At 40.3% G+C, this 125,413-nt stretch overlaps 5 protein-coding genes across 12 annotated transcripts; all 5 read right to left on the reverse strand.

The window, feature by feature from the left end:
- Nucleotides 1–393: 393 nt before the first annotated feature.
- On the reverse strand, nucleotides 394–33,700 carry ctnnd1 (catenin (cadherin-associated protein), delta 1). Of its 7 annotated transcripts, none has more exons than XM_087842103.1 (23): nucleotides 33,620–33,700; nucleotides 24,612–24,759; nucleotides 21,743–21,817; nucleotides 21,526–21,651; nucleotides 21,049–21,335; nucleotides 20,846–20,936; nucleotides 20,374–20,564; nucleotides 20,036–20,288; nucleotides 19,240–19,311; nucleotides 17,158–17,308; nucleotides 15,367–15,568; nucleotides 11,014–11,131; nucleotides 10,716–10,872; nucleotides 9,919–9,936; nucleotides 9,539–9,604; nucleotides 7,679–7,806; nucleotides 5,527–5,677; nucleotides 5,191–5,386; nucleotides 4,883–5,067; nucleotides 4,080–4,127; nucleotides 3,689–3,771; nucleotides 2,884–2,938; nucleotides 394–2,417 (listed from the first exon to the last, which is right to left on the reverse strand). In XM_087842103.1, exons 2-23 carry the CDS (start codon nucleotides 24,750–24,752, stop codon nucleotides 2,359–2,361), a joined length of 2,853 nt encoding a protein of 950 aa, XP_087698229.1. In that variant the 5' UTR covers nucleotides 24,753–24,759; nucleotides 33,620–33,700; the 3' UTR covers nucleotides 394–2,358. The 7 variants fall into 7 exon arrangements, with proteins under 7 accessions (XP_087698229.1, XP_087698232.1, XP_087698230.1 ...); XM_087842106.1 differs by having other exon boundaries at nucleotides 2,842–2,938; XM_087842104.1 differs by lacking the exon at nucleotides 33,620–33,700 and adding an exon at nucleotides 33,365–33,596.
- A 5,284-nt stretch (nucleotides 33,701–38,984) lies between these two features.
- On the reverse strand, nucleotides 38,985–63,895 carry ccdc40 (coiled-coil domain 40 molecular ruler complex subunit). The gene is made up of 21 exons (XM_087842110.1): nucleotides 63,833–63,895; nucleotides 54,496–54,846; nucleotides 54,095–54,232; nucleotides 53,684–54,009; nucleotides 51,558–51,713; nucleotides 51,338–51,457; nucleotides 50,916–51,041; nucleotides 48,378–48,527; nucleotides 48,174–48,293; nucleotides 47,144–47,244; nucleotides 46,631–46,686; nucleotides 46,154–46,214; nucleotides 45,563–45,779; nucleotides 45,352–45,478; nucleotides 43,102–43,342; nucleotides 42,927–42,990; nucleotides 42,700–42,820; nucleotides 42,386–42,550; nucleotides 41,839–41,957; nucleotides 41,476–41,591; nucleotides 38,985–39,637 (listed from the first exon to the last, which is right to left on the reverse strand). The coding sequence occupies exons 2-21, from the start codon at nucleotides 54,707–54,709 to the stop codon at nucleotides 39,430–39,432; spliced, it is 2,946 nt and encodes a 981-aa protein (XP_087698236.1). The 5' UTR covers nucleotides 54,710–54,846; nucleotides 63,833–63,895; the 3' UTR covers nucleotides 38,985–39,429.
- Nucleotides 62,444–80,878, reverse strand: LOC102784152 (coiled-coil domain 40 molecular ruler complex subunit). The gene is made up of 19 exons (XM_087842111.1): nucleotides 80,833–80,878; nucleotides 78,832–78,971; nucleotides 78,343–78,436; nucleotides 77,714–77,829; nucleotides 77,455–77,538; nucleotides 76,503–76,722; nucleotides 75,849–76,006; nucleotides 75,615–75,737; nucleotides 73,567–73,688; nucleotides 73,070–73,313; nucleotides 72,786–72,968; nucleotides 71,407–71,652; nucleotides 68,718–68,931; nucleotides 68,454–68,623; nucleotides 68,273–68,364; nucleotides 67,703–67,817; nucleotides 64,773–64,961; nucleotides 64,532–64,690; nucleotides 62,444–64,135 (listed from the first exon to the last, which is right to left on the reverse strand). Exons 2-19 carry the CDS (start codon nucleotides 78,958–78,960, stop codon nucleotides 63,896–63,898), a joined length of 2,898 nt encoding a protein of 965 aa, XP_087698237.1. The 5' UTR covers nucleotides 78,961–78,971; nucleotides 80,833–80,878; the 3' UTR covers nucleotides 62,444–63,895.
- A 1,419-nt stretch (nucleotides 80,879–82,297) lies between these two features.
- On the reverse strand, nucleotides 82,298–115,816 carry LOC102783687 (testis-expressed protein 2-like). Of its 2 annotated transcripts, none has more exons than XM_006790575.2 (13): nucleotides 115,620–115,816; nucleotides 115,025–115,116; nucleotides 97,331–98,855; nucleotides 96,578–96,778; nucleotides 96,086–96,401; nucleotides 95,751–95,980; nucleotides 95,251–95,415; nucleotides 94,364–94,463; nucleotides 87,688–87,814; nucleotides 86,250–86,357; nucleotides 85,719–85,928; nucleotides 85,279–85,399; nucleotides 82,298–84,077 (listed from the first exon to the last, which is right to left on the reverse strand). In XM_006790575.2, the coding sequence occupies exons 3-13, from the start codon at nucleotides 98,840–98,842 to the stop codon at nucleotides 83,928–83,930; spliced, it is 3,240 nt and encodes a 1,079-aa protein (XP_006790638.2). In that variant the 5' UTR covers nucleotides 98,843–98,855; nucleotides 115,025–115,116; nucleotides 115,620–115,816; the 3' UTR covers nucleotides 82,298–83,927. The 2 variants fall into 2 exon arrangements, with proteins under 2 accessions (XP_006790638.2, XP_006790637.2); XM_006790574.2 differs by having other exon boundaries at nucleotides 86,250–86,363.
- Nucleotides 115,817–116,482: 666 nt separating this feature from the next.
- LOC102783401 (myeloid-associated differentiation marker-like) lies at nucleotides 116,483–117,968 on the reverse strand. The gene has a single exon (XM_006790573.2). The coding sequence runs from the start codon at nucleotides 117,526–117,528 to the stop codon at nucleotides 116,653–116,655; it is 876 nt and encodes a 291-aa protein (XP_006790636.2). The 5' UTR covers nucleotides 117,529–117,968; the 3' UTR covers nucleotides 116,483–116,652.
- Nucleotides 117,969–125,413: the final 7,445 nt, after the last annotated feature.

Here is a 125,413-nt window from a genome sequence, read left to right on the forward strand (position 1 = left end):
GGTGTCAGGAATGTTGCTTTCAAATGGAATTTATCCTTCACATTATAAATGGCTCAGAATTAAGTGTCCCAATTTTAATTGGCTGGAATTTGGTCACCTGACTCGCAGCCGTGTGGAAATCCTACAGTGTCACTAAAAGTCTGGACCAGTTACTTCTCATGCTTAAATTACTGCTACTTAATTTCCTCAATATGTTTTTAAAAATATAAAATACTTTTTTTTGTAGTCTAGTTTTTTTACCCCCATTTTCAACTATAATAACCACAAGTAAATGATACTGAGGGACAACAAAAATCATAAACATCTCCTTGTTCCCATTTAAAAATAAATAAATAAATAGAATCTGACAAAAGAAAACACGGGCACTGAGAAATAATTTTCTTTTTTATTAAAAACATTATTGCTAGTTACATAATTCATTCATAAATGAGAATGTGCAACTTTAAGAGCCAAGGCAAAGAGATTACATTAGTCAACAATCTGGTTTTTTCCTTCCCATTAGTGTATCTGATGATGGTGTCGGAGGATTTCTGTTCAGCTAACTTGGTTTTGCTTTCAATTAAGACAAACTGTTTTCAATCAAACAAAAAAAAGAAAAAAAAGAAGAAAAAAAAGATTGCATATGCATTCACCCAGAACACCCAAAACAATTAAACCCAAATCAATATATATATATAAAAATAATAATACATAAAACCATTAAAATTAACAAATATTCTCTTGTATATATAGTTTAAATGTGCTTTTACTTTTTTCTTGATTTTATCTAATAGATTCTGGTCTATGCCTCTCTTTCTAACACTAGCCCTCGCTCGCTATCATTTTCATCTTTCAGTCAGTCCAATCTTGAAGACAGCTCGTTAATTTGAGAAAAGGAGGCTGTCATATTTCAACTGGCATGAAAAAAGGAGGTTAAAAAAAGAAAAGAAAAATCACACTTTACAACCCCGTAGTGCTTCTTTTAATCATCCACGCAGTAAGTATCTACATCTCACTCGGCACTAAGAATAAGCATTCCTCTTCAGAACAAACATCGTACTAAAGAAATGTGGGCAAACAAAACAAAACAGACAGCACTGTGTCGATCTGTCTTAAAGCCAGGCAGGTTATGGATTTGTGAAGCAGTAAGTTATACAGAACTCAAGAGTTTAATTTAAAAAAAAAAGAAATATCCAATAACATACAAGATCGCATATTCTCGCAGAATAAAAACTTCTGAGTTCTATATACAGCACTCCCAAATTGTACGCTGCTGTGAAAAAACAAAACAAAACAACTTGACCAGTTACCCAGGTCACGCTGGACACACCCATGAGACCCATCCTGAATAAGCGAGGCACTCCATTTAGCCCACGATTAAAGACAATCTTGCATATGTACACATTCATAAGATTATGGACCTGCAGATAAGGAAATGCACCCGCCGGATCCTTGAGATATCCACTAAGAATTACCAAGAAAAAGGGGGGTGCATTTAACAGAAAGATCACTTTAGAAATAGTCTGCCGTCTGTTCCAACAAGGAGGAGGAGGAGGAAAATCATTCGTCTGCTTTATTTCTGGCTGTATAACTAACCTTGTACAGTTGTGGATCATCACAATGCAGAAAAAAGCAGCACGCCCGTGCATCTTTGGGCTGTCACCAACACAAGATGCCAACAGAACAAAGCAGATGACAAGTTTTCAGTGTAGCTGCTGGAGAAAAGTCTGAGCGTGCCATGTTGCGCGTTAGCAGTGGCAGTCACAGCAGTAGCAGTGTCATTTGGCACGCGTACGTAACTAAAAGTACACAGCAAAGCGAGTAGAGGAACAACCGCTACCAAAACAGAAGCAGAAGCTGTACACATATCTAATTAGACAGATAAATACAAGATCCCAGCGGTAGGAAATTACTCATATTTTGTAGTGTGTGACCATTAAGGAAAGAGAGAGAGAGAGAGAGAAAACGTTGATTTCGTCAAAACAGAGTGTGTTAGCCATTTATGGAAAATCTCACCATAAAGTGTCCTGATATGATTCCAACAGTTCCTTTTTAATTAGTTTAATTAGTCTTTGCTCTGACCTCCGAGAAAATACCAAAGAAGCCACAGTCTCAAAGAAAGAGAGCATTAGTGTTGTCCAAGCAAGCTGCAGTGCTGATGGAGTGGTTTTGGAGTCAAGTGGTCGTAGTGTCACATCCGGCTGTCCACAGGGAATGCAGAGCATCGTCAGTTTTCCATATGGTTTCATTCGAGGGTTTGAACTGCAATGGAGGAATGTAACAGAGAGACAGAGGGAGGAAGAGAAGCTGCAAGAGTGTGAGTGTAAGGGATGAAGTTTAGTCATGTCGGTAGTGTAGCGGTAGTCCCCCATTGTCAGTTCAGCAAGGGCAGTAAGTGGGAGGAGGCTGTCGTCTTGTGATGCACACAATCAGTTTTTCTGCAAGAGAAGAAGAGGTACAAGCGTGTGAACGGATCACATGGAGCGGCTAAGGGCGAGGCTGCCATGCCTGGGTGGAAAGAATCACACTTTAAAGATAAATTAATTAATTAACAAATACAATACATGATAAAGGGTGCGAGTAAAAACGTTACTTAACATTGGACAAAACGAAAAATTACAAACTGTGCAAAAGCAGAGGTAACAAAAAATATGTGTATATAAGATCCAAGGAACCACAAAAAAGAAAGATTTGACACTTTTCACCAGCAGGGGGAGCAAAACAGTCTAAAAATAGTAAAAATGGAAGCTCATTAAAAATCCAAATCACAATTAGAAACACACAAATATTCACAAATCTTACTACAAAACTAATATTAGGCCATGCGGTGAGTTGTGAGAGCAGCCAGTGGGACACACATACCATGCGGTGACATGCAGTGTGACACAGTGGGTGTAGCCTAACCATCGTAAGAATCCATTAGAGGCAAGGAGGCCTGCCTCTCCCCATACATCCCTCCCTGGGAGAGAGAGACAAAAAGAAAGAGGAGAGAAGGACAGATAAAGATGAGGAGAGAGAAGAGTCCAAAGGAGTGGGTTAATAAAGAGGGTTTAGTGTGGAAATCCAAAGAGGAGGTGAGTAGACACAGAAGGGGGAAAAGTGGAAGGAGTTCAGGATGACGAAAGAAAGAAGAGTTGCGACATGTTAGTGCGAAGTTAGGTCCTGTTTTAAGGTTGGAAAAAAAGGGACAAGGGTGAGAAATAATGCACAAGATAAAGATCAACTCCTGTGCTGTACCGAGACATGCATGAACATGCTGCCTGTGGGTGTGTGTGAGAACATGTCCATTCACACGGTAACTTTCTGGGAAACCAGTGTGTGAAATTAACACGATTAATAGTTTTTGCCCTTTACATTCATTGAACAACAACTTGAGCAGCTTGTGAGAGCGCAGACTGAACTCAGATGGCGCCTAAAGTCAGGTGAAGCACTGCAGCTATAGCACAGCTCGGTGATTTTGGCTTTCTTGGATCAGCAATCCTCAACCCCAAAATATTCCATTTATAATCCAAAACAACAACAAGGTGTGGACTGGCTAGATAACTTTAAAAATTAAGTGAGCATTACGTTACATTGGGGTCAGGAGAGAGATGTAGCAAAGAGCATGTTAGGAGTGAGGCAGTAAATTCTCAGTAAAGGCGCAGACATGCGGGCTTATGTCTCTAGGCAAAGGTGTGAGGAGTGTCAGTGTCATGAGGTTGGCCGATACCTGATCTAAATCTTTGTCAGTAGGTCCGAGTGTGTTATCCAGAGTGTTCCTTCTCCCCGTCTGGTCCAGTGTGGAGTAGGCATCTGAAGAGGAGAAGCACGTGTTTAATTGGTACTTCCAATAAATACACAAAGGGCGTAGAATATGGAGCTGGCAGGAAAGAGAAACAGAAGAAGACCGCAGAGGAGATTTATGATGTAGTGAGGGAAGACATGCAGTGGGTTAGTGTGACAGAGGAGGATCCTGGGGACAGAGGCAGATGGTCCGCTGTGCTGACTCAAAGGCAGCAGCTGGAAGTCAGTGATGACTTGATGCCAATGAAAGCAAAGGCATGTCGGACAGCTCTTCTGTCAGTTGTATCTGTTTGTGTGTTTTGTGTTTGCACACTTGCCTGGTCCCATGTCATTCATTGGAATCATTTCCCGGTCACTTTTGCCACCTGTGTGTCAGAGAAATATTAAAACAGTCAGAAATGCATGTATTTCTCTGTAATTCTAAAGAATTAAGTCGAGACAAATAATTTTTTTAATGCAACCAAAGTGCTCAACAGGTAAAAATAAATAAATAAACAACTAAATAAATAAATCACCACAACTAAAAGAAAAGTAAAAGCAAATGTCCAGATTCAGTCTACTTTGAAATTCAAAGAATGAAACTGTGTTTTTAAATCAGTACTAAAAATGTCCTGTGTTGACATTGCTTCAAAAATTGCCACACACTTCCGGAGGCCCGGTCCCTTCTATACCTTAAACCTGACCTCAGCACTCAGGGAGGAGTCAGGCGGGTCCAACACACACAGTAAAAAAACAAAAACATGCAAAAATCACTTAGAAAACTGACTGGGAGGCGATGCAGATCAAATATGCTTTCACTATTCTTGAAAATTCCCCATGTGGCAAAGCTGTAAATGTAATGAATCCAAAGTTGGCTGAGATGAGTAACTCCATATCTGCAAACAGCCCGTTATCATTCTGCACAATCAACTTCCGAGTTGCAGTCATGCAGAGGAATCGTTCAGACTCAAGTTTAGAGACGGAAATTATGTGAAACTCTGAATAGATACTTAAAGGGCCAATTTGAATAACAACTGACACCACTACATAATTTATTTTATAAAAACAAGAAGACTGGTAACAATCATTACACTGAAACCTTTTAAGCAAAGTGGCGGCTATTTTGACTCCTACCACTGACCTTTGTCTATAAGCGGCAGAGTGCTTTCCTCATATCCGTTGGGTTTGTTGGTGGGAGGGTTTAAGTTGACCATGAAATCTGTCTTCTTCCAGCCATCCTTTTCCAAAGTGCGCCGCAGGTCCTTGTAGCCCCAAACTGTCTGCAGCACTAGGCCGGCTCCACGCACCTCCCGATCTGAACGATTCCTAAAGACGAGAGGGAGAAAGGTGCAATTTATGAAAATAACCCGTTATTGCAATTTCAAGATGCTCTAAAACGTGGACAGAAAAAATTATTCAAATGATCCGTATCCATCTGTCACTGCGTACCCATCCTTGTTGATGAGCACCAGTCTCTCGATGCCATTAGCAGCCCTGAGGGTCTTGGCTGCTTCCACACTGGAGCCCAGCACCTCATGGAGCGTGCTCAGTATAGACACCACCGTCTCTTCTGACACTGCTCGCACTGGCTGACTCTGACCAGCACCAGGCAGGTTATTTACCAGGTTAGGCACCGCATGTTTACCTGACAACACAGGGAAGATTAAGATTGCAGCATACTTACAACTGCTAACACTGGTATGTAATAAAGCTGGGGATTTTTTTTAAACTCTGGTTAAAACTTTTTCACTGAAGCTCAGTCACACAAAGACTTAAATGTGTCACCTAGTAGCTCTTTGTTTCGTCCATCAATGGCCAGGTTGCGAAGGGCTCCGGACATGGCTCGGACTACGCGGTCGTTGTTATGAGCCAGCTGCTCCGTCATCATGGATAAACCTTTCTCCCTGCGCACCAAGGCACGGATGCATCTGCCATACTACAGACACACAAAGTGCTTAGAAGACCATCTTGATGACCATTGCTGTTAAATCTCGTGCTTGGTTTTTAACAAACTTTTCACTCAGTGGGTTATAATGGATTGGATTTATATAGTGCTTTTCAAGGCACCCAAAGCGCTTTACAATGCCACTATTCATTCACTCTCGCACTCACACACTGGTGGAAGCAAGCTACGGTTGTAGCCACAGCTGCCCTGGGGCAGACTGACAGAAGCGAGGCTGCCATATCGCACCAGTAGGCGGTAGGGTAAAGTGTCTTGCCCAAGGACACAACGACCAGGACAGAGAGCCCAGATCGAACCGGCGACCTTCCGGTTACAGATACGCTTCCCAACCCCCTGAGCCACGGTCGCCCCGGGTTACCGTTACCTGTCAAACGCTACTTACACAGGGTAAAATAAGTATTGGATACATCACCAATTTTCTAAGTAAATATATTTCTAAAGCTGTCGCTGATATGAAATTATCACCAGATGTTGATAACGACACATCCACTCCACACATGCACAGAAATCAAAGATAGATGTTTGTAAATTTAATTTTGTGCAATAATGATAAATGACATAAGCAAAACGTATTGAACACACTGACTGAAATTCATTTAATACTTGCTACAAAAGCGGTTGGTGATGACCGCTTCGAGACGTCTCCTGTAGGGAGAAACTAGTTGCAGGTGTGATTTTGTGCCAGTCTTCCACACAAACAGTCTTTCGAAATCTAAGCTTTAGTTCTTTCTAAAGGTTTTTAGTTAGAAACAGGTCAGGCGATTGGCTGGGCCATTCTAGCATCTTCATCATCCTGGTAGATGGCAGCAGATTTTCATAAAGAATATCTCAGTTTCCATCGATCCTTTCTTCAATCATATGAACCCATACCGTGTTGTTCCCACCTCCAAACTTCACTGCTGTTGTGGTGTTTTTGGGATGAGTTGCGGTGCCTTTTGACCTCTAAACATGGTGTTTATTATGGCACCAAAAAAGTTCCATTTTAGTCTCATCTGACCAGACTACATTTTCCAAGTATTTCACAGGCTTGTCTAAATGCTGTTCACCAAACTTTAAACATGCTTCAACGTGTTTTTTCTTCAGCAACGGAGTCTTGCGTGGTCAAAGTGCATGCATGCCATGGCAGTTGAGTGCATTACATGTTTTTTAAAATAATTTGTACCTGCTGATTCCAGGTAGCTTCCCACAAGCGGTCCTTTGCTCTCTGACAACTTTTCACTCTTCTGTGTGAAATCTTGTGGGGAACATCTGGTCGTGGTTGTTTAAATGATGGTGAAATGATGGGGCCCCCACTGTATTATGGCTCCAACAGCGCATCATGAGCGGATCTTAATTTTGACTAAGTGGCAGAACTGCTTTCTAATTACTGATAGATTTCAGGCGTGTCATGATGTTCCACACCTCCCTTTCTTCAGGAGTTCAATACGTTTTCCCTCTGTCATTTCTAATTATTGCACAAAATAATTTAGGAACACCTACAGTTTGATTTTTTGCATGTGTGGACTGGATGAGTTGTTACCATCCAGTGAGTTGTTGCTTTTGATGTAAGAGAACTAGCAGCTCTGAGACCCTCTCTCTAAAGCTGAACCCAACCTTCAGAGGAAGCTTGTTTCTGCTGCTTTGACCTGTAGCTCCAGGCCATATGTAAGCATGGGAATGTAGATCAACCAGTAACCCAACACTTCAGCTCTTTAGGTGGAGTGTTGACTAAACAAATACCACTGTGATTTTTCTCACGTGCACAAAGTCAAAATAATTGTGTGTTACATTACAGATAACCTCAAAGAACAGACAAATCTAATAGAAATCCTCACATAGAGTGTTTACTAATGTTCCTGAAATAACCTTTGATTGCAATGACTAATGCTAAAACAGCACCACTCATTCCAACTTCCCAACCTGGTTTATTTACTTAGCACATAAAGTTCTGGTACGGTAAAATCGAAAAAGATCAGTATAGATGGCAGTTCTTACAGTCCAGTGTCCAGCGCACAGGTTCTGAATAGCTCCAGCTGAAGCTTCCAACACTGTGGCGTTTTGGGACTCCTTTACCAGAGACATGTAGATGCGAACCACCTCCGGCTGATACAAGAGCTCATAGCCTACAGGAAACAGGCAGAGAGTGGACACGTGTGTGATGGGAACATTGATAATGTAACAGCTCCTTCATAAAGAAAGAATCTTTCAGGAGTATAAAATACAGACATATTAATCATTGAACAATATGTGCAGGGATATGTTAAGGAGTAATTCTTGAAAATCAAACAGGATTAGTGTTCCTGAATGTGGTATGAAGATGGAGTGATATCTGTTCTTTATCCAAGTACACAGACGGTTTTCTTTATGCCTCCAGATAACACAGCAAACGTCTATACTATCATCAAGCCGATAGGCGCTCGGTAAGGGCTTCAGTAGAGACAAAACAAATGGTGCCCAACTGTCTGCTCATTAAGCTCCAAAAGCCTTGGACAGAAGATCTTACTCCAAATATTAACTCTTAAAACAGCAGAGACGATTGATAGAGAAGCAGAAGACTCAGGAGGAGCCTGACCACTATCACATCTACATTTGTCATAGTATAATAAATCTTCCTTTACATCAACCCCTGCGATAGAGAGAACGTCTCTGTTGTGGTGTCTTGAAAGCCTCTTAAAGCACAGCGAGTCCAATCAGAGAAAAGGGCAGAGATCCCCTGTGTGTCTGTCTGTGAGATTGTTTCCACGTGAATGCAAACAACATCCACTACTCCTAATCTCCCATGAAAAAGTGCACAACAACAACATCAACAGCTCTTTCCAGAAGCACGTTATGATGACGTATGAAATCGAAAACGATAAGAGAGGTAGAAATCTGCAAAACTTTCAAAAAGCAAAGGCTGCAACTCATTTCCTTTACTGTCCCCATCCACTTCCTGTCTTTCTTTTAGCGCTCACATTGGCTGCCCTTACATGACCACTCTGCTCAACAGGACATCATCTCATGAGTATTCATGGTCCAGATTTAGATTTTTGTCCTGTAGATCAGCGGTCCCCAACCTTTTTTGCGCCACGGACCGGTTTATGCCCGACAATATTTTCACGGAGCGGCCTTTAAGGTGTCGCGGATAAATACAACAAAATAAAACTAGTACCGGTACCGAAAAAAGATTTATTCATAACACACGTGAAAAGACCAAGGAAAACTGAGTAAACGATAAAAACGATAACAAAATAACGCTGAAAACCGATAAAAATCCTGAAAACCATACATTTCACACCTGAGCCTCAACTGGCCCGGTACCAAACGACTCACGGACCGGTACCGGTACGAGGCCCGGGGGTTGGGGACCGCTGCTGTAGATTATTCTAAGCTGTATTGCAATAACAGTCGTATGTCACAAAATTCTGTTTCCAAATTCTAATTACAGAAATTATACTACAAACAATGCATCAACAATTGCTGATGCATTATTGCCATTTGCATCAAAAAGAGTGGTCCTCTGAGTCCATGTGGATGGAGCGAGGTACAGCTTACATCAAACTGCGCGTGCAGTAGCAAAGCCAGAGCAAACTACATTTTCAGAAGTCCGAGCGCTTTATCAGTTGACAAGGAACATATTTGGTGTCAAAAAACCACCAAGTTTACCTGGCATTTGTAACAAATAAGAGATAACTCAGATGTACTATGACATCCTCTCTATGCGTCGAGCTGTGAATGGAGCTGTGGCAAACAGTCTTCTAAAGGTGGATTACATCTGAATGAGAGACCGCTGTCACCACAACACGTTCAGTGTTTTGAACCCCATTTCTATAAAGGCTTAATTCAATAAAAGGTGTTCATAGAGCCTTTGCTTACCTTGAGCAGGTGAGGTCCTTTTTGGAATGTCTATTGTATCATCAGCTGTATCCTCATCTTTCCTTCCTGGAAGCAACATTAAACATTAACATCAACAAAAATGCCAAAACAATCTGCTGTTGACACCGAGTGGCTGTTTCAGACTGACACATGCGCTGTTAGTACATGTGTTCTGATTTGGTTAGACACGTGCTCTTCAGGGCAAACACGAAGATTTAAAAACTACAGTGCACGTTCTACAAGTGTTCCGCTATTAAGAAATGGGGCATGTTAGCGCTAGTAAAACATTTCTGTTATCTAAGCCATGATCCTACTGCACCCACTCCAAGACAAAAGTACAAAGCAGAGGTAAAGTGCATAGCCAGGTAAAGAAAGCTTACCTTTGGAAAACCACTCATCTGCAGCCAGGCCGAAGGAGGATGTAGGGCAGGGAGGGGAAAGAGAAGAGCAGCAGAACAGGAGGAAGAGAGAGCATTTAAGTAAAAAGGAAAGCAGCCGTAATTGAGTCACTCAGTAAACACCTGTTTACACCCCAAAAGCAGCACTGCCACCACACAGAATCAGCATGTGACATGCCATGTATGAAGGCCAGATAAAGCAAATGCAGGGAAACGCCCAAACCAAACAAGTAATTTCATATTTACATAAAATTGTACATCAAATGTATTAATAACGTACAAGTTTAGAGTAGCTACAAACACAAAATAACTACCTGGGGGCTGCGCTATACCTCACCTGCAGCAGCCCTACCACCTCACCGCTCACTCTTATATCATCAGTCACAATCTTCTAAAAGTAAAGAGTCAAATCAGAAATAAAGGGAAAAAAATAAAACTAAAAAACTAAACATTTGACATATTTATACCAACATTAACACATGGTTGTTGCAATTGACTTTGTAATACAAAGCCAGCAAATTGTAGTGGGGGCTGTAGTCGGACAAAAACAAATCAATACTCTCGGTGAAACACAAACAGAGCAGCTGAAGAGAGGATAAGATTTCTCTAAAGGGGGGGAGGGGTTAACATTCCTGTGCTGATGACTGGCTTTGTTTGTGTAAGTGTGTTTGTCTACGATTGTGTGTATGTGCAGGTATCAGCTCAGTGAGATGATGTGACCTCACCGAATGCTCTCGATACTGAATGAAAACTACGCTATCGCTGTCTAAGGCACACACCTTTGCTCTTGCGGGAACCGAAGCAACTGCCCTTATTGCTGGAGTAGGCGGGGCCTTGGTGGTTTGGTGTGGCCTCCAGGTAGCGCTCGGGGTTGGGGATTTCACGGTGCACTTGGTAGGACAGGTTCCTCAGCAGACACACACAGTTCTCTGTCAACTGCAGAGATGGAGAGGAAGTTAAGAATCAAAACGCCGCCTTTCTCATTGTAAATTCACAGGTAAATGTTACCGAACACACAAAAGCAACAAGGATCAAACAAATGTGTCAAAGGATTTAATCAATCAGAAATCCACATACCTTATTGTCCACATCTTTACAGTCAATCTGGGACTTGACAATGTACATGAGCGAGTCGACCAATCCCGTGCACTCCCTGAGCTTCCTCCTCGCCTCACTTCGCTCTGAACTCACATTTCTTTAATCGAGAGGAAAGTTTAAAAGAGGAGAAACAAGAACGCAGATTAGAAAAGGTTAAAGGGGAGTGGAAGGAGTCTGCTATAGTGACTACAAAAGGATTCCAGCACACAATGCCCGAGCACACCCCCATTACGTTTGAATGAAACTCCTGTTAAATGTACTAGTTTACAAAGAGAGTACAGTTCGACAAGATCGAGTTACATCTCTGGGCCAATTTTCTCAACTGCTCTCTGACTCAGCCGCACTTAAAAGATTCAAGAGAGCTGGAAAACTGAGTGTCGTGGCCTTTCGTCTTTTATGTTTCCCGTCGGCAGACACACCCTTTCACATAATACCAGGACACATTCTCTTTCACTGCACAGGGCACTCATCTGACTTCACTACATAGTCTGAGAAGTTTATTTACATGCTGCGGTAGGCAGACGTTTAAAATAAAAAATGCTGACTGAATCAAATCAGGATTGCGGCAGGAAAAAGAAAAAGAGTGTCCCGGTTTCCAAAAAACAACGCTTGAAATTTGCTAAACTTATTTCAAACAAACAGAAAAAAAGCAAGACGATATCTATTTACATATTCAAATAAAATAGTGTTTGACCCTAATCCTCTTCACTAACCTTAGCTATAAAAGAAGACACATAACGGGGCGATCGTGGCTCAAGAGTTGGGAGTTTGTCTTGTAATCGGAAGGTTGCTGGTTCGAGCCCCTTCTCGGACGGTCTCGGTCGTTGTGTCCTTGGGCAAGACACTTCACCTACCGCCTACTGGTGTTGGCCAGAAGGGCCGATGGCGCAATATCGCAGCCTCGCTTCTGTCAGTCTGCCCCAGGGCAGCTGTGGCTACAACTGTAGCTTGCCTCCACCAGTGTGTGTGAATGGGTGGATGACTGGGTGTGTAAAGCGCTTTGGGGTCCCTAGGCGGGACTAGTAAAAGCGCTATACAAATATAGGCCATTTACCATTTACATAAGGCAGACATGTGTGCCACTGTTCACGATATGCCTGGATGACTTCTGAAGCCATAAAAGTTTAACTCTGCCTTCCATCTGTCGTTTACAGTTCGACAGTGAAGTGACACGAAATCATAAAGTGAAACTAAAGGTTACGTTTACAGTCACAGAGATGAATATTTTCAGGAAAATCCACTAAGTATTAAAACTTAAAGAGGAATTTCCTGAGTAAATATAGTCATTAAATACTCAGAAAACAAGTTCTCTGTCAAAGATCTCCTACAAGCGTTGAATTGGAAAGAAAAATGGCTTTAAAGAGAAATGACACACTCATCGTTTCAATGACCCATATGTAGATAGTGGCTACCACATGCCCAAAACTGGCTATAATTGATACTATAATTAAGGCACTCATATTGCTGCGTATATACATATCCATTAAGGCGAAACAAACTGCACTCATAATGACCTTAAATTAACCATTAAACCCAGCAGTGCAACTGAAGCTTCACTGACACAAAATCTCTGCACAACACTCCCCGTCTATTTGGCAACAATGAAGAGAGCGTTCTTGTTTGTCTGAATATTGTTAAGTGGAATTAGAAATGGACAAAAGCTTGTAGGAGCTTGGCATTCCCACTCCGTGTGAGCTCTACTCTTCAACTGGTCTGAACAATGTGAGCTGAGAAACTGCAGAGTTTGGCTGCAGGAAGGCCAATTACAACTTGTGCTACAATTGTCTGGGTCAAAGGCCGTAGTGACCCAGCACTAATTTTTTAAGAGATTGTTTAGCTCTGGCATCTCCTGCGTAATGTCAGGCTGAAATTTTGAATTTATTTATTTAAAAGGGACAGTGCGGTTTAACATAGTTCAAGTGCAAGACGTGAAACTGATGTACCGCACATAGGTTTATAGCTACTGCTAATTTTCAATAATTGTCCCTTGTTGGGTTTATAATCTAAATAGATACATTTACAATAAAACAACATTTTCATAAAACCAAATTACATCATAAATACAATTACAATTAATAGACAATAATTTAAAATAAAATTAAAATCATTAGTTAAAATGACTACAACTTTGATTTCCCTTTAACCTTCAATGTAAAGGATCTAATGTCTGTAATCAATTTGATATCGGTTGGAAGTGTGCTCCACAGATGGGAAGCCTTTATGGAAAAAGCTGACTGACCGAATGTAGATCTGCGAAATAATATCTTGCAGTTGCCGTTCACCTTACTCCTAGTAACACGATTACTATCTTGTCTCTGGATGTATCTATTGAGACACTCTGGGGCCATCCTATTTATACATTTAAAAACTAATTTAAGAAAACACAGATGATTAAAACTTTAAAATGTGACAGCGATGCCACCGAACAGATTTTTTATCCATTATTTTTAAAGATCAGTTATATAAGGACACCACAGGCTGAATTGTAGATGATGCTGCTTGGGTCCAAACTGTCATACAATATGAAAAATGAGAAAATATCATAGAATGCGTAAATAACTGAGCTGTTGAAGTGGGTATATAGTGCCAAATTAACTTAAAACAATTCAGATGCTGTCCAGACCATTTCTGTAAATACTGAACTTTTTTAAATCCTCAAGATAAGATGCGTTTCCACACCTGCGAGTAACCCTTTTATAATTAGACTTATGGCTGAAGGAAATCCAAGATAACAGAAAGACAGGCCTGAACATACTGTTTATACTGGAAAAGTCAATGCCCCACTGTCCTCTGCTTGCCCCCCTCCCCGTAATCTCTGAAATTCCCTTCCTGTCACCCCACCCTCCCCTCCTGATAGCTCAGTTACTGGGCAATTTTTCTTTTCTTTTCTTTGATATATAACTGACGTTTAACCCAGAAGTGTTTATATGTACTAGTAATTAGAGTAAGAGTCTTTAACATGAAAAATATCTTTGGTGCATCACTCCAATATACTCACTTTTTTAAGTCTGAGTTTTTGAATCTGTTTGGAGTTTTTGTTCCTTCTACAGAAAAGATTGTTTTAATTAACCCTTTAAGACCTACCATAGAACCAAGTCCGCCAGAGCTTACTTTATATTTTTACATGCTGTGGAGCCATTTTTGGGAGCATTTCAAGTTGCTATACATCAATACAACTGTTATAGCCCATATTTTAATAATATGTATGCATTAAGTCCATAGTAACTACATTAATTGCAAAAAAGTGCAATAAACTACAAAAAAATTGAAAATCATTTTTGTTTTTTTTACATATATTTCTACTTGGAGAAATTTAAGAGGCTTATCCCTCAAAACTTTAAATACAAAAAAGTTGCAAAAAATAGTTTACAACAACAGGAAATTTATTTTGAGTGTCTTCATAGTTTTATTTTTGAGATACAGCAATTTTTATATACTGCAGGAAAAACAAAAAACAATCCTATGATGCAAATTTGCAAAGAAAACAGCATGTGCATCAAAATAAACTATTTCCAGCAGTGCAATTCGAGTTCTAAGCATCCCAGAAACTATTCAGAAAAGTCAAACATGACTTATAAAAACACCAGTGTAGGCTTTTAAGGCCTACAAGTAAAAAACTACATTTTCCGCGAAAATTACGTCACTTCCGGTTTCGGGCAGGAAATGGTGGACATGCGATCGTTCGCGCTGACGTCTGTTTCAATGTGGGAAGTGTTACAAACAGCTGATCGGATCGGCAATGCGTGTTTCTGGAATATTATGTTTTTGTTCCTGCAAGCGCTTTTTATGCAATTTTTGCAAAGCTATATGTGGAAGGAAACTGTGACTTAGGACAAGCTGATGGCATAAGATGTAAGTACAACTCCTCTGGTTTCATATGCAAAAAAAATTATTTCGCTAGCTTACGCGGTTCCGGTTCTACAGGGATTTAAAAATAGTTACGCAAAACAGAGCGTGCCCGCTCCGACCGACTTCAAAGGGTTAAAACACACTTCTACTACACATGTATGTATTTACACATAGCATCTTATAAAGACCAAGTAAATAGAGCTCTGATTTTTTTTTAAAGAAAAAAGTTTTGAGTTTAATCTGACTGAAGACATTTGTCTTCAGTATTTTTTATTATGACTCTACCATCATTCTCCATCTTCACTTTGCCTACTCCATGATGCATTTCCTGCTCTTCTGCTCTGTTAGCTCATCATTGCTTCCATCCTCCCTCACACATCCCACTGCTCTGTCAGTCTGTTGACCTGGCAACTTTCCACTTTCTTTTCCCAGCTACATATCTTGCTTCTCTAATGTTGCTTCCATCCGTCCTTTGCTCCATACCTCAGGCAGCCTGCTGTGTTGGTGAGGGCAGTCTCCCATTCAAGATGCCTGGGCTTGCAGTTTTCCTCCCCACCACCTGCTCCGTTGCTCCCTCGCTCCCAGCCCGAATGGGGAACCATCACCTCGTCGGAGAGGGCGTGCAATGCATGGTCCACAATCTCCATTTTCACAGAATCATGAGACGACAAGTTCCACAGCGTTCCTACAGGGGAGAAGAAAAAAAAATGTTTTTTTTAAAAAACATACAAAAAACAAAAAAAGCAGACGAGAAGATTCAGTGAGAATTTTGCACTTTTCCTGCAACTGACATCACTGAGAAATTATTAAAACTTTGTAAATATTGTTTTCTAATAAAGCACAAATATATTATTACTATAATGGACTTTGTGTGGTGGCTACACATGCAAGTGTGACTGGTCCCAAAGAAAACAAGGAAGAGTCTGTGCTGCCTGACTCAACAGAAATGATTTAATCACCCAATGACTGATTTTTGCACATTAGTATAACAGTTGTCATCAATATTGGAGTACTGTAACACCTCGGTGTGTGACAGAAAATAAGAAAATATGCAATACACCCACTTTATTTCCACACAAGTTTACATACATCCTACAGTCAGTTCAGGGTTTTTCTTGGCTCAAGCAGGCTTTGTGGGGTGACTACGCTGTCTTACTCAAAAGAAATATACGTGTTTTTCTTTTAAATCATAAAAAGTTGAGTTGAAGCCTGAGTAAATTAAACATTAAAAACACTGGTTAAATATTTATCACAGCCTTCGTAAAATTTTCTTTGGGGGAGGGCCAATGTCCTCCATGAGTGCCAACATTTTTTATATGCAGGATATACCCCGTGGACTATATTTTGATCATCATCAAGTCTTCTTGTGTTTTAAACTTAAAAGTACTGAAGGTTTCTGCAAACTCAGGAATCCTATAGCAAATTAATAAACAGCCCTTCCAAAAAACATTTTAAAAACGCTGGGCTGGCTAATGAGTAAGCAGGAGCTACGTTATTTCTTTTTGGCATAATGCCAAGTTGATGTGGCTTTTGATCCCTCTTAGGTTCAAGACATTGCCTGTCCAAGGTTCATTTGATTTAGTTTTGGTTGCATCACTCCCTCCCTTTTTCTGCCTCCTGCAACAGAAGACTTTTTTCCCCCCGATAGTTTTTCCATATTTAGCTACCAGAAGTTTCCACGGAAAACAAAAGCCCACCAACGTACTATTTTGGTTGTGCAATGTGGAGATTTGGTCCCAGCAGCAGACAGAGCTGCACTGTGAAAGCGAAGCTAACATCACTGTCATGTTAAACCTTGGCGGTGTCATCAATTCTACAGCCACAACATTATGAAATAAATGTTGATTGCACAATGAAAAGCAACAATGTAGCCTATTGCCCATTTAAAATGCACAGTTTAAATAAGGTTGTATGACAGTTCTATGTATTAATATAATACGTTGACCCTTTGTTAAATAGACAATCTGTTTTAAATCCTGACCTGACAAAATTTGTGTACATATTATATAAAAGTTTATCTTGGTGTAGGATTTTGGAGATTTTGCAGGGAGCTGCATGGTTCTTGGTGTTCTTGCCAGTTGGCTAAATGACTTCTGTTAGGTTGCAAAGTCATGTCCAATAGCTGTCCAACTGGTGGCAATTGCCAGCTTTATCTAGTATGAAAATCTAAATTGGCACACATTAACTAAATTAATAATAGCCACCTTAACAAAAGTAAACAACCACACTGAACAAGACTGAAAACAGAGCCCAGGATCTCTATGCACCGTGTACCTGTGATAACGTCCGTCAGATCCTGGTCATGAGTCTTCCTCAGCAGCCTGATCAGAGCCGGGACGCCATCGCAGTTCTTGATGGCAATCTTATTGTCTTGATCTCTGCCATATGAGATGTTCTTTAGTGCGCCGCAGGCTGCGTAGTGAACCTGTAACATACACGAGCACAGCTTAATGGGCCATCAGCCACGATGGAGTGGTACTTGAAGGCATCGATTTCAAATGCATGGAGAGCGCTAGCAAGAAACGGTCATGACCTCGAAACTGCACTACACGCATTAAATAGGTCTTCGCAGAGCTCCTCATACGAGTAATTACTACAATTAGTGGTAAATTAGCAGGCTAATTAGTACACATTTACACATTAAAGAAATGTTAAAGGGGAGCTATTATGCTCATTTCAAGACTCAGTTTTGTTCTTGGTCTCCACTAGTGTAGTTTTCATGATGCACAGTTTAATTAATTATATATAAGGAAACTTTTTTTTTTTTTTTTTCATCCAGTTGCTCAGTTTTACTGGATCCTTATATATTAATATTTTTTAGAGTTAGAGAAAAACAAACAAAAAAAAACCCTATTCACACTGCCGGTGTTCTGGGAATCCATCCTACCTCACAAAGTAGGGTAGGATCAGGTAGGAAACACACAAAACCCAAATTTACTTAATTTTTAAAGCCATTGTGAATATTTGTTATGGTTAGGGTTAGTCAGAAGTCACCATCACATTATCATACGAGTAGGACGATTTGCCAAAGTAGGACAGTTTCTCAGAACACCGGTATTACAACAACAGAAGGTGTGGCTGATGTATTTAGCCTTAAGTAAAAAATATAAGGTATGTCTAAAGCTGCTAAAGTAATAGATGGTAGCAAACTAAGCTAACAGTTTATCTGCATAAAGACTATTTGTAACTGCGTTATATTTCTATTTCTAAATGTGTTTCTATTGTGGTTGAAATGCAAACAGCCTCTTAATTTCACTTTAATGTGGCTACAATTCTTTCTGACAACAATAAGGCATCATCATTGGGGATGACCACAAGCTAGCTACTCAACTTATCCAAGAGAAGTGGCCTAAATTTCAAACTTGGCATCTTTAATTTGAGCAACCACCTTTATCACAGTACATATTTGGTTAGAATATCAGATATTTACAACATGGTAATTATGGCCCACAAATATACAATACTTCAATAATAGTATTTATTACTGCCATAATACCTCAACTATTACTTTGTTTTGTGCATTTTGTCTGTATTAAAACTTGTATGTATTATATAATAATAAATGTATGGCTAATAATGTGAAAACCTACAGAAAAAGAAGAATTGCACAATGGTTTGCAACATTAGAACATTTGTATCTGATTTATAATCAATGGTGGTGAACTCTGGTGTGTATGACAGAAAAAAATAAAAAGGAAAAATGCAATACTTCCACTTTATTTCCACTAAGTTAACAAACATAGAATTTTTTCTCCGCGGTTGCTTTGAAAGTTGTAATAGTCTGCATTCCTGGACCATTTTTTCATTATATTATACTTAATGTGGACTCGTTTTTCCATACACACAAACTTATTGGATGGACTCTTTAAAACCACTTTCAAATGTTTGGAAGATGCAGTTGCAGTGTGACCCATTTCCTCAGTCAGCAAGTTATCGCACACACACACCAGACTTCAAACCTGTCACTGGCCACGGAGCATGAAATGTGAAATTAAGATGCTTCTTTGCCTCGGGACTGGAATGCATGATGTGGTTTCCTTGGTAGTGCCCTTACAAACATCAGCAAAATTTTGCCACAACTAGACCGAAATGAAAGGGAACTGGAGAAAAACCACTGAATGTTTCGGCCAAAACCGGATTTAGAACAAATGTCGCCCTCCAGGATTTGAAGTCCAATACATGCAGCTTGTTTATAGCTCACATTCATTTGGTATTACAGGTAAATCTACAGTTCACCTTGTCCTCACAGTTTAAGATACACTTCATCCCTTAAGCTTCGCTTTTAGCCCAATCATAACAACCTTCCAGAACAGCAAAGAGCGAACAGAAAGCCTTGGAGAAAAACAGCAAACTGACCTCTCTGTGTGGGTTGTCGAGCATAGAAACCAGTGCTGGAATGCCTTTCATACGACGCACATCGGACTTCACCTGCAAATCAAAAGGAGGGACACAGTGTGAATGGGCATTTGTTATATTATTTAAATAGAAACCATGCAAAACAATTATTAAATCAAGAATGAATAGACAAGCAAGGGCCCAAAACAAGGATACAGAGTAACAAGCGATAGACACTGAAAAATCATTGAAAAGACAATAAAAACCTCAAGTATTTTAATCTGTGAGGGAATTTCCCATCAACATTGAGGGGAAAAGCATGCACACAAAATACAAAACAAAATACTTCTTAAGCCCTTGGAAGAATCAAAAATGGCTCTGTCAGCTCGTGCTATTTTACAAGTTATTATCTCTGATTTTGCCGTTGCTTATATTTATAAAGCTTAGTGACATGCTCAAAGTTTAGCTCTGGTCTGTTCTATTTGTTTTAAATCATTCCTGCACTGTGCAAACTACCACGAATTAAAATTAAGTGAGGGAAAAAACATTTTAGTTAGAAATAGAAATAAAAACTACACTTTTATAAAAGATGAAAACCAACTGAAAAGATATCATGTGCTTACAAGATGTGCTTTCAACATGACTTAAAGTCCACTACTTAAAAATCAGCCCTGTACATATCCAGCTGACATTATAATGAGAAAAATTAAACATTAAATCTAGTGAAAAAAATAATATATAAACATATAAAACCTTACAAACTTTATAACGGTAAAAAAAAAAAAAAAAGAGCTTGCATTGTTTTCGGATCCTTTACCTTATCATTCTTAAAGGTGAGATGCTGCAGATAAGCAGCTGCGTTGCTCCTGACGGGATCCAGCCTGTAGTTGAGCATGGCGATGACCTCAGGTAACTCTGGCTGACGCCAGCCACCGGGACCAGGGCCTTTCCTTAGAGTGCTGTCCAATGAAGCCATGCTCCCTCTTTCACCCTGAGCCAGTGGCGCGCCGCCACCCCAGTAGTAATCTCCTGCACCGCTTATGTCGCCATCCAAGAGGCCCTCATAGCTCCTGAGAGGAAAAAGGAAGAGATCCGTAAAGGCTGGCACTAAAATATATTATGGAAAATCAAAGATCACAAGATCACACAACTTACCCGGTCCTGCGAGGCGGAGCGCGAGGGTAAGCATGGGGGTTGCGGGGCACAGTGCTGTAATGCATTGGAGGTGCCATGCCATAGTCGGGCTCATCAAAGCCCATGCTGCGTTGGTCATCCTCCAGACCGTATGGCTCTGGAACAAACCTTGGGATGGAGGAAAGCTCCATACCACTTCCCATAGGCCCAACCTACACAGAGACAAAGACTGTGATCCAAAAACAACTGAAACTATGGCTGCACTCTAAAATAGATTTTCAGTGGCTTGTGTCTGAGCTTGGAAACTCAGACATACACATTATGATAACATTACAATTAATTGGTGGGAAGGGAATGTTGGAGACAGTTTGAATTCCTTCTTCTGTTCTCACTGTCTCGCCAGAAAAATGTGTCGTGTGTAAAATTCATGCAAAGTAAAATTCTGCCAAGAGACAAGTGCCAGAGTAAATTGGGCAATGATTGCTTAACACACCTGTGGCTGAGCAGCATAGGGGTCCAACTGGTTCCTGCTGGGGGCTCTGTAGTTGGGATCTAGAGTCCTATACCCATCTGGATGAACCGGTCTGGAAAGGAGGAGGAGGTTGACAATGAGATAAAACATTATCATGGAAAAGTTTAAAAACAATCTGTATGCCTTGAAGCCTAGATAAACAGGAATTTCATTGAACATGTTACCTGTAGCGATCATCCATGTGAGCTCCCCTGCTGAGGCTTGTATAGACCTCAGATGGAGGTCCAACGCGGTAGTCGTCATAAGGTCCCACTGGAGGTCCGTAGTGGTAGTTTCGGGGCACAGTTTGAGTGGGGTAGTCCATTGGCACAGCAACTCCAGGGCCCTGCCTGTAGAGTCGGTCGGCGGGTGTAGTGTATCCACCTGTCACAGAGCCTCCATCCATTGACAGTGTGTCTGACACAGAAGGGATGACTGTGCGGGTGGTGGTAGTCTTTACTACTTTCTTTACCTTAAAAGGGGATGACAAGACAGTAAAGAGATGAGATATCAACGCTGAATAATTACAAGTATGAACTTTTCTGCTTTACAGAGATAGCATCCAAAGCAAACCTTGCAATAAACCAGAACAAAAACAAGAATGAACCAGTTTGGCCAGAATGCCACTCTCCAAGTGACTACTATTAGCATCTAGCTCTTACTGTGGTTTCTGTACGCTTTGTTGTCCCATCTTCACTGGTCTCCACAGACACAATAGGTGGCATCTGCTGGGGTTGTTCCTCCACCGTGAACGTCTCCTGCACCACCTGACCAGGCTCCATCCTGAACTGCATACATTTGGATACATTTCAGAGTAAGATTCAAATGTAGGTTACACACGCAGTAACCCTGGATCAACACTATCTGAAAGGTGCTTACGTGATGTGTCCCGTTGATGTAACCCTCGTTCAATGTCAGCCTTTCTATGTCTGCATCACAAGGAATGCGGCCGTTCTGTAGAAATAGAGGGAGAAGGAAAAAGTACACATGACATGGCCCAACACACAAACTAAATGAAAGAGTGTATGTGTAGCCATGAGCAAACATGGACAACAGTACTGACAGAGTAGGTTTTCCACATATATTGAGGAATATGCAATAGATATACATGCTTCCAAGTTTTAAAAAAGAATAAACAAACAAAAAACAAAAGCGAAAGAGTCGCAACCATCGCCAACTTTCATTTTAACTTATACCATCAATCGAGATCAAATAAAGTCATAAAAGGTTTAACTCTAATACCTGTTTTCACTAAAAAAAAAAGTGTAAAATAAAAAAAAATAAATATATATATATATTATGAATGAAGGTGATGGTAGAGAGAATAGGTGAAGAAAACTAGACTTGTTGAAATCAGACTTCCTTGTGCAAGTCACCACCATACACATTGCCTGTCCAGGAGTGGCAATGGGTGTGGTGTACTTCCCATTCCAGCCACACATGGAGCCCTGTCTCTGTTACTACAGCAGGTCAATCGACACTACAAGGACACAACCAGGAGGGTAATTGCTCAACCCTGATTTAGAAATATGCGTCATACTGATAGAAAAGCCGCCGTCTCAAATTTACACGAGAAAAGATGTGAACACCATGCTGAAAAATGTGCTGGTTAGAGGTGCAATAAAACTGCAGCCAAGCTCTTACGGGCAACGCGTAGATAAGCAAAACAGCCTTGTGATGAAGGCTCAGGCAGAGAGGAGATCAGAAAGTACCGAGCAGAGGCGAGCGTGTGGGAACTTGTCAGTAAAGACTGAGGTTGTAGTGCGCTGCCTTGAGAAAGTGGCAGAGGCATGTTGAAAGCCTCGGGGCTATAGAAACACAGAGCAGCGATAAGAACTAGAACAGACTACAGTTCTCTTCTGCTGTCACTGTGACACACACTGCTCTTTATTAGCCTGGGACTGAGAAGCGTCCCACTGAAGGCATGCCAACATGCTACAGTGACAAAAGACAGAAGGGAAATAAGGAAGAGACCAAGTTTAATTGGTATGTTGCAAAGGCCTCCTCAGGGCCAAAAAGTGTGAGCAAGGACACACCTGCTCTTTCAGGCGTGCTAATGGCCGTACAATCAGAAAGCGAAAGAATGAGTGAGCGTAGGCGTCTGTGAGGTAAACTCAGAGCATGAAGTCACTCTGAAACAGGTAACTGACTCTAAAGGTGTGTGAGTGCATCATTCTCGGAAATCAACAGTTTTACAGAGAATTTCTGACTCAAAGTCTGACTGCGGCCCAGACAGGGCATTGGTCTCATATGCAATCTGCTGGTTGTTACTGCAAAGGTGAAGTCTTGTTTCTGGCATAACAAAATGAAATATTAATTTAAACAGAAAAAACATCTGCATACTAAGTAAGTAAGTCAGACATATGCTTTGGTACAGGAAGCGTTCTGCTCTCTTTATTATTGAGCAAAATCTGGGTGTATGCAGGTAAACAGGGGTTTTCCTGGATCACAATAAGCTTCTGTATAAGCATGATTAGCCCGTCTACCTTTAAGGAAAAAGGTCAAAGTTACCTGAAGTGAGAAAATAAATAATTTATTTTTAGTTTGAGTAAAGTAGACCTCAGATAGTTTAAAGAAAAATCTCATCCTGGTAATTTTCCTTTGGTGGAACCCAAAACATCTTTGGAGGGACAGCAGAGTATTTTAATATTCAGAAAAAATGCTCTAAACTGCAGGTTTTAGATATCACCCAGAATCAAATGAGTAGTTCATTAACATTCCTCTGGATAACTTCAAGACATGTTGAGGTCATTTTGCCATTTAAATCGGCTGTGTTGGATCAAGGACACCTCTAAAACCTGCAGGACACCGGCCCTTCAGGCCTGGAGTTGGACACGTAAAGGCTAAAATATGGATTTAATGGACTAGCTAAAACACAATCTTGAAAACAAAGGCTGTTGTCAGCTTAGCTTGCATTTGCAAACATTAACTGATAACTGATATCCACAGGCTACTCTGGAAATCCCCTCTCTTACAAATTTCCACTGCTCTCTAAAGGCTAAATAAGCGCACTATCCAATTTTTATATTTATATGTCTTTCTATTAGAAGCCCAGAATGGGCTTGTATTTATTTTTTATTTCATCTTCCCCCTGAGATGTCTGATAAATGTAATAATGCATTAGTCTCACTGGCATAGTTACTTTGGCCAATACTGGGATGAACAATATTTAAAATGATTACTTAAGTTGTTAAAAATAGTGGATTTATAAAAATGTTTTTGTTTGTTTGTCTTCTCAGACTTTAATTGTAATTCAACCCAAAATAAATCAAGAAAAAAAACAAAGACAAAAAATCAAATAAGACTGTTCTGCATGCAAACACATTGGGTTTGTAAGGTTGACGGAAGGATATGATGAGGAGGATGATTAGACTTATGCTGAATGAGGAATGGGTGGTTTACTGAGGAAATGGAGAACAGGACAGATGGATGATAGGAGGAAAAGTGTGAGTAAAAACTGCGAGGAGAAACAGCAGGTGTAAAGTACCTCCTCGGAAGGCTTTACTGAAAGGTGTCTTCGCTTGACTTAACTTAAGTTCGAAAACTCAAGCAGAATTCAAGCAGTTATCAAGAGTCCAGTTAGATTAAACCCAGAGAGGAGGTATGTTTAACCCCAGTCCACACAGAGAGGATGGGGGTGACCGTGAGGATGAAACTCGCTCGGATTACAGATGAATCCAAGAGGTGTTTCGATGGAAAACAATGCGTGAGGGATGGTGGTGGTAGGGCGGGGTTTGTTTGGTGTTACCTGCATGTTGGGGAGGGGGCGGGGCAAGGTGCCAGCACACGACCTCCGCTCCTCCTCCAGAGCTCGGCTCAGCATCTCAAACTGCCTCTCCTGCTCCCGCACCGAGGCCAGCAGGGAGGCCGTACTCGCACACTGCTCCATTCACACGCTGAGAGCAGAGCACAGGACAGGAAAGGATAGGACAGAGTCAACACCAGAGAGCAAGATGAGATTCAACCAACACCAGGATTTAACAAAGAACAGACAGAATCACCCAAGTACAAAACATATAAAAAGAAGAGCTGGCACGGTGTATCTGGGAAGTGCTAATGAAGTTGATATTTAGAGGCTAAAAAGCAGCTGGAGCTGACGCAGGGAGGCAAAGCGAGGCGAGATCAACGAGGGAACGGGAGCGAGAAAACGTGATTTAAGTTAGAGCATGTGTGAGAAATGCTGCAAGGATGAGCAGTAAAAAGAAAGCATATTTATTTCATTAAAAAAAGATTATTCAATTCAAACTCAAGGTGGAACCAGCAAATGGATGAAAGCTCCCATCACCTTTTTTTTTTTCCTTTTTCCCCTCCACCTACTCCTGTGCTGGGTTAAAAATAATAAGTGCGATGCATGATGAGAGAGAGAATAACAGCGTGTTTTCAGCTGCAGCGTGTGGAGCTTGTTAGCACTTCCTCACTCCAAAAAGGCAGATGAAGTGAGAAAGGTAGAGGGAGATGAGTGCGAGAGCAGAGAGAGGAGATATCATGAGACAAGAGTCACGCCAGCAAGTTAAACTAAAAAGCCTGAGGTGTTTAAAACTCTCAGGGTGTGACCTCAACAGCAAGGAGATGACAGAAAGGCCTGCATCCCTGATGAGATGAGAACATGTGTGAAAGCACTGTTCAATACTGCCATGACAATGATGAATACATGCAAATTACTTAGACAATAACTCTGTTTATTTAACCTCATTAATTTACCTGTTAAATTATTGTATGGATTGTGGGACAAGACCCTACCACTATGCTTTGCCACAGTTTGCTGATGTGTTAAACAAGGGGGGCTCCAAATCGTTTTAGTTAATGCCCCACATGCAGCTTTACCAGTAAAACAATGATTTCATACCAAACAATTTAAAATAGCAACCCTCAAAGTGCATGTATACTCTAAAAGGTTATTAAAAAGCTGAAACTGTAACACACCCGTCTCTCCACTCACTTGTAACTAAAATAAAGCATCATCTTTGCTAAAATACGTCTCATTTAAAGTGTGAGTCGTAAAAAAGAAAGCGAGAGATGACATGACAATATATTGAGACATGAAAAACACTTTAGATTACAACAGTAAGAGTGATTTTAAAATTATCTAATTTTTTCCACATTCATTGCATCTGCTCTCCTTACATGTGCATTTACAGTGGAAAGGCATAAAAACCCTCACTCAGAAGTAACCACTCCAACGCAGGTATTTGCTACTCTTACCAAAGAGATCCTGAAGGAAGTCCTAAAGGGATGCTTCCCATACACAAATTACCTAATAAAAAACTGCCTTTAGTACTTGCTCAAGTCTCTAGCTCAGTTTAAGATGTTTGCTTCTTTAGTGCTATTGATTCACTATCCCGCTTCATTAAAAAAAAAAAGGTTCCAATGTTAAAGTCTATTTCTGCCACAATCTGATTAATAGTCACACTATAAGAATCTCAGAGAAACATAAGCTTGAATGGCTTTCAGACTTTAAATGTAAATACATTTTTTTAACTAGAACTTCCCAACTCCTCCTACTGTGCTTTTAACTTTGCTAGCAAAGAAAAAAGCTGTAGCTGCAAAGAAAAAGGAAAGTACAAAACTTGTTGGGGGGGTTTAAACATAAACTTGGACTTTATGAAGGAAATGCATCATGAAAAACCACCGATGACCTAAGCCTAAATTACAGAGGCAAGATAAAAAGGAAAAGTCCTTCTAGCCCAAATTAAGACAATGACAAAGTCCTTTTTCTGAGACGCTGACCCTCAGCAGGGACACTGGTGAGGAAGGAATGAGGAATTTAGGAGATGATTGCTTCAGCAGTGTCTGTCTAATAACGAGATGACAGGAGTGTGGCTCTTCTCCAAACCAGAGCAAAAACTGTTTTGTACCTCAAACTTCACTGAGTCATGTAGATCAAATCTGCTCTCCATCCAAACATACAAGAGGCTTGGAGCAAACAAAGACTCCAGTCAAAAGCCTGAGCGCACACTTACACCAGCACAAGTGTGTGTTCACATCTGTGTGAGGGCGAGTGTATGTGGGTCAGAGACTAAATAAAGGTGGCAAGTGAGTCCGGCTGACACCGCTTTTATCCTTGAACACTCAAACAGATACGCAGCTGCTTTAGGCAAATTTAATGCTGTTTAATTTTGTTCCCTGGAAAAGTAAATAGACACATTTCTGAAGAAACGCATATGAGCCGCACAAAAAACACATGCACACACACACACACACGTCCTGCCATTGTCATACATTCCACAGTAAGATTCAGCGTGTCATATCCTGTCTCAGCTGTTGGAAGCTGTCCTAAAAAGGGAGCCCTTCATTCTTTCTTTTGTGCGCTCTCATCTGTCTTCGACAACAATGTTTCCCCCCAGACAAACATTTAAATCTTGGAAATGGAGCATAGGCACTGTTTTTTTTCCTACAACCCAATCAGGGCGTCCGGGGCTCACAAACTAACAGATGTTTTAGTGCAGTGGTTCTTAACCTTGTTGGAGGTACCGAACCCCACCAGTTTCATATGCAAATTCATTGAACCCCTCTTTAGTGAAAAATAAAATATGATTTTTTTTTTTTTAATTTAAGACGTAGATATGTTTTTTACTGGTGCACAAAAAGAGCCGTGCATGTCACGGCGGAGGCTCTGCCCAAACCCCTGAGACCGATTCACCGAACCCCTAGGGTTTGATCAAACCCAGGTTAAGAACCACTGTTTTAGTGTCACAGAGTTTCTGCCAGAGGTACCTGGTACATTAGTTTACTTCACAGTTTTTTATCCCAACTGTTCAATGTTCAAAATAAATTTCGATGTTTAAACCTTAGAAATACAAAGGAAATCAAGTCGACTTGTTTGAAAGTAACAGTCAACACTAAGCGACATTAAACATCTGTCATACATGCATTGTTCATATAGTCAAGACGCATTCCAAACATTCTGATTATCATACTTTAAGCTGTGCATAAGACTGTAAACTAATTGATATTGTGTGTGCAGTGTGTGACACACTAGCTAGCACCAGAACCCTTCCTTGCAGGTTAACATAACGTGCATCAACGATGCTCCAGTCGAGTTGTTTTCTTCTCAATCTACTCTGATTCAGCCTAAATACAAGTGTCCATTTTCTAAATTTCTAGAAACCCACAACCAAGCTTCTGTCCTCAGTTCTACTTTCCACCTTGCTTCTTTACAACTTTGCATCACAGAAAGACACAAGTAGTCCCCACAAGTAGCTGTGCAACATCTTAGAACTTTGTACATTGATAAAATAAGCAAATAATTAATTTAACAAACTGGTATTTCTAGTGCTAACCAAGCAGCAACATTCAACAACTAATGGTAACAGGAGACTAGGCGAGTTAACGGGCATGGAAAATACTGATGGTAATGCTGTATGGTCTCGAAGGTAACAACATCCTTGTCAGAAAGCCATTTCTGTTTCTCTAAGCCTCAACGGTTTTAGTGTAGGGATCTTTTTGCACCACTCTGCTGAACTTTATAGATGAACTGTGGTTCACCTCATACATCAGCTTTTAGAATATGAATTTGCCTCATAACTTACGTTTCCCTAGAGGCAATAATAACAAGAGCTGTGTTAGCCCTGTGACAGCCTGGTGACCTGTTCAGGGTGTGTCCTGCTGTTCACCCTATGACAGCAGCAATAGGCTCCAGCACTCCTGAACCAGGAAAGCGAAAGAAAATGGATAAATGAATGGATGGTTAAAGGCCTCATCATGTGATCATAATTTGATCTGAACCATAACCAACGGAAAGTTGCTGTTGTCCCTCGGTGGGACTGTAAAATGGTACAACACACCACTGTGGCTGCTACATCCTCGTTCCTGATGTTTATTTTCAGGGAGCAGTCTGTCATGTCTTACAGACACAAAAAGGCGTCATATTATTACTATGTACTTGCCTAAACTCTGACAATTATCTGAACCCGGCATTACAGAAAATGGAAATCAACTAACATCACACAAACCAGATAACACCATGGTTTAAGATGTGTTCTTTGAGGCTTTGTCAAAAACATCAACACTTTTTGTTAGCACTGATGAAGATTGCGCCTCAGTTAATGGACTTTCAGATGCACACGGCCTCTACAGCCACGAGAGCCACACCACTAACATTCTTGTGGCAGGAAGTAGTTCCTTCTTAAAGTTTAATGGCTTTTGCCACTTAAAGTCTGGCCATTATGCTTTTGTAATCTACTGTAAGGCCATTAGCAGCGACGCTAAATTGTATCTGCTAATGGGATAGACTTGGAATTACACTGCTAAACCACTTACTACTCAGCCAGAGCTACCACACAACACTCACACACGCGCGCACACACAGTTTGTGTCCACTACTCACTGAAAACTTGCTAACAGTTTGTTAGTCTGGAGAATTGCCTTATTATCATATGCTATCACAGCTATTTGAGGGAGTTAGTCACTGGTGGTTGTGGCAGGCTGAAATACACCCTGTTCCTGTCTATTTGCGCATACACAGCTGAGGTGAAGCTTTGGTAAAATGCTGTTGTGGCTTGGCCAAATGCTCTGCTGACTCAGCCTCATTTGAATGGTCACTCAGAGATTTGGCCCGTGTGTGTTAGTTTAGTTTTTCCTTTTTTTTGTGTAGCCTTGGCTCACATCCAACTACTACCACCTTTCCCATCAAAGTAAAACCACGTACCACCCCCTCTCCACACACACACGCGTACACACAGCCCACCATGTGGTGTACAGCGTGGGCACGCTGTGGAGAGCACACATTCACACACACCCACACACACTTTGCAGGGACCACCACAAGGCCAGCTGCCCAATCTGCACAACACCAGTGTACTATTCTTGGTGAGAAGGAAACGCGCAGCCCCATTTGAGCGGAGGGCCATTTAACTGCAGCTCGAGCCTAAAAATGAGCAAATAAGTTCAAATATGTGGACGTCAAGCTGGAGCTAGGACTACAGATATGATACCACCAGTTTTTGGGAGTTATTGGCCTTGCCCCAAAGGAAAGAAAACAAAAACCCAGTACTGAATTTTTTGGCAGGTGGGGTTTCATTTAATCACGCGTAAAATAATATTTTGTTTACCAAATGGCTAAAAATGACAGGAAAAAGCACAGACGTCTGTTAAATCGGGCAACAGACTCTTTGTGTTAACTACATGCAGACCAACTGCGGTTGCATGTGTAGCTGCCCTTCAAAGACTCATTTTGAACCAGGAAAAACCCTGATACTGATAGGATGCCATTAGTCACTGTAATACATTTGTGTTGTACTGCTTAGTCTCAAAAACAGCATTACTTTAATAACTACATATCACTTACCTCTACTTATAATATAAGGTGGTATCAACAAATACAATATTTATTTTTGTCATATTTGTTATTTATTAAGTCAAAGTTAAGAAAATTTCTAACAATTCCAAGAACGCACTTTGAGTCCAACACATTAACTTTATATCATATAAAACAGATGGAGGGGTGACCTCTACCTGCTTGGTTTAATACAAAGCCAGTAGAGGTCAGTTAATTAATTAGTAATTAACTGAACAACAACATACTCTACAACTAGTGCAGCCTGCATGCTAATTCCAGAAAAGACAAGAAACCTGTGGAAAAAAAAATACTTTAAACTTCTTTTAGCTGTAGTTTATGTCACAGAACAGAATCATTTCCATCTGCGTTAGCTCGTCTTTCCGTCTCACCAAAGCTGACTAAACCTTCCTGAAATTAATAAATAGAGCAGGTAACTAGAAAAGAAACCAAATCAAATCAAAAGGCCAACAAACTGAGGATTTTTGCCATAATCGAGCAGCCTAAGTACAGCAATTTTCATTGATACTGGCATTTAACACAATTACTCAGAGACCTTAGAGCGATTTATTAAACTTAAAAAAAGAACGCACTTTCCTTTTTTAATTAAGTGACTGTCCCTGAACTTTAATTAGAACTGGAATGAAAAAACTACATAAATAAATAACTGTGAACTGAAATAAACCTGCCACAGAGGAGTGGCAAAAGTACAGGAGAGAGAGAGAGAGAGAGAGATGTGCTGAAGGGCAAAACAGAACTTATTTTGTCTTGTTTAATTAATCCGTGGAATCCAAAATGGGATGGAAATTAAAAATGAATTAGTTTCCCAGCACTACCACTGACCGTTTAGAAACAGTATCTAAATACTCACTCAAACACTTGCTCCCTAAACTGGCACTAAGTCATCAAAGCTTAGGCAACTGGCTGCTATGAAGTCATTAAATTTAACAACAAACATTTTTAAATTAAATTAGATTTTATCGTGAGTCAACTAAATGTCATCAAATAATCATATTCTGCTGTGTTCTTTGTGATAGTGCTAGATTTAATTAAGCCTCTGGAATCCCCGACATATCGAGCTTTTTGAATCCAGAAAAGATGACATTTGCCCATCTCAAGCGGTCGATATTTATCTGTCGTGTCACATCTCTTCACATTGGCTAAATGTTCAAATGTTAACAATTGAGAATTTTTGTTTCTCTCACACAAACAGGGGTGGGAAAGATTACAAAGATACAAAACTGTCAGCTAAATGCTGTTAAAGAGTTGTACCGTTAGGACCACAATTTTCCAATCAGTGCATCCCTGAACCTACCTGTAAAGGTTGCTCAAGATTCAAACTCATATTTTAGCTTTAATCAATATCACTACCAGAAAACACAGAAATCATGCATGCAGCAAAACATTCCCTCTTAACTGCTTCACTAAAAAAATGGTCACACAAACTAAAATCCAAAGTAAAGATTTGCCACAAGTGAACCGCAAACAAGCGTGCAGTCACTTCTAAATTGCTGTCATGAGGTTCAGAAACGTGCAAACCAAACTCAACCTTTCCAAGAAAATAACCACCAGCACAGAGGAAGGGTGCTGTACGGCTGTTTTGCTTCACAGCTTCATACCCTGTACACTCTGATTTCACCCATTATCACACATCTCCCATGCACGCCCAGCTGAAGAGCTCAGTTTAAATAAAAACAGACTGCAGGTGTGACTGCTGGAAATAGACTGAGGAAGAGAGAGATAAGTGGGGAGACATGGAGGAGGAGCAAATATAAGAAAACCCCAGCTTGTGTGTGTGTGTCAGTCAAAGGGACACACCCATGGTATTTCTCTGAAAGCCCGTCATTACAGAGACTCACAAATGATAGCCCTGGCTAAAACAACTGGCTGAGCAGCAAGACTTCAGCCTCCACAGACAACATGGTTAGGAGCAAGAGAAGTGCCCAACTTCAGATTTTACTTTTTTCCTGTCCCTCATTTCTAAATCTTTCGGAGAAAGCAAATCACAGCAAACAACTTGTTCAAACTTGTCCACAATCTCCTCCATCTCTGCCCCAACAAACTCAAACAGACATGCCCGCAGGGTATGAACGGGAATATGTCAGGCATGTCCAATCAGCTGACTGTATCAAACTAAATCAACAATCCAGTTACTTTAGATCAACTCTGAAAACACTAACTTATGCTGGTCTGTGCGATATTAATGTTTTTCTTAACATCACAACGAAGCCACATGAATCAAAACTGAAAGCTCACTCTAAACAGGGACACACACACCTGCTCCCTCTGGCGATTTGCTGTTTTACCTCTGTAAATAAGTTGTAAAACAGTAAACTGAGAAGACGTCTATGTTGTAAGCGTCTACACAAGGGGCAGAATAATGAAGGAACCAGCACACCTTCCCGCCTGCCAGCCAGCCACCTTACCACACCCCGTCCAGACCTACACAACAGGTTCTTGCTTTTGTCCTTGGCTGCCGTTGATCCGCCACCACAACAACCAACACCACAAATCCCGTCTCTCTCCTCCTCTACCTGGCAAACCACATCAAAAGACAGCTGCAGAAACAATAAACAGTGACTAAAATGAACGAAATTAAAAGCACAAGCACACACCGTAGGCGCTGGAACACCTGGAAGCGCGAAGAGTCCACCGAGAATGGGCGTTTCAGGCGTAACATAATAGGAAATTGATAAGCCGAGATTGGACTTTGACTCCTCTAAAAGCTACGATGCGGTCAGCCAGGTGCCTGGCCACTTCCTTGTTCTCTCTCACCTGCCCTGGATAGCCCCCTAGCTAGCTCGGGGAAAAACGGCAATACGAAGCTGTTCATTAAAACCTCGCCGTTTTCGTAAACAGAAGATTCGACGTGTAATGTAATAGCACTGCACACCTTCCAGCTCACCAAAACCACAGACCATTCAAACCACAAAGTCCCGTGTTTACGGAGTGCATAGTACGTTTATACCCTTGCCTCTCCAGTTCAAACCTTCACGTTATGAGTTTTCTTAAACTTTCCCCGAGCCTCACTCTACAAGAGTTATTCATCAAGCTTGTGCTAACGTAATTAGCTTCTACTGCGCCTCACTAGCCTGCTAGCGCGGTGTCTACAACAATCAAGTTCACTAAGAAAAAAAAAATCTGCCTTCAACAAATCCTAAACACTTGCATCGAGCAAAAGGTAAAACAAAATAAAATAAAATAAACACCATAAGGCAAACCATTACCGATCCTGGAGACTGTTAGGTTTGTTTTGCAAAGTCCATAAGTATTTGAGATGGGAGATTCAGGCCTAGCCTAGCTTAGCTTAGCCTCTGCCGCTGTCGCCGCTGCTGCGCTGACACGATCCAAATATCAGAAAGAGTTGGGATGAAACAACAAAAAACACCTCTACGTTGTCGAAGGTACGCCCTAAAAGAGAGCACACGAACTGAGCGCCGCGGAGCGAGAGCACTCAACATGAAGACGGGGAAAACACCCACCTATACAGTCTCCTGTCTGCCTGGCTTTGGCTTGTTGTTCACTTGTCTCAGCTCTTCCTCCTCTGCTGGGGGGAGAGGTGGGGGCGAGCTCCCGAGAAAAAGAGAGCAGCATCGAGGAGAACAGACAACAGCAGGATAGCTTCATGTAATAGACACAAAAAACGGTGTAATATTTGTTGACAGTATGTCTGACTCCAAATCATTACTAATGATTTATTTTATTCATGTAATAATATAAACTGTTTGTCTCCATTTAATTTGCTCTCTTCCATTATAAAGGAACAAAAAAAGGAATTTCTATGGGAACTCGCTCCAGCAGGTGAACTTTCAATCAATCTGTCAACTTTCAATCAGTGGAAATTTTTGGAGGATGAAATTCTACCATATTTTATCCTCCAAAACTGCAGGTGACATTTTTGGAGATCTCCTATTGCCCTCATGTGGTCATAATGTTATAGTGCTGAACTTTATTTACTGTTAGGTCCCTAAATATTTGGAAGATTTTTGTAATTTTTCCCCTTTAATTACATTTCCCTTATACTTGAAGGGGTTTAACAAAACGATTGCATTAACTTCTTAGGAATTAGCGATTTTTTTACGCATTCACAAGATTTTCAGAAACCTCCAGCCTTGAAGTTTCCACTTTTATGAGACTTTTATTAGAAATACTTATGGTGTTAATTTGGAAATCCTAGATCAGATCTTTCTTGAGTTGTTGTGCTCACAAAATATTCAGAAAGCTTTACCTCTGAACTTGACAGATTCAACTCATCTGAGATTCTTAGTTGACGCACCTCTGGTATCAACGTAAAACCAAAGCTGGGTGACCACGGTACCCATGTGGCTGGCAGGGTGATGCCAGTATCCCATCAACTTTTCAGGCCTGAAAAAAACAAAATAAACCTTTAGGAAAGGTAAAGCTGCTACATCATCATACTCATCCCACTTTGCAAGAAAACAGTGCCTGTAAAGTGATGGGGAAAAAAGGAAGTAGGTATTTTAAATTCACTAAATTTATTTATTTATTTCTAAGTTATGTTTGCATTTGACCTCATTACATAAGTATTTATGGGTCTTTCTGTTTCAGAGCACCACAGGGGACCCACAGTGCAAAACACATGCCGGCAATCAAGCTCCTTTTTTCTTTTTTTAAAGTGAGCCAATTCATTTACAGCGTTTAAGTTTTTAGTCAAATGACAGATATTGGTTCATAATGAAAACATGTGCAGTCATACATTTCTGCAACACCACAAATCATTTTCAGCTTGTTTTTTTTTCCTTCTCTCAGATCTGTAATGCACAATATTGAAATGTCCTAAATGCAACAATTAATGCAACAAAAGATCAAATCTGTCTTAATGTTTGAATCTTACAGTATGTAATACTGATTTTGATAAATATTAAGCATAAATAGCAAACATTCAAAAAAGTCCAGAGTTAGTGACAGTATGTAAATTCGATCCGCTGATTATTCGGGATCTATATGATATTCTGTGTTCTTCTGCCCACACAGGGCAGCTGTAAGACCGTTTTCAGATTTACACAGTGGAAAAGTTTAATACTTTTTGTTTAATACTTATGTTTTTTCCTTTGCAGCATCCCAGCATCCCTTTGTCAGTACTGAAAATATAGTGAAAAAGTGAAAGTGGCCACATGGAACAGATATCTGAAATATTATTTTGTTCTACGGCAGCATTGTAGGACACTGATAACATCAAACTGCTCCTCACTTTCACTTAGTTTTTTTAAACTGTCTGTTGGAGCTTCCATGAAATATGTTTTGGTGATTTTGAGCCAGCTGCAATCCATGAAAACATTTTTAGGATAAATTTGCATTATTTATTTTATAAATCTTCAGTAATCTGGCTAAAAAAAGAACAAATTTGCTGCATGATTGTCAAAATGTCTCCCTCTATAGCAGAGATGTCAAACATAAGGCCCGGGGTCTGCAACAGGCCTGGCAAAGACTCTGGACTTGCATTTTCTAAAGCCACTAGATGGCTTTAGAAAATGTAAAGAGATTATATTTTTGGACTTTTACATTTTTTTAATAAGTTTTCCAGTTTTATGAGCAAATGAAGACCTCCCTACAGGGGCATACACACTACACTACCGTAACTAAATAACTGAAAAGTTCCTGATTTTTCACTATTGATTATAGAAATTTGTTTATTTGCTTTTTATAAATTGTCTACAAAAAAGGAGTTTTTCTGTGAGTTCAGTTTTATAATTACAGGACAGTCTATTGAATATTTACTGAATATTTACTGAATATTTACTGTAATTTTACACATTTATTTCTTACAGTTTAAGCCCAAACAGTCACAGTGACAAATTTCTTATTCTGTAGAAAGTCTGACATGCTGCTCTTCTGTTACTTATATTTAGATATCTCAGGAATTAAATGCGTAGTTAAGAAAGCAGAGTTGCGCTGGTCCGGCCCACTCAGGATCAAAGTGGGCTCCATGAGTCCCTTGATATAAAATGAGTTTGACTTTCTTGTTCTACAGGGTTCGGTGTTCCTTTGTGTCCTTCCTTTGTGTTCCTTTGTGTCAGATATCGTGTCGGAATTTAAATTTAATCTTCAATCACACAACTTGTCATGTACAATAAAAAACCTGGGTAAAAACAGGAATACAGGAGTAAAAGTTAGACTGAGTTTTTTGCAAGCAGAGCAGTGAAAACAGTCATTTCCAGACTGGACTTCACTGCTTGGCTAAAGCAGGGGGACAGGCAAGCATCTGTCTTTTCAGACTCTCTAGCTCTGTCTTGACATTTCTCCTCAACGCAGAAAGCATCTAAACAGAGGAAACAAAGGTAAGTTTAGCAAAAACAAGTTTATCAGCTTGGGTAGCACAAGTAGTGCAACAATCTGGCATGACCTCTGGCAAAGCGCTAGCCTTAAGTAGCCCAGCTGTAATAAGCAGTTTGTAGGAAAAATATAATTGAACACTGCAGGAATATTAAGAAGCAACGTCCTCTTTGACGTCTTTCACCTAAAAGACACTTGAAAAGAAAAACAGCCACAGAAAACATTACTGGACACAGAGTTTATTTTCCAGGGTCAAATTCAAGCACTTTTAAGCACTCAATGTCCATTTTCAAGCTTTTCCAGTACATTACAAAAAAAATAAAAAGAAAAGAAAAATGCATATTTCACTTTAGATCACCTCAGTAAGACCATGTGCAAATTAAAACAAATCATCTTAGGTTGAATTAAATGTCTCTTTCCCCTCTTTTGTTAAAAACATAGAAAAACGCACCATACAAAATACTGCAACAGGAAAACGTTGCATTATATGCATGTAATCAGTGTATAAACTTAAAACGCAAATGTCACTTAAAAATTAAGATGTGCAAATGTGAACCAATCAACTTTTTACAGGTATTTATATCCTGTTGACCCCCCACCCACCACCAAACAAGAAAGCTGCACCAAACTCCGCAAACTAATACACAGTAAGGCCAAACAGGGTAAGGCCTAGGAGTGTCTTTTAGTTCCTTGGGTTTGTCAGATAGCTGTTTCTCCAAAGCCTCCATCCTTTTTCCTTTTCTTTTGCAGTTCTTCTCAAAACACTGTCTGCACCTCCATGAGACCAACCCCTCCTCCAGATGATGATCTTGAATACTTTTATTAAAGGGTCACCTTACTGCTGACTGTCTGCACTGAAGCATAAACAGCAAGCCTCATCACAACTAATAACAGTGGGCTTGATTAAGGTTGAGAATAGATGAGTCCGTCCGTCTGAAAACTATGACTGTCTACGTCCTCTAAGGTCGGCATATAAAACAGATCATTATAAATATGATCTTATGAAACTTTAGTAGCAGAATTTTCGTTTAATTTTTCAACTTTATACAATAATTCGGTTAATCATTTCTATATTTGTTCTTTCATTTCTTCCTTTCGTCCACTAGGTGGCAGCACCACATCAAAATAACTGAAAAATAAATCCCTGGAGCGCCACCTGCCCTGTTCCGGTTTCCTCCCACAGTCCAGCGTCATCCTTCAGGGTTCACTCGCGATTTTTCACCCGCGGTGTGAATGTGAGAGTGGAATAAGAGGTTGTGTGTCTGTGCTGCTCCTGTGCTGGACTGGCATATGACTGCGTCAGAGCAGTGTCACCCGTGGAAAACCTTTTCAGAATTACATTCCAAAAACGTGTAAATGGTCTGTATTTGTAAAGCGCTTTACTTGGTCCTAAGGACCCCAAAGCGCTTTACACAACAAGACATCCACCCATTCACACACTGGTGATGGCAGCTACAATGTAGCCACAGCCGCCCTGGGGCGCACTGACAGAGGCGAGGCTGCCGGACACTGGCGCCACCGGGCCCTCTGACCACCACCAGTAGGCAACGGTTACAAGGTTACCTTCCGATTACAAGACGAACGCCCAGCTCTTGAGCCACGATCGCCCCGTGATGAAACACAGTCTGGAATCTGGAGCATATGGTCTCCTCACATCCCAAAGCTTAGTCTTTAAAAGAACGGGTTAAAGAAAACAAAGCATAGTTCACACGTATTTTTCTAAATTTCATTTCCTAAATGAAATTCCTAAATTTCCATGATAATAAACTTGTTGGATTAACATCTGGTTTGTTGTCCATGTTTCCATTAGATCAATAAATAATACAAGTTTATAGGCAGACACCAAATTCTCACATTCTATAAATGCTGTGGGTCTCTGCTTGAAAAAGCTTTCAGTTGATTAATGAATGTGACCAATGAACATTTAAATACACTGCTCACTAATAATAACAACAATCATACTATAATGATTCTAGTGCGTCTATACATGTTTATACGTTCCCCTCCTCATAGACAAGTGGACCAATCTGGATGAAAATTTCTGAGAGTTTCTGTGACAAACAGTGTGGCACCAGTGAGGGGCTTTAGGGACGGATTCAAGGAATAAGACTTCTTTACATCTGCTCCACAGAAACGTGTTACTGTGCAAAAGTTGACAAGTTTCTTTTTGTGTTTTTCCTTCCTTTTTTCGATATTTGCAGGAGGATTTATTTACATCCTGGAGAGATTTTTCTTCACTTCCTCTACACGTCAGCAATGTCTTTTGATATTGTTTAGATTTACTGCTAACACAGGTAATACACTGCTCAAAAAATTAAAGGAACAGGCTGTTTGTGACAAGCTAAACCAATCACATGATGCTCTGCAGCTGTGCTTAATTTAAAAAAAACAAACAAAACACCTGTAATAGTGCCCGGCGTGCACTGTCCCGTACACGACGAACAACATTCACTCATCTGTACTTACAGCACTTCATTTCACACTCGCACCAAAGAATGCACCATCCCCAATGAAATCTCACTTTGAAACTCCACGTGACACAACAACTCAGATTATTATTCTTTTATTCTAAATCGAGGGTGTGACTTACAAAACACAGCATGTAAGCAAGAAAACACAGAAAATGAAAAATTATCTACATTTTGTACAGATGCAGTAAATGCAAGCGTGTGTTTCATGACAAAACCTGTGTCTTTCGAGGACACTACACATGTTTGTTTTAAACAAATAAGTCAAAAAAAAAGGAGGCAGCGTAAAACACGTTTCTCAGTAAGTAATGCAGCTACATGCACACTAAATGGTCCTCCAGTTACTCATAAAGTATCACAGATACATACTCATGTTTACAAAAAGTTTTCTTGTAAAACTTATTTATCCTTTTAATATTAATGTGGTTTTTTTTAAATGATCCAGTAAACAAAAAGCCCTTTAAGAAATTTACATTATTTACATAAATGCTCTGAGTTTTTCTTCTGTTGCCTTTTCTTCTTTTCTTGCCCTACCACAGGTCAGGCTCCACCCACACAATCTTCTTTTGCTCCTCCCAGATGATGGTGCGCAGGCTGGTCAGCAGGGAGGTCTGGTCACACCAGGATTCTGGATCCACGCTGTGATACAGACACGGCAGCTTGTCCAGCAGCGGCTCCTCGCTCCTCGAACACGCCAGCAGCTGCTCTTCTGTCTGACTGTGACGGTGCAGCTTTGACCTAACGTAAAAGTTAGATAAATAAACTTTAACCTCCTGCTTTTATGAACTTTTGTATTAACATGAAGTAATATCAACACATTTCTTTACACTTATTTATTTTTCTAAAAGTTACTCACATAGAATAGGAAGGAAATGTTTTGCTTTAGACTTGCTGATATTGTTTGTACATACAGTCGAAGTAACTGATCTGTAAGTATGACAAAATCTGTTTACTTAGTAGGCATAATTGCACAACTGGCCTGGGCTCAGTGGTTGAGCAGCTCAGGTCCCTTTGCTGCATGTCTCCCTGATTTCCTGTCTCTGCTATTGCTGCACTAATAAAGGTGAAATTAGTTAAAAAATGAATTTTACCATTAAACTCTATACATGAATATGTCACGCAGTGGAAATTTGTGTTTTTATGTTTTATCAATCTGTGTATTGGTGCATAGTGTTGATTTTATTTGCATGATTTTATTGTGATATTTATATTGCATGGTTTTATCCTTATATTTATATTATGTGTGTTAATGTTGTTGTACCATATTCCTTTAATCCACTGTGGACTAAACAGACAATTGTAGGCACCTGTGAGGTGGGGGCCTTCCCCAAGGTGACCTATCAGCCGCCAGGTTGACCTGTTAATGTCATGGTCCTGGGTCCTTTTGACCCAGCGTTTTGTTTTCTATTTGTGTGATTATTGGTTTTGTTCTTCCTGTTTAGTGTTTACTCTGTTCTGCCCGTGTGTTCCTGTATCTAGTCCGCGTTTCTTAGTTTCTGTCCTTTCATGTGTAAGTTCCTGTTTTATTGTGAAAGTCTGTGTCTTATGTCAGCGTGTTCTGTGTTGTTTCCCCTCGGTCTCCCCGTATGTATTTCCTCGGACCTCCCTGCCTCTTCGTTTTTGTTTTGTTAGTTTTACCCAGTTTAGGTTTTCCTGTTTCACCTTCACCCACGCCATTGCTGTTTGTAATTTCTTTTGTTAAATAAACGCTCATCTGCACCAGAGCTGCCGCATTTTGGGTCCTATCTCCAATTCCACACGTCTGCCACACCGGACGTGACAGTTAAAGGGGATAGTGAGCGCAGAGACAAAAGGAGCGACGCACGAAAGGTGAGCGGGAGAAAAAGGAACGCGTGTAAGCCCGCACGTGTGTTGAAGGATGCTGCCTGACTGTGGGGGGCTGCGAGTCGTTCGGCGATCCAGTCCCAACGGCAGGAACAGCAACAGTGGGTGGCGATGGCCGCAATTCACAACAGGGCAGGGATGCCCCTCTGCCTGCATCTGACGGTGAGACGAGGGAGGCCGTGTTCAGGTGTGGAGTGGGGCGGGACTATGCGACAACGCGCTGTCAGAAATTCCTCTCCTGTTTCAGATAAGGATCATTCGCCCATGTGTGGCTGGACTGTTTGATTATGGGACTGTGGGAGGGTAATTTTAGCATATGGAAAACATTTTTTTTAGCTTTGTTTTAATAGTGTATAGTTATTTCTGCCGGCAGGGTTTTTAGCGCATTGAGAACACTCTTTGTATTGTATAGGATTTTAGTTTGTATCTGTGATTCTGGCTGTGTTTTCTTATGAAAATAAATGGTGTGTTTCTGTGCTCTGAGCGCTGACCCACTCACTCCCCTTTTCGCTTGTATGTATACAGACGTGGTGGTGAAGATTTAGGTCCACCAGTCTTGGCGGCTACAAATACATCAGTTCCTTTTGTTTTACTTGTCTGAAAATATGAAGTTAAATTACAACTCTAAGATATTTGTGAATGAATCTGTGTGCCATGGAGTCTAACTGGAAAAACAAGGAAGGTTTTCCAGCATGAGGTGGCATTGCGTGAGATGAAGAAGACAAATCTACCTGAGTTTACGTGCGCTACGTGCAGACTGGCCAATGAAGATGATAATGGGGAAGATCTCAGAGCGCTGCAGCCGGCGCACGCAGTCGAGGCCTAATGGCAGCACGCAGTGGATGCCCTGCAGGTTATGAAGAAATAAAGAAAGAAATTTAGCTTAAGTGTGATTTAAGCGCAGTGCTGTTACATGAAATACATTTGAAAGAATCTCTGGCACTGTGATGGTGCTAAAGTCATCAGATAACCAAAATGTAATGTTTACAACATAAATCTCATTCATATTTGTACAAAAGTTGCGGCTCAACTGGCCGTCGTCTCTTTAGCATTGCACACAGTTTGTTGACCACAGCTTCCATCTTTGCTCTGACCTTCTTCATGACCTTCTCGACACTCTGCAGGGTGTAGCAGCGGCTCCCACCCTGCTCAACCTCCTCCAGGATCTCAGACCTCTGGAGCTGGGCTGCATGCTCACTGGAGCTCAGCACCTCTGAAGCAGAGAGGAAAGAGATTATAACACACGAGATAATGCTGTGTATTATTGGAAACACACATTAAATGTTTTCATTTGGTGTAGCCTGTTGTTTCCTCTAAATATCCTACGCCTATGTTGCTGTAATGATGGTAAAGATTTACACTTTATGGCTGCTGTCCTTCTTTTATTGATATTTATTTCCTTCCTGATTTACAGTAACACACAAACCCATCTCATTGTGCAGTATGAGACCGGTTATTTACTACGCTTCCATTACAGCATGAAATCGTAAATAGAGTGGGAGGTGTATGAGCAATCTCGCCCATAAAACATGAGTCAGCTCAGGAAACCGTGTCCCTCCCGCTTATCTAACAATTTGTCTTCAGCTGTTTATTCTGTAGCCGAGATTTCCTGTCAGCTTATATTGACGGAGCGTTTCTTACCCGGCTCACAGAGCTGAAAGCCCTGCCAGCTGGCCAGCTTCTTGTCCAGGATGCGTCCCAGCACCGAGGGCAGCAGCAGGACAGGCCTGCAGACAGGCGGATAGCGTGGCGTCACCAGGGTGTAGGGCATGAGAGTTACGCAACTTTTGGGTGCAGATGTTGCATCTGCAGTGGAAAGAATAGACAGTGCAAATGTTTATATCTCACTAATATTTCCATAGATCTCTTTTTTAAGTGCAGTTAAAGCTGAGATTCACTGGCTGTTTGTAGAATATGTGGCCCCGAGGAATTCTGCTGTTTTGTGACCACTGTACCTGATTCTGCACTCGCGCTCTTCTCCTCCTCCACGCTGACCCACAGTGGGTTCCTGCCCTGGCGCCCAGTGCTGACAATCCTCACAGTCTTCTGTGTATTCTGGGTCATCACACGCTCACCCTGACGAAGCAGAAGAATATTCCCAGGAGTTAATTAGGGGAAAGATGTAACTTGTGAAAAAAACTAAACAAAGCAACAAAAACCCAGTGCTTTAGTTTATGCTTACCTTTTCAGACTTCTTTGCTTCAAAGCTCATATCCTCAATAGCTCGAATCAGAAGCCGCTGTGCCCTGTGACATCAAGAAGTCAGTGAGTAGTGATCAGACTCCATTCTCGAATAATCTGAAGAGCGCACAGTTGCCTTTTGTGAACCTGAACTTTTCATTCATCAGTGCACCGACCTGTAATAATTGGGAACAGTTCCGCTCTGCAGGTCCAGCTGCTGACACGGGTGAACGTGACTGGCGCGCCACGAGTCCTCAGTGCCGGCGGGCCGCGTGTTCGTCACATGCAGGATGTCGTTACAGGACACAGGCAGGGTTCCTCCGGGGCCGGCAGTGAGGGACATGTTGACACGTACGTAGAAGGAGTCTCCTGATGACGTCTCCCTGCTCTGCAGCTGTTGCAGCAGCGCCTCGTAGTCTGAGCAGACAGAAGAGGACGTTAAACCACTGGACTGACACTCTGCAGTACACACCATGTGGACGATATTCAGAACTGATGTCAGTTGCTGTACATGCTCTACATTTCATCCCAGTGATGCAGAACTACCATAATGTCAAGTTTAAAGAACAATATACTTTCATGGTAACTGTACTTTATTACCTCCTGTGCTTAATCCTCACACCCAACATAAGCACAAGCCTTACCCGTAAAGATGCGTTTATAAAATTCACAGATAAAAACTAAACCTATACTAGACTTTATTTTATCAGATCCCCTTCAAAGCTCGTCCCGTTTTGATCACTTACACCTGTGTGTCTGTGATGAGGGCTGGAGCTTCTCCAGAGTAGCAAAAACAGCACTCCTTCAAACTGAGGCTACGTCCAAACGTACACGGGTGTTTTTGAAAACAGAGATTTTCCGTTTTCTTTAAAAAAATAATCCCGTCCACACGTAAAGGCAGAAATGAAGGAAAACGCTGCTAGGAACATGCCAAAGCAACAGGTGGCGATATATTCCTAACCGTGCAGAAATGTTGGCCAATCAGAAGTCTAGAAGCCTCGGTGGGAAATAGTAAACAAAGCTGGGGCATAGAAGCAGAACTGAGTGGTATGTGTGGAGGGACAGTAACTGTGTGTGTATATGTAAGCATTTAAACACTGCAGAGAGTACAATTAACAGTAACAGTATTCTAGAAATTCATTTCACCGAAACAATAACGTGGCGCACAGTGTGACGTCAAAAAAGGCGCACACCTTTGACGCTGCGTTTTCTCCGTTTTTCTCGTCCACACGTAAATGCAAAAACGGAGTTTTAGAAAATATCCACCCTGGCCGGAGTTTTTAGAAATTTCCGTTTTCAGTGACCGAAAACGCCGTTTACGTGTGGACGAAAGGTGCAAACGCATAGAAAAATCTGCGTTTTCAAAAATACCCGGGTACGTGTGGACGTAGCCTGAACTTTCTTGAACACCCTGCTCTTCTCGCGAGCAATGATCCACGCAATAAAAATTAAGATTTTACTGGATAGTTTGAGGATCATGGTGAAAATGCGGAAGTGGATTGCCAGGGTGCAGTCACAAAGTAGCCAGGCCAGAGCGGGCCAGATGTGCACAAGAAGACGGGGAAATCAAATCAGGTGTGGTTTCTGAATACATGAGAACTTTGAGTTCATGTACATGCACAAATAATCTGCTGAGAACATTTAAAAGACCAGTTTGTGATGCAACGCGTGAAGGAGAGGGAATAGCAAACAAACAATCATTTTATTATGTCAACCATGCAGGGCCTGCTTTTTTATTATGCTCTGTCTTTGGATACGTGCCAAAAAATGTGGTTTACTTTCCCAAAATGACAGGGTGTCAGAGCTGAATTCTTTGCTTGACGCACAACAAAAACACCCTCATGACTGCAGCATGTTCATCATATCCAGTTTCTACTTCCTCATGTCAGGCATCCTTTTAATGTCAACCAAAGCAGCCTCCTTCCTGAAGTCAGCTGTAACCATAAAGTCTTATTTCACAGCTACGCGTGTAAAACAAACACAAAGTATAATACAGTACTGCCAATACTCTTACATGTTTATGGGCATTTTTACAGCTTCAGCAAGTTTAGATAATAGTGTGGAAGAAAATAATAACAGAACAATTTGGCTTCAAGACTGCAGACATGTCATAGAGCGAGATCTAACATCTCCACTAAAATGGCATATAAGTGTTTCAAGATGAGACTAAAACTTCATTTAGGCTTTGCGGGAAATTTACTTCCTAACTTGCGTAGCAACTGGAATCTCTTTTTATCCCTATACCACAGCCTTTAAGTGGTTGTGGACATGTAGTCACATTTCTCAGGAGGCACGCCAAGCTACATAGAAGGCCGCGATGCAGGGTTACAGTAAAATGGTGTTCCGGTTATGGTGCAAGTCATATGGAAATCTGACGCAATTCATGTGTAAGTTCTCGATGAATCAGTACAAGAAATATGACGTACCATCTTGCCTGGGGCGGAGGGAGAGATGACAGATGCCTGCAACCTGGCCAAGAGCCCACATGGCTTCCTCTAAAGTGGAATCTTCCAGCACCATCCTCAGAGCCTTCTGATTCTTCTCGTACTTCACCTGCAGACCAACAGCGTGGTGAGACTCGCCTTTGCAACAGGTGATAAGGAGAAAAACTGCTTTTACGCACACATTTGCACCTACCTCCACTATCTGAGCTCCGGGGCTGATGCCAACAGTGTGAGCTGCGCTGCCTTCAGTCACCTGATGCACAAACACTCCCGTCTTATTGCCCCCCAACACTGCCAGCTGGCTGAGGAGCGCCTCACCCTGGAAGGAGATGCTGAGAACTCTGCCACTGACACGGATCGCTTTTGGACGAGAACGCATCAGGAAGGGAGGGACTGAGGATCTTGACAGGCTGGCGATGAAAAATTAGGGAAGTTATTCAAGCTATTTAGCAAATATTGATCACTAATAATTACAAATAATTCCTGCACACTGGGATTAGTAGAAAGTGGACCTGCTCTCCTGGACTGATTTTGCTACAGCAGTGCACACTCACAATATCCGGTTATTTGTAGAGCACTTTTTTTTTTATACATGGTCATATGTTCCCAAGTTACTAAGTGTAAGAAGTAAGTGTGGAAGAATGTTTTCACTTCACCAGTTAGTGATCAACAATGTCCTGTGATTAATAGCCTGCATTAGATTTATGATTGGCCTTTAAAGTGTCCATACCCTTTGGGCAGAGTAGCATCTAATTCTATTTAAAAATGCGCGTCACTGTCTCACCTGTGAGAGCTGGACCTCCTACGAGAGGAAAGCCCGAATGTCTGCATGCTCTTGTTCCCCACTGGACAAAAGAGAGAATGTTTAATGATTGGACATCAGGGTTGTTTCCCAGGAAATAATGTGTTGGGGTTAATGTGTCACTCTACGTTGGCAAAGACACAATGGGAAAAAAGGTAATGAAACTCCCCTCAAACAACAGCTATAAGGTAAAGAATGTACTACAATAATAGAGAGAAAACACCAGCGATCAGATGATCCCGTATGAGAAATATGGAGAATAGAGAAAGCACTTGGTGACAGTGGGAAAGAAAAACTCCTTTGTAACCGGAAGAAAATTCTGGCAGAACTAGGCTCAGGAACGGGCAGCTATCTGCTGTTCCAGTTGTGGGTGAGAGGAAGAAGGAAAGAAGGTCTCTTTCTGATATCTCTGCACACATACACAGTAATTTAAAGAAGAATAATGCTTTCAATACGCACCGCTGGGGAGCAACACAAAGTCGTCCAATAGACTGTCAGTCTCTGCTGCCTCTGAGCTACAAGAAAAAAATACAGACAAGTGCTCTTATCAGATCCAACAAATATGGATGCACACAACAATGACAGTATGCATTTTACACTGAGTTTACTTCGCAAAGAAGCGTGTGATAAATGGGGATAATGTCTACAGACTGGTTTGGTGGGTTGCTATGACAACAGCAAGACACTGTGACAAATAAAGTCTACTCAATTTGTGATTTCAATAGAACTTCTGTGGCTCCTCAACAAACTTGTGTTCTTTAATTAGCTCTCAATTACACTTTACCTCCGTCTGTCTTTTTCTGCTGTAAATCAATAATCAACCTGAAACTGTGCCATGATATGAACACAGAAAGGAATGCAGAGGTCAGCAACACTCATTCATCCGTTCTGGTGAAATGTTTCCCAAAATCTCATCATGTCAGTAAGAAATGATGAGATTTTGATATGCACTTCTAGGAAACACAGGCATACCTGCTCTCTGCATACAGAATTTCCTTCCTTCGGCGGAGAGAGTCCGGACTGGGAGGCTCAGCGTTTCGGGACCGCATGCTACACGTAGCGCTATCTTCGCACTACACACACACAAGCCAATATACACGGCCAACACAGACACAGAACATAAAATCATGACTGCAAGAAAAGCGACAGTTTGTCACAAGTGTATAGTTTGAATGAGAAAGCAGGAACATACCACTCTGTGCATTGCGGTTAACTGATATGTCAGGGTTTTTCATTATTAATCTCAAGAGCAGTGCTATCAGGCTTTGATTACACATGTTGGTCACTAGTGCCTGGTTTTGTCTCCATCTCACCTTTTTTCCCCACTGATAATGTGCCAGCACCCAATTTAATATTGGTTGCATGCAGTTGAACGCCATAAATAAATAACTTTTACTCATGGCGAAGAGTTTCCACTATAAAACTGTTGGGTGCATTGTTGGACGCACTAACAGAGACTGGTAGGTGCATCCTACAGATTTTGTCCATTTTAGAAATGAATCTAACCACCCTCTGCTGGCAGTGAGCGGAAGAAAAGGGGAATTTGTGTTGATGTGCTCAGGTGTGGTTCCTTAGTCACTCTTACTGTTTGCCTGACCAGCCACACCTACTCTTTGTCTATTCAGCTTGGCAGCTGTAGATTTCATCCATTACTCACTGCATTACTGAGTCTACCAAAGTGGCCACAGTGTTCATCAGGCCGCTAGACAATAAGCCCTAGTTTCTCTTGTTGCTTTTTGTCTGCAGTGTTTTCTTTGTGCCTGAGATGACTCCTTAGAATCATTCCAGGCTACAAAGCAAAAACTCCTCAGCCACTCCACACATTAGCCAGCTACCTCATCTAACTCCTACGAGTTGACCCTAATCCTCGTGACTGTATTAACTCTATTCTTTAAAACTGGAGAGCTGTACAAAAACATCAGATTTAAAATATATGATTATATTATTACATGTGGGAAAAAATTAACAGAGCATTTCACAGCTTTTTCACACACTCACACACCTCTGAATTGCAGGAAACCATTGAAGGATTAATTGCATCCATGCGGCAGAGTCTGCGTCGAGACGATACGGGGCATTCATCGCTGCTGGAACTCAGACGATCCCAGCCGCCCTCCGTCTCCTTAGGGTAGACATGAAATTAGTCAGTAATAGCATTTAGCAAGTGTTGTGCATACGTGAGCGCGTGTGTGTTTAAAAAATTTACTTCGGAGCTCTGGTGCAGTTCTGCAGAGCTGCGCTTGGTCTGTAAGCTGAACACCTTCTCCTGTAGCTCCACCAGCTGGCACCTCAGGGTGTCCTTCTCAGCCAGGACATGTGCGATCATGGCCTGGGCCTCATCCCTGGACTGATAAGCCTAGAAGCACATGAATGATTGGCGGTTATTTAAAACCGTTTAGCTGACTGTGCATGAAACTACTTTGATTCTTAGTCCGGCACACAGACACAGCTGAGCCAAGTTTAGGCCTCATGTAAAAAACACAAAGCCGATAATGATAACCACAACTAAAAAACACCGTCATGCACCACCTGTAACATATCACCATAACTTGCACGTGTCCCCGAGGACTGTTTGCTGAGATACAAGAGTACATGCTGGCTTGGATACAAGCATGTGGTATGCAGTCGATTGTCAAAGCAGCGCCAACAGCAGACAGCGATCTATTTTTCAACACCTTTCAGCAAACACACCTCTGGAACAATACTCGATGGAAACTTAAAAACAGAAGTACTGTGTTTCCTTGAAAAACCCCATATGGATGTAAATACCAAAACACAACACTTAGAAATGTTCTTTATGACATCAAATTGATCGGTTTTAAATGAATGATTAATATAATTATATTAAATTATTTATAGTTTTTAATGAAATATACGGTATAATTCAATTTAATTCAATTTTATTTATACAGCACCAAATCAGAACAACAGTTACCTCAAGGCGCTTTATATTGTAAGGTAGACAATACAATAATACATACAGAGGAAAACCCAACAATCATATGACCCCCTATGAGCAAGTACTTTGGCGACAGTGGGAAGGAAAAACTCCCTTTTAACAGGAAGAAACTTCCAGCAGAACCAGGCTCAGGGAGGGGCGGGGCCATCTGCTGCAACCGGTTAGGGTGAGAGAAGGAAGACAGGATAATAGACATGCTGTGGAAAGCATCTCTGTGGTGTTCCAATGGCACACCGAGTTACTAATTGATTATTAGGAAAGCTATTGTCCAATTATGTTTTAAATCACCACCAGAAAACAGGAAGTGGAACAGGAAGTGGGAGACTTTAAGGCACAACCGGGCGAGACAAGAGTGTCAGAAGCTCTAGTTTGGGAAACAGCTTTGTTAAATAGTTAATGCGTCAGTTATATTTTTCAGGTGCGTAAGATATACTTTGATCACGCTCTGATAATTTCCATTAAAAAAAGTTCTTATGTTTTGGCATTTTCAGATAGTATTCAAAAACTGGGAAAAAAGGGAGAAAAATCAATGATTTAAAGAGTTTCCTAACCTGAACAATTAGACTTTTAATGTGATAAACCTGCATTTGGTGACAAAGTTTCTTACTGAAACACTGAAATGGACATCTGTATGCCTAACACGATTCTCCAAGGAAATAAGTAAAGTAAAGTAAGTAAGTAAGTGTACTTTATTGATCCCCGTGGGGAAATTCCTCTCTGCATTTAACCCATTCACTCAGTGAAGCAGTGGGCAGCCATTGGGCGCCCGGGGAGCAGTGTGTAGGGACGGTATCTTGCTCAGGGGTACCTCAGGGTAGCTGTAGAGCAGGGGAATCAAACCCCCGACCTTCCGATCATGGGGCCACCGCTCTACCTACTGAGCTATCCCTGCTCCCTGTACTCGTAGGAATAGGAGCATTTTTTTATCCTCTTTGCTTGAGAATACTTGTTATTACAACTCAGAGGAAATGTTGTGCGCAGCGTCAAATAAATACAAATATGCATATACATGTAGAAAACAAAGCACAGTGAGGTAAAGTAAGTATTTTTGTCATTAGTTGATTGTCTTTTAATTTTTTTTAACAATTTCAAATTACACTAGATTAAAGTTTTTCTTTAAACAACAAGCAAAGCCAAACTATCAGCAGTGTAAGTCTGAATATGTTATGCCTGCAGAAGTAGTTATAGAATTGAAGGTACTGTCTTGATCTTAATTAGTCTGTGCTGTGGAACTCCAACACCTTCATTCCTCGAGCTTGTGTGTGCGTCACACCATCCGCTCGAGACTTGTCAAACAAATCAAATTCCCCTGCTTCAGTGAGGTAGTTAAATGCTGTTAAATGCAATCTGACAGTTTTTAGGGTGTGGTAGAATTTTTTAATTCATTGTTTTCAGAGGAAAGAGTTCAAGTTAATGACAGCTTATGTTAAATGACTTTAAAGTGGGTCATTTCTTCATGATGTTTTCGTATGAAGGTAAGAACATGTTAGAAAAAAACAGAACACCACTCCTTTAAAAAGAAAGGTATTATTTAAAACAGAGAAGCGTGTACACTGTGTTCTTTATCAAAGACACATAAACACATGCCTACACACACACAACAGACAAGTACAGACGAACGGCGTAATATCTGACACTGAAACAACGCAACAATGAACCAGAGCAAAACCGATGCTCTCCGTAAAAGTAAAGTCTAAAACAGAAAAATGCAGCTTGGAAATGTTAATTAATTTGTTTATCAAATTCAGGAAAGATTGATTAGAGGCACTGTCATCAATTCCTTACCTGGTCTCTCTCGGCCTGGAGCGCTTTCATCTGGTTCTGGATCACAGCGCTCTTCTGCTGGTGCATTTTGCAGTCCAGAGTCAGCTGCTGCACCTGGAGGCTCAGAGACTCGTTCTGATCCAAGAGCTGACAAATACACGCATATTTTGCCAATTTAGCTTCAATTTTAAGTCTATGTTACATTAGAAAGTCATTTTTTATATAAAGAAGTATGTGGTATTCATGGTTTCATGGTTTATTTATATTAGTGTTAGGTAACAATAACTCTCCAAGTAGCAGCTGATACTTTTGCCCATCATGGCGTTGAGTGGGAGTCTGAAAAGCTCACTTTCCATCAGAGATAACTGGTTGAATTTGTGTGACATTTCCTGGTCCGGTTACTGTAACCACTGAAGGAAAAAACAAAACAAAAACAAACACACCTTTTTTTTGTCTCTGAGCAACTGTTCGTTCTCCTCCCTGTATGATCGGAGCTGCTCCGCTAGCTCCACCTGACTGTCTATGGCCTCCGCCAGGTCTTGAGCCAGGATGTCCTGACGAGCCTGATGCAACAGGAGCAGCAAATAAGATTTCACCTTCTAAAGAATATGAGTGGAAAAAAATGGTCTAAGTGAAAAACAAAAAAAGAACAATTGCGCTCACGGGGTCTAGTTTTTCTGCCTTCGCCAGCTGGCAGCGCAGGCTCCTGACTTCATCTTGCAGCTGCGGTGACTCAGGACAAACAGACTTGAGTGACCGCTGCCTCTGGAATTCATTCTCTGCTTGGGCATTTTGTAGCTCAGTCTGCAGCTGATACACCTGCCGCCACACAAGACAAACAAGACTTGAGACACTGTACATCTAATTAGGTGTTTTATGGGGTTTTTTTATAGTCTGTGGTAAGAAACAAAGAGTGTAAATCAGTAAATCTGAGACACTGGAGACAATTCAATTAAATTCAGCAATTAGATGACCCCCTTCCCCTGATGAGCAAGCACTTGGTGGCAGTGGGAAGCAACCAGGTTCAGAGTTTACTAGAAACTAAAAACACAATAATGTTGTGTGAAAACAAGGAGAGAGAGAAGCGGTGAAGGGAAAAGAAAAGCTCAGGGCATTATAAGAAGCCCACAGCAGCCTGAGACTACAGCAGCAGAACTAAGGGAAGGTTCACAGTCATCTGATCCAGCGCTAACTACAAGCTTTTTGAAAAATGAATGTGTTAGGCCTAATCTTAAAGGTAGAGAAATCCAAATTTGGAACTTGATTCACAGGAGAGAGGCCAGGCTTTGCCTCCTATTCTACTTTTAAATCCCCTCGGCTTGACTTTTCCAGATCTTGTATGTGAGGACAAGGATTTTAGATTCAATGATAGAGATGCTAGTAAAGGAGAAATATATTCAATTCATCAAATGACTTTGACCAGCTGGAAAACAACAGAGGTGAAATGACTTTGACAAAACAGTTCTGATGATCTGAAGTCAGTTCTGATATCCTTGCATGATTGAAGTGGTTTCCTTTCACCAAGTTCTCTGTGACCCATCAGCTCAATTCAGTTTAATTCAATGTTATTTATCCAAATCAAAACAACTGTCTCCTCAAGGTGCTTTATATTGTAAGGTAGACCCTACAATAATACATACAGAGAAAAACCCAACTATCAAGCACTTTGGCGACAGTGGAAAGGAAAAACTCCCTTTTGACAGGAAGAAACCTGCGGTAGAACCAGGCCCAGGGAGGGGCGGGGCCATCTGCTGTGACTGGTTGGGGTCAGTCCTGACCAAACCAACCACACAGTCAGGATAAACTCTGAGTTATTTTAAACTCTCAATAAATTAAAAGAGTTGTTTTTTAAACAAAAGTCTTTTCAAACATGAATATTTACTGTCATACAAAATGTTCTCTTACCCAACTAAACAATGTTTCTGGGAAATATAATAGAAATAACAATTTTGTTATTTAGAAAAAAAGACTTTTATGACCACATTCAAAATGACCTTTCACTCCTGAGTGGATCATGCCTACATACTGTCTCACCCAAAAACAGCAGCAATTTAGTGCTATACTTCTCTAAGATTTGGAGACTTGTGGGAGGAACAACTGCAGATACTGAAGTAGCTTTACAACACCTCATATGTGCAGTTTAGAGCTTTTGCTGTGCCTTTAGAGGAAACCAGTGAAAAGTCTTTTGTAATATGCTTTTGTTTTGAATCTGTAGAGGTCAAATCTGAAGATTAAAAGTTTAAAGAAAAAAAAAGATAAATGCATTTATGAGGGTGTAACCAAATGCAGCATATAAGAACTGTGGAGCCTGCTTGTTATCTTTGCTTGAGGATAAATATGGCAGCCCTTTCTGTAGGGGGGACAGAAGGACTTTGATTTTGAGTGGATGGCTCAATCATTAGAGTACAATTTAAAAAAGGAAAGTGTGACATGTTACAGAAGGAAAGATCCTGAACTTCCCACTTTTGCCTTTCGTTTGTTCTGCCTGGTAACTTAAACCCCACAGCTCCTGTATATAGCAAAGACTTTTTGCTAAATAGCTACTCAGATTACTTGTGAGGTGTCACTTGAGCGGGAGAACATTTACCACAGTAAAGTATACAACTTTTTTTCAGGCTGTGAACACAAAACGACAAAAGCCTCCCTTGGTACTGTCTAATCCTTTCAAGCTTTTAATTTCACTTCTTTAACATCAGCCTTTTGAGGATTTTCCCCAGGAATGACAGCTTTGAGACTCAGACAGAAGGTCTCCTGCAGTGAACAAACAGACTCTAATGACATCCGCTGACCTGAAGGTTTAGCTCGTGGAGCCGCCCGTTCACAGCTGATTTCTCCTCGATTGCTGCTGTGTAGCGAATATACAAGTCACACTTCTCATCCTTCAGCTTGGTGACTTCACGTTGCAAAGAGCACAAGTGTCTCTGGATCCGTTCGTTGTCGGTGCGCAGGTTTCTGGACTTCATCTCCTGCTCCATCATCTGACTGATGTCTGCCTCCAGAGAGGCGCAGTGTGCTCTCAATTTGCTGGCCTCGCTACGAGCCTCCTGCAGCTCTTTCTGCATCCCTGTGACGGCTCTGACCAGATACTCAGTCAGCTCTGAGTATTTTATCAGGCCTGAAAGAGAGTGCAAGGATTGCAGTCAGCAGAACAAAGAGAACAAACACATCCATAAGACATACAAAGACTTTGAGCCACTCACCACTGAATCTTGAGGGCTCAGTGCTGGGCTTGCGTCCAGTCACCTGGGTGTAGAGTGCTGGGTAGTGGATCATTAAGCTCTCCAGCAAGGCCATACCACCATTCTTTCCCTGGGTTCTCAGCAGATCCAGCATGTGGCCTAGAAATAGTAGATTACAATGAGACTTCCAAACTAACCTTTGAGTTAATGTCATCAAGCAACAGCAGCGATGCAAATAATCACAATTCTAAATCTGAAGAATTTAGTTTTTACAGATACACCTAAACTCTGTCAGTGTGACATGATGATTTTATATGTTGCTGCTACACTTTTCTAAGTGGTTAACTCAGCAGTCTACTGTATCATCTCATGGACAGAGTTTCAACTGACTTTAAAATCCATGAAAACAATGAAAATCTCACTCGTTCTCATGCAGCGGTTTGTGAGGTTGTGGCAGGAAAGGATCTCGTCCTCGTCCATCTCACTGAGAACCCTGGCCTGCCTCAGGTACGGGATCAAGATGCACGGCCGCACTCCTAGCGAGATCCGATGGCGGTTGTCATTAATCAGCTCCCACAGCTCCTCCTCACCCATCTCCTTCAGGTCTAAATCCTCGGGGACACATTCCTCCGCCATGCTGGGTCTACTGAGCGTGTTTTAAAGCGTAACGATGTTGGCTGCCACAGAGATGGCAGCTCTCAGTGGAGCAGGTGGACTGAGCACACACCTTTTGCAGCCAGAGCAGCGGACTGACTCTAAAAGGAAAAACTGTTCTATAAACATGTCAGGCATTTTCCACGCCCAGTGGGTGTTTATGTCCAAGTGCTGGCGTGTGGGCGTGTAGGAAAACCTGAAAGACAACCTCTCAAGGATTCGACTCACAGGCTGATGCAAACTGAGTTAAAGGACACAAAACGCCCACACAAACACACACTCAAAAACAATCAGTCAGTAAAGCCATGGTTAATTCCCACCTCTTATATTTACACTCTGGGTGTTAGTAATGTTTGTTTACCTGAACAGCTAGCTCGTTGTGTACTCGCGCCACACACAGGAGCCCCTCTCTCTGTTAATGAGTGAGGCAGAGATTTGTTTACTGAAGAGCGCCTATGGCACTGATGAACAGAGCCTCTCGCTTACAGAGAAACGCTGGATGCCATTTGAGCTCACCTTAATAATTTCTAATCACATAAAAGCAAACACACACCGCAGTCCTGACAGGAGCAAACACTAAGCGGCAAAGTGCAAAGTCCTGTGTTAAAGAAGGAAATAAGCTCAGTTGTGGTCATCACAAGGATAATGCCTTCCTCGTAATAATAGCTAACTTACAGTTCTTGTGTGTGAACTTACTGTCAGCTGTATTGTAAACTGTCTATGCAAACAATTGGAAGACATCAGGGCAATCTACTGTAAAGTATATATATATACACAAGCATTAAGACTATGGAGGATGTCATAACCAGTGAACTCACCAGGTTCAAACAGGATAAATGGGCATGTAGGTGTTTTCGAAGAACGTATTTTAACCGCAAAAGACATTAGATTTAAAAAAGAAATTATAACAGCAGCTGAGACATAATGTCATGTGAGGAGCTTAGAAAGGGACCGACAAACATCTGCCAGTAAACTGTATTATTTTTTTTTATTATTATTAGTCCTTTATTTATCCAGGTGAGAATCTCACTGAGATTAAAAATCTCATTTCCAAGAGAGACCTGGCATCATGGCAACAAAAGTCAAAATACATGTACTACATAAGTATATAACATTTAAAACAAATACAATATCCCGTATGAACATGTGAATACAATAATGGATCAATTGAGAGCGACATCAAAAACAGTCTCTGTCAGGATTAGTGTCGTGGATGAGAGAAGGAGGACCCAAATGCTGGACTCACAGGTAGGTGAAGGTTGGTGTTTATTGTCGACGGAGTGAACAAACAGAGCAGAAGTAGGAAAGGGCCGGCTGGCTGGACGACTGACTGAATGAATGAATGAATGAATGAAAGACTGAATGGCTAGCTGACTGAACGCAGGCGGAAACGACAACATAACATCAATGACACAACAATAGACTGCTGGAACTGAGGAGCTTAAATACACAGGCTGAATGATGAGTGATTAGAGACAGGTGAGTGAACAGCTGAACATAATGAACTAATGATAAATGGGAAGAGGACTGAACATAATGCACAGAGACCAAGGCTAACACAATAACACAGGAAGTGGAACAGGCAGAAGATAAACAGTGAACGTGAACTGAAAATACTGGGTCAACAACCCAGAAACCCTGACAGTCACACTGAGTAAAAGAGTTATTCTCTCATTCCTTTAAGATGAACGTAACCTCTAATTGATGTAACCAATTCGGATAATTTCAGTTCCTTCTGCAGATTATTCCAGGAAGCAGGGGCAGCGTATTTAAAAGCCTTTCCCCCAGTCCTTTTCTGATTTTTGGGACAATCAATTGTATGATATTGTGAGAATGAAGCTGTGGTTGGTTGTGGTTTTTACACATGTAAATACATAAATAAGATGGAACCAGCCCAAGGAGAGATTTATAGATAAAGACCAACCAATGGGAGAGTGTGCAAATATGCAAACATGGACATTTAGCAGCAGCATACAAAGAACGATGATGTACACGATTTCTATAGCCAGTAATAAAACGTAAAGCACAATGGTAGACAGTATCCAACCTCTTTAGGTAGTGGGCAGGTGCATTCATAAAAAGCAGGTCACCATAATCCAATAAAGGTAAAAAAAAAACTTGCATGAAGCAAGTGTTTTCTCACTTGGAGGGAGAAACAGGATTGATTTCTAAAAAAGTAACTTAATTTTAGTTTTAACTTCCACACAAGCCTTTGAATGTGAGTTTTAAATGACAAATTAATATAATGATCCCTAGATACTTAGAAGATGTGACCATCTTATTAAAATTTCAGTTCCTTCAATAGTTTTAATCTTTGACAAGTCTTTGCCATTTGAGAATAACATGAGCTTGGTTTTCCCTGGATTTAAGTCTTCTTATTGTGAGCGAGAAATAAGTGTGTCGCAGATGTCCAGTCCACAAGTTCACTACCCCTTGACAAGACAGTTAACAAAATATCCTCTTGCCTGTCTTTCTGCAAAATTCAAAAGCCCTGCTCTCTACAGTACACGATCCAGTGTTCAGTAACCCAACCGGCTTCTGTCAACAATGCACAGTTTGTTTATCTCGCACATCACGCAACACCATGGGGACGGCTCAATACTAGGAATTTCCCCTTAGAAGATGCATAATAATATACAAGACAAACAAAAGTGTAATAAAAGAAGATGTGGAGGAAAAAAACCTCTGTCCAATTCCCACATTTCTCACTGTAAGAAGGAAAAGAAAAAAATGGGCTATGTGGTTGTCCATAAAGACCATTTGTAATTTTGAAACTAATCATTAATACAGTGGGATGCAAAAGTTTGGGCAATCTTGTTAATAGTCATTATTTTCCTGTATAAATTGTTGGTTGTTACAACGTTGTACTTGTTCCTCTGCATGAATGCCTTAGTGGATTTTGAGCAGTGTTTCGGCTCGTTGTCTTGTTGAAAGATCCAGCCCCGGCGCAGACATTGGTCTCCAGAATCTGCTGATACTGAGTGGAATCCATGTGTACCTCAACTTTGACAAGATTCCCAGTCCCTGCACTGGCCACACAGCCCCACAGCATGATGGAACCACCACCATATTTTACTGTAGGTAGCAGGTGTTTTTCTTGGAATGCTGTGTTCTTTTTCCTCCATGCATAACCCCCCTTGTTATGCCCAAATGAGAACGATGCACAGTGACTCCATCTGCTGCAAGGTGATGTTGTAGGTCTTTGGTGCTGGTCTGTGGGTTGACTGACTGTTCTCACCATTTGTCGCTTCTGTCTATCCGAGATTTTTCTTGGTCTGCCACTTCGAGCCTTAACGTGAACTGAGCCTGTGGTCTCCCATTTTCTCAACATGTTCCTAACTGTGGAAACAGCTGAAATTTCTGAGACAGCTTTCTGTATCCTTCCCCTAAACAATCTTGGTCTTCAGGTCATTTGAGAGTTGTTTTGAGACCCCCATGTTGCTACTCTTCAAAGAAAATTAAAAGAGGAGAGAAACTTACAATTGACACCATTAAATCCTCTTTCTCATTATTGGGTATGTAGGTGTGTATGTAGGTCAGGGGTCACTGAGCTTACCAAGCCAATTTAAGTTCCAATAATTAGTTCTAAAGGTTTTGGAATCAATAAAATGACAACAGCGCCCAAATTTATGCACCTGCCTGATTTTGTTTAAACAATTATTGCACACTTTCTGTAAATCCAATAAACTTCATTTCACTTCTCAAATATCACTGTGTGTGTCTCCTATATGATATATTTAACTGACACTTTTTATTGTAACAACCAACGATTTATACAGGAAAATAATGACTATTAACAAGGTTGCCCAAACTTTTGCATCCCACTGTAATTATTACCAACAAAGCCTCCTAAAGCACGGCCAGCTTCGAGGTGTAAAAGGATGGTAGTGAGATCATTTCAGATTAGGAATTTTTCATGGTGTTTTGATGTTTATCTATTATTGTAGGGTCTCTACATAAAATTGAATTGATTTAGTGGTATACAAATAAAACTGAATTGAATTCAGCTGAGTGGTTATGGGTGTTAATTTTACATTAACTCTCATTTTAGACCAATAAAAAATTGATAGTCCTTGATGTGTGTCAGTCAGAATCATTATTGTATTTGTTCCCTGATTCGCAAGAGAACAATCTGAAAGAAGTTCCCTGATTCCCTGGGATAGAGTTAAGGTTAGAGTTGGGATTGGGGTTAATAACTATACACATTAACAGCAAGTAATTGCAGTTTACATATTAACAATGGTCTGGAGAAAAAGAAGTTCCAGTGAGGTTTGCAAGTGTGATGAGCAGTAGCTATGCAGCACTATCTTTCTAAGGTTCACTAACATTGCAGCCAACTGTTTACACACACTGGCTGCTGAAATGTGACAATCATGAAAATATCTTCGATCAGTGGCATCAATCCAATCAGTCTGGTGTTACCAACGTGAAAGTTTCCATAAATAGTAATCATCAAAATATGATCTTTTTATACATTTTGAAAATTTTGCGTAATACTTGGAAAAGTTGTATCAAACTGGATGCATGTGCATGTGGATGTTTGCATGTTCTGTGCTTTAGGTCATTCATTGCCTGTCAGGTTGCGGCATGTGGATAAATAATGCCCCATCTCTTCCTCCTGGAAGTATTTTTAGAGGTGATTTGCCTTTTTGAAATCCAGAGTTACAGAAATAACCTTCAAATAAAGCTTCCTCATTTCAGTTCTGTTTGACATTATGAAAAAAAATCAAGTTCCTGCTGTTTCTTCACTTTTTTTTTGCCATAAATATTTTGTGTTCTTTCTAACAGATCCTGATTTGTGGTCTTTGAGGTTGTTCTTTGTTAGGACTGGTCTCTGATTTTCCATCCATCCATCCATTCACTTCTCCTTTTCAGGGTCGCGGGGGGCACTGGAGCCTATCCCAGCTGTCATAGGGCGAGAGGCGGGGTACACTCTGGACAGGTCGCCAGTCTGTCGCAGGGCCAACACACAAGGACAGACAACCATTCACACTCACATTCATTCGCACATTCACACCTAGTGGCAATTTAGATTATCCAATTAACCTATCCCCACAAGCTGCATGTCTTTGGACGGTGGGAGGAAGCCGGAGTACCCGGAGGGAACCCACACAAACACGGGGAGAACATGCAAACTCCACACAGAAAGACCTGATGGTGGAATTGAACTCAGGACCTTCTTGCTGTGCGGCAACAGTGCTAACCACCGTGCTGTCCGTCTCTGATTTTGTTTTATTTTATTTTTTTTACCTTTGACAGTAGAGAGATAATCTACCAAACACTCCAATCAGGGTTGGTAACAGTTATAGTACACCGAATGTAATCTGATCCTTAGCACGTCTTAAAATTCGGCAAATGCAACCTCAGATGAAGTATACACCATGAAATATCACACCGTGATGCAGAAGCAGGCCTGTGAAAAACTAATCATACTCTTACTGCTTCGATAAGAATTAAGGATTAGTAACAGTTAGGAGCTGTTAATAAAATTGACATGATGGACTGATCATTATTAGTGTGAACTGTTAGGTGTTAAAGTTAATGACAGTACAATTAGAGCTAGAATGATCAATTAAAGACTGTCTGGAAAGGTTGCCAGGAGAAAGCCTCTTCTCAAAATACACGGCAGCATGGCTTGGGTTTGCAAAGTTGCATTTGAAAAAAAACACAAGACTTCTGAAACAATGTCCTTTGGACAGACCAAAACCAAGTGGAATAATCCACAGAATCACATTTGCCAGAAGCTAAACACAGCATATCAGAACAAACACCTTATATACCAACCGTCAGGGCTCATGATATGGGCTTTTTCTGCACCCATAAGACCTGAGCGCTTTGCAGACACTGAAGTCCTCTGTATACTCAAACCCATGCTGAAGTTTTTATACTGTGTATAACCCTCAGTTTTAACTTGATTTACAAAGTCTGAGTGCCACAAAGTAAAAGCACATCATTGCACAGCAGTGGTTTGTATTATGGCTCGATACAAAGCTCAGTTTTTCCGTGACTAATAATAATGACCATGGTAATGTTTCTGAAATAAATCTATTATTGTGATGAAAATCTGAACACTCTATGCATTTCTAAAGAAAACTAGCATGTTTAGAAATGCTATGTTGAAAATGTCTTGCTCTATTAAAAAAGCACTTAGGAAAGATTTGACAAAAATGTTATTGGGGGGCGTGCTAGTAATTTTGTCCTCATTGGTAGCTCAGTACGTAAAGTGGCAAAATAAAAAGAAGCTGCCAGAAGATAAAACAGAATAAAATAAATTCCTGCATTAAAAGCTAAATAACAAAACTGCTTGAAATTGTTATGAGGAGACTCGTGTCCTTCAGGTGCTGCTAACCTGATGGGTGCACACATCTGTACTTGCTTTAAACTTTCATGGATAAAATCACCACTTATACTGCAGGTCATGTAAAAGCTTTCTCCCTTTTAGTTTAGCTAGTGTCAGTTGGGTGTGTCTGAGCGGACACATCGTTTACAAGGAAATTGAATTCTCTGTATCAGCTGCATGTTTTGCTAAGGCTGTGCTATGACAGTGTGATGGCGAAATACTATAAGGTTTTCCATGTGCTTTGCAAGAGTCTGCTATTTGAGCAGCAGGTTATTGCAACATTACAAGGCTGGTGCTAACCTGACTTTTGGTTCTTTTCTCTGCTCTGTCACTCCAGATGGTACGTGACAGTTCTGTCCCTACTACGTTTTTGTGTCATCTTCAACTGATCTTCGACATCAACTGATAAGGAATGAGAAAGAAAAACAAAGCATGTGTACTACTGACAATAGAAAACCAAAATAAGCTTGCGTCAAGTTGCACCAAGTACTGATAATATAGCGTTTTGTGTACTTTAGGGCATGTGTACCGTGTAAAGTGGCACGTTTACAGAAATGACACCATTTGATCAACACATTACCATGGCAGCCTGAAGAATATTATATAAAAAGGTGTGACTGTGGAATTTTAAAGTATTTTAAAATAAATATTTTTAAGTGAAATCCAATCTAATAGTTATGCGATATTTTATGATACATACTGTTTAGTTATAAAGCACTTTTTTAAAAACAGAATTTTGACAAAGTGCGATACAAATCACCAAAACACTACACAAAAAATCAGCAACAACAACAGTGATAAAAATACTACTGTAAATAAAAGCTAAGAGTGCACCACTCTCATTAAGATTTAAAAAAGAGGTAACAAGGGGGCTGGGCAGGGAGATCATTCCACAATTTGCGAGTGAAAAGGCTCGATCACTGGTTTTTCAGAATTGTGTTAAAGATTCCACTTCGCTGAAAGCATTAACGTGGGGTGGCTGTAGCTCAGGAGGTAGAGCAGGTCACCTACTGATCGGAAGGTTGGAGGTTCGATCCCAGGCTCCTCCAGTCTGCATGCCAAGTATCCTTGGGCAAGATACTAACCCCAAGTTGCTCTCCGATGCGTCCATCGGAGTATGAATGTGTGTGAATGTAGTTAGAAAAAGCACTAAGTACAGATAAAGTGCTTGTGAGAATGGGTGTGACTGGGTGAATGTGGCATGTTGTATAGAGCGCTTTGAGTACTCCGGGAGAGTAGAAAAGCGCTATATAAGAATCAGTCCATTTACCATTTACCATTTACGTGGCTGCCTTAGCCTGATGAAGTTGACTGCTACAACAAAATGCGAGAATTTCTTCCAGGACTGAGCTGAACAAAGGCAGGTTGAGTGTACTTTTACTGTTTCTTGAGTGCTTTTGAGTTACTGAACACTGTTTGAAGTACATATAATTTTTATAATTTCTCCAGTATGAAAGCAAGCAGAACTGAAGAATGAAAAAAAAAATACACAACAGAGATTTATATATTCAGATTAATATTATTATGTAATGTGGAACACATGTTTGACAAAATATCTGCAAAACTGTAAATGTAAAGTTAAAGGTTTAATGAAGAAGAGAAGGGAATGAGCTAAATACAACTGTTATGACACAGTGAACGGAAGCTGTTTCCAAGCTTGCTCAATCTGAATTCTTTGTGGGTTTTAGAGCTCAAAGACTTCAGAAATAGTTAGAAATCCTCCATCCATCAGTGACAAAATCATTTTCAACAATAGAAGATAAGACTATGAATACAGGAAACAACAGAGAGCCATTACTGTAAGTCTGTAAGTGATGTAAGTTTGCTTTCAAACCAGTTTGTCTGTAATCAAAAGTTTAGATTTGTGACCAGGACAGCCTGGAGAACAATACTGAAGTCTACTTAAAAGAAATCTCATCTAAGAGCGTTCAAGCTGAGCTGAAGAATAAAACTGGTCACACCAAATATTGTGTTTCAACAACATCAGAACTCTATAAACTTTGACTTATATACCTTATATACTTAGATTTACTTATGTATCTTTTAACAATACCTATTTTTCATAGCAAAACATAAAGAACTAATTGGTGGCTTTAAGATATTTGCACATTACTGTATATTTGTGACAAAATGGTGAATGCTCATGTTAAACATGGCCAAAGACTGAGGATGGTGTATGCAAAACTAATTCCTGCCAGGCTTCAGTTTTTGTGTGTGAGTAGATATATGGATATATGGAAGTTTGTGAGCACAGACACTTCACTCATCTGCTGTTCAAACCTTCTGTTTGTAAGTTACTGCTGTACGATGCTGCAAATGTTGCCAATACCAACGCAGACACTTTGAACCTATAAAGGCAGCTTATGTAGGGCAGAGCAGTGTGTCATGGATTATCAGATGAATCGTCATCAATTTGTAAATTCAGGACATATTTTAATGATCAGCAAAGTACTGTGATTTTTACTTTCCACAATAATTAGCTAATACAACAAAAAACATCTTTTTGCTTTTCAGGTATTTTGTAACTGGCTTTTTGGAGACCCGGAATTTAAATGTGCCAGTCTAAAAAGCCCTTGGGGTCAACTTTAACACAATTCAGTGGGCCACATAATTAACTTTGAGATTAGAAACTTCATTACCTTTTATTTCTTAAATTTTTTTCACAAACAACATTTCAGTGCATCAACGAAACCACACGTCAATATGAACAAGCTGTCATCCTTCCCTGGCTGTTACTTATCTAAGCTTTCCCTTTTTTCACTCACATGTCATTCCTGTGCATTGTCCTTCCACTGTCACGTCATCTTTTCCTGACTTTGGGATGTTTCCTATTCCACAGCCTGTGCATGTTCAGACAGTGCTCGTGACAGCCTGCGGAGCGCCCCCTGATGTTGGGGGAACTCCTCACATACGCGGTGCAAGATGGTGCTGATGGCATGCAAGCGCTCCGTCTGCCTCTGCAGGGCGGCTTCCACGGATTCGGGGGTGGACAGTGCTCGATAGCTGCCTTCACACACTGTACGCAACCTCTTGGCCCGACTCTGCAGAGCCACTAGGTGTCCTAGGTTCTAGAGAGAGGGAGCGATAATGACAGAGTAATGATGTATTAATCAAACAATGAGTAGTTATAGTTTATTCCTGATAGGTCGGATAAGTGTGAGTATTTTCCAGGAGTGGAAACTGTGATGAGCAAGTTCTGTGTACGTGAACCAAAGAAAAACAGGTTAAGCATTCTCACCACACCTTCATTAAGTTGTGCAATGGTAACAGTTTCACTTCCCATTAGACATTTGTATTGACACATACCGGGTATCGTTGTTGCTTTAACAATGAAGAGTGCATCAGATTAGAAGCCAATGAAAAGTGGATCACACCCTCACTGTACATGCAACCCAGTGCAATTCAGAAGAATAACCATTTTAAAGTACAATCACATATTCACGTTCACAGTCTGTGACCCTTACCCTTTCTTTGGTATCCTGAAGATTAACAAAGTCAGAGTCGAGGACGTAACTGGTGCTGCACAGTTCTGTGAGATGAGTCTTCCTCTGCGCGATCCTGTCTCTCAAACTCTCCTTCTGTTCTTGTAGCTCCCCAATCACCTGCTCATACTCTACCACTTGCTGAAGACAAATCCTGCATGTAAGATAAATGCTCAACCTGCTCCAAGCACAAATGAATTAATGTTCCGTCAGCCTCTTTTACCTTGTGTGCTTCCCGGATCTTACGCTGTAGGCCCTGTATAGAGAGGCTCAGGTCACCCTGTGTAGCCTGTTTGAGGGAGTTCCTCATCATGGCCTCCTTGCGCAAGACGATGGTTTCCCTTCTCGCCACTGTTGCTTCGCTTTCCCTCAGCAGGCATTCCCGTTGCCTCATTAGCTGGCTGAGTCGCACCTGCACAGACACAAACACACTTTGGGTAGAATTCACAAACATTAATCACCCTAAGAGCAAATTGTTATCCAGCGTTCTTACAACTTAGTTTTACGACTTCCAAGACAATTTTAAAAATATCACCAAATGAAATTCAAGTCCAACTTCACGTTAACCAACACTGACTTTAAAACTACATGATATATGTAGCCTCCATGTGACAAATGTATGACCAAGATGACTTGGTGACTCCGTCAGCTCCCAAACAGACAAAAAACACACTACAAACTAGCAATAAACAACTGAACTTAAAATCTCATAAATAAAGATTTAAAAACAAAACAAAACAAAAACAAAAACATAAACAATCACAAAGAAAGAACAATACAGTATCGCCATCTAAACCAAAAAGTAAAACAGTGAAATGTGGATTATTAAATATTAGGTCTCTCTCCTCCAAGTCTCTGTTAGTACATGACTTAATAATTGATCAACAAATTGATTTACTCTGCCTTACAGAAACCTGGTTGCAGCAGGATGATTATGTTAGTTTAAATGAATCAGCACCCCCGAGTCATTCTAACTACCAGAAATCTCGAAGCACAGGCCGAGGGGGCGGTGTGGCAGCAATTTATCACAACAGTCTATTAATCAACAAAAGACCAAGACAGACTTTTAATTCATTTGAAAGCCTGATGCTTTCAAATGAATTAGGACCAATTCTGTTTACATTATACATGCTTCCCCTAGGCAGTATCATTAGAAGACATAGTATACATTTTTACTGGTATGCAGATGACACGCAGCTCTATCTATCTATGAACCCAGATAACACACACAAATTAGTTAAACTGCAGGAATGTCTTAAAGACATAAAGACCTGGATGGGCGCACATATTAAACAAATATGTAAGACTGCTTTCTTCCATTTGCGCAACATCTCTAAAATTAGAAATATCCTACTACTGTAATTCATTATTATCAGAAGTCCTAAAAACTCCCTGAAAAGCCTTCAGTTAATCCAAAATGCTGCAGCAAGAGTACTGACAGGGACAAGAAAGAGAGAGCATATTTATCCTGTATCGACTTCCTGTTAAATCCAGAATTGAATTCATTGTTTGTTGGGTTTTTCTCTGTATCTACTATTGTACGATCTACTGTACAATATAAAGCGCCTTGAGGCGACTGTTGTTGTGATTTGGCGCTATATAAGTAAAATTGAATTAAACTGAATTGAAGTCCAAACCAAGCATCAGAATGGGAAAGAAATGTGATTTAAATGACTTTGAACACAACAGTGAGTTCACTACCTTCAAACAGCATCTACAGATTTAATCCAAAAGAGCACCTTTGGGTTGTGGTAGAATGGGATCATAGATGTGCAGCTGGCAAATCTGCAGCACCTGTGTGATCCTATCATGTTGATGTGAACCAAAGACTCTGACAAATGTTTCTAGATTCAAAAAATTGAAGCAGTTCTGAAGGCAAAAACGAGCAATCAAAAATATTTGTATTTGTTGGGTCTATTAAAAATATTTGAGCAAATCTGCCTCCTAATGTGATCCCAGTGTTAGTCCTTTCAAAACTGAGTTTGCACTGAGTTAAACTATCTATACTTTAATTTTGCAGTTATACATTGTATGCATCAGTAGTTCATAATGAGAAAGCAAATGAGCCATAAGATCTAACACATTTACAAAAAGCTTCAATAAGATGTATTTTTGTGGCTTTCATATCTTGCTTCACCTTGTCTCTTACAAGCAGGCACTGATTTATATTCTGAATATAATCTGAATATATCAGTATTATGTGCTGTAATCAGAAACCAAGCTGACAGATTTATCTGCATCTATAGAGAAAATAACACTACTGTGAGTTTGGAGGAGCTTGAGATTATTTTTTCCCCGAGGAGGTACGAGAAATAAAAAGACTGAGCTGTTAGTTTTCACATCCGATTAGACCTGGAGCCCTTTTTTGTCTCCGATACCTTTCTTTGATGGAAACTCAACTTCATGTTCCACAGTACAAAAAGGTTGGAAACTCCTTATATATAAAATTACCCCTTGCTTAGAGGTTTAACAGCCTTGAAACTATGACTGATAAAAGTGTCCACAATGTAGTTCAATCTTCCTTTACAGTGATACCCATGTTGAGCAGTTAATGCTTAATTAGATCATGCTGATGAAATCATTTTAATGTTAAAGATTGTTCAGGTAATGAGTAAACTGGAAATGAATAAGACTATGTTTACTATTCATTCATTATTCATTTCCGATCATATAATTGAGCTTTTAAATATTTATTCCATCTAAAGAAGAACTGAGACTGAACTGTGGGTTAGGACAATCTTTACACCACTACTGATGCTGTGAAGTCATCCACATTTCGTTTCTATTCTTTAAGTTGTAAATTGGAAAATTTGCTGAACTTCATGCCTGATACATGAGCTTTTGAGGTTTTTTCCCTTGAAAACTAAAAAAACATTGCACAATACATTTGTAAGCAATAAATTATAAAAAAAATGCTGGATGAAGCAAATATGATACAAATTACAACTTATATTAGCAAACTTATATTTATTTAATAAAATAAATTGTCAAAAGGTTCAATAAACAGTGAATTTTCCCAAAAAATTAATTCAAGGGTCAAAGTGTCTTATGTGTTTATGCATTGTACATAAACAGCACATTTGCACATGGCAGGCTAAGGCTAAAATGTAGATGGCCAATCAACCTTATAGTCTGTAATCGTACTGTGTTTACCTCCATACGATGTATTTCAACTTTCATCGTGTGGCTTTCTCCCTGCCCCACATCCATAGCTGAATGCATCTCTTTTACAAGCTGTGTCTTCTTCTCCCACAGCATGATTTGCCGCCTGTATGCCACACGTGCCGAAGAAAAAGAGAAAATACACACACATGCAGAACAAAGTACACTATTCCATTAAAAATCAAAGTGTTTCTCTGAGTATGTGATTCTTCCAAAAATAACTCTGCATATTTAATGAAGCCCTGCAAAATTTTACCTTCATAATATGTTAGAGAATATGTTTCGAGTTAGAGGCATTTGAGTTACATGGAGCTGGGTTGAAATTTGGCACTAGGGATGCCACGATTAGTCGACTATCAAAATCGCCGACAACTAATTTAATAGTCAATGCATTGTTTGAAGCTTTGTAAGATCCTGAAAGATGCATGAATAAGTAGTAGGACTTAAGAGTTGAGAGAGAGATTTAAGAGATTTAAGAGTTGATTAGCAAACCAACTCAATAATAAATAACTTGAATATGTTTAAGTCAGAAGAAACAAGGACAAAGAGAAAGTGACTGACTCAGCTTCCACCAGACTGTTGAGGAGCCTCTCCTTTTCCTCCTGCGTCTTCTCGACTTTCATCTGCATCTTAACGGCCTCCCTCTCTGCATCCTGGTCACATTGTTTTACATACAGTTATATGTTAATATAAAACAGAAGAAAAGAAGAAAATATAAAATGACGAAACCCGCCTGTCATGCCTTAAGTCTGTGAATGAAATCTGTCTCCATCACGGCGTTCTCCTGCTGCAGAGCCTGGCTCAGTTGTCCTTTCTTGCTGAGCAGCATGTTGAGCTTCAGCTGATCACGCTTCAGCATCTTTGAGCTCTTCTCCAGCTCAGCCTCCTCGCGGTGCTCTGATTCTATCTGACCTGAAAGGGTTAGAGTTGGTGTGAGAATGAAGTGGAGATAGTAGCATACAGGTTGTGACTTGGACAGAGTATGCAGCACGTGCGTCCTGCATACTCTCGAAGTAGAGTTTCGTCTGTTGCCATCCTGTGTACTCCGCCTGCAGTTTGAGCAGCTCCTTGCTGCTGGCTTCTATCGTTTGGGTCAGTCCCATCAGAATCCCCTGTCGCTTCATCCAAAGCTGCTGGTCACTCTTTACATTTGCTGCCAGCTCCTCAATCTGAGCTATTATTGACTGCATCTTGATGTGCAGAGGACCGAGGTCATCATGCTGCAAATGCAGGAAAAATAAATTAAAGCTGGCAGCCTCATTTTTGAAAACAATTCAAAATGACACTGAATTATTTTCATTCACTTTCTACTTTTAAAAGCAAAATTGATCAATTGAGAAGTTCGAACTTGGCTCAGGATTTCCCCACATCCCGGATTTTAAAGGATGAGTTCGATGTAATTGACGCTGAAACCACAGCACTGAAACGGCATTGCTGAGGGTTTTCAATGATCTTCTTTTAATTACTGACTCTTGCCCTGCCATTTTAATTTTATTGGATCTGTCTGCTGCTTTTGATATGGTAGACCATAAAATTATTTTAGAGAGACTGGAACATGTTATAGGCATCAAGGATTCTGCCCTTAATAGGTTAAAAAACTGATACATGCCTTTGTGACCTCCAGATTAGATTATTGTAACTCGCTCTACTCTGGACTCCAACTTGCTCACCTCCAACGATTACAGCTCGTTCAGAATGCTGCGGCTCGTCTCCTAACCGGAACTAGAAAGTTTGTCTCTATTATTCCAGTGCTCTCTGACTTACATTGGCTGCTTATTAAATTTCGTATTGATTTTAAAGTTCTGCTGCTTACTTGCTTCCTCACACTCCTCAGCCTCCCTGGGAGAGTCTATGCCAGGGTGCTGGAGAGGAGAGTCCGTCCGTTAGTCAAACCTTGGATACAGGAGGAACAATGCGGTTTTCGTGCTGGATCAGCTCTTTATCCTCTCGAGAATACTTGAGGATGCATGGGAGTTTGCCCAACCAGTCTGCATGTGTTTTGAGCATTCGACTGCGTCCCTCGAGGGGTCCTATGGGCGGTGCTGGACAGACACCCCATAAACACCTATGGGGTGTCTGTCCCATTGCTACGGGTCATTCAGTCCTTATACAACCATTGCAAGAGCTTAGTCCGCATAGCAATAACAATAAGTCGTACTCGTTCCTGGTGGGTGATGGGCTCCGACAGGGCTGCCCTTTGTCACCGATTCTGTTCATAATTTTTATGGACAGAATTTCTAGGCGTAGCCAAGTGGCGGAAGGCTTTCACTTGGGTGGTCTCAGGATTTCATCTCTGCTTTTTGCAGATGATGTGGTTCTGTTGGCTTCATCGGGTGATGGCCTCCAGCTCATCTTGGAATGGTTCGCAGGGAGCGGGAGATCGACAGACCATTGGTGCAGCGGCTGAAGCGATACGCACGCTGTACTGGTCTGTTGTGGTGAAGAGAGAGCTGAGTGTAAAAGCAAAGCTCTCAATTTATCGGTTGATCTACGCCCCTACCCTCACGAGGTGAGGGGTAGTGACCGAAAGAACGAGATCGCGAATACAAGCGGCGGAAATGGGCTTCCTCCGAAGGGTGGCTGGCCTCTCCCTTAGAGATAGGGTGAGAAGTTCGGCATTCGAGAGGGCCTCAGAGTAGAGCCGCTGCTGCTCCACATCGAAAGGAGCCAGCTGAGGTGGTTTGGGCATCTGACAAGGATGCCTCCTGGGCGCCTCCTGAGTGAGGTTTTCCAGGCATGTCCCACGGGGAGGAGGTCCGGGAGCAGGCCCAGGACACGCTGGAGAGATTATATCTCTCAGCTGGCCTGGGAACGCCTTGGTGTTCCCCCGGACAAGCTGGAGGAGGTGGCTGGGGAGAGGGAGGTCTGGGTTTCTCTGCTGCTCATCGACATTCTCAGTCTCTATGCTCTCAGCCATTCTTTACGATCATCTGGTCAGTTACTTCTGGCCCAGCCCAGGCACCGTCTGGGTGATCGTGCTTTTGCCTCTGTAGCATCAAACCTCTGGAATAGTCTTCCTGCTAGCATTCGTGCCTCTGACTCCAGGGTGGCTGTAGCTCAGGTGGTAGAGCAGGTCATCTACTGATCGGAAGGTTGGTGGTTCGATTCCTGGCTTCCCCTAGTCTGCATGCCAAATATCCTTGGGCAAGATACTAACCCCAAATTGCTCTCCGATGCGTCCATCGGAGTATGAATGTGTGTGAATGTCAGTTAGAAAGCACCTAGGAAAAATGTGCTTGTGCGAATGGGTGTGAATGGGTGAATGCACAAGTTGTATAAAGCGCTTTGAGTGCTCAGAAGAGTAGAAAAGCGCTATATAAGAGCCAGTCCATTTACCATTTACCATCCAATACTTTAAAGCACGCTTGAAAACTTACCTATTCAACCTGGCTTTTCCAACTCGCTAATTCTCACCACTCCTTAATTGCTGTACCGCTACTCATTTCTCTGGATAATCATGATTTCTCCCTATCTCTACTTACTAATGTGTTTGCTTGTTTCTCTATTTTCTCTATTTGACCTTGTTTTAATCACTTACTGTTCAGAGCAATTATTTACTGTTATTCCTTACTGCGAAGCACTTTGGTGTACCCCCTGGTTTTCAACGTGCTATATATATAAAATTGCATTTTATTCTATTGTATTTATTTATGATCTTAGTAACAAGAAACCACAGCTTCCCCACAGCCACTCACCCCAGTGGTGGCCGCTATTTGAGAAATCTTCTTGTTGTATCCGATGATCGTTGACTGCTTCTGCTCAATGACTCTAACGGATGAAGTAAGCTTAGCCTCAATGGCTGTGATTAACTTGTTGTAATTTGTGATCTCTTGATCAAGGGCCTCCTGAGTCAGGGCCAGGCTGTCCACTCGCTGGCTGACCAGCTGGCTCTCCAGCTTCACCGCCAACACCTCCTCCTCTGACAGCTTCAACTGGTACATCTAAAGGGGGGAAAGAAATGACGAGAAGCACATAAATCTGATATCTTCACATATTTGTTTTATTCTCTACACATTTTACATTAATTATTTGCCGCACTAGCTTATTTTCTTTTTTACATTTTTGAATCTTCCCACACTTATTGTTCAATATCTGGTTTCAGGATACGTGTGTTTGTATTTATATGCTAGAACAGTTTAGAATAGAATAACACTCATTTATTTGTTTATTTCTATATTGTACATATTTTACAAGATATTCTAAAAGCTCATTTTCATCTTTAGTAGATGATGTACAGAAAAGAAAATAATAATAAAATAAAAGCTAGGAATCAAAATGAAAAATGTAATCCTGTCACGTAAAAGCATGAACAAAAAACGCTAAAATTAGTAAAATAATAATACTGAAATTGAATAAAGCTAATTTGACAATATATGAATAAATTGCATTAAAATCTCCATGGCTCTATAGTGTACATTAACTTTTATACATGTACTTATTTAACACCTGTTACTACTACTGTTGTTATTTGCATTATTCTGTCATTTCAAACCAAAAGACTTCATCAGTTGCTTGTGAATTCTCTCTCTTTCTTTATCTATAATGTGATACTGCTGGAGTGTGTCTTTCACTAAAACAAGCCCAAGCCAAAGACCTGGACAATATGTAGGGCAGCGGTCCCCAACCCCCGGGCCTCGGACCGGTACCGGTCCGTGAGTCGTTTGGTACCGGGCCGCAAGAGTTGAGGCTCAGGTGTGAAATGTATAGTTTTCAGGGTTTTTATCAGTTTTCAGCGTTATTTTGTTATCGTTTTTATCGTTTACTCTGTTTTCCTGGGTCTTTTCACGTGTGTTATGAATAAATTTTCTTTTTTTCGGTACCGGTACTAGTTTTATTTTGTTGTATTTATCCGCGACACCTTAAAGGCCGGTCCATGAAAATATTGTCGGGCATAAACCGGTCCGTGGCGCAAAAAAGGTTGGAGACCGCTGATGTAGGGTATAGTGAATAACACTCTTATGATAATACTAGAGATATCAAAGAAAGGGGATTTAGTGTGAATGGTCTGAAGAGTGTTATCATAAGAGTGTTAGGACAGTCTAAACATTTTCAATACTCTCCTGCTTTTAGTTACCTTCTCTTTTTTGAGTCTGGATATCTTCTCGGTGAGCAGTTGGGAGTACTTGGCAGCGTTGTTGTGGAGGAGCTTATGCTGCATGGAGCTCATGATGTTGTTTTCCAGCTCCAGCCGTGCAGAACTCTCTTTCTCCAGCTGCTTACTCTGATCGTTCACTTGAGCCTGGAGTGACCCGAATTCCTGGAGAAATTAAGGGTGAGATTAAAGAAAGACAAAAACAAAATCAGGCAGTGTAATGTTTCTAACCTTGTACCGCGACTGCTCTCTGGACAAACACTGACCTTTGAGAGTCTAGCGAGGGTTCGCTCTGTCTCCTGCAGAGTGAGGAGGAATGTGCTGTAGTGGGCCTGCAGGGCCTCTTGCTGAGCCTGCTTGTCACTGATGAGCTTTCTGGTAGTGGTGCAGTCCATTTGAGACCAATTCAGCTGCAGTGTCAGTATCTCATTTTGCTCCTGCTCTGCATTGATGGACTTCTTGTAGCCATCAATGTCCTTGTCCAGCAAGATCACCTGGTGCTTGGTTTCACTGAGAAGAACAGAAAAAATGAATGGCTGCTCACTTTTTGCTTTGTTACTTTTGAATAAAAAATCAAATAAGGGTTAATATTATCATTGAGTGTTCTAAAAATACCTTTTTTATAGACATCTGTCATTTTCTATAGACATGTTTAGAGCACTGTCATCATTTGTTACATGTACACTTGAAGCGCATTAGCACCTTTAACGTTTACTCAGTAGGACATGAATCAGAAACAGCTTCCCACATCCATCAGTCTCACCGGATGACTTCCTGCATCGCACCGAAGGCCTCGTCTCGTCTCCTCAACCCCATGAGGCAGCTGCTCCACTGCTGCAGCAGCTGTTTACGGGCCACCGACAGTGACTCCATCTCCATCTCAGCCTGCACAAAGATGTAAAAATGAATGACTGATGTTGTTTGACGACTGCCATAATCAGAGAATTCTTATTTCGTTCACGAGTTACATGAACGAGACAAAAACATAACCTGTTTGTCTTTTTCTCTCATCCAAATATTTTTGTGTTGACTGTATCCATTTACATCATTAAATCAACTAGTAAGATACACCCACCAGCCACTTCATCAGTTACAGGTCGTTCAGGTTGGACAAACTTGCCTTCAAAACAGCCTTTTTTAAAATTGTGGCACAGATTCACAGATGCTCTGTTGGACGGAGATGTGGTGACTGCTGGAGGCCATCTGACTACAGTGAACTCATTGTCATGGTCAAGAGTCCAGTTTGAGATGTTCTGAGTTTTGTGACATGGTTCAACATCCTGTTGGAAGCAGCCAGTAGAAGATGGGTAATATGTGGTTGTGGTCATAAAGGAATGAGCACCAACAAGAGTCAGGTAGGTGTGGTATTTCATCAGTGCTCAGTCGATACTGAAGGATCAAAGGTGAGCCAATAAAATATCCTCCACACCATTACACCAGCACCATCCTGAACAGCTGATACTGTGTGAATTGCCTCCACTTCCTGTTCTTATCTGAAGGGAGATTCACCCTTAGTGATTTTCTGCTGTTGTATCCCATCTGCTTCAAATCATGCCTTCAGAGGTGATCTTTCTGCATACTTTGGTTCTAGCAAGTGTTTATTTGACTTACTGATGTCTTCCTAGCAGCTCAAAGAAGTCAGTGTCATGATCCTGGGTCTTATGACCCAGCGGTTTCAGTTTTTGTGTGTTGTTATTTTGTATTATGGTTTGAGTCTACCTTGTTAGTTTAACGTTTTAGTCCCTAGGTTGTTATGTTTAGCTATTGGTTGTCAGATTTCCTTGTGTAATTGCTCCTTTGTCGCCCTCTGTATATTTGTGTTCATATAATTCTGAGCTCCGGTGCCTTGTTTCCCCTCGTGTTTTGTCTCATGTTTCCCCTGCCCATGATGTCAGTCCTCTCTCCGTGCTCTCTCTCTCCCCTCCTGTCTGTGTCTCTGTGTTCTTCCTGTGTTACGTTTAAGGTTTGCACCTTGGGTTAGCATTTTCAGTTCCGTATCCTCCCTGTCTTGTTATGCGTAATTGTCCTCAGCTGTGCTCCCATATGTTCCCACCTCACTCATTACCTTCTGTGTATTTATGTCAGAATCACCCTCTGTTCCATGTCGCGTCGTCCCTCATAGCTGTGTGTGATTCTCCCTGTGTCTCCTTGTGCATATTATAATTAGTTTTTCCCAGTTTACTCCCCGTGAGTTTGCGTTTGGGTCCTCTCCTGCCTGCACACAGCCGAAACATGACAGTCTGGCCATTATCCTCTGATCTGTGGCATCAAACAATTTGTCTCAGACAACTGCTGCTCACAGAATATTTTCTCCTGGTTGTGCAGTATATCAGCAGTTGAAAAAAAAAGACTGTCTCATGTGCTCCAACAACCATGCCACGTTCAAGGTCACTTAAATCACCTTTAAGAGACCTGTTCTGATGCACAGTTTGAACTCTAGCAGGTTGTCTTGTCCATGTCTACATACCTAAATGCAAGTACTTGAATGTGAATCCATATATATTTCACTCAATCAGTCACTGGATAAATGAACTGGACTATTGTTTTAATGTTTTCAGTTTTACTAATCGATATAAAAGCAATATTCACATCAATGAAATATTTATTTGCTATGGGTAGTATGAAAGTTGACACTTTTAATAGTGAAATCACCCAACACTAACTAGCACCTTATCTCACTAGCTCACTATTTTGCTTTTATGTCCAAAAAAGGTCTGGTGGGCAACTAATTCTTGTTAAAGCTGCAGGGATAAAGTGCTCATCTCTTCATGTAAAGATGCAGCATATAACCTTTTATGGCACAGCAGTTACCTCTGAGAGAGCCTCTTTGGCTGTCTGTGTCTCCTCTGCTTGAGCACTGGTTTTGCACTCATACATGGCTATCTGCTGCGTCAGCCTCTCCAACTCCTTTGTTAGTCGCTCCACATATAAATCCTGATGTAACAGATGAGTATTTTCGCTTAGTTAAAATCATGTTGATATACCAGATAGTGTATATATTGACAAATACAATCAAATCGTAATAATTTACATGTGAGTGTCTACCTGCTTTAATTTCTGGTCTTCCGCCTGGGTCTTCTCAGCTCTCGCTTTGCGTCTAGCGTTATTCATGGTTTTGACTTCAGAGCGCAGACCTTCACTGACTCCTTGGATGAAGATGAGATACTGTGTCATGCTGTCTAACTGTGCCTGTAGCTGGGACTCTGAGGGAGGACAGAGGAGAGAACATAAACATATGAGATACTCAAACAGTATTACATAGGCCCAACAAAGGCTGCTTTTAAAAGGGAAGGATTAAAAAAAATTATAAAATCTGTTTACATTTATTTTAACTTCTTAACTTGCGCCATTGAACTTTTAGGGTTTCACATCCATCAGATTCTCACTTATACTAACATAAAGCCAAATGCATATAAAAGAGTTGATCTTAAAGCTTCAGCTTTCTGGCTGAAACGTGTAAACCTAAGGGGTGAATATAAAGAAGTTGCATAAAGTGGAATCCTAATGTAACTGAATTTCACAGCATTTTATTTAATTTTACTGCAGACTGAGTAACAATCATAAGTAGTACGAGTGAACTCACAGTGGAAAACAACCCCAAACAGAGAATGAAGCTTGATTCGGATGGAGTCATATAAAATCCAAACTAATCCTGGATCAGCACAAAGACACAACCTCTAAATGACAGTCCAGGCTCACCATTGGCTCTGGCTTCGCAGACCTTTCTGGTCATGCTGGAATGTTGACTCTTTATCTCCTCCAGCTGGTTCAGAGCCTGCTGATGTTTGGTTTCGGCTTGTGTCTTGGTCTCGTGGAGGTCATGCAGCCTGTTCTGCTGTCTGACCAGATGCTCCTGAATCCTGAAGACCTCCACACCTAATTCCTGATCGTGGCTAGCATCATCCTTCGCAACTGCATGCTGATGGAGGAGGAGAGCAGTTAGAAATCACAGAAAAATCAATCATTCTAGACGACGACCGACTTTATACATGCTTTTATGTTGGGTGCTAAAATGTCTTTCCTTCATCCAGGACAAAGCCTGGTATAAAAGTACTGGTTCTACTTATTAGTGGTTGCCGGTTGGAACTGGAACTGAAAAAGATTTTATTGTATTTGTAACTTATTTCCAACATTGTAACCCTTTTGGGGACATTTTAAAAATAAAGCTGTGACCTTCAAACATTATTCATTATGTGAACACATTATGTGAACATATTCAGATAATGAGGGGAACTCTTAAAATGTTTTATACAAAGTGCTTTAAATTTCAACTCATTACATATGAAATATACTGTACTATAAATCAATATTCGCTATATATACCATACATGACATTTAATATACTGTGTTTGTCATCATTACCCATTTGAGTGATAAAGGCCTCACACCTTAACCCTGCAACAAGTGTTTTTCTTGGAAAGGTAAACAGTTTGTGGGTGTTGCATCTTTCCTAAACACCTGTCTTATGTAATACAGAAGATGTGAAGTGTTCTGCAGTTGCCATACAGTTCTACAGCACCATCTTCTGGACATTTAAATAGAAAAGTTGCATTTCTTTGTATAGAAACTAGCTTGTTTGCTCCTGCATGTGTGAATCAGTGTATTAACTGAGCAAAGATGGAGAGAGGTTTTGGTCAGAGAAGTGGCCGACCTTTTCCTTCAGTGTCTGGTTGATCCTCTCCAGCTGTTTTCTAAGCTGGATTGTCAGAGCAGCTTGTTGTCTTCTGACCACGGGCTGCCAACAGATTAAATATAGTATCAGTAACGTCCCAGTGGAAGACAAAGATATGTAGTGTTAATGCTTCACATCCATCATAATTCAATTTTCTTTCTGATGAGCACTAAGACAAAAATCCATTCATTATTTAGTAAACACTGGTCGTGTAAAGATTAAAGGTGAAGCTACAAACATGCTCAGGATCAAGAATGATCAACTCCTCTTCCTCGTCTTCTGGTAGTGGCTCATGATCCTCCATCTCCTCCGATGTGTGTGAACGGTGAGCCATCTGAGCAACATCCTCTTGCACTGAAATACAGTGAAAGGCAAGGCAAGGCAAGGCAAGTTTATTTGTATAGCACAATTCAACAACAAGGTGATTCAAAGTGCTTTACAGAGACATTAGAAACAAAAACAAATAAAAAGCATGATTAAAAATTGATTAAAACAAGCAAACAAACTAACTAACTAATTAACAAACAAACAAACAAAACAGTATATAAAATCAAAACAGATAAAATCAGAACAGTAGATAAAATCAGTAGTTAAAATGTAAGTTTTGAAATTTAAGCTTAAAAGTGTGGATTTGGTGCTTTATTCAAATGCAGCTGAGAACAGGTGAGTCTTCAACCTGGATTTAAATAAACTGAGTGTTTCAGCTGATCTGAGGCTTTCTGGGAGTTTGTTCCAGATATATGGAGCATAAAAGCTGAATGCAGCGAGGCATAATTTAACCAAAAAATAAATAATCATATAAAAAGGGTACATATTGCTATAGAATATATAGAAGTAAATCCCACAGAGGATTAATGTGTGACTTACTTAAATTTGTGGCCGCAGGGAGGTTTTCATCCACTACAGTGAGGTCAGGGTAACGCTGGGCAGCAGGGCTCTCTGGCTGTGGCAGTGACTGAGCCTGTGAGTCCGGAGACAAACATAAAGCATGAATAGAGCTCCTTAATAGCTGCTGTGATTTAGACATTGAGAACTGTTAGACTGAAGATGTCAAACATGAACCTGCCCACCAAAGGGGCCAATCTGGCTGAGTGAGTGGTTTTGCAAAATGTAAAATTTTCAAAGAAGGACACACTTCTTTAAGAATGGATCCTGTCATGAGAGTCCAAACTGCTGATTCCATTTGAGCCATATGACTAACACTACTGCAATATTTTGTGCATCCAACAGTTAAGACTGTGAGTGCAGCAGCACAGCACCTGGCCAAACATCCAAACTGCATCAGTGTTCAATGACCTGTTGCTAAAATAGCAACCAAGTAAGGAAACAAAACCTCAGCAGATACACATCTCAAACCTCTTTGTAATGTGAGGCAGTCGCTCCACTGTCTTCTTCAGCGTCGTCACTTCCATCCTGCAGGTTGGGATCTGTCTCATTTCGGGGGGAGCTTTCCTCCCTTCCATCATCATCTCCTGGGTTCTGCATTGGACCTAAAACTCCACATGAAAATTTATATTTTCTCCAGGTGACTAATATGTGTATTTGCCCCAAATGTCAAAGGCTAATGGTGAGAGAGAGGGCTTTTGAGAAATTTTCCGACTTTTTTCTTAGCAATGCTGAAAATATGAGAGCAAATATTTTAACTTGTGGTGCTAATCCCTTTTTTATTAATCAGCTATTGCCACGTTTGAAGATTCTGAACATGTTTTCTTTTCTCAGATGTCATATGACATGTTTCACTTTTATAACAGATGTCCTGCCTGCCATCTTGGTTTTTGGTTTAATAGGCTGTGGTGTTCTCTCAATTATAAATGCAAAACTGCAAAACAGTAGTCCAGTCATTCTTAAAGAAGCAAAATTTGGAAGTGGATGTCTGGAGTCTATGGTCTTTTGCTAAACAATATCTATGAAATCTTTTAATCAGGTTTCAGGGTTTTTCCACAGTGTTAAATCTTCTCTCTTGAAACTGAAAAATTATATTCTAGTTGATACCTGTTCAGGTGGTTGTTCAGTTTTAGTTCTGCTGAACTTGAGTGCTGCGTTCGACACCCCCATCATGACTTACTCTTTGAGTGCTGTGTTGGAGTCAAGTTTTGACTCTTAAATGGTTTAAATCTAATATTAAACTCAGAAATTTCTAGTTAGCACTGGATAAAACTCTTCTGCACCAGCATTATCACATCTACAGGTACACAGGGGTCGATTTTTTTCTATGTCCACGCTCCCTCATGGTCAAATTATTTGTCAAAATAGCATCAGTCTAGATTTTGCAGCCTATTTTACCTTTGAATCGTGGAAATGTTATATAAGACTGCTCAATGAGTTTTGGATATAAAAAAATACAGTGTCCTACGGTTTCGTACACTTAAATGAGTGCAAAACAGAGGTCATATTGTTGTGTGTTGCCCTTCCACTAAGGTCCATATAGGTCTGCTTCCCTACCCTATGGAATCAGGGTGGGTCCTTTGTAATTAATAAATAATAATGATCAGAAACAATCATTATCTCTGTCAGTGCGCCCCAGGGCAGCTGTGGCTACAATGTAGCTTGCCATCACCAGTGTGTGTATGTGTGTGTGAATGGGTGGATGACTGAATGTAGTGTAAAGCGCTTTGGGGTCCTTAGGGACTAAGTAAAAGCGCTATACAAATACAGGCCATTTACCGTTTTTCATTATACATAATGAAATTAAATTAGCAAATAGATTGCACTCATTGGGGTGGCTGTAGCTCAGGTGGCAGAGCGGATCAGCCACTAACCAGAAGGTCGGTGGTTCGATCCCCGGCTGCTCCAGTCTGCATGCCAAATATCCTTGGGCAAGATACTAACCCCATGTTGCTCTCCGATGCATCCATCGGAGTGTGAATGTGTACGAATGTTAGATACTCAGCACTTAAACTTAGAAGTGCTTGTGTGATTGGGTGAATGAATTAGCTGTATAAAGCGCTTTGAGTGCTTGGACAGAGTAGAAAAGCGCTATATAAGAGCCAGTCCATTTACCATTATTGATTTTTACAATTTCATGTGTTGACCAGAACTCACCTTATATATTCAAGTTTTTCTGAGTCTACTTGAAAATGAATAAAATATCAAGTGGAAATCTGAAGATTTCCGGGCTGGGCTTATGGGTAACAAATACCTTCCTTGTATTTAAAATAAGCTATGTTTCTGTATTCTTGCTAGCTTCGCGCTAAGTCCTCAACAATAGAGGGTTTGTGAGGATCACAATATAATAACTGTCAACCTGACTTTGGCTCTTTAATAGTCAAAAGAACAATTTAGAGTTTGCGTACCAATACCATCGTACTATATTGTATCAATGATATAATTTAATTTTGCATTTATGATACAACTTACCACGGTAGCGTTACGGGTACAGTCGATAAAGGTTACTAGGCAACCGTAAACTTCCGTAGCTGGCGTCTGCGCAGTCTCAGTCAGACACCAGTCGCTGTGGAGTTTTAACACACAGGCTGCACGTAGGATGTACGCGCTTATTTACGAGCACTTACAGAATAAAAGTCATTTCTAGGAGTTACTGACATGTTCAAAGCTAATTTCTTAATGCTGTGGTAACATTTTATCTCCAGCCATCAAGAGTGAGAGGCCTGCAGGAGCCTGTAAGAGAGTAGACAAATATTTAGATGCAATTTGTGGCCTCATTTTGGGCAGTGATCTTTGTTTTGATAACCACATAAATACGGTTTAAATACTGCTTTCTATCACTTAAAGATTTTATCTAGGACTATAAAATTCCTGTCTCAAACTGACTATGAGACGCATTCATCTCATTCATAGGTTTAAGTTGGTTATATTATTGCAGCACTCTATTTGAAGGACCAAATCATCAGCACTCTGGCTTATTCAAAATGCAGCAGGCAGAATCCGTACAGGTAGATGGAAATTTGACCTCATTAACTTAGTTTTGAAGTTACTTCACTGTCTCCCAGTGCTATATATACACACACACATTCTTTTATTAGTTCACAAAGCTCTCAATGGTTTGGCCACCCAGTATGTCTCTGACTTGCTGACTGTCAAAAACCCAGACTGGGTCTTTTAACTGTTCTCAGAATCAAATCTCAGTCTGTTGAGGGTGCTTTCAGTTTTCTGGAACAAGCAGCCTGCTGACTTGAGATCAAAAACAGACTCAAAACCTTTTTGTTCACACAGGTCTAGAGTCAATAACTGTTGTTGTCTTTAATGTCTTCAGTTTCCGTGTTAAGCACATTCAGTCTCATGTATAAAATGTCTCGTATAAATAAAATTGCCAGAAGGAGAAAAGAAAGGAATAGGGAAGAAGTGTTCAGTGAATCAATTCCACTTCTTGTCAGTTACGATCATAACGAATTACAGTAGTCCAGCCTAGAAGTAATAAATGCATGAACTAGTTTTTCAGCGTCACTCTAAGACAGAATATTTCTAAATTTAGTGATACTGTGCAAATGGAAGAAAACAGTCCTACATATTTGTTTAATATGTGCATTGAAACATATCCGTCTCTTGATGGCAACAGTTATAAAACAGTATGTAAGGACTGGAAAAAGTTACATCACAACTAAAACTTCCAGACGTGCAAGAAAACAATGAAGCTCTTGAATTCTTTACCTATAATACCTGTAGGTACAATAAAGAGATGGTCGCTTGTTACAGCTCCAACTATAAGCTTGAATAAAAATCAATGTGATTTAAGTGATGAAATGAGCCCAACATCAAATTATTATTATTATTCTATTATGAAAACAAGACCCACTGCTAGAGAAGATAAACTAAGCATTTGCAACCCAAATTGTGAGAATCCAAAGCAAAAAACAACAATAAAAAGCTTTGACAAGATTTATTTTGCTCTATAAATAAGGCAGATACACATAATCACTGGATTTGGCTTTAAAATTAAAATGTAAATTTTAAAAAGTCATGAATAATTCACAGATACAAATAACTTCATGAGCTTTACATATATCATCAAAAAAAGTTCTCTTTTAATTCTCTTTATACCAAAAACATTGACACAAAACCTGAAACCATAACCCACTTAGACTTCCAAAATACAAGGAAAAAAACCCTTCAACATTAACGCATGTACTGTAGTACATCTGTAAATGTCACTTCACAATGCTTTGTCAATACAAGATGTGTACCTGTGAGCAGAAAGAGCAGTCCAACTCTGGGCCCAATTAAAGGACTTTGGTTAAGATTAGAAACACAGTTAAAAAGAGCTTTGTTTTCTTTTTTCCCCAGAAGGGTGCACATTCTTGGCAATAGGTTTATGAACCAGTCTGTACCTTAGCTTCACTGAAGTGTCCTTCTACATACAGTGTGGAGGTTAAAGTCGTTTTAAAGCACTGTCACATATCTTAATTAAAACTGTTAAGTGCATCGATAAATAAGCCACTCGGCTCTCCGTAAGCTCGATTATCGAATAGGACATGTCTAAAATGATATGCAAGGTGAGCTAGTGTTTATCATAAGAAAACCTTCATTAGTATTTGTGCAATAATTTGCATATCCCAGTCAAGTTTTTGCTGGGAGAAAAGACGTTTCCATTCAAAAACAACTGAAGCCACAAACACCCGAACGTACATTCAGCAGACGTGTTACAGGGCTCTTACTTCTCAGACATACACTTATAGTCTCTATCATTTTAAATTCTATGTAGCATTTCTAACATTGCACTTATTTGTTGCGTACTTGTCATAAGCATTAAATTTACGCTGTGAACGACAGTTCCTACGTGACGCGTGTTTGCTCTTGAGCATTTCTTCCATGTTAACACGGATAACGGCATCAGTGGCATTAATAAAAAAAAGGAAAAAGAAAAAAAGAACAGGGTTTGGCAAGTGAACGGGGTGTTCAAGATCTGGTCACAGCACAAATCAATACTGCAAGTTAACACCTGATTAAAAGTCGTTGACACAAAGCCACTTAAAGGTTTAATCTTTTCCGGTAAATAAACATCAAGTATCTGATTTATTTCGCCTGTTTCTCTAGAAAAATCTACATACATCACGCTGTGAGCTCCACTTGCTCAGTCTCTAAACTAAAAAGGCCTACCATGCGCAGTCTCACTGTCTCGTCACGTGCAGGCTGTAAGGTATGTGGTGAATGCTTTCACATTGACATGTTCATAGCACATTATATACTTATATGTTCTCCTCTTATTAGCTTAACCCCCTCCCGGTTTTGAGCCAAACGTGACTCCCTTCATATGTCCATCCTTAAACTCTAAAAGACAAATCAATCTATCCTCTGATAAATACCACTTAAGGGAGCAGCAAGCAACAGTTTGTTTGTCATTAGTGTTTATTTGGTCGACTCTACCTTGTTCTTGTAGAATTCATAGTCTTTTCTATGGGAATGTGTTCGTGTTACAGTAGCGTCAGACCTATCGACTTTGGCTCCGGTTTCCATTCTAAGACCCTGTAATAGTTAGGAAATACTGTAAACAATCATCATGGCTGGCTGGTGCTCTCCCTCTCTGGCTGGGAAGGCTCTGGGTCCACTGGGGGGCCAACTAAAGGGCCACCAGCTGTGCGTGGGTCCATGGCAGAATGCATGATCAGCAGCCACACGTCATCCATGTTTGGCATTACAAGGATTTTCTAAAAGGAGGAGAGATAATGGACAGGCAGTATTTAATATGCTTGATTCATGACTAGCTTTGCAAAGCGTGAAACCTAAAATGAAGTGGTCAATTTGCCCAGTTTATTAATAAAATGCACTCATGTTCCTAGTGCATTAATAGACTAAATGGGTGGAAAATTTGAATAATTTCTAGTCTAAGGCGCTCGGAAAAAAAGCCACTGGACTTTCTTGAACACTGTGCACTTTAAGAAACTGAAAGACGTCCAGTCGCTTTCTTCCAAGCTGCTTAGACTACCACGACCTGGACTGAGAACCGACGCAGACAAAATCATTTTTAGTATTTCTAGTTGTTTGAATCATAAATAATCAGATTGTTTACTTAAAACAACTTGATGCTATGTGATGTTTTTGTGCTTTTGCAGACCCACTGTGATCTAAAAAAAACCCCAAAACATATCATGATGAATCAGTTTGAAAAACAGAGATATTGATCAAATTCCATTTAATGGATCACTCATTAAACAGAATTAATTTGACAACAAATAATACATTTTTAAAAGGGACAAGAGCAACAGGTGTGCTTTACTTTGGCTTATATTTTCCAGTTCTGTCATCAAAATTACATCGTTTTGTTTGCCACTTGCAAAGCAGCTTGTGCATCTCAACCGTGTGTCATGGGTCTGACTGAAACTTCTCCATTGGTAGGTGTTCAGGAAGCATCCTAGTCAGATGCATGAACCCACTCAACTGAATCCCTTTGATGTGAAGTAGCAGCAGCTCCCTAACTAACATGCTAGATGAGTAAAAACTACCAAAAAGGTAATTAAGGAGCTGAAATGTTGACTGTGTAACAATCTACAGCTAATGATGTTAACAGTTGTTTTTAACCTCCATTTTAACCTCCATTACAAAAGTGGATGCACCCAAAAATGTGTCTCAAGTGCATCAAATCCTCTTAACACCATCAGCTGTTGTCATAATTGTGCACATGGTTGAGGACTACAACTGCTGGCATCACTGCCTTGCTCTACACTTCACCCTACATACTAATATGCATACATCCATACATACATAGACGAAGACCATAAGCACATCAGCAAAGTGTGTCTTTTTAGCTCTACCTTCTGTGCGGAACCATAAATAAATGTTGCTGTGCTCCGAAGTATGACTGTGTCAGTGACTTACAAAAATTAAAGAGAAATGTTGTGTTTACGATACCTCGAATTCCTGTTTCAGTTTTTTCTCTATCCAGTCTGTGACATGAGCCAGAGTCACTTCTCTTTCTCCCAGTTTAGGTCGTGCCTTCAGTTCCAGGTGAGGTGGTGTCCTGAAGCCATACCTGCACCAGAAAACAATCAACACCCTCACCATCACGGCTAACGACTGACACCTGGCCACCACTAGAGGGCAGTAAGAGACTGTATAAAGAAATACACATTTATTTAGCTGAGTAATTCCACCTGTTCTGGGTATCCTCACAGTTTACTTAATAAACAAAAGGTAGTTGGATTTAAGTTTAAGTTTAAGGTAAAGGTATCTGGAGTCCTCTAAAAAACCTGTTAACAACAAATGTGTTGTTGTTATTCTGGTAAACCTGCACCTTCACTCTGTGCATTCCACAGGTTACACAGCAGGACAACAAGACTTTCTTCACATACCATATCCTGTCAGTAGGAGGAGGGGGAATGTTGACTGCCAGTGTTCCTTGGAGCTCCTGCACCTCCACCGTGAGCAGCAGCGGTGTGTTGGACACTTCTTCCATTTTCTTTTTGATGAACTCCGTCTCTGTGGCCTTCTGGAAGTATTTGGACTTTGTGATCTTGTCCACAAAGCGCATGATCTTACTCGATTTATGTCCTCCAACAAAGCTGTATTTATTAAAAGGAAGATTTGGGTTAAACAATGCAAACTTTCCTATAGTCCAGTAATTCTATTTTTTCATTTTTATTTCTTCTATTATTTCGTTTTAGTGAAAGTTTAGTTAAGTTTTTAGTGAAATAAATACAGATGTGACAGGTGAGATTATTTTAGAATTAATAATTAATTACACATACATTTTATTATAGACAGTCTCAGTTCCAATGAAATTTAACCAGTACTTTTGTAACCTGAAGTAATCGTAACACTCATTTCCTGTTTACATTTACAGTCCTTTGATTACAAAAAAGCACCCCCCCCTTTACACTCACCCCTCCGCTCCAGTCAAATCATTGGAAACATCTGAGGAGTCTTCCTCATCTGATGAACCTGCGCTGGATGACTCTTCATCACTGTCAGCCAAGCAGTAAGTTCGTGGCCTGTATCTAGAAACACATGAACAAATAAATGAGGATTGTAATGTGCTGGCGTCTATGCATTTATTAACAAATGCAAACGGTTTTGCTTTGTGCTTTTTATCCTTTTTAATATGCCATCTATGATTACTCACATGCACACATGCTTATAACGCTGTTTTAATAAACAACTTAGTAAGTTACTAAAAAAGAAAAAAGAAAAAAAGCTTCACACGAGATTTTTCAGGTGGTGTACACCTTGTTTCCTCATGAGACCTTGCAAAAAAGCCCCCTTTTTATTATTTTTGGGAATCCCCAAACATTCATTTTGTAGACCAGTGGTTTTAATTTGCACCATTTACACCAAAAGGCAATGGAAAAATTTGACAGGACACCTGTATCCGTATCTGTCATGTGACATGTTCTCAGTTCTTCTTTTGATTGTACTGTGAGACAGAGGAATTTTTGACAGCCTACTTTGGTTCAGGCCCAGTGGTCTAATCACTCACAGACGTGATGTTTAGTTTCCAAATGCCTTTTTCATGCTTGGCAGAATGGCCAATGTCTCCTGACAGCTGCTGAAATCCCCGAGCTGACTAAAGCCAGAAGATAGAAAGATTATTATTTTTTCTCTTGTCTTTAGATGGTGGGTTATCTGTATGGTTAGCTGAAGTTTGCTCAACACAAGAAAAGTGATCCTTTGACAGGAGTGACTGGATGAGAAATGGATGGATGGCACAGATGACTGTCAATACATGACCTTATCCTTATTTAATGTCAGAAAATCAATTCTTTCTGCTGTCAGATACTTTTTACTCTTTCAGAGCTTTCTAATAACTCTTGACAGTAGCACAGAGTGTCACAACATACCAGGACTTGAAAAATGGAATTTGTGCCTCCTGATTTGTATTTACATTAACATACTAACATGTTACTGCTCTGTAGTGCAAAGACGTAATCTGAGGGATGAAAATGGAAAGAGATGAAGTAAAAGCTAATGAGATTATAGCTGGCATTAGGAAATGACGATTCCCAAACTAAAGAAACTGTAACTGGAAAATGAAAGCTGATGCTGATTAAAGCACTCACCGAGGGAAGAAATGCATCCGATTAACAACCCCATATAGGCAGAATCCAAAGTTAACAGCAGGGGAAAAGAAGGGGGGGTATAGGAGACAGAAAAGACAAAACACTGAGAGAAACAGGTGAGGTACCGGACAGTGTACTAGATACTAAAGACCACAAGCGTCGTTTAAGTCCCAGGAAACCCCCCCACACAAAACTCTGCATTAAATCCAGCAAAGGCTGTTCCAACAGGTGCACACAGTATTGTGGTGGAGATCGACTGTCTTACCCATCTTTGCCAAATTCGCCCGGGCGCAGGCTTTCTCCCTCCTTGCCCAGGCGAATGAGGTTCATCTTGGTTTCCAGGGTCATCAGGAAGGAGCCACTGTAGGTCATCTCCAGGTCAAACCACAGACCTGAGGGGAAAAAAAAAAGATTATTAGGAAGGTCGATGTGATGGCTGCATGCAACCACACAATTGAGATACTTAGGTAATATTCATTTAGTCTTTTGTCTTATGTTTACGTTATGCTCTAAAGCTTCTGTGATCATAAGTTAACTAATTTGATATTTTGAGTTTACCTGTAATGCATGACAGCACTAAGCTATAGCCCAAATGGTGGCATAGACTTTGCTTTGCATTGTTTGTTATTTTATATAGGTATATGTTATATTGATTATATTTCTGCTCTTTCTGAGTTACCTGACCTCCGCTCCAGTCCTTCCTGGTTTGGCTGAAAGAGGAGGCTGAGGGTGGAGCTGGTTTAAATGCAGAAGCCAATAAAGTGGACTGGACCATCTATTGTGATCATGCAGGGGGAATGGGGTTCTTCTTGAATGATGGTTAGCTGTTATCTCTTTAGTTTTCACCTTTGGTGTATATAATGGTTTATTCATTTGCTATATAACTGGAGCTGTTTCTCATTTGGGAGGTCAGTTTGTTGAGTTATGTTTTTGTTAAGTGACTTTTGAGTAGCGTTCTGTTAAGTTAACCTCTTTTATGGGCCCACTTGGTTCTTAAAAACTTTATTTTTGTTATTTTGAATTTTTGTAATCATCTTGTCCTTTTTGGGGGTATAATAAAACCCATTTTTTTGAAGATTACATTTGTGCCTGTGTGTTCCTGGCTGCTTGGATCATGACAGTCGATATGAGGAAAAAAATGTAAGACATGAAACTGCAAAATGTAAGATTTGCAGATCACTGTTATATTGTAAAAAATGGCTTCCCAATCTGGGTCTATTAGTGACAGTAGAAAGAAACATAATTACTAATTTTGAAGCTAAAACATTGAGAATTTTCCAGGTCACAGTCATCCTCACCACCTCTCGTCTCAGTCTTACTCTCACTATTCTCATAAAGCTGTGCTGCTCTTTCCGTGACACCTCTCATTCCCCTCCAAGCATCACTAAAGGGAACCCAACTGATTTTATTTTCTTGATCTCTCTGCTTAGATGAGAAAGACACACTGAAGCACCCCGAGAAGGAAGGGAAAAACTGGAAGACATCCTTTAAACGTAGGCGGAACAGTTGGAGAGCACACAGCCTTTCCCTAAGCCCCTGTTTGATAACAGCAGGGAGATCTGGCTGCAAAAAACAGGGCTCTCCTTTCCCTCCTCTTTTCTTGTTACCTCTGTACTACCAAATTTGCTGTAATCTGGATAGTAGAAACTTGTCAAAAATCTCCATAGAAAGCTTGGCTTGACTGGGGCAGGCTGTGTATGCTCAGACTTCTTTCCCCCCATGTTTCCCTCTCCTCATAAAACAGAGTCACATGGTCTTTGTGTGCAAAGACTTACTATAAACTTGTTAGTGTTGTTTCTCTTGGCACCACTAGAGGGCAGCAAAGTTTGAGAGATGAGGAACTGATGAACAGCAGTAGGGAGCCAAAAAGTCCACAACCTGGGTAGTTATTTAACAGCTTCGTGACAACAGCCCATCGAGAACAAGCTTTTAAATCTGAGTAAATATGCATTTAAGGACAGACGATGAATTAAGGGTCTAATCTGAAACCTTTTTCCCTACAGTGGGCTCTGGTGGGCGGGACAGCTATTGTGGGTCAACTTGGTCCCCATCAAACAAAAGTGATCTTTTTTTTTTTTTAATCCTTCATGAAACATTTTTGGGATTGAAAAAAAATGTGCAATGTAATTTGCATGATATATGACCTTCATAGTCATCAGTTCTATACATGAGGGAGATTCTTGACTAATGTGTTAAACTACACTGTCCAACATCATCATTATAAACACCAAAAAAAGGAAATCTCTTTTGAAAGAATAGTCTTTAAATCCTGCAACAGAGATACAGAGACTTGGAGAATCAATGTCAAGGTGCACTTAAGCTGTCCTGGAGCAGATGATGGCCCCACACCTTTACAAGTGTTCTAATAACTGGAATGTTGGTGGTTTGGTTCCTGGCTGCTCAAGTTTATGCCTTTGGCAAGATACTGACCCCTAAAGGTCCTGTAACATTGCGATGCAGGAGAGTGCTCTTTTTGGTTGATGCTGGATCTGACTTTAGCACATTTCAAGCACTTTTTCTTATCACTGCAATGCAGATAACAATCAGTTATATCTCTCCTTTAAGGACTAAGTTGCAGATCTTGCACAAGTGCTCAGACATTGAGATGGCTGACAGTTGTCTCCACTTTAATGATGGGAAAACAGAAGTCCTTGTTTGTGCTCCCGACACTTTTGTGGTAGGTAGGTAAGGTAATGGAAACTTTGTATCCTTGGTGCATTTGTCAAATCTTCGATCAGGAAGCTTAGGTTAACCTTTGACTCATGCTCATGTTAAATCTCTGAAATATGCTTGTTTTTATCACTTAGAAATAATGCCAAGTGAAGTTCCATTGTGTCATGCTGAACTGGAGCTTGATGATCATGCCTTTATATCCATCACATTTGGATTATTGCAATTCACTGTTAATTTGTCTTAACAAAGCTTCCCGAAGTTATTCAAAATGCCAGTGGGAGCACTTACGCGTCACACAGTTGCTAATTTGGCTGCAATGGATCCCCATTAGCTTCAGGGTTCACATTATGATCCTGGTTTTGACTGTTAGAGCCTCTGAAGTGCTATGATTGGTCAAAAAGACCAAACATGCTGGGATGTTAATATAGGTTGTTGCTTAACAAATCATCTGTAATACAGATATTTCGGCTTTGGATACTTGTTGTTGCTGTTTAAGTATTAGTACTATCAAAATGGAAAAGTTATGATGGAAACTTGTTCAGATATTAACAAGAGCTGACATGTGGGAAAGTACACACAGGACTGAAACTGCATGCTTTGTTTTCACTGTTTTGCTGCCTTGATACCGTTGGTTTGTGTTAAATGACTAGATAATGCCATAAGTTTGTGTTTCTGTCTGGCACAGCAGAGTTAAAGCCGTTAAAGACAAAGCCAAAAGTTGAGGGGGTGAAAAAAAAGGACCTGGAACAAATGAAAGTACAGAAAGTACAGAGAGTTAGTAATGTCTGACAAGACAGCTGGTTAAAAATAGACAGGAAGTCAGAAAGACTGTGAGGCTGAAAGAACAGCTTCGATCAGCTGAGCCTAGAGGGCATTGATGGACCCACCAATTTTGAGAGGTGTGAGCTGAGGCGGGTTGGGTTAAGGGCACAGAGTTTTTGAAAGTCTGGACAAAGAAGATGACCTCGGTGCAAGCAGCTGGATCAGAGCAGTGCTTCCCTAATTGGGGTGAAGCCCCACCAAACAAACTGCAAAGAAATACCTTCACATATACAGGGAGGCTACTTGTATTCTTGTGTCCATCAGAAACTGACATAAAAAAAATAAGCATGTAAAAACAAACATGCATGAATACAAATGTGCAGGCACGCAGATACAATTGTTTTCCAAGACATGCACACATGCACAGCTGAAAAGATTCATCGATCCATTGCACTCAGCAGGATTGTTACAGGAAGGAGCGGCATGAGACGAGATAAAGGCAGAACCTGAGCTGCCTGAAGGATTCAGCCCTACAACACCAGTGGAAATTTCCAAAGGAAACCTAAACTGACCATTTTGATTGCAAGTTTCCTAAAAACTGAAATACCTGGCATAAAAATAAGATAAAATACTTGCCCCCGACCTCCAAAAAATATGGCTAAAACAAAAATAATCACAAATTTTAATTGAATGTAAGTGATATCTGTCAATTCACTTACTGTCTGTGATACAGAAAAGAAACCTCTGGCAACCTTAGCTGTTTGGGGAGTAAGTGCAATAAAAACTGACAAAATATCAACATCGTCAGTAAAAACGAGCTCCATGCAAACTGATTATGTTTAGAGAGACTTCTGATGAGTGTTTTGTCTGGAACTGAACCAAGAACTACTGTTGCCATCTCAGCTGGAGACACAATCAATTCCTGCCCTTATTATAGAGTTATGCGAGTGCTGCTGGAGTGATGAAAATGAAGCAGTGACTCATAGCGTTAGGATGAGAAAAGAGTGAGTACAGGCACAAAGAGGAAGATGAAATGAAAGGGAAAGCAAGGGGAAGAGAAAACCAGGAAGAGAAATAGAAGACTGTGCATGCGAAACAGATGAAAAGAGAGATCAGTTACAGAATGTAGAATGACAAAGGTTACGTTGTACAAGGGAAAGGAAAGCTCAGTGCGCCTGCATTGCTGAATAGTCACAGAAGTATTCATGTAAAAGCTGCTTGTGCTCTAGAACATGCATAGTTATGCAGAGCTAAGACCTCACATAGCTAAGCCTCGATTTATCTGGAGCACATAAAACCATAAAACCTGCTAAAGAGTTGTGAAGTACAACCTGCCTGTATGGACTGTGCTGTATATGAGAACAGAATTAAATTTCTTTAGACTTCTAAACAAAGCCTTAAGCTTTAAATAAGTTGTATTCTGTACAACAGTCTGTAGCATGCCTGCTAAAGGGTTTTTTGTAGTTTTTGTTTTTCGCATGAATCAAATGTTACTGTACACCAGTTCCACTCATACATCCATACAGTTAGCCGAACTCAAGACAACAATACAGGAGCTCAGGGTTATGAGCTTTACTGAACCGGCTCCTGACCCTGCCCGACAGACTGAGTGAATAAACGGCTGTTACTGCCCAGTACAAAAATTTCTATTTTGCCTGTTCTTGAATGGAGCAGTTTTTCTTTTATAGGTGTTAGCAAAGACTTGTGTTATCTCCTCTGGGTTATTTATTTTAAAATTATAATTAGCAGCAACCACATCCAACCACAACCACAGAAGTTATACCAGGTAATGATGTGGCCCTAACTTGCATATGTTGCTGTTTCTACTGCTGCTATAAAATACTTTTATAAAGACCTGTACTATACTATATTATATCATTTCCTGCTCCAAATTTTTATTGTTGGACTCTAGCACAGCAGTCAAAAATAATCCTTATTTATTTGTTCTGGGTCTTGTTGCAGCCCCTCGTTTTTCCACAGTGCAAAAAACGAGGGGCTTTTAGGACTCGATCTGGGCCAACATTCTTCTGATTGGCTCGCCTCACAACTAGAAGGACTAAACAGCAGTCATGCTTGGATATTCCAACTCACTTGAGGCAACTCTTGTGAATTGATGCAATAAAAATTTAAATGAAGATGAAAAAGCTGAGTCGTTCCAGTTTAACTAGTTCTTTTTTGTTGTCTATAGCAGCACCGCATGCATCTCAGTGTGGACAGGGTTGTTTTCAGTAAAGTTAGCACAGCGATCGCCGGTGTTGTTGTTGTTTGGATGCAGAGCGCAGTCTCAGAATTGTGAACTTATTAGTCACAGCAAAAAGTCTGGGAATGAGACCCACGGCCAGTCATGAGGCAAAATGTCATTTCTGAGGGTTTTTTGTCCAACAAGCTTTAAAAATGACATTATCTAAAGTTGTGACAGTTTAAAGTCTGGAAGTTTGGACTGCAGAGGTGTAGTAGCAAAAAAATCTGAGTAGGAGTTTTTGTAGAAAGAAAGCTTTGACATATAGTGTCATGTTTGCTTATGAAAAACTTGTTTATGTGACCTAGAAAACTACAGTAAATAAAACTAGGCTACAGTCCGTTTGAGGTTAGTCACATTCATGTTTGACAAGAGATTACAGTGATATTTATAGTAGAGCTGATGTTCAGACAATATCAGCTATAGATAACAGCTACTCTAAGTGGTACTGAACTGTCTATATTTATAAATGGTCAAATACGCCAACAATAAATCATAAATTATGTTGCTGAATATGTCTTAATTTAAGTTGCGTTTCCATAAGTGAGATTTCCAAAAGGGAGCAATTTTGCAAAAGTAAAGTTAAATTATTTTTCAGTTTGTACCATGGAGACATCTCCAGAACTAAGAAATGAAACCAGTGTTTGAGTGCCAAACCCTGCAGTTCCTTAAATGGCCACTAGAGGAAGACCATGACAGCGAGACTCACATGGTAAAATGCCCAACAGATCACAGACATGTTCACAGCATGCTACAAAATATGATTTTGCTCACCAACCAGTCAACTGTCATCCTATCATGGTTAGTAAAATTGCAATATTTAATCTGTATTTCGCTTAGTGCTAATTAGCACTGTATCTTAATAACAAAGCTCACCATTAGCCATTAAGTGTTAACAAACAAAAAAAATCCCCTGAAAGCTGGAACCCAGATCTGTGACAGCTTTATACAAGCAACACCAAACCACTTGTAACTTTATAGATAACAAAGATTAGAATTTTACCCCTTATCTTTGTTATCTCTACCATGGGCATAGCTATCTGACTATGAATAGCCTGTGTGGAGGTGCGGTTCTTTTTAAAAACACGAGATACTCGAATGTTCTCCATGGCAAATATTGCTCAGTAACTAGAGTCTTCTGAGAAAAAAAAAAGAAAGAAGTGCACAGAGCTCATGTTTGCCAGTGCATCTTTTAGTTGTTCACTGTGTGTGTGTGTGTGTGTGTGCGTGTAAGTGTATTATGGTTCCAAATTGATTTCTCTCTTGCCTCGATAGTTAATGCAGGGTTTAGATGCCCTGAGGATTCTGGGAGTGGTCGAGCCCATGTCCAGTTCTGTCAGGGTGAGCTCATTCATGAAGTAAGGCAACTGAAAGACACAAGCATACAATTTGGCTGAAGATACTCTCCGAGTATACTTAGTAAGCAATAACAAAACAACAAACAAAGAACCTTGACTACAGCAGATATAGACGTTAGTGTATCATTTTCATCTAAATCAGTATCAAAATATTTTCTCATGAAGTCAAATAGGTTTTGCCTGGGGGTGGGGGGTGGGGGTGGACAGGATTAGAGTGAAACTGAAGGGCCGAGCAGCTTCTTCTACTGCACTAAAATGCATGTGGCGCTGTAGAGGGGGGGTCAGGATCGAGACGGCTGGGAGGGGGTCTCCAACTTCTGTTTTGATTTTGACATATTCACACAAGCCAGTTTGCTGCATGGTGCAGCTGCAAGTTGTGGTTAGAGTGGGCGTCTAGTTCACGGAAGACGCTAGCCGGTAAACAACAATTGAACTTTCAAAACATGAGTGGATGGATGGTTGGAGGCGGGGAGGGTTTGAAAAAAACAAAAACAAAAACAAAACAAAAACATGACTCGCAAAATATACCGACGAGGCCCGCCCAATAAAGTCTACATGTGCAAAATGCTGGTTAAGGGATAGAATAAATGATGCAGTGCCTCTTTCTCTCTCCCTCTCCTTGTAAACCCGGTATGGAGCTTCTGCACTGCATCACACACTCACACACACACACACACACACACACTGTGTGTGGCCAGACACCTGTTATCAACAGGAAGCTGATCATGACTCCTTTTTCTCTTGTATGCCTGTCTCGATCCTAAAGGGAAAAGGTTATGTGCTTTGTTCCACACACCCGTATTTTGCTGAGCTTCATCTGAATCTTCTTGGAGACCTGTTCAATCCAATAGGGCTCAGTCAGGAAGTCCCAGAAGAGCCGGCCTACAGTGGCATTCACCCAGGCAACCGAATCGTCCTCTTCTCCGTCGGGCTGCACCTGAGCCGATGTGGTGCTCTGAAGCTTAAAGACAGAGCAGATGAGTTACTGTAAACACCACATAAACCTTTTATCCCAAAATATCACCCAATCCCCTAACAACACAACATATTGTGCCCCTCTTATTAGGAATACAAATAACTTTATTGTTCTCAAAGGGGAATTCCTATGGGTACAATGTTGCAAGGATATGTGCAAATTTAAAAATGTATTATTATTATATGTCACAAAAGGATCTTTTTATTGCATAAAGTCACTGTTTAGTCCAACGAGGTTACACCGCAAATGAGACAACACCTCAAAAAGGAAATTAGAGAGAAATGTGTTACGAGTATGAATGTGAAATGAGTATGTGCTACCTTCTTATCAGCTCCAGGGCTGCTCTGTGGACTCTGAAGAACAGGGCTGGCAGCTGTAGGGCTGACTGCAGACTCTTTAGGCATTAAGGAACCCATGTAGACACTGTAGTCCAGCAGAGGCTTGGTTTTGGCACTGCCCACTGTTGTGGAAGAGACTGATGAGTCTTTTGACTTAATCTGAGATGTCAGGGCTTCATCCAGACTGCTGCGGCGACTGTGACAGCTCAAAGCTGTGGGCCACAGCAAAAGTAACAAAGAGTTGATGAATTCCTGCTATAAGAGCATAACTATATTGTAAGAATAAATGACTTTCGGCCCTTTTAGCCCTTACTCACCCTTCTTAAGTCCTACAACACTGGAACTTTTCTTCAAGCCCACCTTTAGCTTAGAGGCTGACAGAAACCGCTGGAACCACTCCTCCTTATCCCTGCCAGTCCTTCCAAATAGGTAGAGAGTCAGAATGGAAGAAGATGATGATCTCCGCTCTTGGAATGCCCCCGTTCCCTCTCGCTCCCGTGTGCCCTCACTGGCCTCCATTCTTTCACCTTCTGCCTTTGACATGAAGTCATCCTGCCTGCCAAGTTCAATGCAGATAGGGTATTTTTTGTTCCAGACTCGCTTCCTGGCGAGACCCTGAGGCACGAGATACACCTGAGGGAAGAGTTTGGTTAACAAAAAAAGATAATAGCCAAACTGAAAAGTTTAACTCCTTTAAATTTCTTTCAATAACAATTTCAAAATTTATAAAAGACTTATGATACATTAAAAAAAAATTAAGCTGGAAGAATGTATAAATTCTGTTCTAATGTATGCATGTAACTACTTACTTTGCTGTATGTAAGATCATAAATCTTCTGACTGATGTAGTTAACATCAGGTTTTGGTTCATTGTGTGAGGCACGGCGGGCGATGTTGTGGTTGGGTTTAGACAGTCGAATGATGGATCCCTCCAATCGGACAAACACGGACTGCGTCAGTGTGGCATGATACGTCTCTGGGTCGTAGTTCTGTATCTCATTCATCCAACCCTGCAAAGATATACTGATTTTACTCGGAGTTGATTATATTTAAGGAATGTGTTGCAAAATAGTTTTACTAGAAAAGCTATTGCTATCCTCACACACTGTTTATTCTTTCCAGAATTCAAACATGAAGTAAAACTTTTTTGGAAGAGCCACAAACACAGAGACAAAATCAATCACTGTACCTGGAAAATGGAGTAAACTCTACACTTATGTAACATATTTCTACAGTGATTGAAAAGGTTACCCAAGTATCTCCATGAACCATGTGTCCTAACCACCAACTGAAAGTACAAAAGGCTTTTTGTATTCACTTTCTGTGGAAGCTTTTAAATTGATCTGGATATAGTCTCCTAGGATCCTTCTCTACGTTTATTTGCTGCTTTTTTGCTTTGTTGTCGAGAAGAAAAAAATGATTTTAAATCGCACAGCTGCTGTAACTATGTACAAATCTTTCCTGAAGGAAAGAAAATATGTTGATAAATGTAGATTATGTGATTTGAAGTTTGTCTGAAACAAGCCATGTTGGCTCCTCTCTGTTGAAAACGTTTCACTGACCTTATAGATATCTGGTTCCTTAATGTCCAACTTGGTTGCATTGAGCAGCTTTCCATGCCGTCTAGGTCCCATGTTGTTCCCTCCAGAACGTTTTGGTCCTGCCAGCCACACAAAACCAATGGCTATAAGGAATCCCAGCTCAATCCCAAGCAGCACTCCTCCAATATAACTAGGCAGAGGCAATATAAAACACCCATAGAGGAGTAGAGTAAGGATGATGAGAGTATAGTATGGAACACTAGGTAGGGGCTCAATATATTCAGATTCATCCTCGCTGCAGGGTTCAGTACTACCACTTAGTGGCACTTTAGTTAGACTACCGGTTCCAGTATTATCAGTTTTATCAACACCATCACCTTCTGTGTCTGTAAAAGTCTCAAATTCCTCATTGGACAGAATGCAATAGTCCTCTTCTTCCTGCTTTGCTAGAGCAGACATGTAAAGCAAAGATGATTTGCTGGGACTTTTAGTGGCAAAGGCAGTGCTCAGCGGGGATTCTGCTGAAGCAGAGGCCTGTCTGCTCGGGCTTTCACCCTCCCAGTCAGTTCCTTCTTCCTCCTTAATGCAGTAATTATTGTTAGTCTCCATTGGACCATTGATAGAACCAAGACTTGACAGTTCTGTGGCACTGGCAGAAAGTACCTTGGGCCGGTAAATGCTGCTGCCAACTAAGTTGCCACTCTTTTCATCCATGATCTTACTCAACAGCTGAAGCGGTTCAGAAATTGCCTCCGATAGGCGACGCTTGGTGTCTTCGATTCGTGCCTCCACTTCTGAGACTTTGAAGAAGCTGCGGTTATCTGGTGATGTCAACGGTGAGGAGGGGGCAGTTTTAGAATCACTAGCTGATGACATGGCAGCAGATGATAACCGGGACTGAGCAAATTGCTTAAAGAGTTGCAGGTTAAGGCGGGATTCTGGAAGACGGTGGGATGCTGACGAAGAGGACAAATCCTGGGATGTGTCTGAAGACAAAGATTTAACGAGAGTCTTCATGAGATGCGTGTGCCTTAGTGATGGTGCGGGAATAGAGGAAACCCCATCACGTGACTCGGCATCAGAGGAGATGGACTTCGTTAGGCTTAGAGAAGGTTTGTCACTGGAGGGAAAGCTCAAAGATTTTGTAGGAGATGAGTTTGAAGTTGAGGCTGAGGACAGAGTCTGAGTGGTAGAATTGATAGTGTGATGTCTTGAAGGGGAAGAAAGTCTGGATGTTTCAGGAATAACACCAGCTCCAGCTGCAGAGGCTGATGGCACCCCATCAAACATCTCCTCACTTGCTTCTAAGGCTGTCACGATATCTGAGTCATACATGGCAGCTGAGGGAGTGGAGACAGTTGTACAGTATAGCTCTTCTTCCTCCTCCTCTTCCTCCTTCCCAAGGGCTGAGAAGTGGATGGCGATGTTCTCCTTTGACAGAGGCCGCTGGACATGGAGCCTGGGTGTGAAGGCAGGTGGCTGTTTATCCGTGGAGTGAGTACTCTCTCCATGGCCAGGATGCCGGCTGGCCATCTCAATACTCCCACTGAAAAGAAGGTAGAGAGATTTCACTACACTACAGCAGGAACGGTCAGTCCATTAAACAATTAATAATAGTAATAAATAGAAAAATGTTGGAAATTTTTCCAAGATAAATCAGCAAAGATGGTCTTGATACAAACGCTCATTAAGTATCAAACTGTTTTAGCTCTTGTTTCTTTAAGCACAGCTTCTTTAATTTGATTGACACTTAAACTCAAAAACAGAAGGCTTAAAAAGTGGGTGGGTGGAGAATCCATGCTTACAGTCAGAGCTGTCTGCATGAGATGACCATATTAAAGATATGCAATATGACAATACAAATCTTCAAATCCATGCAAAAGCTATTTAAAAGGACATGCACAAACATAGGGGGTATTATTCCACAGTAGGAAGTCAGTAAGGGAGCACTTCCTTGTCAGTGCATCAGTAAATCCCACTGAGCAGTCTGAACACCAGCACAGATGGGGACTAAGAGCTGGGAGACTATGTGAACAACCAGTCAGTCCTGATCAAGCTTCTTGTGATCAGCATCGGAAGCATAGATATAGAAAATGTGCGTCTATATCTATTACTGTGTGGGTGCTCAAAGAAAAAGGAAAGAAAGAAAAGGTGTTTTACGGCTCAATCAGTTTTGTTATGTCAGACTTAAGAAGCAATCAGGCATCTTAAATTACCACTAAAACACATTTAGTGATTAGAACACAACGTCTGACGCATCACCTGCTACCACTAACACTTCTTTGAAATACTTAGCAAATGACTCAGCAAAAATCAAGGAGCATCCTTAGAAGTAATCACTGCCAAAGTCTGATAGACTGAAGAAGCTTTTCCAAACAGTATACGTAACATGACTGACATTTTTAATGAAATATTCAATTTTATTAATACAGCGCCAAATCACAACAACAGTCACCTCAAGCCGCTTTATATTGTAAGGTAGACACTACAATAATACATGCAGAGAAAAACCTAACAATCAAATGACCCCCTATGAGCAAGCACTTGGGCGACAGTGGGAAGGAAAAACTCCCTTTTAACAGGAAGAAACCTCCGGCCGAAACAGGCTCAGGGAGGGGCGGGGCCATCTGCTGTGACCGGTTGGGAGAGAGAAGGAAGACAGAATAAAAGGCATGCTGTGGAAGAGAGCCATAACACAGGACTTCAAATTGACCCTATTTGGCTTTTTCTTATTTTCATATGTACCATTGTAATGGTGGTTGCTCATATCAAACAGTTTCAAATAATGAAGTCAGGGTATGTACAAGTAATCCTTTTGGACAAAAGGTTTATGCTTCAGAGTCTTTTCTTCCCTACTTTTAAACCTGCATGATATCCTAGCCCTAATATCCCAAATTTGACTTTTGTAGACCTACAGGTTTGGTCTCCACCCATCGACTGTTCTAACCCTCCGTTTGTAAGGGCTAACCAATAAGAAGAAAGCTCGTTTGAAGGCAGATGAGTCAAAATGGCTAATTTATGAGAGTAAATGAAACAAGGGTCTATACCGAGACTTCATATCTGGATGACCAAATTACCACTACCAACAATTCAGCCCTGAGATCCTCGCAGTTTTGCCTGTACTGGACAGAGAGAGCAGTGAAAATAGACAGGAAAGTGGGGAGAGAAGGGGAAGACACATAGCAAAGGGCCGTGGATCAGACTTGAACCCAGGCTGCTGCAATGTGGCATAAAAGCTCTCAAAGAAGGTGGAAACTCAAGGGAGGAGGGTCATGTTAATCAAAGGACAGCTGGTGTTGAAACAGTGTTTTGATATGTAACCGAATAAGAATAAGTGAAACGATATTGGAGCTTACTTTGCTGGATTTTATATAGAATTTCTTTTTTTTCTAAAATGACCTTCTGAATACATGATAGGAATAAACTGAACAAAAACAAACAAGTATATGCAACTGCAGCATTGTATTGCCTTGCTACCAAATTGCCTACCAAGGGAAATTACCAGTTTAACTGTCCTTGGAAGTTTCAGGATGGCAGCTTTATTGAAGTCATGGATCAATTTTCAGGTTTCCATATGTCAGAACTTATGGATTTAGGCCTAGTGTAACATAAAACAAGGTTGTTACAGTAAAAAGAATCCACTGTAGAGATGCTTTTTTTTATTACCAACACACTTCCTTGTTGCTATTCAACACTTTGTATGTGGCTTATGATAAAAGTCAAATGACAACACTGACACACAATTTGCAATTACTAACACTGTAACTAATGATTAAAAGTTGATACAGTGACTTGTCAGTCTAACTGCTGGCTCTTTGCTTACATCCTCTGGTAGTCAAAACAGAATTATGGTAATATCCTGTTGACATTTGGCACTGGCGCCCTTGTGCTTTGTCTGGATGACAGAGGTGGAATGAATGTTGGCTCACTCATTTACAGACTCAACTTGACCACTCATTGTCACATGGGTCACGAGTGAGCTTGTTACCCAGTCAGGCTGTCTGCCAGCCACCTCTGCCCCCAGTTAGACAGCCTTCAGTCAGCAGCAACACAATGAGGCCATTTCAGTGGACTGCCAGCTGGACATGAATTTCATTTTACCATACAAGACTCTAAGGACCTGGAAGTTTTTGCCAGCAACACATTAGGATTATTGATAGTGGGTAACTATGTACTTGTTTGGGTCAGATTTGAAAGCTGGTTCTATCTCCTAATCGAGCACTATGGAAATGCAACAAACAAACAGCTTAAAAAAAAAAAAAAAGTGGGCATGTGCTGTATATTTACATATTTATGATTGGCCTGTCCATCAGAGGCTGTATCTGTACACGCAAACCATGGAGATTCCTGTTTGTCTTGTGTCTCCAGAGCTTTTCCTTGAGCCAATGTCCAGACTTGGTGGACAGTGAAGAATGAATAATGCCACTGATGCTGATAAAGCTAATCAGTGAAGCAAACCAGCCTCATTAACCCTCATGTTTTGCACTCATTAGGGACATGTTCACTTCTTTGTAAAGCAAGCGTACACTGGCAAGGAGAAAAGCTCCACAGAGCTATTGCATGCACTGAATGGCTATTCATAGCATTGCTTGTTTAGTGTTGTTAAAATGAACTGGAGAAAAATGACGTCACCTTAGTGCCTGTGCTGTAGCTTCATTCATATAATACCATACAAAAATCTGTACCAATAAAGGAAAATAAATCATGCTAACATACAATAAAAATGAGATTTGTATCCTTATTTATGGAAAAAAAAAAGTCACACAGTACTGACTATAATACTGAGAGGCAACTGACTGTAGTTTATAATCCTTGTCATAATCTTAACTATTAGTGTCATTTGTCTTATTTATTTGGATGCTGCAACATCTGACAGCAACAAGGAGCTTAATAAAGATAAGCCTACACTACAATAGTAAGCATAATTCCTTTAATGCATTATGTATAGGATAAAGGTATAATCATCTCTTAGTTTACTCAGATTGCACAGAGTGTATATTTGTTAATAATTTGAATCATTTTGGATAAGGATAAGTGTAAGATAATGGGGAATTTCAGTTTCTACTTTATAATTTGTTTGGTGTAAGATTTACAGTTAAATTGTATTTTTTCTTGCCTTATTTAATTTTTACGTACTGTTCCTTTAAGACACGGTAACTGTGCACGGGGGGAGCGTTTGCGACGGACAGTGTGGAGCAACGGGGGCTTTAACTAGCTGTGGAGAAAAACAGTTTCTTACCGTGTTTTTAGTGTACATGAGCATTCAAACGGATCACTGTGGAAATAAATGTTTGTCTGTTTGTTTTTCGACTACAAGCGGACTGTGTAGATTATGTTCAACTGCACTAAGACACGCGTACGGCCCGACTACCAGCTAGTGCTTCCGCGGTATTACATTATTTAAGATTCATCAGAAACTATTATCACAAATCAGTTAACCATTTAAAAAGGGTATAAACAACGACTGTTTTTATACAGTTTTTGTGAAAATGGACAAAAAGATGTGAATAACTGCTGTGTTTATTCGATCATGAACTAACATTAAACTGACTGGTGAACTGAGGGAAATAAAGACAGCTGAATAGGTGATGTGTCAGGCAGACCTAAATGATACAGTGTGGACAATAAGATGAAGAAAGTGAAATTATGGTGAATGAATATATTTTATAAGGGAATATAAACAAGTGCAGATAAAACTCTGAGGGCTGCTATCAGACTACCTGACTTCTGACCACTGAGTTCAATGAAAGTTCACAACCAGAACTTTCACAGTGTCAAAATAATGAATGTGGGAAATCCCCAAGTGAAGCAGTAAATGCAGTCACATGATGGAAAAAAAAATTGGTGCCATAAAATCTTTCTTCTTCTTTTTTGAGGTTAAATGGCATAACTAATTTATCAATGATCCAACATGAGGGCTATAAAAGCGAGAATATGCCTTTCAACATTATTTATACGCCATCATGCTTGAGGAACTTTAGTTCTCTTAATGGGGACAGTTATCATAGTAGCATGACTCAGTGTGTCCAAGCACAGCACCGCCTCCAACATGACCTCACCAAAAACTTCAAATCACGCTTCATCAGCATGTCTGGAACTGCTAATGTGACTGTAAGGAAGTGGAGAAAAGCCTCCCTGGTACATGTCATGTGTCACTTACTTCACCTCTTTCTTACAACACATTCACAGTTCGATTTGCTAATTTGTTATACTCATAAGACTGTGGTTCTATCAGCTTAGGAATTTATTTTACAGCTAATAATTTAATACACCAACTTCTGGGTTTCAAGAAAGAAAAAGACTGTCCAACGTAAAGTATTACCCAGGTGAATCCAGAAGAAAAGAAGTCATACTTGGCACTCGGGGAACAAAAATTATATTTCAACCGATATATACGTATTATAATCTTGTGAAGTGTGATTATTCCAAATAAAGATCAGCCAAAACAGAAGCAAAGTATAAAACCTTTTTAATGCCAAACACCCACTGTTTAAAGGTCACAGTGGATACCAACACAGTGGAAAACACTGGCTTATGGGTCTTCAAGTGCCTTAACTCTGTGTGCTTTCTAATGGCCAAAAGAAGTCTGTGGGAAAAATGACCTTCTGTTACCTCACTTTATGGCCTCAGTAAACTTTCATGATGAGTTTATGATCTCAGCTGCTAGTTTTAAGTCTTACTGTGAACACCCTGACGTTACATTATAGTGACTATTAGGATCCACAAGTAAAGCAGGATACGCTTTAGGGCAGTCCTACAAATGTGCAATGTCTCTTGATCAGCTCTACACTTCTTACAAAACTAAACAATGTTTAATGACATAGACTGTACAGCGAGATACAGAATTCTGTAGCTTTAGTGTGCTGCACAAAATCTGATTATTGTTCTCACTTCTACACACTGCAGGGTGTTTGTGTTTGTTGCAACGTCACCTTCATCCTATTTTTCCAGTGTGAATAAATAAATATTTAGCAAACTATCATGACTTGTGCCTGAGTGACTAGGTTTTGAATTTTGACCTAAAGTTCCCTTTTTTTCATTTTTCACATTTCAGTCACTTCTTTAATTATGTGCCTGACACCCAAAATACGGTGGAAACACCCGTGACCCTCATGTTTTCTTCCCCCCTGATGATCAGTATGATCCGGCACATGATGGACATAATTTTCTCAAACAATGTTTTCCCAAGACATGGTCACCTGTTCACTTTTCTCAAAACTACTAATATAACTGAGTTATAATTAATCAACGTAAATTGAACATTTAAGTAAAGTATATGAGAAAAAAAAAAACCACAAGACTGAAAATGATTTTTCTGAGCATTTGAGCCTAAAATAATCTTAAATTGAGGTAACAGCATTTCCACTGATTGCAGCTCAGTAACTTCACTACAAGAGTATTTTTGCAAGTCACTGTGCCTGATGCTCTCTGCCAGAACCGCACCACAAGCCAACCCCCTCAGAGAATCTCAAATGTCATGCTCCACTGTTTCAGATAATCAGCAGCATTAAGATGACGCTTGCTAAGGGATGGAGATGAAACTACAACGGCAAAACACACCAGTAGGAGGCATAATGAAATCCCAGAACACTTTCAAGTTGCCAGGGAAGGGATTAGAAGCAGTCCCGCTTTAAATCCAGCTGTTTATTTACAGAGTTAATAGCTTTCCCAGTGCCGACACTTACGGCTAAGGAAAGTGTCACACCCCATAAACACTAATGTCAACATTGCAGAAACAATAAGTAATGGGTACAGACATCTAATAGCTGCACACAACATTTTATGCCTAATTTTTGTGGCAGATAATAAAAACTAATGTTGAAGTGGGAGAAATGACTCGACTCATTTCTAGAGAATGGCTCCCTGTACCTCTATAAGCCTTCTCTCACCACAGTAATATGTGAAGGTGTAAGTCTGCTCAATGACTTGCCTTTACGGTTCTGATTCTTGTGCCCTGATTTTGTACATATTTCCACAGACAGAGAAGAGAAGAACAAAGCAGAAGAGCACACATCAAGCAGAGTAGTATGGCACTGATGTGGCTCAAGTTAGAACAAAAGCTTTCTGAATATTGCTGTGTGAGTATAACAATAGAAAACTACTGAGGCACCGTGTCTTCTGCTAAGATCATACCTCATGTTTCTTAGACCAATATGTAGAAAAATCAGTTTAATCTTCATCAGCCTTCAATAAACACAAAATCAGACAGAATCAAATACCAGCCCCAACACATCTGGCATGGTTTATAACTCATAGATGGCACTAAAAAATAAATAAATACTGGTCGTAGCAAGTGGTACCCCCAGGCCTCAAGGGCTGGTGTTCTGCAGGTTTTAGATGTGTGCTTGATCCAGCACAGCTGATGTAAATGGCTAAATTACCTCAACATGTCTTGAAGTTCCCCAGAGGTCTGGTAATGAACCAATCATTTGACTCATCATTTGATGCTGACCCAGGGTGATATCTAAAACCTGCAGGACACTGGCCCTTGAGGCCTGGAGTTCCCCATCCTTGACCAAAGGTTTCAATTACAAAATCCTAAGTGACTTCCTTCTTCTTTATCGCATTCAAAAGATTTTATGGAAACTTGACCTCCGACCTTGACGTCTCTGAGATTCGAACTTGTCTGATATTTTTAGTAGACGCAGCTATGGCGTCGATTTGAAAGTCCTAAGTCACTTCATTCTCGAGCTCTCCCATTCACAAACCTTGGTTTTCATGCTGCCCAACCACTTGGCAGAGTGTTATCAACACTCCGTGAGCCTTTTATGGGTCAGGGGTAAAAAAGCAGAAGCCACACACGAGTCAAAATAGTACAAGTAACAAATACTGAAGGATCATTATAAATTCAAGAGAAAAGAAAAACATGCCAAATTTATAACATTGCATTAGCATATATAAAACAGTAGCCCAGCAAATCCGCATTGACATATCAAAAGTTTAAAACTTTAGCCGATGAAAGAAAAAGGCAGAAAGTCTACCTCGCCGCTCTGTCCTGGAAACTCATTAGTGATCAGCGACGTTACAATCCAAAATGTTTCTGTTGAAGAAACCGGTTACATGGTTCAGTGTCACTTCTAGAGTGACTGCTTTAAAAGAGGTTGGGGTCCCATGATCAGCTTGATTGTAATGTATAACAAATGCATTTCTTCATTTTGTATGAATATTTGAGTGATAGGCTGAGATTTTACTCAATTTCTGACACAGAAAAGGACAGCTGCAGAAAGCACAGACTGTTCTTATCTGTGACTGTGCGGTCGTGTCAACAAGCTGAAGGTTACAGGGGTATCCACACTGGGCTTTAGGTTTAACTTTCAATGACAAAATTGACATAATTCTGACTCTTAAAGGACGCCTAAATATTCACAGAAGCACATATTATAACATTGGTGTGGGAGGATCAGGATGGCCTGCATTTGTATAGCTTTACTAGTCCCTAAAGCGCTTTACACTAATTTCAGTCATTCACCCATTCACACACACATTCACACACTGGTGATGGCAAGCTACATTGTAGCCACAGCTGCCCTGGGGCGCACTGACAGAGGTGAGGCTGCCGGACACTAGCCCAACTTTATTCAGCAAAGCATCTCGAACAGTGGGTGGGGTTTCTGTGCACGTCTACCTGAGATGCACTAATCAGGGACATGTGCTGTCACTGACATCATACAGATTTGAGAGTAAAAACAAACTAATAAATCTTTAAAATGGTGTGTTTAGAGCACTCTAAAGCCTGAGCTCTTGGTTTCCACAAACACATTTTTGTTTCAAATGTTTAATATGGGCTTTTACAAAAGTTATTTCTCTAAATTGAGGCCATCTTTATTTCCAAAGCACAAAAGTGGGGCATGGGAATAACAACACAAATAGCAAGAATCTTACTCTAAACATCAACATGGAGTCATTCCAAGTGCTGGAGACAAACAATAGCAGCCCAACAAAACAGAAACTGTTCTGAAGAATGTTGAGGAACTGGTGCGACAGGCACGGACTGAAATGTTAGGCACTGGGATCACTGCAGGTACCAGCCCTCTCCGAGCACTCCTCGGCCAGCTAAAGCCACTGAAATCACACAACCAGCATAAAGCAATGAGAAAATACGATTATGTCATTAATATCTGAAGGTCAGGTGCTCTTTTATCCTGCACAGTCGGGATAAACACAAACTACCAACAGTGATCATATTCTGCTCAGGCCTCACTCGTCACTGCTGTAAAACCGCTGATGAGCGAGGCTTCTTTAAATTCTAATGCTACAGTCGGAAAGGTGAACGAGCCTCACTCATTGGCCTTGATTAAAACCGACAAATCAGTAGTGTGTGAAATAGGACGTCCATAAATTATATCTGATTTCACCCTCTGCTAAACTCCTTCCAGGTGCAAAGTTTCTGATGGCACTTTATCAGAGTGTATGTGCCATGCTTTGAAAATATATACCATATACACTATAAAGGTTAGTATGACTGTGGTTGTGATTACTACTCATGCAGTGTGCAATCATAATGCATGATGAAACTGAATGATCCCCAAATTAAAACTATATTAACTACAGTTTTAATTTGGTTATTTATATATTCTGTTAGACACTTGGGAATTTACACAGCACCTCTAAGTGACCCATTCACACAGAATTTGTGTGCACATTAAGGGCTTTAGTCATTTCACCATTAACCCAACATGCAAATCTGTAGAAACCACACATGTACAGGACATGAAGCCTAAACCGTTTTTTCTGAGGCAGTATTGCTAAGCAGTGCACATTTAATGTTAACTTATCCTGCACACGAGCTCCACAGGACGTCAGGTTTAGACTGGCTAATAAAAGGGTCCCATTTAAACAGTTTGTTTTATGATTATATTTTTAAGCAGGTAACAAGAATCAAATGCTCAAAAGGTCTAAGCTTTATAACGACAGTATAATAAAACTTCAGTATATAGCTTCAATATATAATATATCAGTTAAGCTGTGCACACAAGACTGCCAAGCGTTTAATATGTGAGTAACAACCTTTTATAACTGCAGAAAGTACAACTAGCTTACATTTTCCCATCTTTCTTTGCAAATATGCAGGCATTGCATTGACTTGTATCCCCATGTGATGTCTGTGTTGTGTGTGTAAGGTCGGGGGGCAGGTTCATTCCACTGCAGGGCAACCTGCCACTGCATGTGGCGAATAAAATTTGAACTTGAACTTGATTTTTATGACAGTTGGCACGCAATAGCTTGGTGTTATGGATCAATAGAGTGAAAGAGCACGAAGACTCATGAAGAGCATGTGACGGTCCGTCTATCGAGACTAGGAAGTTAAAAAAAAAAAAAAGAAAGAAAAGAAAAAAAAAACCTGTTTTCAGCAACAAACAGAGAGAAAGGCAAAGAACAAGGCCAACAGCAGGTTTTCAGAGCACAGTGACGCCGGCGTTACACAACCACATCTACCCAGACAAATCACTATTCTCATGATTCACAAACAAAGCACTTCAAATCCAATTTATACTTGCTCCTATGTATTTCAAACCCTGCCAGTTGTTCCTGCTAAATAATGCACTCCTCACTTAACTGCTTAAGTTCATCAACAAGCCCTCATTATTTTTGAATGAGCTTCTTGGCAGCAGCGGTGACAAAACGGTAACAGATCTGCCTCTCTGCTCCAGTCACAGAGACTCGTTCAGCTACAGCCTCAACTCCCAGGAGACATGTCACCTTTTATTCTCTCAGTGTAAACTAAACATTTGTGACCTACAGCACTTTAAGTAGTTTTAAAGCTTTTGCTGCTCTTAACCTTTTTTAGCTACTAAGCAATAACCCTGAAGCAGCGAGTCACACGGGCAGTTCTTCCTGTAAAAAGCGAGACACCGATTAGAGTATGAGGATTACTGGTTTTTTGTTGAAGAGGAAAACCACATCATGTTTTGTGCAAATGCCATTAAGGCAAAGGACTCTTTTCATAAGAGCCTGACCTAGTGCTTAGTTTCTGAGAAAACTGATTAAGTAATAATGGCATAGGTCTCCTCAGGATTCAGCACAAACGCTTGCCAAATGTCAACATAATATTTTAATTAATTTTCTCAAATGATGACTGAAAAACTGATAATTTCTCAGAGTTTAAGATCATTTTAAAGCTTAAAAAAGCATCCCTGAGGAGTTTTTCCCCCCCATCTGTAAACTGGGACTGTGGGTTTTTCCTGCTTCTGGTTCCATCCACCAATGCAGCTAATCTGTCTGCAGTAATTACATTTCATGCTACTCAATGCAGTTCCATAACAGTGAGCTTCTGAGGCCCACGTGAGACATCAAACGTTGCTGAGAAGCCACTTCACAAGCCAATAAAAGATGAAACAAACTAAGGATTACAGATTGCACAGCTGCACATTTAATCAATAAAACACTGATGATTTTAAACGATTTCCAACATTTGATGCAATTAATAGAAAATGTAAAATAATGTGGTAAAAAAAAAAGAACATTTTCCCTCTGAGCAGACACTTTAATTGTTGCCCACTGAACAGAAATAAAAACTTTAGCAAAAGCTGGGAATGCTGTAATCGTGTATTTTTCAGTGCTGGTCAAAGCAATAGGAATTAGGCAAAGCAGGTCCCAGCCTAACGACCACATTGTGAAACTGTGAGAGAAGCTCATTGGAGACTGAAATAGCAAATGACTGCTTGAAACTGCAAAGGAGTGGCTTTAATCTTATGAAGCTGTGCTGCTCCTCTGGGCTGACATTAAAACTGCAAATACATTCACAGATTCTCAGAAATCTCTCTGATTTTTGCTTTCATGCAATCTGTTGCCTGCAGCTTTGTGAATTTGCCTCAGTTCCAAGAGAGAAATATTTTTAGAAAAGCTATATTTAAACACCTCCCCGCCCCCTACCTTGCCCGTGTCTCTCTCCTCTGGTAACAGAGGTGATTATTATGATGGCAACAGTGAACTGAGTGTTCAGTACTGTGGAAGCAGAGCACAAGTGAGACAGAGCCTGAAATCACCGATGGCTGATAGTGTGACACATTCTCCTGATGTCCCAGTAATGGCCATTATTCCAGTTAGGGAGCGGCACCTGTTTAAGGCGTCTGCTGGCACCTGCATCAAAGATGACGGAGCTTACAAAAGGTTCCTGGCTTTACTACAGGAAAGAGCTAAAGTTAATGCCAACATAGATTTAATTCTTAGCTAGTTTATATATATATATATATATTTTTTTTTTTTAAGTATTAGGGCTACATTAAGAAAAAACTATTATTGATCACTTCAAGAATCAAGTCAAAATTTTGAGATTAAATTTGTAATTCTAATTCATTGTGGTGATGAGTATGTGGATGTTGAACACATGATGCAGAAAGCAGAGTCTGGTCAAAAAACAAACAACAACAAAAAAAACAAAAAAACAACAACAACAAAAAACCCACACACAAACTCAGAGGAGTGGATTCGTACAAAATGAAATGGCTGGCAGTGCACAGATGCAAGGTTGGATGCATGGTTAAACCCTCATACGATAAAAAGGGTGTGTGTTGTATCACAAGACGGCCAATCATTTTGTTTCACTAACTCGTCAAAACAAGGCATGTTGCACGGGGTATTGCAAATGTGGGAGTTTGTCTTGCAACAGCAACGGTAATCTCCACGCTTCCCATTTCGAGCTTTTTTCCCAGAATAATATTTAGACTTTTCTTTAACTTTGAATCTCAGAATTTTGACTTTATTCTCAAAATAATCAACCTCATGTTTTTATGTTAATGTGGCCCTAATACTCTGTTGTACAGTATGGTCACCCTGCCATGGAAACTACTGATCAACATCGCTCTTATCTACTGAAGTCTCAATGGACTTGTATAAAAATCAACAAATCACACCCCTATCTGGAATTCTTTAAGCTCAACAAAGCCTTGGAAATTGATCTGATAACAGAAAAAAAATAATAAGTTGCCTGTAACAGCAACATGTGACAATGGGCTCGGCTTATTGCCTTTTACATTGTTGTAAAGATTACAAACTATTAAAAATCTGGGCCATGGTTCATGGAGAAACACTGGTTTCCTTTAACAGAGGCCTTCACTCACTCATTGTTTAACTGAGCAAGCTGTAAATCACAATGAGAGAGTGTACCCTGTGTAAAACTGCCAAGTACAATAATTTCATGTCAATATTTTGTCATGTTAACTCCCAATCATCTGTCTTCTTCAAGGCTTTGTAGGTACAAATGCTACCAATAAACTTCCTGCCACTTGGCAGCTGTCTTGGAGCACATCGGGGTAGTTATTTTGTGTATGATACATAAATTGTTTTTAATTCTGGTGAGAGCCAGGACATATACATGTATGAAGAAAAATCAATCACAAGTCAAACACAGAAAACCAAAACAAAAAATGATAAGGTTTGCTTACCTTTCCCCCAAAAAAACTTTTTTTTCTTCCTAAAAGTTTATTTCATTTCATTCAGAGTGTCTGTTTCTTTTTACCTTTTAAAAAATAGTTTTATTTTTAAAAAAAAGTGTGTCTACATCTCAGCTGAAGAAAAATCTGATGTAAGAAAAATAAAAAACGAATATTCCTGATGATCGAAAAATAGATTTGGTCTGCTGAGAACTTGGAAGACAAGAAAGTGACTCAAAGCTATGAACAGGTGTCGAGTCACCAGGGTGCAGGTACATATGAGCAACTATGCTCTTTGTCCCACAGTGAAAAATGAATAAGTCAAACTCTATTAGAGGAACAACACTAAGGAGGTGATAAAGACACACAGCCACTACCTGTTCTACTGCATTACAACAGCATCAGAACACGTTTGGCTCGGAAAGTAAAACATCCACAACACAAACTAGTTGGTGTGTGTTTTACCAGTCGGTACAGAATTGTGTTTGGGCATACATGTGGGAAAAGGCTTCCATTTTCAACGGCTTTCATTCGGCAGTTTTATTTGTAACATGCTTTCAGAGACAGGAAATGAAAACGTGATCCAAATCATTTAGATGTGCTGCAGACACACTCAAACCCTAAGCCTCGTTCTGTCGCTCACAGGTGTTAAGGCAGCTTTTACTTCTCCTTTGGTTGGCAAAATGACACCTTTCTCTCTGCATCCTTTCAACCACATCCTGTCCTTTAGTTTCAGCACTTTCAGTGTGAATTCTTCCTACAGGTGCTGTCTGTGCCGCCGAGGTCTGAGCGGCTTTTAATGTGTTTGCTGACATTTGCCAAATCAGGCTTAGGATACAAAGTACCTTACTTCATACCATGTAGGCGTCAAAAACAAACAAAAAACAAAACGCCACAGGTTGTGGCTCTGGATGCTTCTCTCAGGTTTACGTTCAAATTTTTCTACATTTCTGCTATTCAGGCCACCATTATTACTTATTCAGTAAGTCACTCATCCAAGTGATTTATTGAAGAAGTCACTTGGACGAGTAGCCAGATGTTTCCCCCACAGGAAACGCTACGTTCAGATGAACAGAATCAACTTTGAGTTATTAAATTTAACTAAAACTAAACTAAAACTAAAAGGCAGAGTTAAAAGAAACAAAAAAATAGAGTTTAGAGAGATGAAAAGTAACCAAACAATTATTCTGTAGTCACAAAATGAATGAAAATAAAGAAAAAATGTCTTTAGTTTTAATCTTTTACATAAAGCATTAAGAGGCTTTGGTGCACATATTTATTGAGAACATAAGCATGAATGACCTAACTGACTGCCTTGACAAAATACTTTATAATAATTATATTCTGAAATTCTTCTTAAATCATACAAGTACATCCCATACTAACTACCGATAAAATAATAAAGCTTCAATTACATAAAGTTTTCTAATAAAAAAACTAAAATGAAATGAGAAATACCAATTTTGAAAATTAGCTGAAATTAATTTAATCTAAAAAAAACCCCTATATTAACTCTGATTCAGACACGACCATACCGTTACATATATCCTTACCAGAAACAAATACAATAAAAAACATTTCTGAGAATGTCAGCCTACATCAGACCAAACTTTTCATGTGTTAAAACCAAAATGTTTTACATCTATCTTATTCTTTAGCTACATCTACAATGGGTTCACTTTCTTATACGGACATATGAACATTATAACATGATGACCACAAAAATCAACATAAACATTACGACTACAGAGTTAACTGATTTGCATAAATGCCTAAATACCCGACCAGGAAGAGAGACCTTAACGTTCATTTTTTTTGCCACCTTGAAACAAGCTTAACTGAACTCAGCAAGAGTCTGGCTGCATTACTCGAGCTCTTTTAGAACAGCCTCATGCAAATCTTAAAGTCAAATTCCTCTGTGAATTACCGTGAATAACTGGCTCTACAACACAGCTAACTGCTACGCTTCATTTAAGATCTACTATGAGACAATGTGGCAGTTAAGGAACAACCTGCAAAAGAGAACAATGCAAGTTTAAAGAAGTGGAAGCCTAAAGAAGATAGCATTATTGGATTACTTGCATTAAACCTGAAACTGAACACGTGTTTAAATGAAAAGAAACATGTTCTGGTGTGCGGGCTTTTACCACAGCCTGTGGGTATTGCTTTGAATATAATTTCACGAAGCAGCAGCTTTAGTCATCTAAAAATAATGACTACATGACTTGAAGCTTCTTGAGCACCAAAACAATAAGCTCCATGAAGAGGTTTGAATGACAACAAGTGAAATCTTATTCCTTATAACACTATGCAGCACTAGTGTTTCTTTTAGTATGAACAATGGCTACTTGACAAAAGTAGTATTGTTCTCATATAAGCTATAGAGACCACTGAGAGGAGCACAGACTTTATACAAAAGATGGAAGTAAGTTTATTGTCTAAAAAGTGAAGCCGATGCATTTTTGCACTCTTCAGGTTGCATAAAGTAGTTAATTGGAACAGAAGTTTACAGCCTTTTTGTCTACTTTGCCATGTGACTGGGAAGTTACTGTGGTATCACTCAGTTTCTGAACCTGATCCACCTCGCCTTGTCAAAACGCTAAAATCAAGGCAAGAAAATGGTCATATTGAGGCTAATCAAGGAGTGACATGACGATGAGCTACATACGTTTTTATATAGTGTCTATGGTGACGAGTAAACCAGTTAAATGAGAAGAAAACATGCACTGCAAGTCTAAGAAATTATTTTTAAATATAACCTTAAGTCAGTATGTGCAAAACAAAAATAAATAAATCAAACCAAACAAAATAAAACCCAAGAAAAATGGTAAAACTCAACTTTAACTATCTGCGTTTAAAAGCATTTGCTGAAATGTAAATTTAAAGTCAGAGCTTCAGAATGGAGCCTTGGGCTCATCTCTTTTATTTGTATGTTCGAATATAAGACTCCATGCTTGCGCAAGGCTTTTAAGGACCACGGTGCTACCAATCATCTGGTTTTGTGACAAAATGTTCAGTTTTGTGAATGACAAAGCTGGGAATCCCGGCACTTTGATCCTATGTGGTAAGACAAACACACGTTTCCACTTTTCCTTCAGGTCACCAATACCTGAGGCCTGCTTCTAACTCAGAGGTTTTATCTGATCCCTATTCTGTGAATGCCAGCTGTTCTGTAATACTACTCAGTTCTTCACCACTCAGAGCTATGTTTGTCCTTCCTATCCTCCACACGCACTCTCTCTTAAGCTTTCCTCTTTCCATCTAGACTTTGGCCCCACTGAGGTCATTTGTAGCTCAGGAAACCGATCAATAATGAGTCCAAATTTACTGGCTAAGTGCTTACCTTGTATCCTCAGTGCCATTCAATCCAGCCTGGGACTTGCATCTGCCTAGAGCAGAGTCAAGTATCACATGTCCATGGTGCTCATGGGGCTTCTGAGAAACACAAGAATTAAAGGGCCAAAGATAATTATGGCTGTAAAAAAATATAAACACAGAGACCTAAAATATAAAGGGAGTGTGTTCTTCGTAGCTCAGCGTTTAGCTGGTAGCCATTTGTGGATGGAATATAACCATATGGCAAAATATAGGCTTTGACAGTAGGAGTTAGCATGAGGATGATACTGGGAGGTGTTATATGGACTAATATGGGTACTAACGTGGTCATAATATTAATTCATTATGACCTTACACGGACCAATGAAACCAGACTGTCTTGTGATGCAAGTAAGACAACTAGCACACGACAGCATTAACTAACACTTATTTTCCACTGCCATTAGCCCAAACATGACTTAATATCAAACCATAAACAATGAGTGGACGGAAAAGAATAGTTTTCCTGTTTAAAACTGAATCCCGAATTTGTTCCCAAGTCTGTTATTAGACGAGCTTATTTCACCAAACTGAAAAAAAATTGTTTCGTAACGATAGCTTACCGTTTGTGGGAGTCTCCATGTTCGCCTGGACACACACGAAAAAAGCAAAACTTCCAAACGGGCTCCAAAGATTCACGCACAGTAATGTGTGTGTATTCAGTTCCACGTACCAACTTATTTCGACCCGTCTTCTACCTCACCCTGTTGACAACGACTAAACTGCACTTAGTTCCTTAAAGAAGAATGGAAAAAAAAAACGTTGGAGTCACGGGAGGCCAGAGTAATCGAAACCGAGCAGCCGGATAACTCCATTGCAATGCGGTTTGGGATAGCCAATCGATGTTTTGATGGAGCTGCTTTGCAGGCCTGAGCTGGTGAGGCAGATGTGTAAGGTAAACAGTGTAAAATGTAAATAAGTCGGGAACACTAGTGTACAGTTTTTTTTCTGGCTTATCTTGGAGGACACAAAATTTACTAAATTGAAATAAACTCCTTTTGTAGATTATCATAAAAGAAAAAGAAAGCAAATCCATCTTTTATTTTGGAGTCCTGTGTGCAGGCTAATCAGTTAAAAACAAATCTAAGTGTGTGATTAACAGTCACATCTAATTAGTATTTAAGAGCTAAATGCATTAAAGAAGGATGTGATTTACAGCAGTTTTTATCTTCACAAAAAGGCGCAGCTGACACCTGCTGAAAATAAACATTCAGTGTAATGTACAGTTAAAAGTTCCCTCCTGTGATTTAAATAGTGGTATTCTGCTAATGTCGTGTTGCCATCTAGTGTTAGCAACTGGCAACTGGTCCCATTAAACTGAAGGTATTGCAGGTTGTGTTAAGGTATGCAATAAAAAGAAAATAATTAGTCTTTCATGTATCAGTTACATTGGAAACAATTTTATTATTAGTCTGAATGCCTTTGGGTTACTTTTCTTTTTTAGACTCTTTATTCTGAATAACTCATTTACAGTTTGATTTGTTAAGCATTATGAGTAACTGTTTAGGAAGTTAATTATAGTTATCATACATTCAACGTGTTATTTTCCCCATATTACACCCTTCAGAACACTTTTCACACAATATATGAGGACCTTCACATACGACCCCTGTCACACAACAGTTTGATGGAGAAAGCGAGATCCACTGTGTAAGCTAATAGTGTAATACTGGATATAACGGTTTCCATAATAACCAGCTGTTGTGTTATGGCGTTTTTGTTTTCATTCAGCTGCAGTATCTTGGTAAAACAAATCACTGTGGCCAACATGTAGAGCAGTACTCCAATTAGGGAGAAGCCAGCCAAAAATCTGTCAAAAGGCAGAAGACATCGCCCAGCAAAGTCACCTAGTATAACCACCAGTGTAATTAGAGACATGAGGATGCAGACACCATATGACACACCAGAGACCGATAGCTGCCATGCTACTCCATTACGGAGTTCATGGACCATCTCCACAATTGGAGGTATGATCATACAGCCCCCCCATAGCTGGATGATCTTGAGGAGACCCGGCATGGTGCTCATGTAGCCTCTTTGCTCGTGCGCTTGGGTGCGGAGCACAATTGACTCTGAGGTGTAGGCCAGGAAGGTGAGACCTGAGGCCACTGCAGCCGCCACAGGACGTGGTAGTTCCCCCTTATGATCCATCACCATCCAAGGGAAAATCACAGATGTACTGAAAGTCATCAGTGCCCCCAACACTGCCACCGTCATAGTTAGGTTCTTCCAGGATACTCGGATAAGACTGTGAAACTGGATGATGCTCAGGATGTGGATGAGCAGGGTAATGGTGAAGAAGAAGCACCAGATGAACATACAGAAGATCCTGAAGGTTCTGTTGCAAGTTGTGTTACTATGTTCCACAGAGGCCACAAGACTGAATGCTGTGCAGGTTGTTAGGACTTCCAACGTGCGCACCAGGAAAAGGGGACTGGTGAAGTCTTTGGCCTCTAGTACAATCACAGGCATTGTCACACCGTGCACTCTGAGCGATCTAGCATCCAGCAGTATATTTAGGCGTCTTGAACAATACCTCAGTCTCAGTTCCTCAAGGTTTATTTTTTTTATATCTTGTAGTTCAAAAGTTCAGCCAGCTTGTATAAATCCACAAATATCCGTTTAATCAGGGTTTTGAAGAATAGTCCAGTAGTGTCCATGGAAGCAGTTAACTCAACAAGATCATAATAATACAAAAAACCCTATTAAACCATGAAATTATTTCACTGTCTTCCTTCCGTTCTCCAGCACCAAAATATGTGCAAAATGAAACTTCAAAACAGCATCTCTTGGAATATATTTTGAAGCACGGTTGGTGTCAAAATAGACCTCGCCTACTTCCTTTTTGAGGTTGCAGCCGTGCACTTTCAGTCTCAGTGGAGGTAGGTGCAAATGGCCACAATAAAAAGCAAATGCAAACAGAGCAATCTTCCTCCTACCTTCAGTTCTCATGAAACGTTGTTCCTTTTTTTTGCTTCTGAAGTAGCAGTAATAAGATAGAGCGGGAAACTGTTCTTGTTTTTTTTTCTTTATTGTTTGAAGATGTATGTCGTGCATTTGTTTTAGGAAAATATTCACTGATCTGCGGAGTGCTGTTATTTAAGAGTTGCTTGGTGGATCTGTTTGTGGGTGTTCCCTGCTGTACTCTCAGGGGAGAATAGGCTGATATTGTAAAGAGCATCTGTTACCCCCCTGCCACTACCACCCCCACCCCTTACTTTTTTTTGTAACATTTGGAAATAAGTTGTGTTGAGAGCTAGAAGAAAGCTGTAAACATTTTACTGCTTGATTGCATCCATGGGTGTGACTTTGTCTTGCATACACTGTAAATAGATTTACAATGTAGAATCACTGTGTGCGTGCATAATTATCTGCATGCATGTTTTCACAGGGAAGATATAAAAGTGTTCCTGTGTGTACATGTATTTATACAAGCACAAGATAATCTCTGTGGAAATAACCAATCACTTTGCCTCTGTGTTTTGCCACATGTCCTGTTTGTGTTATATATAGATGCTGTATACGCCATTTCCACAGTTACCGCAGTCTCAAGAGCAAAAACTTTGACAGAAAGCTAAAGACACATCTGATAAGCAGCTGAGGTAATGGCTGTGATGCGTGTATCAGGGTTTTGAACACATCTGTATATAGCTTAACAATAACCCAGATCTAAGACCAAGGCTTATCTCAGTTTCAAAGATAAGTTTCAGAAGTTCCTTTTTTAAAAATCTCTTTTTACAAGATGTTACTGTAAAAACCCACATGATGAATGGCTTACATTTCTGATTCCTTATAGTGCCCTCATGTGGTAACAAAATGAAATGCAACTTTTTAAACTTACCACAGAATTTCAGTAACGATGGAAGGCTGTCTGTAGTTATGGATAAGCAGCAGCAGAGGGTGAACTTGTTTATAATATGAACAAAGAAAATCCACCTTAAAATTCTCAGGAATTGCACATATACACTAGTTTATACCCTAGTAGTTTTCCATTCAATTACAAGAATTTAATAGATGGTTTTAAGACAGGGAAAATTAAAAACAGTTCAAGTTCTTACAGTTTACTTGGGAAATGTTTTCATCTGAAACCCTTTCGTCATGTCATCTTTTATATACCGAATTCCCCTTTCTGTAAACTCCTGGTCATTGTGCTATCCCCAATGATGCTTGATTCATAGTGTAAGATCATTTAATAATATTAATATGTTAATGAAAACTTACAAAGAAGACTGGAAACATTAAGCTTGCTTGTTTTAAAAATGCTTGAGCCATATGAGTCTAGTGTGAAAAGTGTGACATTTTGGTTCATGTGTTGTAGCAGCTTTGCTCTTACCAAGTAGGTATATAGCAACAAAGAGAAGAACTGTGCTGTTTTTATTCTGCTTAAATCTGTCAGCTAATGCATTTATTTGTTGCATTAACTGACTTATAAACTTTGCAAAGCAGAATATATGTATACCAGTCTTTATATGCTGTTATACTATTTTAGGGATGCATCTGCAAACCTGCAGCACTGACAGTGCACGGTTCCACCACATCACAGGAAGTGATGTCTCTCTTGCGATGACTGTGAGAGATGTTTTTACTCTGAATGTTATTAGCACGATTCTCTGAAATGCCTTCACATGCCATGTGCCTACTGAGTTTCAATAAAACCTTTACCCTCTGATCGACATTGTGATGATAACCCGAAAATTACAAATAGTACGACAATAAAAAAAGGCTTAACGTACATTTCACTACATATGTTTTTACCACGTACTTAGTACAGTATTGAGTAGTCAATCGCTAATGGCTCGTACCATTTCCTGGTGATTTTTTCTCCTCAAATTTTGATGCCTTTTGTTTTTATGATTTCATGGTTGCGTTTAGTTTTGAGTCTTGACGGCTGTAAGTGGCTGTACAGCTAATTATTTTATTACTGAGAGGTTCTTTGATGCTTGGTGAATCATGAGAGATATTCTAGCAGCCTGAGCCTATGGTAGCTTAACTAAGCGGCAGTTTAAACTCCAACTTTAGCAAAAAGGAAATTTTAAACTCTGACAAGTAGAGCTTTTTCTGACAACCAAACTGCTTCCATTCTACTTGTAAAAACTCTGGGAGACACAAGTAATCAGTTATGAAAAAAGTACATTCTGTAGGTCTCAAACTAAATGCATTTACCCTGTATGTGTTCAGGCGTTTTGGGCATTTGGCTAACAATTGACTGCAAAGCAAACTAATAAGATGCAGTGTTGTGACGTTTGAGTACCATTCTTTTTTACAATAAATAGTATTGTGTGCTTTTATTCCATTGAAATCCTGAAAGTAAGTCAACATTAACATACTAAAAACGTTTACATATTGCGAACTTTACAGTATGTTTGATCATGTGTCAGATCAGTCTTTATAGTTCTTTTAATAAACTGTACTGTACTGTTTAGTCAGAAAAGTTGCAGCAACCACAAAGCACAGTTCACACTGTTAACACGGTGTAATTTTAACACTGACTGCCTAATAATTCTGTGAAATGTTTTCCAACACCATGTATTGACAGTGTAAACACCCCCACCTACCCACCCCGCAGACACGCACATGCTCACTCTTACCCTCAATCATAGTTTAGACAATTTGAACTTCATCATACTATTAAACCAATAATAGACATTTATTAAAATCTAGTCTGATGGATGTAGGTGGTAGTGTGTAACAAACAGCGTTCAAACGAAAAACACGAAACAAACCATAAAAGCAGACTTCATATGCACTTTTATTGTTAACTGGATGGAAATTTTCGGTACAATTCATGGCAAAAATATACACATACTGCAGTGTGCCAAGAAATCAATAAACTCACAAGGACAATGGTAATATCTCTTGATTGAATTCCTCTTCTCCATGACAAGATCATTAAAGAGCACGAGCTTTCTCTTTTGCTAAAGGTGGATTTAACTCTGAATAAGCTTTTAGCTGGAATTGTGTTAATGTTTACTGACTTCTTACCAGGAACTGCATTAGAAATGTCAAGTTGGCTTCAGTGGTTTTACTGCAGAAGAACTTAATCTTGAATTCTTAATGTGCAATAAAAAACAGTTATAACTAAAATGGTGGTTATTGATGAGATGCATTTATAAGACAAATATGTGCTATAATTGATATAAATCTAATGTAAGCTTAATAAGGTTTCCCTATTCAGCTAAATTAGTCAGATTACATCAGACCACAAAGTATTGAAAACAAGATAAGCTAAAAAATAAACTAAAGAAAGATAAGCTGCATTTGAATAAAGGAAAATGGTGTAAGTACTTGGTTTATGTGGTATGAGAATAACAGTCTGTGTTGGTTGAATACTACTGGTTGGTTGTGTATTGTTTAAGACCCTGAAATGTGTGTTACTGTTAGGGCATCTTATATATTCTCTGTAGTCTAATCAAATAGTTTTTGAGCCTAATTCTAACCAAGCAGTGATTAAAAATGAAACTAAACAGTGGGTGAAACAGAAGAACTGCGGTCTCCAGCTTCACACTTTGGCCACTGTACCTGGTCACCTATGGGTATTTTAGGCTTTTGTTGGGCACTTGGTGGCTCCGAGGTATCTGACTGAGTGTTTAGGTGTGATTGGTGAGCTGTTTCCTTGGGGGATGTGGCCAGGGGTGGCTTGGGCCTCTTTGTCGTGTGGTGGGGGCTCTGCTAGGTGTTGGGCGGTTCTCGGGGTCTGGGACCCAATCCTCAGCTCGTGCTGAGGTGGCCGTTTTCTGGCTGGGATGGACACACGGTTGTCATGGGGAAGTGTGGCCTCAGATCTTCAGCTCTCTTGACTGTCCTTGGTCTCCTCTCTTTGTTTCGGCCTTTAGGTGCTGCATATCGTTTGAGTGTGCTTTGTTACAGATGCAGCAGTTGGAGTCCTAGCATATCTGTTTGCTTCATCCTTGACTCCCCCCCCCCCCCCCCCCCCCCCCTCACACACACACACACACACACATATTGTTTTCTCTCTTTTGTCCTGGTCCTTTTCTTCTTCCATTCCTCCACTCCAGCAATATTATGAATTATAAAATGAAACAAATTAATGAAACAAAAACATCAAGAACACCAAGACAGGTTTAAAAAAAGAAAAAAAAAAACAAGGGTAGCTAGGAATAATAAAATAATAAATGGGCAACCTGGGCGAGATGAAGACAAACGTTTAGAGAAGCTGACAAGAACACACAGTCTCCTGGTTTGATGCTCTCAGATGACTCTTGGATCACTGACATAAATAAGCATGAATAAACTCATATTTAAAAAAAACAAGTTGCTCCTGTATTATGGTTTCTACGGAAACTGCGAAAAACAACAGCTACAACAGGAATCAAAAACTGCACATTTATTTAGTACAGCAGCATGCATAAGACTCTCTAGTCCAATCAACATCATATAAATCTCTGGGAGTAACAACCAAGGCAACCTCACAACTGACTGGCACACACAAGGTCTCACACACACACACACACACACACACACACACACACACACACACACCAAAAAAAACAAAACTTTTTTTTAAAAGTGAGAGGGAAGTTGACGCAATAGTCCAGCTGACTACCTTTACTTTCTGCTGTCATGCAAAAGCGCTATACTGGCTGAAACTGAACACGGGTTACCTCATGTAAAGAGGCTACATTTGTGTGTATAGGCTTTTCGACTGATCTAGAATTAAGCTGCACATCTGAGCCCTAGTCTTTTAAATGTCCCAATTCCTAATTAATGTAGCAGAGAAGTAGGTAGACGTTTCATAGCTTGCCGAGAGAGGGTGCATGCGCAGACGTTTTATGTTGGAGACTCGGAGAGGTCCGTCAGTAACGTGATTCCCAGGAACGGTGCTCCTCGCGGACAGTCAGTTTACTTTACCGCTGTTTAGACCTTACCGGTGTAAAGTATTTACTAAAACGCGCACTAAAGAGTTTACGTGTAAATACGCGCGTCACTTCAGTCGGTAGATAATCAGTCCATTTTAATGCTGTTAGGTTGCTCATTTAGTGGAGTCCTACGGTAAAATACATTAAAACAGCAGAATATTTAACATTACAGTTTAAAAACCCTACGCAGATCTAATTAAAAAGTTAATCCACGCACACACACGCGGGCTATCGATCAGCGCCCTGCAGCCAGTCAGAAATAAGGTAAACGAAAACATCTGCAGCGAAAAATTCAAATCGCAAAAATTGTTAAAAGCGTGATACCGGAATTACGAGCAGCGACTGTGTGTGTATGTGTGAGTTACTTGCTCTTCCCAGCTGAAAATGCCTGCGCGCTCCCAGAGACACAGCCGTATGCTCGTTTGAAATTAATCAAAGGGATGTGCCTTTTTATGCCACTAGCAAATGATGATTCTGTCGTGATACGTGCTCAATCATCCAGGTAAGGAAATCCCCCAAAAGTTGAATTTGTCCATCTGGACGAAGCGTTTTCAGTGACATAACCGTTAGAGTGCCTAACGGCAAGGCGCCAAGTGCCTCTTCAGTCTCAAGTGACTGCAGGTTTCCCCAACCTTATAAAGAGTACCTTTACATAACGACTGAAACTAGCACCACTGGCTAACAATGGGCTGTGAAGTCAGTTTCTTCATTGATCAGCAGCCACTGATCACAGACCATACCCTGCAGTTTTAGTTTAGTGCAGGATAAACAGGTTAGTCTGCTGTACTGTGATGGGTTTAAAGTAAAGAACAATGTGTAACTGGTGCACAGTGGCTGTGGTTTTATGGTCAGAGTTAGGTACAGAAAGAGTAGCAGAGATTCATATGAACTATAGCTGATAATGCTTAGATCCATCAGCTGAATTCCACCTGCATACCAACTTTATACAGTCTAGTAAAAAAGACAGCATAAGCAGTGTACTGTCAGTGTGGAGGATGGAAATTAGCTGGGACAACTCATGAAACGTGCTGACATCTGGTTATATTCAGGAGCGTGGTTCTTAACACAACCCGTCGACAAAACAATGTCAAATAACACAGACTTATGATCTGAAAACACTGCATCTAAAATCATCAAGTTTAAAACAAGCAGGCTATAGGATGAGACAAGGTTCACTGTATGCCCACATGCATGTGCAGGCCCAGCCACCCACTGTGTGAGATTAAGCTAAGGCTTTTTAAAAAGTCATTTAAGAAGTCCTTATTGTATTTACGTGGACAGTAAATCACAACACATAACACTGGGTTAGAGCAGCCCTGCTCAAATAAGGTCAATTCAACACTGGAGGAAAACGAGGGAGAAAGCTGCTTACAGTCGTATATACTTCAAAAAACTGTTTCTATTCCCCCACCTTGGCCTGAAGTCTGGGGAGAATTAAATTAAGCACAGTTAAGCAGTGCCCAGTAGTATTCACTTGTCTGTAGTCATACACAAATAATCTTAAGTGACATTCCAATCTTAATCCATAGGGTTTAATATGGTGTTGACCAACCCTTTGCTAATATAACAGCATCAGCTCTTGTGGCCATTGTTCAAGAAGAGCATTTGTGAGGTCAGACTGATGTCGGGCAAGAAGACCTGGCTTACTCTATTTCATCCCAAAGGTGTTCTATCAGATTGAGGTCAGGATTCTGTATAGGCCCGTCAAGTTCTTCCACACCAAACATGCTCATCCATGTTTTTATGGAACTTGCTTTGTGCAGTGGGGTGGAGTTACATTGGAATAGGTGTGAATAGACTGCACAATAGACTGGAGGGTGTTCGCTCTGTGTTGTAGCGTCCTGATGACACCCAGTTTGTGCTCCAGTGGATGATGAGAGTCAAACCTTAAATACTGTTCTGAATATGTTGGTTTACGGTACACATCAACTCTTAAATGTCCCCCATTACTGATAGAAATCTCAGAGTCTAAGAAGGCTAACATGTCATTTTTCATATCCTTCCTAGTGAAGTTGATGTGTTGGTCCACCGAATTAATGTTATCTGTGAATTGCAGTACGTCCTGAGATTTGATTTTTTACCCAGGTGTCATCCACATACCTGAACCAATGACTTGATGGTGTTCCAGGGTAGGATAACAAAGCCCTCTTTTCCACTTCTTCCATGTACAAGTTGGCCACTATAGGTGAAACTGAGGAACCCATGGCACACCATGTACTACACGCCTGTAGTACTGACCCTTGGACATTGGAGGGATTCGGACACAGTTCCAAGAGCAAACACACTTGGTTGGTGCCAATCTCTTACAAACTACCTCCACTGCTTCAGTGACTGGAACACAAGTGAACAGACATGTAACATCATACAAGACCAATATTTCATCTGCCTCCATAATGATATCACTTCCCTTCTCAACAAAATCCAAGGTGTTCTGGTTGTGGTGTTTAGAGCTGCCTACCAGCAGGTTGAAGATCCAAGAC

This window comes from Neolamprologus brichardi, chromosome 6 (assembly GCF_056152115.1).
Source record: "Neolamprologus brichardi isolate AB-2024 chromosome 6, ASM5615211v1, whole genome shotgun sequence".
Lineage (NCBI taxonomy): Eukaryota > Metazoa > Chordata > Actinopteri > Cichliformes > Cichlidae > Neolamprologus > Neolamprologus brichardi.

Coding starts and splice junctions, on each gene's coding strand:
- ccdc40 (XM_087842110.1), bottom strand. CDS start 54,709: ATGGCGGAGGAATGTGTCCCCGAGGATTTAGACCTGAAGGAGATGGGT. Junction 43,343..45,351: donor CCTCCGCCCCAGGCAAGATG/GTACGTCATATT, acceptor CTGTCTGCTCAG/ACTACGAGGCGCTGCTGCAA. Junction 41,958..42,385: donor CTTTCAGCTCTGTGAGCCGG/GTAAGAAACGCT, acceptor TCTCTGCTTCAG/AGGTGCTGAGCTCCAGTGAG.
- ctnnd1 (XM_087842103.1), bottom strand. CDS start 24,752: ATGGAGCAGTGTGCGAGTACGGCCTCCCTGCTGGCCTCGGTGCGGGAG. Junction 17,309..19,239: donor TCGACAACCCACACAGAGAG/GTCAGTTTGCTG, acceptor TGTATGTTACAG/GTTCACTACGCAGCCTGCGG. Junction 4,128..4,882: donor TCTGCCGCTTATAGACAAAG/GTCAGTGGTAGG, acceptor TCTGACACACAG/GTGGCAAAAGTGACCGGGAA.
- LOC102784152 (XM_087842111.1), bottom strand. CDS start 78,960: ATGCAGAACCCAGGAGATGATGATGGAAGGGAGGAAAGCTCCCCCCGA. Junction 77,830..78,342: donor CCCTGCGGCCACAAATTTAA/GTAAGTCACACA, acceptor ACTGTATTTCAG/TGCAAGAGGATGTTGCTCAG. Junction 72,969..73,069: donor CCCTCGCTAGACTCTCAAAG/GTCAGTGTTTGT, acceptor TAATTTCTCCAG/GAATTCGGGTCACTCCAGGC.
- LOC102783401 (XM_006790573.2), bottom strand. CDS start 117,528: ATGCCTGTGATTGTACTAGAGGCCAAAGACTTCACCAGTCCCCTTTTC.
- LOC102783687 (XM_006790574.2), bottom strand. CDS start 98,842: ATGGCCAGCCGGCATCCTGGCCATGGAGAGAGTACTCACTCCACGGAT. Junction 95,981..96,085: donor TGTTGTAGGACTTAAGAAGG/GTGAGTAAGGGC, acceptor TGTGGCCCACAG/CTTTGAGCTGTCACAGTCGC. Junction 85,400..85,718: donor CCTCCTACTGACAGGATATG/GTATGTGAAGAA, acceptor TTTCTGGTGCAG/GTATGGCTTCAGGACACCAC.